The following is a 144179-nucleotide window of genomic DNA, read 5'->3' on the forward strand; positions in this document are numbered from 1 at the left end:
AAAATCATCCTTCTTTTTAACGTCTGAAATGTTGTTCAGTTCTGCTTAAGGACCTGAATCAAGAAAAAAGTAACATTTCAGTGGGTTGCTTCCCCCCACTGCCAAAAATATTTTTACATACACAGTGCTCATGGAAATGAAAAGGAGAAAAAATGCTAACATTTTGGAGGGGAAAACAATTAGCAGCTTGTGCAGGGACATGTAATCATTATCTTCTGCTTGGGCCTCCTGAAGAAGAGGGAGAAACCAAAATGTGAACACTAAAGGGTTAACCACAGCTTTGAGAGCAATTTGTCTATTGTTTCTCTATTAATATCATTCACCAACTTACCACTCATCACCTTTTCCAAGTAGTCTCCCTATAGCAACAAATGGCGCCATAGACAAACCAGATGCAATCTCGTCTCTATTTTCATAAGCATTTGCAAATTCGTTAAAAAGTAAGGGAAAGTGGGAGAAAAATGTTTCTTTTGTAGAAGCTGCACCAAGGAGCATTGAGAACAGGGGACTTTATTTTTGCTGTAACCCCCTCTGCTATCTGATGGCCCTCTACATTTCCGCGGTATGATTTGATTTCCCTAAAGGAGTTGTTCTGTGTCATTGAAATAAACCTAGATTCCCTTCACAGCAATCTTGATGATCCTGAGCTTGTATTCTGAATATTTAAAGCATGCCGTCAGAGCCCTAGGTCCAAAATTGGACTCTGTTCCTCCCCACCTTTAGTTTGCAGCTAATTTTCATCTCTCTGTTTAATTCCATAAGACAGTATTAGTTTTTCTCAGTGACATATCTGCACGTAATCGCTACATGCATGTTTTTCTGTCTGCAGCATGATAGCGTGAATGCATGGACTGTTTTCTTCCAGCAATGTTGCTCAAAGCCCTTGAATTTAAATCTTTCCTTAACTAGGTAAATCCATTATTTTTCCTTAAAAATAGATCTATTGCTTGTCTCCTTTTTTGGTGTCTAAACTCCTTTCAGTTGTATCTGACTTTAAAAGATGGGAAGCATTTATCTTTTTCACAAGGAGAACAACCATATGCTTTATTTGAATGTAGGTTATTTCAGTTTACAAAAACAAAGCAAACCAACAAAAAAAACCCCAAACTGAGCCCAAACCCCAAACTCGTGAAAACAAAAAGTCTCTGCAAGAGTAGATAGTTTGTATCTCTTTTCTTGCAGTTGAATCTGAGATGAACATAAAATGCCAAGTGTCCTCATTATAGTAGCAGATTTCTAGGTTTTTACAAGCATAAACAATTGTTATAAGAGTTACTTATTTTCCTTTGATGCATCTTTTTTGTAACTTATGAAATTTTCAATGAGCTGCACAGACTAGGCTCTTATATTGTGAGTGAGTGCTTGTCAGCAATCCAGGTAGAACTTCTGGAGGCTGGTCACATGAAGAATTCCTCCTTCTCCATTCAACCACCAAACTGCAGCAACAGCTAGCCAAAATGGATTTAAAACAGTTGTTCTGCAATAGCAATTACTGTAGTTGTTACAAGAAAGTTAAATGATCATAAATGGGAGGAAGATCAGTTCAGCAATTGTGAATCCTTGCTGCTACTCATTTCTCAGTATGGAGCCTTGAATGAATGGAATTAACTTGTATTTCTTTAGAAAATACAATTGAGGCAATATTTTACGTTTGCCACCAAGGTGCAGAAAAACTCATTAGTAAAAAGAAAATCAGCATTAGTTCCTTCCTATCAATTGCACAACAATTTATATTCAAGTTTTTCCTATCTCATTTGATGATTTGCATACAGGCTAGTTGGCCTATTGAAATAGTAATGGCAAGACCTGAAAGGTTCATTGTCTTATATGTAAGATTTTTTTAGAACTTCTGTCACCTCTTTGACAAGTGGGGAGCTCTGCCATATGATGTTAGTGGACCAAGGCTTTGCCCAGTGTTGCTAGCCCCTAACCCTGGAAATCTGGCAAAAAGCCAGTCCGATTTCCTGGCCAAAGTTGCGTTTGAGGTATGTGTGGCTCTTGGTGCTGAACAGCAGAAAAAAAAAAACTTATGCTCGGATAGATTTTCCTGACTTTTGAAGAGCATCTTGTCTCCTTATCTGTTGCAGACTATGCTGTAAACACTTCTTTAACTACTTCCAGAGCTCGTTTCCACAGGCACAACATTTGACTATGCCATCTGATTACCACCGAAACAGAGGAAAACAGTCTTACACGGTCACTTTGTTGCCTGCGTTATACTCTCTTATCGTCCAGCCGGTGTTTACAGGATGCCACAGTTAACGCTGCCCAGATGCTCTATCTGGGAAACCTAGAAACCAGGCAGCACTGACCGCCAGTGTTTTCTGAATTCAACAGCCTTATCCGAGGTCTAGCCCGTTTGTGCAAGCCGAGGTCACCCCATGGCCCGGGTGTGCTGTCAGTTAGCCCTGACAAGAGATAGCACTGCTGAAGATGTTGAAGTTGGTGTTGTTTAGGCCACTTATGGCTTTTCAGCAAACATTTTAGAACAAAGTGATGTGGTTTCCCTGGCGGCTTGTTGACCTAAGAGCATTTTTTAACATAAGACTATGGTAGGAATACTGCCTCTTCTCTAACTACAGGAATATTTTATGCAGTTGCTGGCAAAACACATGGATATTGCATGAGTTGCATGGTTTCTAGAAGATAGACTATAAATGGTAGTTAGCCTGTATTTTCCTTTGGTCATTATTTTTGTGTTTGGGTGTACATTTTTTCCATTTTACTATTTCACACGTGCTAATGATTACTAAAATCAGTCATATCAGCTTTTCAAGGATCAGCTTTCTTAAGATAGCTTGCTCTTAAGCTAAAATAACATTTTCTTGTGACAGATTTTAGAGTGCATATATCACATTCGCATAATGAAGAATTTTAAGCCATGCTGAGGGGATATTGGAAGTAAAAGATACAATCAAACTATGTTGTGTCATTATAAATTCATGCCAATGATATTTTACCGAAAAGAGTTTATACTTTTCGTAAAGTAAACACTTCAGAAATGATCACATTCCACCAAATGCATATCTGGAGTGTAAAAAAATGTCAGTAATTTGTAGCACCTCCATTCATTTCCTACAAATCTTGTAAAAGGCACAGAAATCTCTGGCCTACACAACTTTTAAAACTTATATATCTGTTACTTTGTTTTTTTTTAATATGCATTTAAATTTCATTATCCCTTTTGTGAAACTTTTTTTTTAAACCAGGTTCTCTGGAGTTGTGTATTTTTATTTAAGAAAGGTTTTGTCTGTTTGTTTGTTTCCTGAGGAATTAATATTTTGTTTCCTGTATATTTTGACCTTCTTATACAAGAAACTTTTGTGTACCACACACAAACGACCCCATTACCTGAGATCCTACTATGCTTTTAAGCGTGTGAATAGACGTTTCTTCCAGTAAGGGCTGGAGGTAGGGTTCTTTTAACTGCTTCATATCCACATTCCAAAACCTATTTAAAAACCTGAGTCTAAAGTCCAGCTGACAATGAACTCTATTTTCAGCTAAAACCCCCTTCTCCCCTGCTTCACCACACACTGTTTCTGCTGCTGGTCCACTTGTGATAAAGACCAAAACTGCTGTTTGGCTGACATGCAGAAGGAGTTGTTTATCAAAAGGAGGCTATTCTAGGAGGATAAGCTCTTTAAACAGAACAATGGGGATTTTGAAGATAACCAAATCAGTACTACATAGGTGTTAGATCTGTTTTAAATTGTTTCTGTGTTGGAAAGTAGGAGGGGGCCCGGGTATTTGGCTTTGAATCCCTGGCTTGCAAGTGTGAAATGGCTAAATCCAAATTAGCTGCCAACTGTGCTTTGTACTGCAGCTCGTGTATCTATAGGGCATGAGCACAGCACCTGGGGAGCACAGCGCTGGGGGCGCGGGGAAAGGGGCCTCAGAAAATCCAGTTTCATTTTATGATCGAGCCATACCTTGTGCTTCACCCAGGGCTTTTTAATCCATCCTTGGTGCTGCCTAGTTCAAACGGCAGTTCCTAAAAGCAGATCTACAGGCAGAGTCATCTTTTACTGGTTAGATCAGGTTATAGACCCATACCCATTCTACTGATATAAATTAACTGGGTTCTGGACATGCAGAGAAGTGTCAATAGCTGGTAAGTGGGAGGAAAAACCAAGGAGCCTCATGGGAAACTTAGTTCTGTACAGAAGATCAGCAGATGTATGTGATGCATTTTTGTTTGCTTGCCCCTTCTGCAGAGGAAAAATCTCACCAAGAATAAAGGTGACCTTCAAAGGCAAGGGAGAGGAACATTACACTTTCTGTCAAGCTCCTAGATGGCTGTTTCTCTTCTTTCTGAGCTATGACAATCCCTTATTTTCTCTAATGAAAGCTTTTCTTCATGTATTTTCTCAAAAGATACTCTTGTTATTTTGGAATAATACCCTAATACCTGTCACCAGGTCCCCTTTCTCACTTACTTGCAGTGGTCTTTTGTGGTACCATTTAAAAATGATCTCATTTAAAAATCTCTTTCCAAAACTAAAAAAGTGAATATTCCCTATAAATAAAGAAGTATCAACTTTTTTTCTTCTTCCTTCCCCCCCCCAGCTAATAGCCAATACTTCTGCCTGTTTTCATATAATGCCTCTATACATGAAAAGAAAAGGAGCAGAAAACTTTCTTCTTCTCTAGTGCTGATCATATGCAAGTGATTTATTTAAGGCCACAGAGTGAATTGCTTGCAAGAGCGGGATGATTCTGTCCGCCAGTCATCTGGTTAAAGCTCAGCCAAAATATGCTTCGATATTTGCAGGTGGTTCAGGATAACATCTGGAGGTGCCCACTGTTCCCGAAATGTCTGTTTTGATTGATTAGGGAAAGGGAGAGGTCGTTTGTATTCAGCTGGTAGACATCTCCTGGCCCCAAAATTCAGGAATAATCCCTATTTTCAGCTGTAATTTTCCTACCTCCTCCATTCTCCAATACAAATGCAAACTTAAATTCTTTTAAGTGCAGAAAGGGCACCTCGGTGACCCCTACCTAACATCACTGACACAGTTTGGCATCCTCACCTGAAACCTGGATTTATTTTCTTAAAGATTCCCGCTAAGTAAACCCCATGGAAAAACTAACCTTTGACAGCTCTTGCTGTTTTGACCATCACCTTTTACAGCCAAGTGTGATGATGTGGAGACTAGGAGGGGCAGTCCTCTTGTTTGTGCTGTTTGTTTTTTATTCTGTCCTGAAGTGATGCATTTTCAGAAGCTGTATCACACAACCAGGAAGAAAAAGTGACTCCGTGGTTATTCAGACAGACGTAGGGATGCACTTTACACAGCAAGGTAAGTGGTGTAGGGTGATTATTGCAGGAAGTTTTGCCAGAGGCAGCGCTGGCAAGAGTGACAAATGATGAACACTTTTCTGTGCTTGCTCGGAGTAATTGCGTCGCAAGGGGACACAAGCATATCTCAGTCAACAGCGACAGCCCCGTAGTTCCCTGTGGTGGGCAGTCCCGGTGGAACTCCGTGCTGTGCTCTGCTGTTAAAAGTTTGCAGACTGCTTCATAGGTATGTTGCCTGGGATTTAACCAAAATAGATCTTATTAAACCAAAACGATCCTATTTAACTGAAATAGATTCCTAAAGAGGGATGGGGCTTTAATTAGTGTGTCTCAGTACAGATTTAGGGGCCTATTGTTTGCCCTTATATTTGAAAATGCTGCCCTTGACTTTTTTTTATCTTATCCAAGTCAAGAAACCATACTTCCATTCGTCTGTGTGTTTTTTGGCTTTGTTCTAATAATGCTTGACCTACCCATGTAGATTTAACTGGCTGGGAATAAGGGTTGTGCCTAGTTATCGCAATAGCTCATATACATTGACAGAGGTGACGGAAGGCAGTTTTTATGATAATGTAACGGGTAGAAACCTAACTTAAGAGGAAATACATTCCCATACTTCAAATACCAAACAATTTAGTGGCGGAAGCATTTATACCTCGCAGTGCTGCTGGAGTCCGGTGAGCACTTCTCTGTTTTGCGGGTACCCACATGCCAAAGTTTGCCAGCGTATGAGCTCAGCACATTGATTGCTGCTGCTTGAACTCTGGACTTGCTTTGCTGATTGGTTGTTTGCTTTAACCACAGCGCTGGATGGAGCCTTTGGAGACTATCACAATGTAAATAAATACATGTGTGTTTGTTTCTAGCCTGTTTAAAAAAAAAAAAAAAGTGTATGTGTCAAAGAAGGGGGAAAAGCTGTTAAGGATTCATTTGCATGCCTTTGAGATGCGGGAGGTACAGGAAGCAATGGGTTTAGGGGAGGGCTAGCAAAATCATTCCGTAGGGGTATAACAATAGGGAAACACAGAGAGTGGTTAGATGCTGTTAGATTAGATTAGTGCAGATTGATTTGGCAAGCGGTGTTTATTTTGCTATTAATCATAGAGAAGTACTTAAAGCTTGCAGAAGAAGTCTTATTCCACAAATCAGCATGAAGAATGGTTAGTTTGGTGGGTGGTTTGGTTTGTTTTTTGTTTGGTGGGTTTTTTTTTTTTTGTATCATCCACAGGAAGATATTACAATTTTTTAAATATTTTTCTGAGGGTAGAAAGACTAGACTAGAACTACAAAATGAAAAGTGGCAGTAAAGTAGTTCAGGTGTACTAAATTGCTCTGCTGCCATGATTGTCCCTAGATTTTTGTTTGTCTTTTGCATTAGTGATATTTTTATTTGTGCTTTTGCCCTTGTTGTTATAATTTTAAATGTGGCAAAATATGCTGACTTGTACCAAGTTTTATGTTTCAGCAAAGGAGAGACTGCAAATAGAAAGAACAAATGAATTTACAGTTGGCTAGAGCTAATTTTGTGTAGTTACTAGCTTACCTCATGGATTTCTCTGCCAGTTAGCTGTTTGAAAGTAAAATAGGAGGCATGGCATGGCATGGCCTGAAACTGAGGGAAACGTTGGCGTTTCAGAGGGACAGCCTCTTCACACCATTGCCAAATCACCTCTCATTTACTTTGCATTTGTAGGCATAAAATAGGGCACAAGCCTGATGGCTGCAAACAATTCTCTTCAATGCTTGTGGTTTACCCTTCAAAGGTTTTATTTGCTATAAACTTTTTCTCACTTTTTGTGAGGGAGAAACCTAGCGTAAGACACGGCCATGGAGCCATGAATCACAGTGTTTGACAAAACAGCCTGTGATGAAGCCTCCCCACCTCTCTAGTGTACCTACTGCTGCTCGCAGTGTTCCCCAGAAGAGCCTGGCTCAAAACAGCCACCCTGCAAGTAGGTGGTGATGCTCGTAGCCAGTGGGAACCTTTTCCAGCAGTATGTTCCTAGATTAGACAATCCCTGTTCCACACCCTCGACTCTCTTCCCCTACTTCCTTCTGGTTCTGCTCTTTTATGCTGCTTTCCTCCTGGTTTTACTACTTCCTCTTGTGAGGACTACACAGATGCACAATTCCATCCCGTTTACCATTTCTCTTAATCCCTCTGTGAGGGAGGGCTTCTTCCGTTGCTTTGCTCCCTTGTAATGCAACTAAAGCCACCATGAGCCTCATCTAAAGGAGGGAGATGGTTTGTCATTGGAGCTTTTCCTGACCTCCAGCCCCACTCCTGTCAGGTACCTCTCTTTAACCTGCACCTTTAGTGGATAAACAGATAACAGGCTCCCTCATTTCTCAATGCAGGTCTTTCTTGCTGGAAAGGGACTTGTATGATCTTTGGGCAAATACGTGTGTTTGCCACTATATTATTTTATTAGCATAGCCTTTTTCCGAGTCCCAAATGCTGGCCTATGTATCTACATTCGGTGACTGTTCTACTTCCTCTCTCTTGATTTCTAAACCAAATTTGAGCTATCGAAGTGCTACAAAAAAACTGTGTGTGGACTAGTACTTTCTGGCTTAAGTTAAACTGTAGGATGGATTTGTATTTTTCAGCATTTCCTTTGACCCACTTTGCTAAATTGGTTTCCAGTTTCCTTGAAAAAGAACGTCTTGTCTCCTTTCTGGTTTTGCTATTTCCTTTTGTTGGCTGAAATAGTTAATAAAAAAAGTTGTAGCAGGCAAAAGCTATGGACAAAAGTGTAAGTGGAGGAAATTTCATTGGCTGAACAATACAGAAGGTCAGATTTGGTGACCTTCATTTTTAAATGTATTTTCAGACCTTCCTCAATTCTTAACTGAATACAATTGTCAAGATTTTCTATTTCTTTGCTTGATTGAACTACTTACATCAGGCAAGCTGAATATAAATCCTTTTCTTGTTCAGTTTTTACTTTCGTGATGCTTGTGATGATGTCATCGTATTTGCTCTTTGGTCATCCACAGAGAGTTTCATAGCAGACGCATTGCCTGGTAATAAACCAGTGGACTCTCTCTCTCTCTCTGTATTGATTTTTTGAGAGCAGAAAAAGGCAGCTTTCACATCTTCATTGTGCATTCTAAGTTATTTTAAGGAAGGAAGAAAGGAAAATGAGATGAATACTCTCCCTGCCCCTTCATAGTCATCTCTTAAACATGTGGTACCGCGCTTGGAAACAGTGAGTAATCCTTACCTTCGCAGCTCTGCTTGCCTGGGCGTTTCAGGTGAGAAATGAAGTGTTTTGCTGACACAGGGCCCTGCTTACTCCAGTGGGTTTCTCTTTGTGCCTTTTGAGATGCCAGAAAATCTAGTGCATAGGTCACGCAAAGGGAAATTAATTTGGTGCCATCTCGTTCCAGTTCCCGCTTATCCTTATCATGTGCCTGTGCCCTCCTCTGCGGGCTGGCAGAGGCTCTGCGGAGTGGCCCGTGACAGGAATAGCAGGGAGAGCTGCTTTGGGCTCGAGCGGGGCTGGCTCCCCTGCCTTTAGGGAGCTGGCTGGCTCCGCGCCTGCCCTTGCCACGTGTGCCTCAAGCCAGCGGTGTCACACCCCCTCTCCTCCTCTCTCGTACTCGCAGTGTTTCTGGATCATTTAAATAAGATAGTCCTGAAAACGTAGCATGGCAGTTTTAGAGGCTGACATTGGGCAGGGTTTACATGTTAGACACCAGATCCTGCTCGTCTCTGTGCAGATATACCTGCTCTGAATTTATCTGAGCTGCAGGGAAGCGCTCAGAGTTAGAGACGTGACCGAGAAGAAAAGGGCTTGCCTGTGTTGTTCGGCAGGGCGGCATGAGAGGGGTGCACGAGGTGGTTGTGCCAGGGTTTGATGTCTTGGGGCTAGCTGGAGCTGTATCAGTGCAAACTGTACACAGGAGGCTAGGACAAGTGCGGTGAAAGCCACAACAGAAGATCGTCTCATCTCAGCGCAGTGCACCTGTACTAGGACTTTGTGGTATTGCAGCTACGTAAGCGTGGTTTGAGCATTGTAAAACAAAACCCTTCCAGATATCGCAAATCATTCTCCTTTTGAAAGTTCTTCATTGTTTCAGTCTTCCCCCACCTCCCAGCCTCAAACTCCTTAGCATCCCATTCTAGACTAAGCATAATAAATCCTGCCCTCATTTTTTAATCTTCTCTTGTTGCACACAATCCCCATGCTATGGAGACCGTGGCGCTCCCTTTGTATTATTTTCCTGCTTTCAAGGTATACCTACTGTTTAGCACTCTCCTCATTTACACCATTACTAAAAAACTAACATCTTTCTCTGTTTCATGTGAATTTGACAGTATGAAATGTGTGCACCAGAAAGTTAACTGTAACCACCTGCTGTTTTCTCTATAGTTACCAGTAAGCAAATCCACTATAAGTATTTGTATCTCCACTTTGGATGCCAAAGAGACATTGATAGCTTTTGAGCCAATCATCTGTTGGTCTGACATGAAAAATAACCTCACTGGAGTAGGAACCTTGTCCTTCTCTCATCTTTCTACTGTTTGAGAATTCATGTTGTAGCTGTGATAGTTTGGATATTGCAACATTGTTGGAGCCATATGGAAATTTGTCCTAGTCCTAAGTTTGGAAGTAGCTTCATTTCACAGAGTTAGCAGCTATATCTATTTTTGAAAATGTTTAAAGTCTGCACATACCTGGATAAACTTTGGAGGACCTTTCTTAGCTCTTATTTTAGCAGTGTATTTCAATGGTTATGCTAGTGACCTTTTTCATTACGAGAATTCATGTTAATTCATGGCAAGCCAGAACATTATTATAAACATCTTGACTGTTCCGTTTTTTAGGGCTTTGAAATGTAATCAAAGGTGGATTTATCTGATACTGAGAGATGAAACAGTTACCAGCCTTAGGTTTCCTCCCTTTTATTTTTCTAGGAGGTTACTGCCAGAGTAAACTGAAATTGGAGGTGGTTTATGTTAATGCTGCAGCCTGTAGACAGCACTTGCTCAGGAGTTTATCCAGGAGGATCAGCTGATCCCGCTGCAGGATGGTGACCTCTGGCAGAGACACAGGACAGAGACAGCTGCTTCAGCTCTCCCAGCTAAACCTGCTTAAGGTGGTGAGTGGGAGTTGTTAATACCATTATTTGTTTAATTGTAGGGCTAATAGATTTTTTTTGTGTGTGCTTTATTACGATAGAATACATGAAATAGAAGCAGAGGAAAAATTGAATGTGCTACTTGAGAGTTGGTTCCCAATTATTATTCCTTTTTATTAACGAGAGCCTAAAATGAAAAGTAACCAGAAGCATACTTGGCTTTAGACTTTCCAGTTGTGTAAAAAGGCAGCCCATCCTGAAATGTCTGGTGCCATGGGGGTGTACAGGGCTTTTAGGAATACAGGGTAAGGGTGAATTTTTAATTAGCTTAGTCTTCTTACTTTCCTCCAAATATAGACAGGCACTTCTTAGCTTTCTCAACTTTAGTACTTGAGAATAGGCAGCCAAGTGTGCTCTGGGAACTATTTGCTAGGGAAGTCTGTTAGAAAAATGGGAATCCAAAAGTTATTTCTATTTTAATAAAGAGAGGATAAAGTTTTTAATGATGATAGCTTTATGGAAGTGCATCCCTTTCCCTTCCTCCCCACTCCATAATTCCCTTTATAAACAAACCAGAGATAAACCAAATACTCGCTTCACAAACTACTGCAGGGATCACATTGACATTGTGTGCTGGCTTGTGAAGCGCTGCGTCCTTGTTTCAATATGCCCAAGCCCTGAAACTCCAAGGGAAAGAAACGTGTGCTGTGGGAGCTGCCTCCTATGTTCAAGCCCACTGTGAATCTGCAAGTAATGGTCCTCTCGGGAAAGAAGCTGAGGGCACTTGGCAGTGGAAAGTATCTTGCCCATACTGGAGATGGTGACAGAATTGGCAATGAGGAGGTGACTAGTCATTCTGCAAGGCCTGGTCTGGGGCCAGTTTTCATTTTCGTCTTGTTCTCTTTCTGTTTTTCTTTCTCTCTTGCTTTTGTTATTTATACCAATGAGCAAATGTTGCTTATTTTTAGCAGCCTTTCCATTTTGCTCAGGCGCTGATCCTAAGTAATGGAATGCCTGTGGCCCTCCCTAGGGCACCATCCCACTTCTAATAAGAGCAGACAAATGCAGGCTTTGGTGTAGGGAGTTATTGATTTGCTTCCAGGCAAGTAGGTGTGTGCGATACATGTAAAAGGTGCCCATGCATACCATATATTAGCACTCCAACATCTTAGCAAATGACCTTGCATGATCTGCCTTGGGCTGTTGATGAGAAATTATTTCTTTATGTTGTGTAGCTCCATAAAGCAAGCAGCCTTACAACTTGCTTATTTTGGAGTATATAAACCCAACACTAAAAAAAACCAAACACACCCAAATACACACACCCATTTCCACAAACAGAGCAAAAGCAAAGTCCTCCCTCGAGTGCAGTCAGTTTCAGTTCTGGGAGGAGCAAAGTAAATGGATCAATTCATGGAAGCAGATGTAAGAGTTACATAGATAGGAGTATGTGATGCAAGTGCCATTGTTTTTCCTTTTCTCTTCTAGATCTTGTGTCACTGGGTTATTACAGAGATGCTAACACAAGGGACTCTGTTGGGGAAGCAGTTATAGGAGGACTTCCACTGAGGTGTGGATGTCCAGGGAGCACCCGTCTCACAGATTAGCAGCTGACCAGCAGCATCTTCCACCGAATGTCCTAGCAGCTTTGTGTCTACTTTCCTACTTTAGGAGACAAATGTATGACCTTACACACCGCCCCTCTTCTAAACCTCTTTAGGCTGGAAATAAAATGTAAGGGAGGGTGTATCTAACCTGAGACCACAAAGTTTATCCTTTCCTGTCCTTACCCAAAGTTTATCCAAAAGAACTTCAGAACCAAGCAGGAGTAGTTACATACTTAAACTGCAAGGTAGGAGATGCAGACTTTTCTGTGTTGCCCATCCAGCCAGTCCTGCATCTCCCTGAGGTATGAGGGATTTGCTGGGAGAACAAGTGCCCTTGGTCACTGCTGCCTACTTTGCATCAACAGAGCTTCGCTCCTAGACACTAACATTTGTATTGTTGTTGGTGAGGTGTTTTCTGGCTTATGCCTATTGCAATTTTGACTGGAAGCAAAGCAGGTGAGGTTGTCCCACACCCTCAGTGTCACTGGGATCCAGGTTGCAGGCATAGCTGCGCAACTGCTTGGTTCTTTCAGTAGGGTCTGGTTTAGTTTAAACACTTTCTGTAGGTTTTTGCCTTCCTCATTTTCAGGCCTGACTCATTTTGATAGGGTTAGGGACTTACTACATGCATGCTTATGCTGGCAGAGGAAACTAGTTTGCTGCTGATGGAGGAAGACAGGAGGCTAGGGGGACATTACTCAGGTGCAGCCAGAACAGCTGATGGCCCAGTGCTTAATTTGCTAATGTCATATCTACCCAAGTGTTCTCACTTTTGCCACTGCTAGGGAATTACCATGGATTGCAATTGAAACATACTGGAAACAAGAGGAGGAGAAGAAACCTTGTTTAGGAAACCAAGTTATGCTGCCTTTGAGAGGGAACCTCTTCTACCATAGATCTTTGTAATCCTTCCACCTTTTCCCCTGCTCCAGTTGCTGCTGGTTTTATCCTTACTCTGGTGGATCTCTGTGATGAAGCAAGTCTTCTCTATGCCAGGTCCCTGTCTTATTACTATTATTCAAGATCCAGCTTTTGTTAACTATCCTGAACCCGGTGGAGAGGGGGAAGGTAACTATCTGAAGCTGCTCTTTTAAATTCAGCCCTATTTGTGTACTATGATCTGCATGCCTCTCTGCCCCCAAATTACTAAAATTGCAGCACAGTTGTCCAAGGCTTATTTTTTAGTAAATGACTCTTATAACTGGTATTTAGATTAACTACCATCTTAGTCTGAAACACAGCAAGACATTTAACATGTGGGAGATATTACCCATCTCAAAAAAATACAACACTGCGTCAGTAGATGTTTTCATATTTTCAGGTAAGCAGGCTGGTGTTGGGGAAAAAGGTTAGTCTATTAACACCTCTGCTCAAAGCAAGCCAACTTCCTTTCTACATGGAATAATTATTTTTTCACATAAGCCCTGTAGTGCCTCTGCTATGTTTGCACTTGTAAGTCTCAAACATTGCAGTACAGATCACCCTTTATGAGTGGAATCTGAGGTCATGTGTCTGCATTTAAAATTCACTGTGCGCGGGCTATCGTGCGCTGGCTTGTCAATTCTGTAGGTGTAGGGGCTATGGGCCCATATTTCAGGTGTGAAGAAAGCAGGGCCTTTTTTAGCGCTTAAAGCACCCATGTGTGCAACTCACAGCTATGAGTACCTTTGGCAGAGCTTTATAAATTCTGTTGATTCATAGCTGGCATCTCACCATCTGTATGGGCAGGATTACATATAAATATATATGTCCTGTACATAACAGGACCATTTAGAGCATCCCTACAGCATAAAAGTAAAGCGAACTTGGGCACAAAAGTCACTTATACCTCTGTGGAAGACTTGCTGGGGAGAATATTGAAAGGCCTTTTGTCTGCCAAAGGCCAGGGTTCACAAGTGATTTTAGGTGGCTGGCAATCCATGCTTCTGTTATACAGTTCCAGCAAGGATTAAGGATCTTTAACCAAAGACAGTTCAGAAATAGGTGATGGTGGGAGAAATGATTATAACCAGCAAGCCAAGGAAATGTCAGGGATAGGAGGGCTTCTATCCTGGATCATGAATCCTGGGGCTTTCATGGGTAAAAAGTTGCAGCTGGAGTTAGAGGGGGTGTAATGACACACAAATCTTCGGTTTAATCATCTTTTAAAGTCATGCCCAGGGTTGGCTTACAGAAGATGAAAAAAGCTAATGAACCCTGAGGAGGACTGATCTGCAGCTGTCCTCAATAGCTTTCTTGAAGGAGGTCTTTTTTCATTGCATACATAACTGCTGCATGTTGCTGTTTCGAGCAGCTGTGTCTTGGCTACTCCAATACACTCATTGCTGGAACTATCTCTTAAAAGTCTGGTTAGCACCTGAAAAAATATTATTATTTAAGATGGCATTAACATCTAGGTTCCAGCCACAATTTTGTGCTGGGCACAAAATAGTTGAAATATGAGAGGCTGTCCGTGCCCTAGAAAGCTTATTTTCTATCTGCAGGCACTTAACTTTGAAAGAGGAAATGGGTAAAGGTGATCTAGTATTTTTCATCCAGTATGAGCTGGCTAGACCAGTCAGTGAGATTCTTAACAGGTGTGAGATTGCAGTAAGATTGGAGCAATATGGCAGAACTGCAGAAAATGTGATTAAAAAAAAAAAGAAGTTGTGTCAATCCACACTCAGTAGCAGGGCTAGGAGAAGGACCTCAGGAATGAAGGGTAAGACTGAATTTCAGCTTCTCTTACTATCTTTGCCACCAAATTCTTGTGTACCTATATACAAAACCTTTCACTGCTGTGCTAGATCCAGAATTTATACGTTGTGCTGCTGTATGCCAGAATCTGTTAATCTTGCACCAATAGCACAATTCAAAAGGAGCGTGTCCAAGTGCACTAGAGTGACTGTAACTATGCTGGTGCAAGAAGTCCCCCTATAAGGTGAATTCTTAGTCATGCAGAATATGAATTTGTAGAAGCAAATTGGCATGACAACCTGAGGGGGGAAAAAGAACAAAGGAGAATATATTGATGCAGTATGTCCAGTGGCACAGCACTGCAAAAAGCAAATGGCTGTGCTGCAAAGAGGAAGGCAATCCCCTAACTTCTGAAATGTAAAAAAAAAAAAAAAAGGTCTGAAAGGTGTCTGTCTTTGCTCAGCGGATTTTTTTTTCTTTTCTTCTATTTTCTTTTTTTTTTTTCCCCAGCATATTTCCAGCTTTTTAAAATCAGGAATGTTTACTGTGGGGAAACTATTAATGAAGCCCAGTGGAATGGTGACAGGAGGGGTAAGTGCATGTAAATTCAGGAGTTGAAGGGGTACATTCATGAGGAAAAAAGGTGCATTACCAACATCTGTTAACTAAAATATGATAACTAGCTGGAGGTAACAGTTTAAGGCTGTCCTCTGTGCTAACAGGCCCAGGTAGGGAAACTGGGAGAGCCCTGGGGTGAAAATTGCAAGCTGTCTGAATGCAAGGTTCAATACTATGGCTATGTTTTTAAATTACTGCAAGAAAGGTGCCTTTTTGTCCTAGCAAGGATGAAGCATTAAATTAGATGTTTTGCAAATGTTTAAATATATGCTTTTGTTAATATGTTATTGGCTAGTTAATATTTTGAATAAAATTAATAATTGTGAAAGCTTTAAAAATTAACTCTTTGCAAGTGATCATTTCATCATAACTAAAAGCAGTGAAGGAAACCTGAAACATTCAGTAGTTTCAGCAGTAAAACTGAGAATCTTCTGAAATTCTCTCATATTTCTGATGTAAGAACAGAGGCAGGGAATTTATTTTAAGGAATTGCTTTTGGAAAAATATCCCTGCTAGTAATTTCTTTTTTTATTCGTGGAATATCCAAAAGAGGGGAAAACTTTGGGAAGAAAAAAAAAAAAATAGAATTGCAACTCACTGCTAAAGGCGTTAATATGATGCTAACGAACCATAGCCTTTCCACCATGTAGCTGGCAACATTACCACCCATCTGTGCTGAGTGGGATGTGCAAGCAGAAGTCAGGGCTGAAAACCCTCCACCTGTTTTTGGAAAGTAAGTGCGCACACACTGAAGTTACTCAGCGTATTCGTTCTGTCTTTGGCGGTCTGGGTGATGTTGTTACTACTACTTTTCTGCTGTCTCATATCTCCCACCGCCATGTGCCAGCTGATAGGGGAGCTGTGACATACCACACCCCCGTGGCCGGGAAGGGGGTCACATGGACTGGTCTCATCCAGAGCACTTTAAAGAAACTGATAAGCTCTATCTCGTTTAACTTGGCCTTTGGAAGACGCTTGTGGAAATTTCTGCAAAGGAGGTGACATCAGTTGTTGTCACAGCTGCTGTGTAAGTCTGCAAGACTGCGTCTGTTCAGTATCTGGCCAGGGTGTGTATGTATGTGCAAGCAGATATTGTTAATAGATTGCATTTAAATCAAAAAACAGTTCATATGAAGTAGGTGAGGAGGTTCGATCACCTAGAATACGTGCATTATCGTCGAGACTTGAGGCAATGATGGAGTACATAAACTTAATAAAGCAGAAAGACGACCAGCTTTGGAGGGCCGATGTTACATTTGAAACAAACCGTCTCCCCGGGGGAATTCCAAGTGTTAGCATGTGGGACATACTCCAGCTGCTGGCTGCTCAGACTTAAAATAAACCAGGCAAAATCCCATATTCAGGCTCTGCCGACTGAGGCAATCTGCTAGTGCAAACCTTTCATCTCCCTTTTTCTTCCAGTTGGGTCAGAACGACAACAAATATTTTTGAGAGGGCATTTAAACCTTAGCATTTAGCACAGCTTTCCTTGTGCTTCCCTGAAGTGACGTGTTTCTCAACATAGTATAAATTTAGCAAAGAATCTGGTTTGTACAGGTTGAAACACTGTCCCAGGAAGGCTGGAATTAAAAAAGGGTTAGAAGGAGTATTTCTACCTTGTGTGACAGTGACATTGCTACCAATACTACTGCTTTCTAATCTAGGTATTTCTGAAATCGCATATGACTTCATTAACAGAGGACTATTCTCCTTATTAAGTTGAACTGGGGCGATCCTTTTTCTTAAAGAGAAACACATGTGACTTTAGGGTGGTTTGCTTTTTTTTGCTTTTTGTTTTTTTTTTTTTTTTCTTAACACGTTGAGGAAGTAACTTAATGTGTCTGTGGAAGACACCATAGCAGAGTTTTAGGAAAAAAATGGCTGGGAGATGCATGGTTTTTGACAACTAGAATATGAATAACTTTGCGGAGGTCTGAAAATAGACTACAGTACTGTTTGCTTCGTCTTGTGGTTTGAGATTGACTTCAGGTTTCTGGGTTTTGTGTGTTTTTTTTTCAATTTTATTTTAATAACCCTCTGACTGTAATTTATTCTAAGGTACTGAGATGCTTGGGAGGGGTGGGAAACAAGCAACTTAATGCAATCTATGCAAATAATGTCTAATTTTTTTTTTTTAGCATTATCCTATATGAAACTTCATTCATCAAGACTACTCAGTTTTTCTGTGATAAAACCTGTTGAGCAATGTAGTACACAACGTTCAGGAATTTAATGCTCTTATTACTGTCAAAGCACAGATATCAAGCTATACCAGCCAGCTTGAAAAGTGTACGAGTGACTGACACAACCTACCTTCCTGCTTCTTCTCTTCTTCCTTTAGACACAAAAATTCTTGTTCAAACCAACAAGATTATCCAGAATATATTTATATGGGAGAACTCTGCTAGGCGATGGTTAATCACATACAGTGCTAGGGATATCTTTTGAAAGTATCCTGAACACTCTGACAGAAGTATTTGTCACTCAAACTATTTATAATTCTAGGAGTTTGGAGGGCAGACAGATGTTTATTTTTTGTATGAAATGGCAGCCCTTCCTTTGTACAAAAGAAACGGACTATGTCTGTGTGGACACATCAGGCAGATCTGGAGTGTGCTGTTTTCGGAAAATGCCATGTTTGCACCCCGGACGCACTGCCGCTCACCCGATTAGCCTTTCTGTCTCACAGATGACTTTGTAGCTCTGTGGCAGTCAGCCCGTTGTCTGCTGGACCTTTCGTTTCTGTGGACTCTTGGAAGAGGTCAGTGCAGGGTAACTCAAGAAATGTGAAGCTGTTGTCCACGTAGCACCTTCATTAGAAAATTTTTAAGGGCTTCCAAATTGAATAAAACTGTAAGCCTCAGCTCTAGCATTAACCACAATTTTATCTTTTTTTTTCTTTTTTCGGATGGTGTGCAAAACTATACTAAGGCCAGTCAGCCTTTGAGAAATAAGACTGATAACCATCACAGTTTTTTCTTATTTTCCACCACCTCAAGCAATTAGTTTTGAGGACTTTTTGACAAAGTCTACATGCAGGTCATCCTTCCTTCCTATTCTTTGTTACGTATCTTGAATTATTCTTAACTCCGTGTTTCTGTGAATCGTGGGCAATGTATAGACACAACTCCTTCAGCAGGCACGCGAGGAATGTTATGAGGGTAGCAAGCTTCCCGTTCCCCTGATCACTCAGAAGATTTATGTGCCAGTATAATGGGAATGAATGATGAGCTGTTGTTCATTGACAGAGACCTTATGGGTCTGTCTATGCACAAGAGGTTTTGGAAGTTGATAACCTTTGTGAGTCAGGTTTTGTTTTGAATAGATAGAAGAGGAGAAAATAGTTATTGGTAGATGTAAAACTGGATGGACAAACTGAAGGGTATTAGCCAAGCACTGGCAGTAAAGCTGAAAATCTGAGCTATTTATACAGTTGGAAACAGAGTTGGGGTATTTTCAATATTTTGGCACACAGTATCGGCTTTTATAGAGTCAGGAGATGCTCCTGCCTAGAATTCAAGTCTCTTCTATTTTTTAGGTCTCTCTAAGTTGATGTGATGTATCGCAGCTTGGGTCTGTCCACTGGCCAAGTATAAATGGAGGGGCAGATTTTGAACTCTGAAACTGAGAAGTCTCTAGGTCACTCTAAACTTGCCTGGAGACAAGGCATGTTAAAGTATTTTTTTGCTGTTCAAGAGCAAGATAAAATGTCCATAGACAGAACCACTATTACTACTATATAAGTTATTCACTTCAACACCTTTCTCATATCATATCAAGTTAATGACTATTTTGTGCGTCTGGTATACATCCAGAACCCTTGTTGTAAAGTCAAGGTTGCGTGAGATATCCCAGTTTGCATTAGTAAATGCTATAGCACACTATATTATTTTGACAAGTATTATAAAGCTACGTAAACAGAAACCATACTTTTAAGATTTTTTTTTTCTTCCTAAAGGATACGAAGTAAAGATTAAATACTGAACTTTGATTTTCAGATCTATTACATCCCCCCATATCCTAAATAATAAATTCTTGGGATCCTAAAAGATAAGAGCATGAAATTTTTTGCTTTTATACGCCTAAAATGTAGCCGTCTTTAATAGAAGCCTAAGTATTATGTCTCCTGGAACCACGTTAGTTCTCTGGTATTTATCATTTCATAATATCCACTTTCTTAAAAATTTTGGTTGTCTCAAATGTTCCAGAAGCTCCACGTTATAAGCTCTTGAGGCTGATTTAAAATTTCACCGTGCATTTTTGCAGTGTGATAGAGAACTCAAGCCAGGACTTAAGGGCTTAGGTCCTATTCAGAAGTTATCCATGTGCAAAAACATTTTTCTGAAACATATGGGAAAGAACTGGGTGCTCTTATGCACGCACCTGGAAGATAATTGGAAATCACTGTGATCTGTTTTTCAAAAACAAGAACCATAAAAAACCTCCCCTGGAATGACAAGAAGCATGCACATTTTCTTTTTGAAAGGCATTAACTTAGTGGTTTTATGCGTACCTACGATATGGTGGTTGGAATGGCATTTGGAAGCACTCCTTAACAATAGTCTCATCACCATCCTTGTACCTGTGCTGGCTGTACTGGAGACAGACCGTTATTTACCCCAGTGTCGTTGTATAGCAACCCGTGGAAGTTGGAGGCATAACTGCGTACGTTGCTTAGCATTGGCAGCCAAGCCAGATAGCGGCAGCGCTGGGGAGAGTCTTATGTGTGCTGTGCAAAGCCGCGGGCAGTGACGCTTGTTGAGCCGGGGGTCTGATGGAGAGAGGAGGCAGAAGGACCAGCCAGAGGAGCCCCATTCTCCCACATGGTGCAACCAGGGGAGAAGGAAGGGGACAACTGCTCTCTCGGGAGCTCCATCTTTCCTAGGTGTGGGCCTGTGCCTAAATGATTTCATTCAGCCCTGAACTTGTAATGGAAAATCTTGCATGATTACAACTTAATATACCGCAGTCTGTATTTATGGCTGAGTTGGCTTGAGTTAACAGTACCTTTGGAGATACACTGCTTGCAAAACATGCACCACTAGCCAAAGCATGCCTTTTATCAAGATGGGTTAGGAATATCCAGTGCTTCCCTACAGGCATGTCACTACCTGTAGCTGAATTTAATAACACGTATATTACTAGATTATTTGGTGCGGTTTATACTGGCTTTTTTCTTCATTCTTTTGAATCTATTTATTTACTTCATTTTCCTACCATCAAGAAAAAAACCCCTATGAATACTTGCAAAAGCAGGGTCAGATGGTGAGACTGGGTTGAAAGAAGATATTTAGGTTCTTAGCATGATGCTCAAAAGAGCCCGTGGGCTCAGCTATGCTACACAGCCAAGTACACTGTAGAGATCCCTGAGTTAATGCCATGATCGGAAGCTCTGTTAGTGTTGTTGTGTTCTCCCTGGGCTAATTAACAGGGGTGCCTCTCAGCATACCTAATTAGCTCCATTCCTGCAGCATCCTCAGGGGCAGGACTAATTAGCGTGGGTGCTTTGCTATACAGACACAGCTATATTGCCTCTGGGATCTCAGCTAGCATCCGTGCATGGCATTGCAATCTACCATGTAGACAAGCCAGTTTCCTCAAAGCTACCTCAGAATCTCTAACAGCCTTTTGCTGTGTAGACTTGCCCGGTGCGTTAATGAGACCCCAAAAGCTTATGCAGGGAGAAGGATAGCAACTCGGGATGTGGGCCAGAGGGTAACATTTTGGGAGACAGATGTTTTAGGGTGAGTCCCAGATTCATTTGCATTTATTTTACCTCTGCATCTACTTGTTACCTTTGGATTAAAGACAGTATTAAAAGTAAGCACCAGCTATGGTGAGGCAAAAAAATAGGCCTCTATTGAGGTATATGAAGTCTGAACCTGCTACCTTGCAGCTTGCTGGTTTCTGCTTTTAGATTCCCAGCTAAACTTATAACTACTAAAAGATAGTCATGAACTAATGAACTGAAGCATTTTAAAAGCATATTTCCCCATTGCTGTGGTCAAATAATAATGGCAACGAAGTATCCTTTATGGTTTTACAGACCCTACTCTCTCTGATCTTGAAGTGCTTTGCAAGCATGAGTAAGCACAGCTTCACATGAGCCCTGTGATGAGGCAATACAACGATTCCCATAGTATGAGTAGTAAATCTGAGATGTAAAGACCAGCCAAAAGTAACTTGCATTTATTAGAAAAAACCTGTCCTCTCTGGTTTAACTTATTCTTTCACTGTGCTCCTCAGAATTTTCTTGTACTGATGTTTTTCTTATCGGCACTATTTTAACTCACTGATACCAGCTGATTGCAGATTCAGTTTAGCTGAGCTGACCTGAAAATGTTGCATTGCACTATACAAGAGCTGCAGAAAGGTGGCTTATTATCCACAAAGGGGCTGTACACTGCAGAGAGCTGATAAACAAAAGATCCACTGTTTCTGTCTTCTGCTTACAGTATCAGTAGCAACAAGCTGCACTGATACCTTCCCTGATAGCTCAGAGCCTTGCACAGAAAAACAGTGCCATTTGTGGTTGCAAATTCCAGCCTCTGCATGGAGTCCTCAGGGGCTCAGCACCTCCCAGGAGCTCAGTGGGAAACTCTTCCTGACAAGTGGAAAACATCTGTCAGAGACAGCCTAATACACCTCTTAATCTTGCTTCACTTTATTCTCATCATTCTAGCAACCCCAAAGACACATAACATACAGCTATCCAATTTTCTCTCCTTCCCACAAGGAAAGCCTGTGGCTACACCTGCATCATATCTGAACTGATCTTGGGAGTGGTCTGAAGCCTGCAGTGCTCATCACGCCTTTGCTGCACGGAGTTCAGGTTGCCTATGAGTTCTGCCTCCTCTGGCAAAGGATGGTGACGCCCATTTATGAAAGACCCTTTCTTTACTGGGAGGACAGACTGGATACACGGAAGTGACCTGGTCAGGCAAGGGGAGGTGGCTGCTAGAGTCCCTCTGCAGCCATGTATGCCCTTCAGTGCCTTGGTGTGCACAGATCAGCCCAGAATGCATACCAGCATGTAAAAAATCTAGACAGTCCCTAACTATGTCCTTAAGTTCTGCCTAAAGGATGAACATTACCTAAAATAGAGAGCAGAGGTAGCCTCTGCTTCTCTCACTTCCAACAGGGAGAAGTACTGTGAGCGATGTTGAGCCTTTGCAGCATTTCTCTAGCGATGCAGGCAGGAGAGGAGTCTCTTGCAGCCAAGTCACCCTGTGGCTGGTTCCACATCCACCTGCCAAAAGCAGCAACCTACCAAACCCTGCTGTGGTGCGAAAGGGGCCCATCTTCCCTGCCTTACTGCTTTGATCAGTTGTAGTTAGGCACAGCAGGTGAGCTTTCAAACGAGGTGACCAAGACCTTCTAGTTAGAGCTCTTTACAATACCCTCTTCATGGAAATGACTTCTGGTTTTAACAGATTATCATGTGCAGCTAGAAAACAACATTGTCTACATGTATGGATCCCCCTTCATTGAAATCCCGGAAACATTCTTGCTTGAACTATGTGCAAAAGAAATCTGGGATTAAAAAAAGGCCTCATGAGCAAAGAGGAACAAGAGACAATAAGAGACGTGTGTCTCAGCAAGACTTCCAAGAGAAGCCTCAACATGTGTGCACGGTGAAAAAGAATAACAGGATGACTTCAGCATTGGCTTGCGATGGGCAAGGGAGGGCCCTTTTCATCACAGTCTGGCAGAGAAACGTATAGCTTCAGAAAAGGGAGGAAGTACAGATCCTTACTTCAGAAATGTAAATCCTTTTTTAATAAGTGACTGGAACTGTAAGAGTTCCTAAAGAAAGTCAGCTTTCCTGATCCGCCTATCTTTAACTCTTTCCCTGCCTGATGGAATGCTGCTTTCACTTTCCTGCTTTGCTCAATCTCTTGTGCGTTTTGGAGAGAGAGCGAGTGAGCAGTGTTACCTTACCCAAAGAGGTCTCCAAAAGGTCAAAAATCAACACCAAGACCTGCACCAGAAATAGCTGGATGCCAGGGCAGTTGCAGAGTTCCCAGTGGCCGCATGATCCCAGTCTGAGACACCAGCAGGGTAGGACTACTGCTTTTAAAGGAAAAGACACCCACATTCTTACTGAAGGTGATTTTTTTTTTTTTTTTTCCTGAGGCTTAGGTTCCAGTAACAGATTCATCTTGCCTATCTTGAGCAATGCATCTAGTTACCTAAGCCCTGTTTATAGTCAGTGAGGCTAAATAAGCATGTCCAGAGGGCAATTCATCCCACCTGTGTTAATTTGGGGAGATAGGGGTGGTGATGGTGGAAGTAAGTGCCCCTGGGAAGGGCCTGCCCACTCCAACTGACCACACAGGGAGGCCAGGCAACTTTCTGGGGCTTTTTTTTGTCCATGGCAAAAGCCTGAGTAACGTAATACTGCCTATGTTTTTGATTTGGCTGAAGCGAGGAAGTACTGGAAAATATATGAAAGAAGCTGTTACCTTGCTGTGTTCAGGCTGAAGTCCTGAACATTAACCAGGCATCACAAAAGTGTAAGTAAGGGTCTACACCTTTGAATAACGGATGCAGATAAGAAAAACAACCGTAATTTAAATATACTTGTACTTGAACAATTACTAGCAGGATCTGAACACAAGACATGAAGTCAGTATTTGCATGCTGGTTTTGGTCTGTTACTGTTGAAGTTGTGATCAGGTTTAGAAGTTATAATAATTTACAGATAATACGATACCCTTGAAAATGATTTTGCAGCACAGATAAAACATAATGAATCACCTAGTGCCATAATGCAAAATTTTCCACTCCTCTCCTTATGTTTTATTCTGGTATCTGCAATCCACCAGTTTAAACAAAACAAATGGTTTTTGATTTACTTTGTGCAACAAAAGTCAAGGCTAATTTTCATAGAAATATTTAATTTTAGTATTGAGATAAGAGTGACCAACCCAGATTCTGATGGACAATTTTATCAGTGCAGTCTAATGTATAACTCTTGTTGCAACGACATTCACCCTGAATAAAAAGCAGGTACGCTAGCAGAGACGAGAGATTTCCCAGCCTAATGCATCCCAGATGATTCCAGTCTGGGCATATTGCATATCTGTGCAATCTGAGTGAGGCTGGCAACTGCGTCTTGCTCTCCGCTGCTAGGTCTCTGCTTATTTTGTTGGAGCCAGCGGCCAGCTGAGGTGCTCAGCACCCAGCAAGGCTGAGTCTGCTGGGCTCCAGGACGGTGCAGAATTCTGCTGAGAACAAAAAGACTCATGAGAACAACTTGATTCTGTGCTTTTTCATCAGTGGATTGCTCTGCTGATTTTAGCAAAACTGTCCTCGGCCTGTGTGTGGGAGGGCGGACAGTTCCTCTTTAAATGACCTTCCTTTGTGTAAAGCCAAATCTAGGGCAGTGATTTCTCTTTACCTTCCCTCTTTTCAAATTTCTGGAGCCTCACTGAGGAGAAAATAAATACTTGAAGAAATACTTAAAGAAATACTTAAAGAAAGTTTATGTGAAGGAGCAAATTTAAATAGGAAGCAATTAGCATAAAGTTTCTTGCTGAAACTTGAAACTATACTGAAACATTAGGTCTAATGTCCCAGAGCTGTTTCCCTGCTGTTCTCTTCATGGCCTGATTTATGAATTTACATATGCCTAACAGGTATAACCCTGGCCTGGGATGTATATTTTGGTTCAGGCTGCAAATCTTTCCTGTGCCCTGTCCCTGCTTCTCCCACTCCCCATGGCAGCAGAAAAATTAGGACGTGTTTGTAAAGGTTCTGTTTTCTTCCCTGGCCCATCATGCTGGCTGGGTGACTCATAATCCAAACACTGATAATATCAGCTGGCAGTTATTTAAACCTGAGGTTTCAGGTTAAGGAGTAACAATGAATGCAAATCTAGCTGGTGAGAGACTGTAACGCACGCGCGTGTGTTAGAGCTCGAAAATTTTTAAGGATTGTAACCACAAAGCCCTATAGCACAAAATTATAAGACGCTATATAGGGAGTCCATTCTAGGGTGTCTGTCTGTTTTGATTATGTGGAGGTGCAGCTGCTTCTCAGGTACCCCCCAAAAAACTGCAACTTGTCCCTGGGCTTGTCAGAGAGGACACCTATCGTTCTCCACGCAAACACCACTTGTTAATAACAGGATTGCTGGTCGCTTGTGACTGCCCGGTGAAAGAGGAAGGTATTGTACGGTAGTTTAAAAACACGAGTGTTGCATAAGTACCGGTAATTAGTTAAGCTTGCCTGGGAATGTTCCCATGTGCTGGGATGTGGTCGTCTCTTCCTGTGACCCATTAGAGCATTCCCTGGAGATAGGGCATCCTGGAGATCATCCCAATAGGCAGGTTGCATGCAGCCACCCACTTCCACAGGCTAAGAGAGGTTCCCAACGCAGACGTGGGCCATTTGCAAGAGACTTGACCACAGTTCTCAGAAATGTCCACAGGCAGATTTCATGGTCTCATTCTTTCAAAACAGCAGTATCAACTCTGATGCTGTCAGAAATGTTTCAATTTAGAAAATGTCCTGCTTATTCTGTTAGGGGGAAAAATGGCCACTTACCTCCCCCCCCCCCCCATTTTTTTGCTGTGGATGGACAGGTGGCTTGAGATTTTCTTGCACCTCACTCTTTTCCATAGCTTCTCTCCTGAACTGCTGAAAGAACTGCATTGTTGCTGCTGATTTATCTCTTTGTGGTGTTGCTGGTAATAACCGATACAGACTCCTGGGTGAGAAAGCTCTCACTGAGCCCTAGGCTGAAGCAGTGAAACACCAGCGAATATACAAAGTAAACCAGCAGCAGACAGGAACCATCTTAATTTTTGTCCTTTCCTATAGTGGCGACAGGAAATGGAAGAGCCTCTTGGATACATATATTCTCACTCTTTCTCTTCTTACCTTTGGGGCAAAGTCTGTGTTTCTGTTTCCAATAGTTGTCCACCCCCCATCCCTTCCTTGCCCCAGGAGTTTAAATATGCATTTTTTTTCTAGGGAAACCTGAGAGATTATAGCCTAGATTTTATTAATATAGGTGGTAAGACTGCTTAGTTTAAATATTGAAATACTTTTCTTTGACATTTACTTTCCAGTGTGTGTTTTTTTCCCCTAGAAAATCAATCTATATTACTTACATTAGTAATGTTACTGTGGGCAAGAAAAAAGAAGAGCCTTCATATGAAGTGAGATTCTGCTTAGACAGTCTGGTAGGTGTGTTAATGATAGATGGATGACTGCATTCATGACATCCTCTTATAATGATTTTTGACGAATTTTTGGAGGGGGGCAAAAGGGGGATTGGGGATTTTTTTTTTTTTTTTTTTTTTTAGTTTTGAAAATTCTAGTCGGAAGTGTGGGATGACATTGAGAGAAATGGCTCGGTCTTCTACCTGTAGACCTTCTCCTGGGTTTGTGATTTGTTGGCCTATATCACTTTATGGAACTTATTTCATTGTGTTAGTTATATTGCACTGAGTTTATATTCATTCAGGAAGAAAGAGACTTTGATCACATCAACATGTATTACCTTTAGGCTTAGTCTTTACTGGGGATATTAAATTAAACTACTTAAAATCCTGGAAACATTTGTGAACAAGGCATATAAACACATTAAAACATCCTAGAACAATTTACAAATAGTTTGATTAGTGTTTAGAGTAGCTTACCTTTAGCACATTTAATAGCCAATTCAACGTTTGAAACCAAGGTAGTTAAACTGGACACAGGAATTAATTTCAATCACCTAAACTCCCATTATGTCCTCACAGTTCATCAGAGGCCTCATGAAAGATTCATAGTTGCCAGGAATAGGAAATTCTTAGAAAAAGCTGCAGATGAATATTGGAAATTGTAGGACAAAACTTGAGCATGTCTTGTTTATACAAGTCCAGTTCAGCTGATTCAATAGCAATCCGTTCGTTTGTGTTGTATAAGCATGAACCAACTGAGATATGAAAGTGGAGTTATTTTTGTGAAACCTCATTACACTATACCTCACAGCTGTGTCTTTTTATCTTCCAGTGTGGTTTTGGACAACCATAAATAGAAACCATGCAGACCTCCATCTCTAGTTGCTAGTTGTAACCTAGCAAAGTCTGTAAAGTGGTGCAGAATCCTGAGTGCAGCTGGATCTCTTGAATTCCTCCACATTACCTACTTTATATTATGTATTCACAGCATTTTCAGGTGTTTGTCCAGAAACTGATCCTACTAGTGTCACCTTGCAGAAAAAAAAGCCACCACACTTGAAAGCAGACAAAACCTCTCATGAAAGTTCACTCACCTCCTTTGAAAACAAAATGCTTTGGCTGTTTTTAAAACTTGTGAGGAAAACCCCTTTCCAAGAACTTCATAAAACTTCGCAGTCCTCAGTCTGCATAATGGTAGATAGAAGGGGGAAATGCTTTAACGACCCGGAGGTCATCAAAGTTACTTATCCAAATAAAGATCAATTGGCTGAGTTGTTACATGGAATAAGTGATAAGAATAAGGTGTTCCACCGAGGTGCTGTGAACAAGTTAAATTATGCCTTCTTCCCCCTGCAGCATCAAATAGTTATGCTGTAACTGTTGCTTCCTCTTCCAAAGTGTTTTGTTCTGGTTTTATGCACTGTGCATTCTGTCTTAGCGGTGGGAAGGGAATTTTTTGTATAACCCATGTTTACTTCATAGGAGTTAAGGTTGTGTACAAGGTTAGTTTCAGTCTGTTCTGTGAGACAGTGGCAGTAGCATAAGGTATCAGTAGTGTATTCATACTGGATTTTAGTGATGTTGTGTAAATGTGTCCAGGTGAGAAAACGATTTCTCCAAACTGGGAGACACTTTTTCCCAAGGTTTGTAAAAATGTAGTAATAGTTTTCTATTCCTGTACAGCCTAGCATTCAAAAGAGGAGGAGGAGGAGGAATCAAGATACAGTGAGAGAGTTCAGTGGTTATGTTTGGCTTGACAGATACTACGTGTTCTTGTAAGCCTAATTTCTAAACCAAAGGAAACTGCAGACATTCGGATAAACAACTGATGATATCTAAAGTTTCATTAATCTTGTTCATTAATCTCTGTTTCTGTGCCTCTGTTGCAACTACCTTTGCATGCTCTTTTAAAACACATCTACTGTCTCCTTTTCAAAAGCTCCTTCTAACAGAAATGCCCTGAAGAAGTGAGTTAGTTAAATATCTACCAAAACACCCCTAAATACCCACTATCTCATGGTGTATAAATACTGTTGCTCAATGTCCATGCAATGTTACTGATGATAACTTGCTTTATTTCATTATTTCAAACCTTTTTCTTAGCCTTTTATTGCAATTCCTTGGGAATCAGATTACGAAACCTTCCTAGCAAGCTCCTCATGTGAGTTCCCAGTGCAATCAGTAATGAATGGTGATGATATCTTAAGCAAAGCTTTCAAATTCTTTAGTGTTTTCTGATCATATTTAGTATTAAATTTTTCAGTTGATTTTTACTGCAAGTAAGACACTCTCATTTCTTGCATTTATGACTACATGTCAGGAATCACACAGAGTTTGGATCTGTTCACTAGCAAATAATATTGCTGCAAGGACTGTTCTTTTTCATTATTCCAATTCTTGGACGGGAAGAGTATTTCTGTGTGGCTTTGAGCCTCTTAAGTTTTCTTCATTGAAGGCCACTCCTGGAAAGCTTTCTGTTTGTTCTCCTGCCCTGGCTAGTGGGGATGCTAAAACAGGGGTGCAGCTGTTCATATATTTAAATGGGCAAAAAAATTTCATTTTGAATACAGCTAAATCCCCTTAAAGACTGCTTCTTCTCTGCTGAGCCAATGTGTTATGTGAGCAGTAGGCTTTGCCCAGAAATGGTTAGGACTTCCAAGCTAATGGCAGGGCTATTGTGGTAGTGAGGAACCAGAGTCATAGCAGCCTCTGGGTAGGCTCTCGCTGGCCCCAGTGGGACCAGCTCCTTTTTCTGCTTGTGGGGGGTTGGGGGATGAGAAGGAGAAGGAAAGGGCATGGGATCGAGGAGAAAACAGGAGTCAAGTAGCACATGACAGATCTGAACTTGGCCCAGTAACACAAATGTGAACCAGAAGACTCTCCTAAACACTCTGCCAATGTTATTTACGGAGGTGGGAGCTCAGGTGCAGTGTCCATTCTCTACAAGGGGCTAGCATATATTTGTCTATAATATTTAAAATAGAAAGGGAAGTGTAGCTTGCCCAAATAAGTGCTAAAAGAACTCTGCAAGTGAGGAGTCAGGTGGGCAAGGACGACCTGGATGAAAAACAGGCTGGTTATTGACTGGGACATATGTATTGGGACAGCAGTAAAGCAGAATGTTACATAGAACAGTGAATGCCGCCAAAAACACAAGAAAGAGTGCCATTTTAATAACAGAATACAACTGCATTGTGTTTAGCAGATGTCTGCTATTGTATTTATCCTACCACCTGCACAATTTGCCACCAACATAAAATCTGAGAAGAGATGAAAGGATGGTGCTAGTAAGTGCTCTTTTTAGGAAAGTAAGACAAATACTGATTTATTTACCTCTATTTAATGTAGTGTCCAAAATGTATTGCATGTCTTGCAAGAAGATCTGAGACAAAAGAATAAATCTAGCCTTTGAGCCTGAGAGATTAAAATCCTGCTGCTTCTGACCTTCCCTTGCTCTTCAGCCTGCATGTTACACACTGAACACCAGGATTTGAGGAAATCCTATTCATGTCAGTGGATGACTTCTGTTGACTTGAGTAGGGTTTCTATAGGAATGCACCTCGTCATATTTTCTCATAACATTTAATGTTAGCTTTTAAGGTCAGCTTCAGTAGCATTGCTTGACAAATGACAGGAATCAAGGCCTTATCCACCAATTTTTAAATATTCAGGTATCAGCACTGAGTTTTGACTATTGTTTCTATCCTTTCATATCACCTATAGCAATGCCAAGTGATTACTCTATGCCCTATCTGCAAGTGCTGTAGTTTGCTCCTAATGGTTCTTCTAGACTGTGAAATGATTTATTAAGCTATAATCCGTATCAGAGAGATTACAGATCAGAAGTAGTCTGATTAAAATATTTGGCAGGCCATGTTTGCTTGAAGATATGTTAAGAGACTAAAAGAATGATCTAGAAAAAAAGAAGATACTGTAATGAGTAAAATATTTTTCTTCTTAAGTGTTTCTAAGAACTTTTTCTAAATTATCCATTTCACCTCTTCAAAGATTTAAAGAATTACATAAGCTCCTGCATATTTTCCCTTACAGCAAATCCTACAGTACTGCCAAATGAATTCCTGGTTTTCTATATCTCATTTTGTATCAAGGTGATAGCTAGCATGCGATGATCCAGATCATTGCTTCAACCAGACAGTTTGCTCTCTGGCTAGCTTACCTCTAAGAAACATGCTGACATGAAATTAAAACTGTAGCAAAAACTTACAACCTAGATGCAAAATACTGGTCTTTGAAAAATTATTGAAGTTGCTAATAACTTAGCCTGTATCACTTTTTCAGGTCTCACAAACCCACCCAAATTTATAAAGGGCTTTGAGTTATTTCAAGGTATTTACACAAGTGTAGCTAAACTTGCGTTGCCTAGATTCAATGCAACAAACCTTGGAGCGCGTGGTCACAATTTAAAAGACTTCTGCAGTTTATCAAGAAGCCAAGGCTTTGGCCATGTGTCCTCAGGTGACTGATTAGGTAATATTTGTACACCTCTACAGAAAAATAACAGGTTTGTATAGAGAAGTATGTAAATATTAGGTATTACGGTTATTAATTATGTTTTCACGCCTCACGTAATCTGTTAAATTCACTGTTGAACGTATTTAGCAGGCATTCCTGATCTATACTTGTGGGGTCCCCTCTTCCACAGTGTCTGAGGACCTCACATTTCTTTAAAAGATCCTGTGAAGCAGGATCACGGTACTGTCCTCATTTAATAGAAAGAACTGAGACTCGATGCTGCACTGAGACTTAAGTCTTCACCCCACGCGAGCGAGCGTGCGTGCTGACCCTGGCGCGGCACCATGCCGTGCTTGCTGTGCCATGCCGTGCCGTGCTATGGGCTGCAGGACGGGTGCCTGGAGCCGTCCTGGGGTCCCTGCACTATGCCCCACCATGCAGCATGGCTGGGTGGTAAATGAACTGCTCATGGTCGCATGGGAGGCACTGGGTTTTCTAATACTTATGGGGAAGTTTTGGCCCACCTGTCTTCTCTCCTAAGGCGCTGCCTGGTGGGCATCCACCACGCCTTGGGGAGAGTCTGCCATGTCATCTAAGGCTTACAAAATCGGGTTTCATTCAGGCTTGTAGCAAGGCTGGGACAGTGCAGGGCTTTGTGGGCTGCCTGCCCCATGGGCTGAGAGGGGCAGGGGTGTCTGCTGGCCGGTGTGCCTTCTCCCCCAGCTGCCGGTGCCACTCTGGTGCCCTTGCCTTGCCCTGGGCTGGCTTCCTCGGGAAGGCAGCACCAGGCTGTCCGCAGCCATCGAGCCTGCTTCCTGAAACAGGGCATTTCTCCTCCATCTCAACAGACCTTGGTTTAATTTGGGTGGTGAGTGTTTACAGATTATGCCCTCTACTTAATAGTGCTTCTGTGGCAGCTGTTTTGTCCGGCTATCATCATGATGTAAATGTTTTCACCCAAAGATCCTTGGATACCTACTAATATGGTACACTTTCTCATGTGTTTGCTAATTGCTATTTATTTGCCCGAGAAACTTGCTGAATTCATAATGTATATTTTTTCCACTCTACTTCTGTTTCGGGGTAATGTTTAATCCAATACTCGAAACAGCTTTTTCATTCTCTTCACTATAATAAATTTCTAAACTGAAAGAAATGGAACTAAGCTCCTTTAGCTTAAATTTGCCGAGCTTTTGTTTTGAGGTTTAACAGTGAATCTTAGAAAGCTTGTTTTTCATTTGTCCTGAAACCTTGCCCCTCCTGCCTCCCCCTTTTCATGCCAATAAAAGGTAACCAGAGACAGCTGGGGGCTCTCTTGCTACCTCCCTTGAATGGGAGCGTCTTCTGAATGCCTCTTTCATGTACCTGCAAAGACCCCGCTCTGCTAACCGCTACGGCCGAGGTTCTCAAAGAATAGGTTTTCATTGCCCACATTTCTGGTCTGAAGCAGACTGAGAGAAATTAGTGTTAAGTAAATGCGGTGGCAGCCCTGCCAGCATCAGCATTCCAGCCCGCAGCGTCGCTCCGGACCGGGACACTGCCAGCACAGGCTTCTGCACATCCAGCTGTCAGGGGGTTGTTTTACTTGTTAGCAGTTGAAAAGAAGAGGGATGCGAGGCAAAGCAAAGAGTGGCGAGTCTAGTTTTTATGAGGCTGTTTATTCTTTCTATAACAAGTGTGTGGTGCCTTATTGATGTTGAATGGGAATTTAATACAGTGATAAAGTAAAACTGTAAACTTACCAAGTCTGTTTTCAGCTGCCTTTGTTCTGTACCTCTAAGCATCTGCAGAAAACATGTTCAACAGCACTCAAACACTTCTGTGAAATAATATGTGATCTTTTTCAGCACCTTCTGCAGAGAACTGATCACCCTGCTGCAGCTGATTGAAGTCAATAGAAAATGAAGGTGTCTCTCTTTTTCCATACCAGGCCTTTTGCATGTGAAGTCAGTGTTTGCAGGCTTTCAAGTGAAAACAGAATTTTATTTTCGGTTTTCTATTATGAGCATTTTACAAATATTCAGTTGTGGTTTAAAGATCAAGATTTAGGAAACACAGATACTTGATAAGAGAGGTTTTTGGATTCAGTGTTTTTATTAGGGCAAACTCCAAACCCCTAATGCCCAGCTTACAGTGGAAGTTACACGTGGAAGGATTGTGCATTCATAACGTGCTAATCACAATGTCAGAGTATTGTCTGTTGCAGCAGGCGAAAGAACCTGAACTGCATGAATTAGGGCTTTGTTTCCGCAAACACCTAGGCATTGTGTAGACAGGAAAGTTTCCCCCTTCTACCAAAATAACCCTATTCCTTACCACACGTAGGCACTCTTATACCAGTTCAAGACCTTCCCAAGTGAAGACAGTTTTATTCAGGACTGAGAATGTGCGCTCAAGAAGTTATCTTGCTGTAAATGTAGCGTGGGTTATGCAGATCCTTCCACTTTACTTTCTTCCAGTTGCTGCTCCGTGAGCTAGAGAGGTTACTCCTGTCCCAGCTGCTTGTTCAAGATCTTTCGCTGGGTGATACCATTCCCTTAGCTCTGCCATGTAGCTGACCTGGACGATACTCCCCTTCCTGTTTCACTCCCACTGAGCTGGCGGCTGTAGCTGCATCAAGGGCATCTTGAGACATGTCAGCATTATTTAGTTAGGGTACCTAACATGGATGGCCAGAGTAGTGCTGTGATGGTGAAGCGTTGACTTCTCAGCCTAATACGTGTGATGTTAGAAAGCAGATGACAAGTAAAAAGGCTTGTGGCTCATCAGTGCAGGTGTAACCGTAGAAATGGGAGCTGGGAGGAGTTACAAACATAATGCATATATTGTTCTGCAGCAGTCGGGTGCCACCCGTGTCCTGTGGCAGACACGACGGCAGACGCTGCAGAAAGCTCCTGCAGTGGAGGCGGGCAGGAGGGCTGGCTGAGCAGAGAGCCAGCAGGCGCGCTGCAAACAGCCTCACCAAACCGGACCAGGGCATCTCCCTTGTGCCCTGCAGCACCACTGCTTCCAGAGTCCAGCTCCATGCCAGTGGGCTTCTGGATGCTCAGAAACACGAGCTAGGGTAACTGCCCTGGTAATTTTCAACTATGAGTTCCCACAGCATCTGAAGTCACATTTACAAAAACATGTGTGTAGAGCTGCTAGTCTTCAACAGTTGGTCCCAGAGGAAAATTCACGTGTTGATTTAAGAGTGACTACTGATTCTTGGAAACTGGATGTAAAACATCTTCAGAAAGGCGTTTTTTCTGTATGCTCAGAACCAGGCCCATTGTACCTTAGATTTAAGGTAACGAGAGTCACAAGTTCTTGAAAGTGAAGACCCTTTTCCCCTCTCTTTCCCCTTTTTTATTGTTGCAAGTACGTGTTACCATGTCATTAGGATTTTTTTTTTTACTCCTAATTGATGGTGCTGTGTTATTTGAATAGTAATTATTTTCAGTTTTGTACGTAGCTGTTTGTCAGTTTATTGAAACGAACTGCCATCGGTGCACCCTGATCAAAGCAAAGAGCATGAAATCCCACGTGTTGCACTTTTGAGAGCATCAACAATGAAGCTAACCTTTCACCCTTGACTTTCTTTTAACCCGAATTTTGAAAGACAGTATCAAACAATTCAGCTAACTTCTTAAGTGAAAGAATATTCAAACTAGCTCGATTGTAATGCAGTGTCCTTTTCAAGTGAATGGAAGATCTCAGAGTAATGCATACAAATGCAGAGGCTGGGTAAGTTCATTACTTTGGAGTGTCTGGTGTAGCAATAGTAGTGAAATGGTTAAAAGGTTGGCTTTAAAGTGGTCACAATTAGGCTTCAAAGTTAACACCCCACCCCACTGAGATGAATGGGAGCAGTTGACATTTCTTAGTGCTATTGTTTCAGTCTGGCTTGCTATAGCTTCTAAAATAAGACAACAGTACATCTGTTTACATTCTGCTTCCGCAAACCCAGATGGGCTAGAAACTTCATTGTTTTTTAAGTGGAAGCTTAGATTCTGGAGAATACAGCAATATCCACGGGGTATCTGTAGGAAGAAGAGCTGAAAGCCGCCTTAATCACAGACATCTCCCCCTTCCCTGTAAACTTCCATTGTCCCAGGACAAATCTGTAAACCACTGGGGGGAAAAATAAAGTCATGTATATTTGAAGTACTTTTTACTTGCTACATGACATGCACACAATAACTTCTCAACAAGTCCCTAGCGTGCAAATGTTCATAAATGGCTGTGGGGTTTTGAACTTTTTCTCTTTTGGTAAGTAGTGTGTGCTATAAAAGAAGGTAAAGGTCCTGCTTTTACTGAACGTGGTAGCTTCTCTTAACCTCTCCTAACAGAAAAACTTCTCCTGTCTCTAGAGAAGCCGGAGTTTCACCCAGGAGTGTTTGAGACCAGGTGTTACTTTCTGTGTTCACATGAATAGAATCCTTTAATTTACCTCTGAGAGTGATAGAAGAAGAAATAAGATTCTTGAGAGGGATGTCTTGCATTTTTCCGATACTTAATAGGGCAGCTACATTAACTGCAGTAAGATCTTAGGAGCTGGAATGGATGAATAAAGGTGCAAGTAGGGCCAGAATTTGTAGCAGATGGTCTCTATTACCCCATGCCTCAGTTCGTGTAGGGAGTACACAGTGTCCTCGCTGACTTTTGTTGAGGAGTCTGCACAGTGGCAAACTGCCCTCGGTAGCAGCCAGAACCCTGTGAGAGCTTCTCTGATAAAGGAGGCTATTAGATATGCTTAGGCTGTAGATTGAAACCAGCTGTGAATCTGTTGGAAAGATTTTCCTATTGTGCTTTCATCAGGGTGGAAAGTTTGTGGCTCGTTCTGCATATATATGTATTTTGGGCTTCACTGCTCTGACTTTGCAAGTCCTAGAGCCTGCCAGTGATAAGAGCTCTCATGCATACAGGCTCCTTTTGTACGCTGGCACCCAGAGACCCTGCCTGCCTTTTGCCCGTGGACAACACAGCTTGTGCTTCGGAAGTGACATCGTGGGCTCTTCCAAATGGCGTCTCCCAGATTTCAACCCCTGGTGAATCGTATGGTGAAGGCAAGCCTGCCATCTGTGGTTTGGGCTCGTGAAGCTTGTTGCCTGCCCAGCTTCAAGCAGCATTTTCACCCAAGTATAAAATAAAGCGTCCCTGAGCCTAGACAGGCCTCCAGGTCGTCTGAGACAACCGCGGGCGTTTCAAGAGCGTAAGCCATCTCCTCTCTTGTCCTTCTCTTCAGTTCCTGTGTTAAGTGGGGGAGTGCAGCAATCTGGTCCGTATGAAGAGAATACCTGAGAAAACCCGAGAGGAATATTTATTTTGAAAACTTCTCTCATGAGTTTGTTTTATCTATTTAAAAAAATGGCTTTAAAAATAAAATAATGTTAAGTCATGCTGGAGAAAAGCAATTCCAATGTGACAGAACTCCTACGGCGTGCAGCAAGAACCACTCAATACAGCTACAGGAGGAAGGGCTGGTTATTTAATCAAACAGAAGGTTAGAGAACAGCATCACATATGCATTTGTTATATTTGTTTCCACTTTCCATTTCCTTAGTCCGTTTCTGACTGTGGATCTCTACACTATTGCGTAGACATGAGTTATGTTTTACGCATCTTGTGGAAGAAAATAGGTAGCTATTAGATCTTTCAAATATAGTCAAAATGACTTCTGCAAGACTACAGTAGGTCAGTGGCAGAGCTTGGAAAAGAAGTTAGGAGGCGTGTTGGCCAGTTCCGTATATTTTAACTAGCAAACTGACCTGCTTCCCTGTATTACAATAGCATTGTGATACCTACATGTTCAGAAGCCTCGTATTCTCCCCTAACATGGAGAGTTTCCTGAATAGACCTGAAGAAAATATTACTATAGCTTCTCTACCACTTGTGCCCTAACCTGCTTTTTGCCTCATGTTCAAAGGTGATTTTGAAAACAGAATTATCTTTTGGGGAGTATGAAATACTGGGGATTCAAAGGGACAAATCCTGACAGGGCAGGAATCTGCCATCATGATGACATTATAAAGCAACTTCTGGAAAATTAACATGTTATGAGAAAAAAAACTTTTAATTTTTTAACTTTAAGCTGTTTTATTTTTCTTTCAGAAAAGAGAATGGAGCCTTCCATTTTGAGACTGTTTAGTTTTGAGTAAATTCTGCATTTCCCTTTTGTGGTGTGTTTCTTCAATCAATTTATAGTTTGCATGCCTACTGCTCCCAGTCTCTTTGCTGGTCTGAGCTTGCTTGCCAGCTGGTATTTGCCACTAAGCAGCAGAATCCTAGTTCGCTTTGAGCAGCTTGGTACATTATGGCAGTCATTATCCTGTAGAAGAGGATGGGGGATGCAGACGGTCAATCCTGTAGCTCTCATGAGAAATGCAATAGGAAAAAAGTCCAGCAAATTGAAAGAAAATTTTTCAATTTATGAACACTAAAACCTGGAAATTTTCCCAAAATAACCCCAAAGTTTTATTTCTCATTGGAAATTCTTTTTTTTTTTTTAATTGGAAAAAAAAAAAGATATTTACTTATTCATCCCGGTTTCGGAAAAAAATGTTGAATACCAAAGTATTTTATAGGATTAAATTCCCATCTTGTTTTCAGCTCTAATTATGATAATGATGTACAAGGATTTTTTTTTTTTCCTTTCTTTCTCTCCTTCCTTTTTCCACCCTAGACAATGAAAATAATTTAATCTAACAGCTTTTACATTGTGGTCTGTGGACCAGAGCTGGCTTGTAAAACTTTTTCTTTCAGTGGTTTTATTGTTCAAGAACTGACGCTTCCTGTTACTTCTGGCCATGCGTTTTGATTTTGTGAACGAGTATGCTTAGACAAAAGAAGAATAATACTAATCAAATATATACCTTTTGTACAGCTTTTCATTCTCATTAAATCAAAAATGACACCAGAACTGCAGAGGTAACAACTCCTCTGAAAGATGGAGTCAACTGAAAAAAGACAGAAATGGCAGCAGTCAATAAGAGAAATCTGGGACTTCTTCACATCAGGCATTCAATAAGGAAGAGGAAACAGCACAGGTAAAACATAACACAGAGTATTGGCTCTTACTGCACATATTTTAAACTTGATGGCATAGGAACTGTGTTTTGGGTTGCTTTTCAGGAACAGAAAGTCAATGGGATTCTGGTTCATGGCAGGGACTAACAAACCATGTAGTGATCAATTATGATTTAAATAGATAAGCGAGAGCTACATGATCTTAGCTGCTGCATCATATGGAGTTTTTTGTTTCCATATTGCTTGTTGTGGTTTTACTGTTCTAATGCTTAATTTTTGTGTAGTTTGAAGGTTGTTGTGTATGTGACTAGATTCACTCCCTACTGGGATATAGGCCAAGATTTTCAAAGTGATTGTTTATTTTGAGTGCCTCCATTTTTTAAGGGTCCAAAGCTGACAAATTTTAGAGAAGGGTGGCTTTAAAGGAGTGCAGACCATGCATCTTCTAAAACTTTGTTGTGTTTGGGATGTTTCAATATGGCACGGAAAAATGAAAGCAGAAAAAAAGGATGCAATCAAAATCCTTGTTCACTCTTCATCATTTCAATGTCTGATCTTTGGTTTGCTGAACTGAGGCAAGCAGATTTGGGTACTGCTCTGCTGGAACCTGGAACACGTACCCTGCTGTTGTCTAGGCTAAAGGAAGCAAAGCTGAGCAGTGCGACAGAACCCTGACTTTGCATTTCTCTCCCGTAACCTCCTAATTGCTCTAGGGCTTTAGCTAAGATTTAGGTGTGGTCTTCTGCTAAGATGGTGGTGAGATCAGTGCTGACTGTATCATATGGGGAATAATGTAATAGCTACAGAATATGTGTTATAATGCATATATAAAACCTATGTGTTCCATCTTTCTGTCCATTGTGTGGGTAATCTAGCCAATGTAGGGGCAGCAAGAGGACAGGCTTTTTCAAAGGACAGCATGAGCATGGCTGCTGTCAGGATAGTTGGCTTTGGGTTAATTTTTCCTTCAAATTATTTCTTGCTAATACAGAGCAGTACTGCTTGGGTTGCAGAAAAATGTTCATTTAAAAGAAATACTGGCGTTGAGTTAAAAAAAAAAAAGAAGTCCTGGAAGCATTTCTATAGGTTTTAGCTTTTTGAATGCCTATTTTTAGGACTAGATGTCAGCTGACATAGCTCCTTTAAAAATGCACTTTGGATTCAAGGAAAGAAAATAATGAAGTGTAAGCTGTGAAGTCTTAATTGTTAAAAGTGCAACAATAGCTTAAAAACAGGCTGCAAAGCCTGCTCTCACAGCTGGAGGAAGGGATACTTTATTAATAGTTGCAAGGAATGGGTGGATAGGGCCTGAAAGAGGCAGCAGGGGATATAAAAAGAAGCCGTGTAACAAGAAACCATTGCCAAAACCCCTTACTGAACAATTTATGAAAGAGCCTGCATCACATAGGCATCAAGATAATACATGATGAGCACGATATAACAGCCTCTGACTGATAATGCCTCACTGAAAGTTAAGGTGCACCAGTGCTGCGGTCTAGCTCTCCTGTGGTAGCTAGTTTGGCGGGCTGGAGATGAGCACACGTGGCTCACTAGTCAACAGCCTCTGTTTTCATGACTCAAAGTTTCTGGCTGGTAAGCCACAGATGATGATTGTGGTGACTGGAGAGGGCACTTGCTGAATGATCATCACACTTCAGTATTTTATAATCTGATAAATCCCCCAAACGTCCTTGCAACTGATAGCCAAGCTGCTCTGCCAGTATGACCTGGGACAAATTACTCTGAACACTCATTTCCTGGGGGAGGTGGCAGGGGAGGTCCCTCTCTACAGAGATTTCATGTAACTGCAATCCCCCCAGATTAAATCCCCCATTTAAGCACAACGGTATGTTTTCAGTGGCCAGGAGCTGACTGCATGGGAGATAAGGGGACTGCAAGGTCCCCCTTGTCACTCCAGCCCCGGCTGTCACTCCAGCCCCTTGTCACTCCAGCCCCCAGCCCGCCTGGGTGCCCAGCAGCGCAGTGTCCCACATTAGGCTGTGACCGGTTGTTTATGACAGATCCGGACTACTGCAATTTCCCAGTTATTCCTTAAAATAAGTCCTTAGGTAATTGCCAATAACCCCCAGAAGCTGGGAAAGCCTTGGGAGCAGAAGGGCTGCAGTGCTAGGGAAGTTTTGATTTCATTTGAAAGCATATATCCATAAAATTGCTTTAGCGCAGACTCCCTGTCTCATGCTGTGCTGACTCTGTGAGATCTGACATTGTTCTCCACTCTTTAATCACGAGAGCTCGGGGCGGGGGGGGGGCAAGGGAGAGGAAATATAAGCAAAAATCTGAGCCTGATTTTTACCATCGTACAGATTTAATCCAAGTTGCCTCTGCCAATCATAATCCCTCCTTTCAGGTTTGTCCTTTCCATGTGGGTCAATGGCAACTCAGTGCCTGATGCATCAAATCCAGAAACTTGCTGAGACTGTCAGTATCGCTGGCAGCATCACACGGTGCAGATGACACTTATTTTGATTGTGGTACATGGCAAATTGTATTCTCAGGGCCAGTCTTTGCTGTGGGCATGGTATCAGTGTGGCTTCCCTGCTTCTCTACTGCTCCCCTCTGCTTAGGTGTGTTGCACCGATAGGAAGCGTTATTTGTCTTCACCTTAGTTTTAACTATGTTATTGGGTTTTTTTGTTTGTTGTTTTGCTTTTCCTAAAAGGATGTTTTCCTTTTTCACTAGTGATCTTAGCCAGCTTCACTGGAATTGATGGGAATCTGTACTCCTGCTACTCTGCAGCAGATGTCCTTTCTAAAATACTTTGGTTTCTTTCTGTATGGTGCACAAAGCAGGTATTCCCTTTAATAGCTACCTTTTGTTTGCAAGGTAGGTATTTCCTTGCAGCTTTTCTTGTACAACGTTTTTCTTCCATCCTTATTGCCCTCTCTGGGTAGCAGCAGTAATGGGAGCAGCAGAGCTGCCAGACGAGCTGCCATGTTGTTCAGATTTGCTTTGGGTGATACAAGCAATTAGCTAGTTAGAAGAGCAGCCCTGCATTCATGTTGGTATTTCTGTGGTTATAAGTAAAGTAAAAATGCGTAGGTAAATGTTGCTTGTGGCACAGCTGAAGAGAATTGGTGTTGCTAAGATGGGAGAGGAATTGCATTTCCATGAGATGTTTGGGATTCTGTCTGCTGGATTCTTTACTTTTCCTACACCGTGCAAGAGAAATGTGTAAGAACTTGTCCAGTCTAGTCATAAAAAGAGGGTGATTGCAACTGCATTCATTAATAACTTCCAGGTTGAGAATCCGTTTTGGTAGACTTTGTAGAACGTGATCAGAAGGAAAGGCAAAGACAAATGCTCTTTGTTGCAACCACTGATAAGACGTATACCCACGGTTTTCTTATTAAAGCCATGCTGGCATGTGACAGAAGGAGGGAGAACACCACTCCTCATCCTGTCCAACGGGGTATATACTTATTATTTCTATTGGCACAGCCTGAAGTCTGGTTGGATTGGCTCCCTCAAGTATGCTTTTGGTGAGAAAGGGCTCTCTTTCTTTCATACACCCTACCCAGGAATGCTAAATCATGGTTTGATTCCATGTTTCTGCTGCTCCATACTGAAATATGTCCCTCAGAATTTCCAGTTTGGTCCCAGGGAGGCTTTCCTTACAGTTTTCTAAATAACAAAAAGTTGATGTTAGAAATGTTGTTAGCCATGCATCCGATCCACAGAAAATATTACTTACGTTAAAGGAAATAATTCAACCTCCTTTATTCTTCTTACTCAGTATGCGTTTAAAGTGTGTTGAGCATCCTAGCTATACCAGAACATGTTAATTGCTGCTGTACATTATTACTGTTATCTTCCAGGAGAAACACATCCTTTCAGGACCTACTCCTTATTTATTAGATTAGAAAAAAAAATTATAAAAGACATCACATGAGGCTGAAACTGTAGCCTGTCTGTTGGGTGACTTCTTGCTGCTATAGGAGAGGCATGGTGATGATGTGCTTCTTGAAACAGCAAGACTACTACTTTCAGTGACGGAGGCATGTTCCCAGTGAGCAGGGGCCCACACCCTGATTTTTTTGAGGTAGGAACTCTGAAAGTAAGGTTGTCTCCCTGCCTTTCCTTTACTGGCCTTTGTACTACTTTTAGGCATCAGTTGCCTTCATGGATCTTTTTTATCATTATAGTTACTAAAAAATGCAACTGGTTTGGGTTCCCCACCTAAATAGCTAAATAGCCGTTCTCCCTCTTCTTCAAAGTTAGACTATGATTAATGAAAACTTGAAAGCGGTTTGCTTAATACACTACTATTTTGTTGATATTTTTTTCTCTTCTCCCTCTCAGCATTGCAACCTGTGCAGCTTCCTTGTACTTTGTTTCTTTAAACAATATTCAAAATAATTTTGCTCATTACTTGGAATTTGAACCCTTTGAAATGAAATCAAGTGAGTTTGCCTGTACTCGGCTGGTTAGGATCTTAAAAGCTTCTACTGTTTTTCTGTGTAGGAAGTGCCATAGCTGATTAAAATGGATTTGATCTTTTGTCTAGTCCTCTAAATCAGCAGGTTAATTTGTGATTTTTGATCTACAGCAGTATCACAAAGTTGTAAGGTATCACTGCAATCTGACACTTCCATAGGAAAATATGTAACTATACTGGGTTTAGTCAGGGTTTGTAAATCATAGTGATTCATATAAAATATATCTGAGGTTAGAGTTTATGAGTGCAGCTAGGCTATTGACTCTCCTCAATTCTACAGAAACAGAGAAGATAGAAAAATACAAAGTACTGATGATTCCATCACAGTCTCCAAAACCAGGATTAAACATGATGACATAAACACAAATATATATATATGACTATATATATACATATATAATACATATATGTATATATGCAGTTCTGTACATGTTCTCCACCAGCTCTGGCCTCAATTCATTAAGTTACTAATATGCATGTCATATACTACATATCTCTACATGTGATAAACATATGATAAAAATTAGACACAGGCAAAAATGCCTTGCAGAATTTGTGGTCCAAATGACAAGATTTATCCCATATGAATGCCTACAGTGTGGTAATTTAAGTTCATTCCTCTGCTGTCCTAGTAAGTGGTAGCTGCTCTAGAAAGCCCTCTAAGCTTTCCATAACCAGACGTACCACTAGTAATCTTTCCAAAATGTGATGTCAATGGAGCTGCAGCTGGTTAAAGGGCTACGCAGGGCAAAAAGTGGTATTAGTGGCTAATAAAGGCTAATTCTTTTGCAAGCAAAATTAGCTCGCTTCCCTAGCTTGTTATGACTTGAAGTGTCTGGCCATTGAACTAGGCATCTGGCTCATTTGTTGCTCTCAAAGAGATCGCACCCTGACTGACAGCTGTACTGGACTGGAAAAAAGTAGCCCAAATGAGTAAGACCAAGAGGACTTCAGTTTGTGCGACTTTAGGACAGTAGCAATCCATGCAAACAGCCTTAATAAGCAAAAGAGATGAACCCAACAAAGAATGTGTGTGATATAGGTCCTGGCTCAGGGCACTAATTTTCCTTAAATAAATGGTTCCTAATGCAGAACTTTGTCACCTACAGGTGCTGCCTCCCACTCATGTTCTACACGACTACCTAAAAGACACAAATGTCCAGTAACTGGTTGCAGCAACCCTAAATAACTGCTAGAAGCCTAATTTCCAGCACGTCCCAGATCTTCTTGTGATGCTCTAAAGTGATTTGAGCTGCACCAGAATAGCCTGAGCTCTGTGGATGTGTATTTATTTTTACTCACTGATGTTTTGGGGTAAATGCCACATCAGAGTGTTTTTATTATCAAGTTCCTGTTCCTGCACAATGCAGCTGTACCTATTCTAAACTCCATCAAAGGGGACCATTTCCTTTTTTTCTTAATCTCAGATCAGTTTACTGAGAGCGGTTGTCCCTGACTTCCTTAAGCTTGCCCTACATAAAAGCTTTTTTAAAGTCCTCCCTGCATCCTTTCTTTCCTTAGCACATAGAAATGTGTGTGTATACATATAAACGCGCGCACACACACGTGCCCATGCATATTTTAATCAGTTTCTGCTTCAGTCCTGCAGCCTTGTGCGTGGTCAGACTACCAAAGGACTCATGGAAAAGGTTACTGCCAGAGAGCAGCGAAGCACACGCTTCCTCGTGTACTTCGGGTGCTTCCAAATGGTTTTAATGCCTTCTTTATTTATGAGATGGTTCAAATTTCTGAACTCTGTGATAATACCACGCAGACAAATGTGCACTAAGGTCACGACTGATTACATTTTCACTGTGGTGTTGTTTTTGCAGGTGATTTGAGACTCAGTGTTAATACAGGTCATCAGGAGTGAGAGGTTGGTGATGTTGCCTTTTGTGCAATTAAACCCTTGAATGTTGTTCCTGGATTGAGAGTTTATAGAAAGTGCATGGAAATATTGGTTTCTGCTGTTAAGTAAATTCTGGGTCCCAAACATTTTTTCATTACCAAACAGCATTTTACCTCATTAAAAGGAGACCTTGGACTAATGAACGAGTGAGTTTGGCTTCTGTAGCATGCCTGTGACGTTGCTTTCTTTGCACCATAGACCCCTGTGAAGTGCCGCCACCAACATTTTGGTAGACGGTGGAACAGGAAAGGGAAATCTCCCAAGAGAAGACCCATAGGTCCAACTCATCACCCCAAAAATGACAAAGGAGAGAACTACTAACATATAGAAATATGATGCTTGAAATTGGGCGTTTGCATCTGTATTGTTTTGTTCCTTGTGAAATTTTTTTGGATTAGCCATGGTTGGGTACAGCCTGGATGCCCAGCCGTGTGAGAGGCTGAGAGATGGTGAGAGACAGTAGTATAAGTGCTCTTTGCTTACGGAGGATCTCAGGAAATCATGCAAGATGAAACTCCCAGTATTTTCTTTTCACACCAAAAGGGATTTTTCTCACACAGAAAAAAAAGTGAAGGCTCTTTGATCCAGTGGTAGCCATAAAGATATACTTAAGAATTGTGTAGAGGGGAGTCTAGTTTATGGTGTTTAATAAATGACAACTTTGCACATTGAAAAGATAATGAGAAATTACAGAAGAGGGATCTTGTAAGAACCAGGATGGTAGAGAGGAGAATTGGAGTTAACATTGGACCCAGAACAAAACTAGCCCACGAGGAAAGCATTTGCAGAGGTAAGTTGCTTGCCAGGGTACACGAGAGGTTGGTGCTGAAGAGCCCCCCTCCGCCACAGTTAGAATGGCAGAAATACGTCAACGCTCCTGACCATGCTCAGGCTGCAGGTGACAGCCACTTCTCCTCTGAATCTCAAGCATAGAAGTATTAGTACCATGTAGACTGGTAGAAAATTTCTAAAGATATCTTGATCTGACTGAAAAGACAGAATAGTCTGTTTCTTGCTGGATCAGACAGTTTCTCTGCAAGGAAGCAAAGGAGTACTGAAATGACGTAGGATGTGAGATCTTCGGGCTCCCATTAGCTTTTACCATTGTCCTTCCTCTCAATTTGTGTCCCCTAGTAGAATAAATCTCAATTTTGAGTCCGATACAGAGAGTGGTAGGCTGGGATCCTTTTCATCTTTTTCTCATTATGGGCTACACTGTGGCCGGTGTTGTTACCTTTCCCCCTCCTTTGCCTGCTGAAAAAATTCAGCTCTATATGAATATTCTCGATTGTGTTCTGCTGTTATCACTGTGCCTCCACGGTTTCAGTTCTTCTTAGTACCCTCTTATCAAAGGCAAAAGTGCTTCTCAAACCTTTTTTCGCTCATACAGTCTCCCTGGTTTCTCCTGCTGTAACTCTACAGCTGCAGTTTTTCCCCTGCTTTTCTGTCTTTAGTCTGTGAAGTTGGTTTTGTGCAAAAAATGACACCATGCTACAGCAACAGCCAGTAATGGTGCAGTTGCCCCAGTGCTAAGCTGATAATGCAGACATTGCTGAAGCATGTCTACTTCTGTGCTTTGAACTCCTTCTCAGAGCTGGTTTCGTCATTTGTCTCGTTAGCACTGATTTGTTGTACTCTGAGTGGAATTGCTCTGTTGGTAAGAGTTACAGCAACTAGATCTCCATTTTTCCCTAGCATAGGCAAAGCAGCAGTGACGACTGCCTCTCCCTGGTTTTTCCTTGGCAAACTTCCCAGAAAGATGCGTACTTAATTGTAATTTGCTCTCTGTGGTCAGCAGCAATATCTCAGCTTTTAGTATCTCAACAGTGTCTCTATATTTAACTCTGTACGTGTCTGAGGCCTCACCTGCTCTCATACAGAGTAACTCTGTATTACAATTAAGTTAAATATATGCAGCAGAAATGATCACATTTACTGTGTATACAGTTAATTCCTCTTTCATTTGCTGTTTTATCTGTTTGTTGTGACTTCAAAACAAACCAAATAAACAACCCCCCCCCCCCACTTTCTTTTGGAAAAATAATATTTTCCGGGGAAGGCTTCCTCTGCGCATCTAGTATATCATACTAAAGCTGTTGAGTTTTAGGCAGAGACGCAACTGTCTGTCAAATTGCTTCAAAAGAAGCCAGGAAATGAGCAGGCCATAAATCCAGGAGCAGCACAAGAGTGGGAATGTGAGACCTGCAATATGTAATACGAGTCTTTTAGTCTAACCTTCCCTATTTCCACCCTGGTGCTAAATATACTGCTGACGTCCTTGCAAGAAAACAAATGCACTGAGCTTGGACATCAGTGTTTTTGGAAGGGCAATGGGCACTGTTAGATTAGGGTTAGTTTCATTTCTGTAAATTTCCTAGACAACACATGAAAAAGAGAGGCCAAATTCTTGTGATTGTATTTGTGACTGTGGTGGTCAAATATCAGATCATCTTAATCAAATATTTGGCAAATTTCAGATCATCTTAATCAAATGTTTAATTTTAAATCTAGCATTTAAAATTTAAAATATATTTTTAATGTAAATAAAACTGACACCTTTCAATCCAGGTGCATACCATGTTCTCCAGAAACTCCTATTCTGGATTAAGAAAAGTAAAATTTGCATATGAAGTGCATTAATAACTGTTGTAAGGTAAGCAGGTTATTTCAAAATGTTTAACTTGCCTGCAGCAGTCGCATCAGGTAAGTCAGCAGTACTTTGCTAGCCACCGTTGTATTGTATTTTATGCTGGAGACAGATAACCATCCCTGTGTGTCATGGAATGAGCCTTTCCCTACCGTTGGTCAGGTGGTAGTTTGTTTTTTCTTACCTCTCACCTCAGGGAATGTAAGGAAAAGTGATATTGTTGAAAAAAAACCAAACAAACATTCAGGTTAGCTTGAAATTAAATTAAAAACTCTTTTTGTGTGTGTGTGTGTGTGTGTAAAAATAGTATGTCAATTTTGAAACATAATTATCCAGCTTTTCCAGATTTCATGTCTTTCACCCATCACCATCTTTCCTGGTCAGTTTTATAATCATGCTTGGTCATCTCCAAACTGAATTTTTGGGGAAATGTATACTTTGTACTCTTAGCCATGTTAATGGAGAACAGAAAGCCCATCCAGTGTTGTAAATGGCACCTCTTCAGGATTTTGCAGCTTCTTCTGAAATATTCTGCATTAATGACAACAACTTGGTTTGAACTTTATACGTAACTCTGCTTTGTTTTATAATACCTAAGTAGGAATGGTTTCTCTTAAAAAAGTTGATATAGCTTTGCAGCAAGCTTTTCAAGATCTCTTTCAGAATCTCTTTCTGTAACCATTCAATGAATAGTTCAAGCCTCTTTTTATAGCTTTTATCTCAGAATTTTCTAGTTACTCCATTGTTAAATGAAGTGTTTAATGGGTTTTTAAAATATTAACCATCGGATACAAGTTGCTTATGAAATCAGGTAGGTTTTGTTGATGTGATTTATTTCAATGTGTTTTGTATAAGCGGTAAGTTTCACTAAATAATTATGAGTGTCTTACAGATGAGTAATGCTTTTTATAGTTTTTTTTATAAAAGACTTAACGTACCTCCCCGATGCATGTGGATTCCTAACATCTGAATCTGATGCAAATCACAGGGTAAGGACTGGCATGTGCCACATGTCAGACAGGGTGGGTCACGGCTTGTGTGCGGGAGCACCCACATCAGGTTGTGCCTCGCTGTGCCCCTTTCTCTCCAGGGGCACAGTCTCAAGTGGCAGCGGAAGGACCACGGCATCAGCTTTCCAGCGGAGCATCCCTCTCCCTGGCCTCTGTGTGGGACGGTCACCCCTGTTCAGGGATCCCCCCCCAGAAGCTGTCGCCTCTAAGGGGACTACAGAGCTGTGTACTAGCTGTGTCTGGTGGATTGGGATCCCAGCTGCAGAGTGAGGAAGCAATGCTGCCCTGGAGATGCAAGAGAGCAGCATTGCTGTGGTGCAAATTAGGGGGAGGCAGTTAGAAGCCTAAGTCTTTTGTGTGTGAGACCAGATAGGCTCTATAAAGTTTGTGAAGTGCTGCTTTTTGCTGATTTCTCCATTCTAGGCCCTACAGCAAGCTTACCGCTGGCTGACTCCAGAGAGTCATCTCGTGATCCCCAGTTGCAGTTTCTCCATCTATAAAATCAGGGCTAAGGATCAAAGTATCTTGAGATAGTGGGATGAAAAGAACCATGGTTATCATGATTATACTGCTTGCTGTTAATATCAGAAAGGGAGATACTATGTTCTTACATTTGGAAAGAATCAAATGCTGTGAAACTAGTGGAATTGTAACAATAGCATGAGGAATGCTGGTAAAATACCAGCATGACATGGCTTGAGTTAGAAATATTATATTTTTTGCCACATGTTAGGAACCACTAACCCCGGTGGCTACTGTAACTGATTAAGAATTGTATGGGAATCTGTTTTCAATATCTGTGATTTAAAAATATCTTGGAATGTAACGCTGGAAAAGAAAATATATTTCCTGAAATCTGTCTCAATGCCGTTTTGTCATTGTCTAATTTCTGTTTTTCTTCTGTAATGTTTTTTTTTTCTTAATTATTATTTTAAACACCGTTTCTTCATTCTCCCAAAGAACTGACATTTATCAGAGGTCACATGCTGAAAATCAGCTGTGTAGTTATACATGCTCTTTTTTTTTTCGGGGGGAATGTAAGCATTTCAGGGAGAAGAATCTATTCGTCTTCCTGATTTCTGTAATATAAAATAGGAAGGAAACTTGAAATATTTTCTATATGCTTCTGTCATGTCTACTGATTTTATTTTTTTTTTTTCTTAAAAGTTTACCTGAAAGCTGAAAGGATCTGATAAAACACATTATAGTTCCTATGGTCTCTACTGAAACTGCATTAAGCACTTAAACTCAGCCTGACTAAGCTGGAATGGATGCTTTAAGTAAGAATTATCTTCCATTTTGTAATAAGGGAATGAAAACTGTAAAGATACAAGTATCATCATGGCCACTTTTCTTCATAAATGACTCAAACAGCCTTAACTCACTGATAGTATCATTTCTGCCCTGTGGACTTGCTCAGTGAGAAGACTTTCCCATGCCACAGAGAAGAACAGGATATCAACAGTTCTGAGTCCAATTTCTGGCTCTGACACAGATTTCTTTTGTGGCTTAGAACAAATTATTTCTTCCTCATATGTTTTAGCTTACTCACCAGCTATATAAAACCTCTGAGGTGTATGTGCTTGCAAAATGCTTTAAAGCAGTGAGGTGAAAATTTAAAAATTCTTTAAAAAAATTTCCATGAGGTCTCAGCCTGCTTCTGCAGTTGTCAGTGGAAGTTTTACCACAGACTTAAATGATCAGAGTTAGGTTTAGAATAAGTTCTGTTAAAATCCAGCTATAAAGAGCTTTGTAAATTGAAAGTATTGTTATCAGCAATTGCTTTCATTTAAATGAGTGACTTTATGTAGGTATTGATATTAACAAGGTTTCTAGTGTCCCTGACACTTCATTCAGATTAGAACTTGATTCTCCTGAGCTGAACTAGGAAGTATTCAGGCAATTAATTTAGTCGGCCTGATTCTTCTCCTTTCATCCACCTAAAACCATACCTTTCATCATCCTCAAAACCATCATCATCAAAAAAAGCAGCTCATGCCTGAAATGTCACCATACTTAACTGGTTTGGTCTGGAGGTGGCAAGGTCTAGTGTCCCTGAACCTCAAAAAGTACTGACAGTATTCCCTTTGTTTAATAATGGATTCTGGCTTTAAAACCCTCACTGCCCTTAAATGTGATATGGAAGTAGGAGCAAGTGCTGTTCAGATACCAGACCATAGGCTATAAGTGACTCAGTAGGACCAGAGGATTGGCTACCCCAGCTCAAGAACACTGTAAGCCTCCCAGCAAGGTGTCTTGGTCAGTAAGTGAGGAACAGCATGGTGTACTAGCACCCATGTCTGCTGCTGAAATTGATACTGCCAGGTTGTCCCAGGACCTGACAGGTTCAACATCTACATGTCTGTCTACGGACCAGTGGTGAGATGATTATCTCATCCTGCTAATTGATCCTGGATCTCCCATACATCTGTTGGCTTCCTAAGGCGTGTAGTAGGTACCTTGTTGCTTTGGAAGGCTCAGGTGGGTAGCTTGTATGGCCGGAAGGTTGGCCACAGCTATGCAGATAGTCCCCAGTTGCTTCCTCAAGGTCACTGTGCTCAACTTTTGTTTTCATTGAACTCCAGTGAGCTTGCTCTGGCCCGTGCTTCAATGTTCTGGTACTGGCTGAAGCAGATAGGACCTGAACGGTAACTGGCATCAGCAGCAGCCCAAGAGCATGAGGTCTCCTGCTGCCTTGCTAGCTGTCCTAATGGCCATGCAAACATTTCATGCAGGAATGATTTCAAAGTGGCATTCCTGTAGACTGCACATGAATAGGAACGGTTCCACCAGAGAGCAGGCCTGTCTGTCTACTTCTGTCAAAGGCTGCAGTTGCAGGCCTCAGGTAGTGAGCTCGGTCTGTGGCATCCTACAGCAAGCCAGTGGAAGATGCAAATCTAAATGCAAAAATAGGTATTCCAGCAAGGCAGAACTTTTCTCAGTGTCAGACTGAATCTAGTGGCTCTTCAACCTGGAAGCAATGCTGCCAAATGGTTTGTACACAGTAGTAATGCTTAGCAGCACATTACTGAGCAGACAGATGGAGGCACAACAAATTCTTATAGTCTCAAGAAAACTTTCAAATGCAGTATTGTGATCTGGGGAATTTTGTCCTCAGTGTCAGGAAAACAATTCCCCTAGATGGACTTGGTTGCTTAAAAGCTCTGTGATTTTAATAAGGTTATTTTGAACATCAGAACATCAAAAGCTAAAATGATGTAAGGTGTTGGAATAAATGTGTATGCAGAGTTTGGTCTTCGTGGCTTTACAGAATTACTCAGACTTCCTTTATGTAAAAAAGGAACCACATTTCCCACGTCCTAAAAGCGACAGTCCTATAGTGAAAAGAAGAACTTGGTAATCCTCAGCTTGATGACAGGGGTCAGTGAGATGCAGAAATAAGTGTTCCTTGAACACACTGATCCAGATACACATGCAGGGGTTAAAGGGTTCACAGCTCAGAGGAAATGGTATAGTGGCTAAAAGCTACCTGGCAAACAAAGTCAGCTCTGAGGCTATTGTGAGTTTTCTACTCCGTGGTCATAACACTTCTACTCTAAACCAACTTATTTAATTGTCACTGCAAGCGATGAATGCCCAGATGAAGCAGCTCTTTTATAATTGGAATTGGCTGAGTTTTACTTTTCATGGTTGGAACAGAACTAGAAAAATGATCAAAAATATTTGAATGGTCTTGGCACATTTGGTACTGTGTAACTACTGACAAAATGTAAATGATTACATGGTAACTAGAAAGATGCATGCCAGGTTAGTAGTGTGAGAATGCCTTGGCAAATTAGATTAATGACTGCATGGGAGACACTCTGGTACAGCTCCCGTTAGTCATGTGAGCATGTTTGATGAGAATGAGATGTGTCCGGAAGCTTGAGCAAACACAGGCTGAACCAAGTGCTCATCCTGTTAAGAGAAAAGACTCCCAGAGTCATACCATCGTGATCCGTCTTTACATGCCTGCTCACACATCCTGTTGTCTGATCCATGAAGCTGCAATGACCAGTCGCGGCACTTGCAGTCAGTTGTTCAAAGACACTTAGGGCAAACAGGTGTTTAGTAGGAGTTGCCAGAAGCTATCAGATACTTACTACTTTTGATTTAATGGTGATTTTGTGAAAATCCAACTCAGGGCTAGGTCCACCAAAGGACTTCTGTGTTCTAACGCACCTAATGGAATTTATCCAGAAAAGATGTACTATACTGCGCCGAGGACCATGCCTGCGCACCTTGGGAGGGAATGCACAAAACTCTGCACATAGCGAGGAAGAAACTGCAAGCAGGTAGGAATTGTTTGGAAGAAAGATAGGACTTAGCTTACTTCACCTTTCACTGCATTCAGGATGCAGTTGAGCCTCCTTCCTCCCAGGGTCCTCAGCCATGAACTGTTGTTGAGTGACGCAGCTTGGTGCTGCATGGCTAACATAATCTTCTGTACTTTCCCAATGTACAAACAGCTCCCCAAAACTCTTTAGCCAGTTTTAGGCCCTTCTTCAGCTCCTAAAAGCATCTCCTTTTCAGCAGCTTTTCAAAGTGCTAATTCGCAGCCCACTGCTCCTTCTCTCGCATTGTCTTTACTCCCTCTAAAATAAATCTCTCCTTCCCTGACCCTATTTAATTGTCTTGTAGTGGTTAGAGACAGCAGCCTCCCAATTCAGTGGGATTAACACTGATACTGATCTACTATTTCATTTCTTTACTGATTAGAATTAGTCTCTCCAACTGTTGTCTCAAAGATCAGCATCATTCTTTTTGCAGCTCTGATATTTTTCAGCTCTACAAACTCTTACATTTTCTAGCCTGATGAAAGGTCCACATAATCAGCTAGTGTAACCGTTTATACAACACAATCCATGGAAATATACATAATGAGAAGGGAAAACTTTAGTCTTGTTGATGGTAATTTATGGTCGCGTGCTGAAGTACTCTAACTGGTTTTAGATATTTTGTTTAAAAACAGTTGGCTAAATCTTAAGCTATGTAAGAAAAGTGATGGTAAGCTTGCAAAATAAGACCCACGGTATGATGTTAAATTGAGAGAATTAATCGTGTTAATTCCAGGAAGTTTAAAGTGACCTCTTACTCTCCACAATAGAAAGGAAACAAAAAAAAAAGATGATATTTGATTATTCTCATTAGTTAACAAGAAAGAAAGAAAGAAAGAAAGAAAAAAAAAGTGGCCCTAAGCATTGCGAGGAGAAAATTAGGATTATGTGTCAGGGAAAAGTTTATAAACATAAGGACTCATAGCCAAGGAAACCAGCTGCCAAATGAAGCTTTGGAATCAGCACCACTGAAGATATTCAAGGCTCGGCTAGACATCCATCTATCAAAAAAGGATAAAGAAATCAGTCCAGCCACAATGTAGGGATAATCCAACAGAGTTCCCTGCCAAATTTCTACCCCAAATAGTGTATGATTTAGTTGGAATGGAAAAGGAAAGCACTTTGGCTTGCTAGATCTTTCACTGATATAATCTTAAAAGCACAAATTCTTCTATCTTTTAAAAAAATTATTACTAGGTAACTTTTAAAAAAAATTTATTTATTGTAACTGGAGTGCGTAGGCTTTGCTGTAGTTTCAGACACATGATCCTAGCTCAGAATGTTGTTACATTTTCTTGAAATTAAAAAAGAAAGTCTATTTAGAATAAAAAAATAGCTCTTAGAATGAAAAATTGTTTCACGACATCTTTTCATAGCAATTCTCTGGACGTTGTCAGATCACTCATACCAAGCCTAAGGAAAGACCGTCAGGAAGATATTTATTTTTTGCATACTTAAAGGTACGAAGGATGGTAAGACTGGAGGGTTAGGATGGTTATAATGGTATTGCTAGCTTTTTACCTCTATGTCACAACTTCAAATACAGGCCAAGAGGGATATTTCTCATTCATCACTTCTGAGTTACTGTTCAGATGGGTGGTAATGACCTAGTTCTAGTGGGTAGGTAGGTAACATTCATACAGTACAGTGTTCAAGACTGAATTGAGCTAGCAGGCTAAGACTACTGGTCATCAAGAACTGAAGTTCAGATTTTTTGAGGGTATCTAGGCCTTTAACATTCAAGTAGTTGCCTATTGCAATTTTGAGGAGTTTGAAAGCATTCACCTTGAGCTGAAGTAAGTGGAGTTAAGGTATCTAAGCTCTTCACAGAAAGCTAAGTATACATTTATCTGGAACATTGAACACCTTTAAAATTACAGCCTAGCACCCTCAACAAATTTTCAGTGAAACTGTGATTCACCACTTTTCAATGCAGCCTCAATAAGCCTCTGATTTCCCCATTGTTTATACCAGCACATACTGTAAAAGAGAAGATGGATGACAGTTTGTTAGCTTTCAAGTACACTGCGGCAAACGTAGTCTCCTTTCACGGCAATGTCTTCCAAAGCATCAGTCATATCAGAGATAGCAGGCTAGTACAGAGATGAAGCAGATAATACAGTTTTAAAGAGGCTGTTTCAGAAATAGAATTAGCCTTAAACAACAAATGAATCTTCAGACTAACTGAGTGAGTACTGATTTTCTGCAGAAATGTGACACGTAGAATTTAATATTTGCAAGCACAGTACCGTCCATACCTTGCATTCCCTAATTTATACTGTAAAAATTGGTGCTAGTTTCTAAGAAATGCTGTAGAGTAGATCAAGGCTAAGTCTTTGCAAAAGTAAGTCTGCCATGTTGTCACTCTGCATTATAAAAATGTGTCACATGGTGGAAGGGAAGTATGAATATCTGCTATCTGATGTACACAATTGAAAAGGGAAAACACAGAGTGAAATCATCAAGCCACATTAGCCAAAGTGAACAGATAAGAAAGGGTATAACACTGGAATTGTAAACAATCAAGCAGAGATTACACCTCTATGTGGAACTGTGCATGCTTTTTAGATGTGAAAACTAAAATATTGATAGTGGAAAATAAAAAAAATCTAGCTTATCACAGAAAATGTTCAAAATGCAGTATGGATGGGGCAATAATCATTATGGGTATAAAAAAATGCTGTCTTCTGTGTCACTTGAAACTGGTCTGCAAACGACACAACTTATAAGCAAGGAAATTAACTGCCACTGGACTCCGATTGGGCTCATGTACGTATGTGCATCCTGTGCCCTCACAACCAGCTTCTTGCCACTACTCCGACAGTGTCACCGACTGTGTGCCACAGCTCTCGCTGCTACCCCACCAGCCTAGCCTGGCATCCAGCACACCCTTCTCAACCACCACAGGAAACAGGTCATGCATGTGCTGCTCATCGCCTCCATCTTCCCTTCTGAACGTTTCTGTGAAACCACATGTGCTCAAGTTTGTAAATATGGACATCAGATAAAATGCAAGAAAGCCTCACCATCGGAAGATCTTGCCTTTGAATGTGGCAGAGTCTCTATTTTCTTTGTTCCTTCCCCCTCCACCATCGAGAGAGAAACCATGATGACAGGAAGAGCGCACCGTTTCCTCTCAAAAAGACTCATTACTGCTGTCAGCAGCTCACATTTAGCCTGATTTTGCTCTTTCAGTCTTGACACGCTTTCAGCTGCACAAAATATGAGACTTACCTGTACATTTTGAGTCGCTTAAGTGGGACATTTTGGAAGAGGAAACAGTCAAATCAGGTCACCACGTAACGGGAGCTTTTATAGTTGACCATTCAGGCAGTGCTGCTGGCTGCTGAGCTAGCTCTTAGTAAGAATGTGCAAGTTGTGCTATTTTTACTTGCTACTTGTCTAGTACTGGACTTGTTTGGAATAATTAATTTATTCTTGCATATACAGGTATATATCTGGCAACAAGAATTGAGAGGAATTTTCTGAAGCTTATAGAATTCTCACAAGACTTCCATTGAGGAGGGAGAGAGAAAACCTTGCTGAAAGAAGCTTTGAATGAACTTTAGAAAAAAAGTCCAAATACATTTGACATTCCCCTCAAAATACTCATGTTTTTGCCTGTGGCGAGCACACTTCATTACCCTTGTCACGCCACTTCATAGCTTCTTGTTAACTTTTTATATTTTACCCGCTCATCTAGTTCAGTGGGTTTTATTCCCTGTTTTTCAGCCACTACCCTCTCCCAGTTTTCACTCTTTCCAGCTTGCACACAGACACCATCTGGCTTTACCCCCGGGGTTTCCTAGACAAGGGCAATCTAGTTAGCCTTGTGAAATCCAAACCCCAGGCAAAACAAAAACTCTACAAAACCTCCACAAGACAGGCTTTCTCACTTCTGTGCGAGGGGCATCTACATTACCCATAGCAACTGTCAGAACAGAAATCACATCTTGAACAGTAAGTTATCTTCTCAACCAACTTGCTCTTTTCCCCAAACTTTTCCTTTCAATTTACTGGAGTTACTACAAGTCTGTTCCGGTCAAGAGAAAGTTTGACCAGTGTGTGTGTGTAATTACAGAGCTTCAGAGTAGAACATCATGTAAGAAACTGTCTATAAAAATGCTTGGAATAAAGTAGATTGAGAACAGATTTACTAAAGAAATTAGGAAGTCATTCCAGTGTTCTTTTCTGTTCTAAATAACATAGTGCAAATAAATCTCTGAGGCAAGATTCTGGACAAAGACATTCCTTTGAAAAGAGACCACAAGATTCCTGGTCTTCTTAATGGAGAAAACAGAAGGAATTGGTCTCGATCTGGGACTCTCAAAATGCTGATCCGTTCGAACAATGTGGACAAGTACAGCATATTGTCCAATGTATTCACCCTTGAGCAGAAAGAAACTAAATTTCTGTGTGCTCTGACTGTCTCATAGGAGCTGGGAAAAAAAAAAAAAAGAACCCCTCCCTTTCTTTGTTATGTTTGCTAGTTTCCAAAGTTTCTAAAGGAATTTATTTGGGCAAGGCATTTTCAGCTGTATATCTGATTTTCCCTGAGAAATTATGATCTAGTTGCACAGTTCAGTGGTTTGGAGCCAGATATTCTTTTATTTCAGGCTTTGGGAATCTAAAGTCTGTAGGGAACTGCATATCTGCATAGGTGCAATTCCCTAGTGCTGGCCACAGAGTGAGGACTGAGGTGAGTTCTTCACAACAACACATCCATCCCAATTTCTGAACTATAAAGACTTCATTTTTATTTTCATCATTTGTTGTATTTTGTTGTCTCTCTTGACTTAACAGTTACTTCTGTGTGTCTTCACAGGAAAAATGCGTACCATGGTCCTGCTCTGACAGCATAGGCTCAGTGAAATGAAGAAGACAAGCAAGTTTTCCACTGTTGTACATCGTGAAAAGGTAAAAATATGATCAGTCACTTTCTCTGCTTGGCAGTCACAAGATTGGAAAGGAGGGTGTATGTAGCGATAGTTGGGGATGAGTGATATAGATAATAACTTTCAACCTTGTTAAATGCCCTGTGAAAAGCAGTATATATTGCTGTCTGCTCTCAATATGACTGAGATTGTATGACATTTAGATGATAAAAGACGGTCATGTAAGAAGTAGGTGACATATCAGATGTGCTATCTTTGCTTTACAATGTTCCCCAGTGAAAACCACAATTTCACTTTGGTTTAATGAGCATGCCTTGACAACATTGGTAGGTTTACATTTTGACATGATCAGAAGAGTAGAAGTAGACTGGCTAATGTCTGGCTAAGCAGGGAGCAGTGTCTGATATTAATTAGATAGTTAGAATTTTGCAGTCTAGAACTGGGTTTTTGTTGCTCTTTGAGCTTTCTTGTAAAATGGTGGCCTTTTCAGTCAACAGTGTACAGAGAAAAATCTTGCTGGTTGAAACTCTTGTGTCAGTTAACAAGCTCAGTTATTTAGCAACAGTCTTAGAAGGGTGACTTTTAAAGGATGTGAGATGTAAATCAGCAATTTCTTTAATCACAGTGGATGCACAGGTTCCCTCTGAGTCCTAATGAAGGAGTTTGGAGCTGGAGACCACAACATGTTTGAATTAATTTTGATGTTCATTTTGCAGATTTCCAAGGTATCTAAGATGTGACTAATAATAATAGCAGGTGTTGTCTGTTTCTCTCAGCATGTGGCATGAAAATAGTGTGGTCACACAGCTATGCATTATTTACATGGTGTCAACATGTCAGCAAGTGGGATGGCAGAGAGCCAGACTAAATCACTTCTGATTTTAAATACAGGACACTGAATAATAACGCTGTGTCACACTTGAGGACACTGGAATCTGGCAAATCAGCAGTAGCTCAATGTGCCAAGCTCATTTGAATGGCTTCCCTCACACCCTGAATGATGAAGGAATCAAAATCAAGGGTCAAGGAAACTGTGTAAAGTTGTGGGTTTGGTGTTTTTTTTTTTTTTTTTTCTTCCTTGAGCAGAAGACTGTATCCAGTAAAGAGACACTCTTTGATCACTTAATATAATATATGCATGTGTCTCTGCCCTCCTGCAGGAGTGTCTACTCCTGAGAATGGGCAGCCACCCTATGCTACATCTGTTTGCCATTTATCTTTGTTGTCTTTGTACATCTCTCTAAATCTGTTTGGTACGATTACTTTCTTTCATTAGTTTTTTGCAGAAGCTAGTGCAACAGGTCCACAATCTCAAATAGTAAGTGTATTTGTAAGAGGCAATCACGTTATTTAGAATGGGTGCTTTAAGGGTTTGAAGTCTCCCACAAAAATCTAGGAGTGCTGTTCTCAGCCATTGCTTCTTCTGCACTAGCTCTGATTTCTGTATCACCCCTAGAGCTGGTTCACCTTGCCAGCTGGTAGAAAACTAACCCAGCAAAATAAAACCATGAATAGTTTTCTCTTGGTTTAGTAATCCAGTTGGGTTCACCAAGGAGCCACATGAAAATCAGAGAAAGTGGAAGGGAAGGAATGGGCCTGCATGCCAGGGAAGGAAGGATGCAGGGAGAAGTGGAGGGAGCAGGACTGTTAGATAGGCAGCTCCTGCGCACAGCAACTGTCCACAACAGTTGAAGGAAAAAAAAGTATAATAGAAGTACTGTAAATAGAAGCTTCTCTCATGGGATGTACCTTCAAATACTTTACCCAATAAAGTAAATGTCACTGTCCTCATTTTATAGGTGGGGTAACTGAGGGTGTGATGCAGCTTGTTTGTGGTGGCACAGTAGAGGTGGGACTAAAGCAGAAATGGCCTTAACTCCTAATCAAGGACACTGCTTTCTGGCCCTCTGGAATGAGTATCCCTAGGGCTGATGTCAGACAGCTGCTGAGGTTTCTGTTCATGGGGAAGATGAGACCCCAGCAGTGCACTCTCCTAGCTAGTACTCGATGGTCTCTTGGCAGTGTTGTGTTGTTTCCTGCAATCAGCTCTGCCAGGGAATCTTCTTTGCAAATCTATCCTCCACAGCTTTCTTTTACGTCCTTTACATAGAGCTGAACTCTGTCCTGGATAGGAGCTGAACATTTAGGATGAGAGGAAATGGCCTCAAGTTGCATCAGGGGAGGTTTAGATTGGATATTAGAAAAGATTTCTTCACTGAAAGGGTTATCAAGCATTGGAACAGGCTGCCCAGGGAAGTGGTCATCCACCATCCCTGAAGGTATTTAAAAGATGTGTAGATGTGGCACTTAGGGACATGGTTTCCTGGTGGACTTGGAAGTGTTAGGTTTACGGCTGCACTCGATTATCTTAAAAGTCTTTTCCAACCCAAATGATTCTATGATTCTATGAATTCAGCCATACTGCAAAACCTCACCCTAGAATGGTTAATGCATAGGGAGGGAGCTGTTGGAAGATTAAAAGAAGCATCCAAAATACTGAGATTCATTTTACCTTGTCACCATAATACCTTTTTTATGAAACTAGAGCTATGTATGCTCATAAAAACCTTTTGCTTTTTTTATTTTAAAGGATAATGCAACCATTGGAGTCTGTGCACAGTTCTTTCAAGTTAAATGCTTAGTTCAACATTCCACTTCCATTTCCTGGTAGAAAATGTTTTATATGAAAGCAACTTTAACCTTTCAGAAGGGTTCATTTACTGTTACGTTTAGTATCAGCTTTCCAAAAAATGCAGTCTGCATTTGGCGTATTATAGGTTCTGGTTTTAATAGTGGTTTAGAAAAAAAAAAAGAGTCATATACCATAAGTCAGAAATAAAATATTGCGCCAGGATTCTCTCTATACATGAATTCACCCTGTGAGGGAGTGGTTTAAAGTAAGTCTGATCACTTAAAGCCAAGACTTGGGCTCAATCTATCCATGAACCAGCTGGTAACAAATAACACATTCAACTCTCGGTCACAGGAAACTGTTAGGTTGCCTTTTTATAGACAACTACAGCTCTACAGCTCCTGAAGCACAAGTGAGTATCATACGGACTTGGAAAGTGTTGAACACCTACCATATGCACATAAAGAAGGGTAATAAAGATGAAAGGCCTGAACTGAGCTTTAATTCCTATTTTTCTGCTTTTGATTTATCAGCTGCTTCTGCATTGCTGCAGTTTTCCTTGGCCTAAAATTAGGTAGAAGATGCTTGAATTGCTTCGTTTGATCAAATCAGTCAAACTTAGGCTTCCCTCTCTCTCAGTGTAACAGATGATAAACTTAAAACTTTAAAGTACTTTCTTGCTTTCTTTTCAGCATTATTGTGCGTTCATTTCTGAAGTGCTGTCTGCTGTAACAATCCACTGCAGTGGGCAGTTCCCGGCCATGTGTCACTCTTACGGAGGTGCTGCGGTCATGGTGAGATGGGCACTGAACTGATAGGGCTGTATCAAGGTGACTCTGAAGTAGAGGTAGAGCTGACTTGGTTGGGTGCAGGGCCATAAAAACATGTCTGAGCTGCTTTTGGGACCTTAACAGCATCTCTGCATAGTGCTGCAGTATGCTGTGGGACTGTATGACAGTATGCAGCTGTCAGGTTTGCTCAGGAGTCTCTGCACTGTGGTCCGTTGCCGTGTATGGATGTATTCTGAGAATTATCTTCCACAGGACTTCTGCCATCAATAAGCACCTCTTACAGAAAAAAGGGACTTCAGACAGGCCTAGCAATGAATGAGACAAAAAGGCTAATCCTCTGTGCTGCTGAGCTTCAGCTTCTAATAAAGGACTCAGAACTTGTAAAGGTAAAGCCTCAAAGTAAGTACAGATTTTACAGAGGGAGGGAAGATAAGAGGGTTGTAGCCCACCCATTAAGATCACCTGGTCTTAATATATGGTAGCAGTCAGCCTTTGTGTGACACACTCTTTCCATATCCTAACCCTGTTCCAGGGAGTAAGATTTCCAAGAATTCTGCTGGCAATGTACTTGTCAAAGTGGGGTGCACTACAGAGACTAAGTCTGTCAGTCATACATAATAGTTTTATCACCCCTTGAACTGCAGCACCTAAGTCTGACAGTGATGGTGAAGCAGAACCTCAGTAAAATAACGTTTATGACATTTAATTTCACTAATCTTTGCTGATGATGAATGCATGCCCAATGCTTTGAAGATGGAAAGGTCTGCAAAAATGCAAACTATTATTTTATCTGGAAATGTGTTTTGTGGCATCCCCAAAAATATTCACATTTCTTATTCCTTTTTTGTGCATGTGCAGGAGTTCTCATTAATTTTCAGCAGTGAGTCCATATGGGAATAATTTCATTGTGAGAAGGCGGCTTCCATTCTATCATGAAAAAAGGCTGCATGGAAATCACGGAAAGCTACAGAAGAAAGTATCAGTCATTGTTTGAAAGCATTGTGGCCTATGGAGATGGAAACCAGAATGTGGATTTGCCTCCAAATTTTATAAGCTTCTAGAAACCCAAATGATGAGAAACAAATGAGAAAAATTCACAAAAGTAGTGGTTGCTTAAAAAAAAAATTCTCAAAGCCCTGTTGCTTTTATGATGAACAGACCTGGTGAGAAGGATATTAATTATCTCGAATACCATCGTTTAAACATGTAGCGCTATTCCCAGTATTTTTTGGTTGCCACCTAGATTAGTGTTATACTCCTCAGTTGCTAACAATGAAGTTATCAGCCACTGGAACAAATTATTAAGAGGAACAGTGAGCTTACCATTTCCTGAAGTCTTCAAACTGAGAGTGGATGGTATGCTTTAGCAAACAATGGAGACACAGCTGGGTGAAATTATGTGGTTGTACTGAAGAGAAGGGAACATGAGATATTCTATATGGTCCTTTCTAGCCTTAAGAGCTATAGGTGTATAATTTCACAAATACTGTTACAAAGAACTCCTTAGAAGTAGTGATGACCATAGCAGCAATGTGAATCCATCTCCTGATTTGGGGTAGATTATTCCAAAGTATTTTAAAAAATTACAGACTGTAGTACTGTTTCTACATGTTTCTGTCACTACAAGTCATATTACTACCATGATTTTACAATATTGGAAATCCCTTTTTGAGGACTAAAGAGACCCTTCCTCTCCCCCAAAGCTTAATGTACTTCAGTTCATGAAAGAATGTATAAAGAAGTAAGCATGGCACGCTGCTGCTTTCCTACCTGATGTATTTCAGTCATTAAAATCTGAAATAAGTAAGCTAGATTCACTCAGTGAAATAAAAGACAATCCATGAAGGAAATTCTAAGATACTTCTCATTTTTGTAGATCATTTGTAAGCTAAACTTTAATTTTCTCCTCCTTGTAGGGTGATCTGGCACACTGTTGAAAAGAGAACCTTAAAAGAAGATTTCCACCCCCCCCCCGCCTCCCCCCACAGTCCTCCAGTTGAGAACAGCTAAACCATTTTTTTCCCAGATTTCCAGTGTTTTGGGACATTGGGCGCTGCAGAAACTTAAATCTAATGGGACAGTTGGAAGCTTGGGAAACCTGTACTTGACTGAACAGCTGGACATGAAAAGAAATAGTTCTTCAATGTTGAGATTTTCTTTCTTCTATAAAGAAAGAATGAATTAAGTGACTACATGCTTGGAAGAAAGACCTTACCATTTCGTGATCCTCTCAAACATCATCTTTTTAACTCCATTGAACTGTTTCTTTGACAAAAAGCCTGTAGCCTACACTACAAAGGGCTTTGAGTATATGTATAGCATATACTGGTATCATCAATCACCACAATGGTCACAAAAGGTATTCCTTCAGTATGGTTAAACCGTCTCATTAATCATAAGACAAAATTACTCCTGTGCCAGTATGTCTTCCACCCACAGGGGTGGGTTTGGCAGCACAGCTAGGACAGCATAGTTCGGATGTCCTAACTAACACTAGGAGATCTGACAAAACATCATGGTATAGCTTTTCAACTATTTCAGGCAAAGCTGATGATTTTGTGTCCAGAATGGATACCCATAATTCCAGAGGCAGATTTTTAGTTTTTAGATTGTAGTCAATGGCTAGTTACACTTGTTTCTGTGAGTGTCCAAAACTCTCTTCGTGGCTCGCTTCTTCTACATATGTATGTTGTGCCTAAATAAATATCTCAACTGTCCCTCAGCTGGAGAGCTGTCTGTAAGACATGCTTTAGCCAAACACAGTGTGTCACTCAGATACGATGAAGGGAGCACAATATAAGAGAGCCCAAAGGAAATTTGATAGCTTGTCATATGCTGGCATTCAGATTGCTTTATCAAGCAGTCTTTTCTGGTCTTAAGTTTCATAAATTTATAACTTGTGCTGATTCAAGTAAGTTCAACTTTCTCTTGCTACTGCCTTTTGTGCTCTTGAGAAAAGATGATTGGAAAAGCTGGATGCTGAAAAATAGGAGTGGCCTCTGACTGCTTTTAAGCATTTAAAATATATTATCCTTTTAAAAAAAAACCACCCAGTTTGTCAACAGTTTCAGCATCAACAGTGGCTAATCTATTTGCCATGCAAAGGCCATAGTAAAATACAGGTGTGTATGTTTAATACTTTGATTTCATGAATCTACAAGAACAATTTTGGGTTGATTTGCTTAAAAGAACTCCTTGGTTTTAGTCCCCCCTAAAGTGTAGCCCTCTTCTAAAAAGTATAACAATAAAAATAAAAAAAAAGGGGAGGGGAATAAGAAGTCGCTAAACATTTGAAAGGTTGGAGGTCTACACTATGTTTCCGTTCATGGAGATGGTTCTCAAAAGTAATTTTTGAGCCACACTGCAAGGAGACTGGGAAGAGCTTGAACTGCTAATGTTCCCTTTGTTGTGTGGATATACAGAAAACAGTTTTCTTGTCCCACAATGATTCTGTTGATTTTGAAATTTTAGGCCTGGCATGGGGCTCAGTTGAATATATGAGTAACTTAAGAAACAAACAAACATATTTCATTTTAATGCTGACCTTTTTTTTTCTTTTTTAACCTTTTAATATAAACTAAATTAAGTTTCAACAGGAGAAGATGCTTTTAACTGCAAAACCAAGACTTTTTGTTTTAAAAATGTTGAAATGGCACATTTCTAGAATTTCAAAACCTGTTTTTCTGATTTTTTTGAGGACAGGAAGCTCTTCTGGGAATAATTTCAGTTTTGATGGATTGTCAGTTGTGACCATCTCTCTTCTTTATGAAAGCCCTGTTCTCACTTCCAACACTAAACCCAGGCTTCCAATACTTTCCAGAAGTCTAAGGTATGATTGCCTAAGGTATGAGTTACTTTACTGATGCATTAGAGTGAGACATAGATTTTGGGCAACTGTCTTTATCCACTGGTGCAATAAGACAACAGTGAGAGTGTTGTGGTGGTCTGAGTGGGGATTCTTCTTCCTCTACAAGTACTTGGGATTGTAATAGTTCTGTGTTTTGTGTTTCTATATTTCACATACATAGTGTTTCATGGCAGTTACTGGTTCACAATTTGTAAACAAGTAGACATGAGTTACATGTATGTTAGAAATTAATTTCCTTAACACACTGAATGCTTTTTTCCATTACATCTGTTAAGAAGGATTATTTTCCTATAACTAATGACCAGGGTTGTGTTGATGGGACAAAATTTGATGCCTTCAGTGAAGGATTATTAATGAACCCTGCTTTAAGAAGTCTGGATGGCTGTTATATCTGGAAATGAACACTGGATTTTTTTCACTCTTGATGGCAATATTTGTATATATTCGCAATACCCTAGAAATAAATTCCTTTCATGATTTGACTGAATGGACCATCTATTCTGCTAGGAAGAAACTAAGGCACAAAGTGCCCTGCAGCCAGAGGACCCACCTGCTCTGCAGGCTGGAGATGGAGGAGGCCCCAGTGGTGGAAGCACCAAGGGCTGGGTAAGGTCTGCACAAATACTGCCAAATTATTCCAGTGAAAATCCTTATGCTTCTCTCCCATGTGAGAAGAGAAATCCAAGTTAAGGTGTTCAGAGCTCTGAAAAGAGGGGTTGGTTCATAGGGATTGAATAAGGAAGTCATCAAAGAAGCGGGAAGGGGTTTCTTCCCTTCTGAAAGCAAAAAGGCCTTGCACTCAGCAGGCTCTTCCCTTCCCTCCTCCAACCGAGCACTACTGTATAATGTCTACCAGTTAGTAGATGTATGTTACCTTACATGTGAACAAAGTACTAGTGTTTTTAGTAGCTTTAATATCTCGTAATCCTACTGTTTGGTAATATTTTAAATGTGTTTTATTAATAAAATTGCATAATTTACTCAGCTATACTTCCATAGTCATCATTAATGAGTACAGCTTTAGAGTGTCAGGGCCCTGGGAGCACCAACAGGCCCCAGTGTCCCCGCCCACCCCCCCCGGGTCTCCCCTCACCCTGCCCTCGGCCCAGGACCCATGTCAGCCCCTGGGGCCGTCAGCCTCTGCCCCAGCGACGCCGCAGCAGGGTCGGTCTCCAGCTCCCCGTGGCCCTGCGCTGCCCGGCCGTGGGCCCTGCCGAGTCAGGCCCACCTGCAGGCCCACAGCCTGGCATGGCCTCGGCCTGTACCAGTCCCTAGGGAGGTGCCTGATGCCCGGGGCTGGAGCTGCCCCAGTGCCCCTGGCTGCTCACTCCTGGCTGGGGTGGTGGGACAGGCCCTGGCTGGTGAGGCCCTGCCCTGATGGACCCCTGGAGAGCCCTTCACCGCTACTGGTGCCCCTGCTCCCGGGAGCTGCCGTCCCATGTGGCACCCTGATGCAGACTTTGCGGTGAGCCCTTGCTACCCACAGTGCATAGAAATACTGCCATTGTGTCCAGGAGACACAGCCTTTTCTAACAATATATTCTTGTGAGGCAGCCTGGGCCTCCAGAAGGAAAGGGCTCCTCATGGCAGAGGTGCTGTCCTTTGTTCTCAGGAATGAACCACGCTTCCAATGAAAGCAGGTATTGGAAACTGCCTTTTACATTACCTTTGTTGTAGGGTATTACCTGGAAGTACATGACTCTGGTGTGCTGTATGACAATAACGCAGCTGGACCAGAAGTGAAATTTTAAATCGTCAGCTTTCTGGAATTAAATACAGGTTTATAGCTTTTCAGACTTGAAAATAGCTCTACCCTTCTGTTTCAGGCTTAGCTGAAAAGAGCTGAGATTTTCTAATGCAGATATTATCTTTACATAATAGCTTGTATCACAAGTTTTCCAACAAAAAAGGTGAAGGCCTTGTGTGGGGATGCCTGGCTTCAATGGGGCTTCCAGCACGTTATTCAGTCACAGTAATTCCAGCACAACACATTCCGAAGCTCAGATGACATTAAGGATACACTTTAAGATATATATGCATTCTCAGGTCTCTCTTCACTCTTTCTTTTCTTTTTTTTTAAAGCAAAGTTTTGAAATTGTAATAAATAGTCTGAGATCTGTCTGGAGACTGATTAACACTGTCTCTGGGATCAAGATGTCTTCATTGCTTGACAGTGGAAGGGAAATACATTTTCTCCATTTCAGTGTGCCTGTATATCCTGCATATTATCTTCTGAGCTGGAGGAATTAGCAGTGGCCTCTGCAAAGCATCAGCACTTCTCTGTAGTCCCAGAGAGGGATGGTGCTTCATGATGCATCTTTTTCCAAGTTATAGTTTTGAAAGATGCATCCCATTATCCTTCCAGTCTAGGAAATCAGAGTTCTTTTCTATCTTCTGTGCCAAGACCTCCTTCCACCCATATTGCAAACTGGCAACGCACAAACTAGCACAACGTATTTGGTAATACATTAGCCAAATGTATTACCAAAATTAAATGCCCTACTCATGTATTAGCCTTCATGTAACAGAGCACTCTGAGTTTCATCCCTTGCTGTCTATGCTAATCAGTAGCACTCTTTTGCTATCCAGTTCATTTTGTATTGTTTCAAATCCTAAATTTGAAGCATAACACCAGTGTTATTTTTGGAATGACAGAGCACCAGTGCATTGTAGAAGATCAATTAAGGGATTTTGGCAGTGGAGTAGGGTGTAACAGGGGCTTGTGGTGCTGTCCTTTGTGCTTGAAGTCAAGGCAGGAGTGAAGGTTTGTGATGGGGGGCAGGACTGCACGCTGCTTTCTGTCAGGCACAAGCAGTTTGCAGTTGAAGGCAGAGGACATTTGGTTTTCGTGCACCTCTTGAGTACCTTGAAAGTGACTAACTGCTCTTTCATTTTGAAACTGAAAAAGCAGCACATCAGCTTGTGGTTCTGCTGCTAAAATAATTTGTTTCAATGACAATTCTTATTTCTGAATCCTGATGACCATTTGATTTTGCTGACTGTGAGTTTGGAGCGTCTGCAGACTCAGGAAAATTTCAGCAGCTTCTATATCACATCAGTTTTAATATCTTTCTTCATGACCATGGGATAAGTACTTCTCTATAAAAAGAAGAATAATGCTTCTTGTGTACACTTATATGGCAATTAAAAAAAAGCAATTATTTGGAGGTTAATGGTAATGGCATTTAACTGCATTATCTACTTTTGTTGCTTACAGCTGACTCGTGGCAGCATCCTGAACCTACAGCTGCATAAAATGAGTGGTAGGCATCATAGAAACCTTGTTGAAAATAATATTGCCTCTGAAAATCAAATGATCTCTCAGGACCCCAGTCTTAGTACTTAATTTTTACTCTGATCATATTTATGTCTTGAATTCTCAGTGTCTGTTGGTTCAGAAGTAGGTTTGGTTGTTGCAACCTCATCCTGTCATTGCATTAAATAGTATATTAAATATATAAATACTTATGCATAGATGTTGTCAATAGATAATACGCATCACCAAAATTGAGAATACAATTAAATGACTTTATAAATCAGGAAAGCATATAACATTTTGCAATGTTGATTTAAGTACCAGCCGGAAGAAGGGGCAGTGCTGATAAATAGTGTGAATAGTTAGGTTTAATTCTTTGTTAGGGTAAAACAGAAGCACTAGATTCTGAATAACTTTATATTGGCTGCATTTACTAAGAAATGATGCTCCGGACTATTTCAGGCATTTGAGCAAGCTTATATATATAGTACAAGCTGAACACAAGCTCTTTCTGTTGTTAGGAAATCATATACTTAATACTTGAAGAAAGACCCCGTCTGTACGCTGGGACATGTTTTTCTTTCCTGCCTTTGGCAGCGTGTCTTCTATACTTCCACACTCAGCTCAGAATAATATTTGCAACTGTTGTTATCCAAACACAGATACCTACTATCATAGATTGGTCCTGACCTGACTTCATCATACCTCAGCTCCTGCCTTCAGCTTAAATTCTTGCAGGGGCAGCTTAGGAGTTTGACTGAAGGAACCTGTTGTTTGTAATACAGCTATGAAGGGCAGCATTTCATACTGACTCGCAAGAAGAGAAGATTTATTCTGGACTTAGGAGATGTTACTTTTATGCATATTTTGGAAAATTGAAGGGAAATAAGTAGCCTTCTACCCCCTGCCCCCTGAAGCAAAGAAATTTGACAGCTGTGAATGGAACAGGCTGAAGCCATTTTGGAGATGGATGTTTAAGTTGTACAACATGGATGGGATCCTTTAATAAGTATTCTCTCTTTTTCTTTCATTACATGAGGTTTTGCTTTGCTTGGATCACACAGATTCTTGTGAAAATGTAACAAGCTACTATTCTGAATATGCCAAATAAGAAACAGATGGATCTCTTTAAAGAATAGTCTATCAGTAATATTAATGGGTTCGCATGTTTAGGGACCAGGCACCTCCCTTTCCTCATGCCAGCCTTCTTGGCCTGAACAAAGAGGCTCTTCTAGCAATGACTTGCACATGGCAAAGGAGAAAAAGGAGGTTTTGGTAGCTACAAAATAAAGCATGGCATTTTTTCCCTTTTTGCAATGTATTTTTAATGTGCTATACCCATGGCTATTATGCACAAGGGTTTCTGTGGTGGACTGATTTAAACACAAGGCTTGACCCTGTTGTCAATGTCTCTTTCACACCACAGTTCAACTGGTGTAACTCCATTGCCTCAGAGTTCCTCTGGCTTAAGTGTGATCCTCCCCAATTAATACATGTAAAGCTATATTCGTGTGACTAAGCAAGAGCCTTCTGAATGAAGAAAATTCCAGCTGGTGTAGTGTACAATAGAATGTACATAATACTCCTTAGACACCAATTTATGCATTTTAGATTAGAGCTTTACTTCAGGTTTTGCATTATCTTTTCGCTTTAGCTGAAGTGGCCCTGTACTCTCCTGTTCTCTTGCCTTGTGACACCTTTCTCAATAAAGAAAGCTTAGTGGTATGAATGACTAAGTACCGTGTGGATGGCCATGCTCTACTTCTTCATGAACAACAGCTTCAAATCACACATAACATATATTGTTATGCTGTAGATTATCAAAACCTGAGTTACCCGCTGTGCTGAAAGTAAACCAGAACAGCAGCTTCAGAAATGGCTGGAGTATGCCCTTTTGAGCTTATCAGACTTCGTGAGTAAACTTGGTGTGTCAAGCCTTGGATTGCCTGTGAGACAGCCAAGTGGGTGAAGGCAAGCGTGAGACAGATTCTGTGATTCTTGTAGCCACCCTGACTGCTCCCAAGGGTGTTATGGGCAAAGCAAGTGAGTTGCACAAACGATGCACTTCAGAAAAATCAAATAATAAAGCTGAGATGTTCCTTTACTGCTATTATTTTCTTTTACTTGGGGTATTTCCACAGTTGGGCGGGTGGGACCTACAGTACTTGTTTGTTGATGAAATGATAACTTAACCTGGATAAAGCACATACATACTGTTATTTTAATAAAAGAAACAAGGCTCACGTTTAAAAGGGAAATATAATACAGTAAACATCCTTTTGTACTGGCCTAGTTATTTTTCTAAACTTGTGTGAGGCTAAAGTATTTGCCTTCCAAAACAGAATTTTTGCAAGAGTCTGCAAGTTTTGTAATACCTTTTCCAGTATCTGTTGAGTGAGCCAAAGGTCTGTGGTCAAGTGGGCATCTCAGTTACAACTCTCCATTGAGCATCTAATGCACTAGGCTTTAAGTCCCACAGACCTTTCTCTTCCTGAGCAAAGCTGTTGAGCATTTAATTTTCAACTTCATCCTAGTTCCAAGGAAAACACCAGAAAATGAATCCAGTCTTCAACTAGTTATGTCCATGAGTCCTGGATGTCCATGATGTTTTGGTTTAAACTATTCAAAGTGAAGAGGAAGTTTTTCTTTTTTTTTAAATTTTATTTTAAAACAACCTGAAAACATAGGGAAAAACTTACATTTTCAAATTTTAACCCTATTTCCCTTAGAGTGCTGATGTTTTTTTCAGTAGTTATTGAAGACTTGTTAGGATGTCCTATTCAGATTTTCTAACCTTTGTGTGCATCTCACCTTTAATGCATTTTAGAATGACTTCAAGTAAATATTTGATACGTCCAGTCTTGTTCTGTAGATGTTATTGCCTATTCTCTCAAATTGTAGTAAGATTACTTGTAAGCAAGGTAGAGATCAGAATGGAGGTAGATGTGAGTGCCGCTACCCACAGTACTGAGGGTAATTATGCCAAGTTACTGGCCTGGGATGCTCCCACTCAGTGATAGCTCTCATCAGTGCATCTGGTTTACTGTAGAATTTCAGTGTTAAAATGAATATGTTCCCTTGCTACCTTGTCAAAGGACTCCACATGGAAACACCCTTATTAGAGCAGAGAGATTAGATTAGGGAGTGAGAACTGGTGTGAAAATAAGTCATATTGCCTTCAAAAATAGGTCTGTGTTCAGGATCAGTCCGATGTGAGGCTACAGGAACCTGATGCCACCATCCTTTATAGGTGAAGCAAATAAAGGAAGCCCACCAACTGCTTTGATGCTCAGCTGTGATAATGGTGGGCTGAATATGCCCCAGATGAAGTTACGGTGTCAGTATGGTGGAGAGACTAGAAGCATTTGCCATATCTTGAAGGGAAGAAAAGGGTGGACGTGGAAAATTGCCTTAGTGTTTTGTATTTGGTATTCTCTTCCCGTAACACCAAGTGTTCTGCTAACACAAGCTAATTTGCACTTAGAAATCTTCCTAGAAACATTCAAAATAGTTTGTCTTTACAGTAGATTAAGATTGCTTAAAAAACTGAGCTCCTGAGGTTTCAGAATATATGTGGTTTATTTTTGTCTTGAATTAGAACAGAGAGTCAAAAATGTTTGCAGAAAAAAAATTGAAATGTTTCTCTTTCATATTATCAGATCAAATATAAGAAAACAAAAATCCTCTCCTTTCAGAGAAGAAATGCTGGATATTTGATGATGACAATATTAATGACCTTTGTAAATGCATTATAAATCCAGGGCAATGTCAACATTGGTATTAGTGGTGGATAAGTTTGTTTAAATAGCATTTAAAGCAGCTTATTCATGAAACACAATCCTTTGGATGTTTGGAAATGTCTTATATTATTATGCTTAGAGCTTATAGTTATTATACTTAGAGCTGACCTGTTGCTCATTTAGCTGGAACTGAAAAGTTTTTCTTGCAGTCTATCGTATTTGCTTGGAAGCAAGAGAGGCTAGCAAAAAACAGCATTGATGATAACTTTGTTTCCAGTGAGGAGGCACCAATAATGTTCAGGTAAACATCCAGAGCATTAGGCCTTCTCCATCAGAATGGTGTTATGTACCAACATGTTCCACTGTCAACTGTAGCCAAAAGAATCCTAGTTTAGTGTCTCTGAACAATGCTGGTACATTTTTTTTGCAAAGAACAATGCTGGCCTCCCTTATCCATGGGATAGTCATTAGTAGTTTGATTAGCATTGTTCTGAAATATGGTTTTCCAGCCAAAACCTAACAACCTTCCCCTCAATCCCCCTCTGTGAAAACTATGCTAAAAGTCTAAGGAACAATGAAGTTTTACAATCATTTAGTGAGCACACTTTTGTTCTTCTTTCGTGTCTGTACAATAAGGGAAATCTGCAAAGTGATGAACATCCTCATTCCCCACTAAGTTCAAAAAGAAGCACCGGAGTTTAATTAGGCTTTAATATCTAAGAACTTTAATTTCTAAGAACTTTCCATTCAGAATTATCAGGATGACCTTATCAAAACGCTCTCTTTCAGCAATGAGGGAGTATGTTATATTTTAAACAAAAGACACTATGCCTTGCTGATTTGCAAAAGCCCAGTTGATTCCATGGCTCTGAGAAATCTGCTGTATGTAAGGACCTATGTACAGTTTGATGGGCATTTTTGGTATTAAAGGCAAGACATAGCTCCAGGTCCCGAACTGAAGAGGGTTGGTGCTGCAGCAAGAGCTCGGTACTGAGATATGTATGAATCTGAGCTTCAGTAGTGCCTGGTAGAAGGTGTGTTCCTTTGCTTTATGAGTTTGGGGTTGATCAGTGTGAGTGATTGCTTCTGCAGCGCGATTTTCTGTTTCCAAGGTCAGCACAAGAGGAAAACCAGGAAGTGACAAGACTAATGCCTTCTGCAAATTATGCAGTACATTAAGATTGAGACTTCCCTGCTTTAAGTCTGTGTTGCAGAGGTACTAACCATCATCAACAGGAGTAGTCCTGAGAATTATAGGATACTTCTTAACATTTCTGTAACACTTATGTGTCTCTCCAGGTCTGCAGAAAATGTAGCTTTCTGCCAATGGTGGGTAAAAACATAGGTATGGATCTATTATACTCTGAATTTTTAATCATGTCAAGTGAAGATGAATGGGGAAGATCTAAAGAAAATATAGCTAGTAAAGTTTGCTTCTGTGTTTCAAGGCTGGAATAATTACCGAGAGTACTGAAAGATGTGCATGACAGCCTACTCTGTATCTGTTGTGGTGGTAAGCACTGTGTTCATGGCATTGACCATGCAGTTGTTACTCAGCAACAGAAGCTAGCAATTCCTGACTTCTGACTGTCTATAGACAAGATTTGATATCATGAGATCAAGGGTTGGAGCCTGTTGAGAAGTATGGAAAGCTGTAAAAGATAGTTCCCAAGCTATCTGCAAAACAGTGATGTGTGAAGGCCAGGGTGGCCTATCTGGCTTACCCAATCTGTTCCAGGGGAACTGGAGGTATACCCATCTCCACTCTCTCTGTTGTAGACCTGGTAGGTTTTCTGTTAACAGGAGAGTGTTTTTCTCCATCAATCTGTGAGCCATTGCAAAACAGTTCTGCTCTTTCTGTATCCTTCAGTGATGGCAGATACCATAGAATGCGTGATGTCTGAGCTTCAGTAACTTGTTTGTAGCTATGGAAAGTTGCATAGAGGAGATATCCCTTCTAGCTGGCCTTGTAGAGATCACAGAAATGAGTGGACTACATCTTTCTCCTTGATGACCTTGCCTACTCTTTTTCTCTATATCCCTGGTGCAGCTACAACCTGTAGGATCATGGTGGAGTGTTCATTTTGCTGGCAAAAATCAAGATGTCAACTGATAGTTGTGGCACTTGCTTACAGCGCTGTATTTCATCCCCAGGATTTTTGTCATGTGTTGCCACCAACCTGGTATTAGCCGAAGACTGAGAATGGTAGATGTCAAAGATCACCTCTGTGGTCTCACAAAGCTGCCATTTCTGTGTTCTGTGACACAGCCTTGGGACACCTTCTGCCAGCATCCCTGGTATCACTTCTTGCCTTTAAACCTGTCATCTGGCTACGGGCTGTGCCATAATGGATGCCTTAGAATGACATGTTTCAGATGAAGAATGCAGTTGTCCTAGCATACCTCAGAGATTCAAGTCCTGATCCTTTTCTGACATGCAGTCCTCACAAGTATCATTTTTAAGGGTTGGGAAGATCTACAGGTGAGAAAAATACTTTTTTTTTCTTTTAATTTGGAAAGCTTCAGCATAAGGATCAGGACTTGGACTGTTATCCTGGACTCACAGCAATGCCACACATTGAAGACCGAGGGCTGCAAGGAGGTGCTAGGATTTTGGTGTAGGTCAAATGATGGTGTTGGACATGACCTTCTTAGAAACAGTTTCAAAGGTAACCAAAAGGGAGCAGAAAGTCTAGCTATGATCAGCTAAAGTTGTCAGTGACTAGAGGATGGGAAATGGGGAAGTGAAAGAGAGAGGCAGTGGACACTTATCTCTACATTTTTCGATTGTGTTCAGGCAGCACTGCTATAATGATGTACATGACATCTTGTGTAAGGCTGAAAAGCTCTCTCTTCTTCATGAAGCTAAAGAGGCTTATTTCTGCTGAAATTCTGCAGAGATAGAAAATGATGGCTGCCTTCCCTGCTGCTGAGAAAAGCTTGCAAACCCTGATAACTGATATTGCAGTACTCACTTCAGTGCCAGTGTCTTACTCATGTGTCCTGTGTTGGCAGTCACAGACAATTATTTGAGCTGGAAAGCTAGGGCAACACGCATGAGGTGTCTGTTTTTGTGGTCAGAACCTGGGTTTTGGCTTGTTGCAATATTAAATTATGAGCATTAGTAATCTTTTGAATCTGCCAAACTGAAAACTTAACCAGCTAAAATCTGGGAGTGAAAGACCATGTGCTGTCGAGGTTTCACTGTGGTGCTGCATGGAGCAGGCGAAACAGGGAGTTTGCGAAGTGTTGTTAGACTGGTTGCAGGGTGGGGGGGAAGTCACAACTATTTATGGAACATCACTAGGTTTGAGGAGCTTCCATGACTAAAAGACAACATTAAATAAGAGTGATATACACACTCACAACCCTGTAAATATGTCTCCTTTCCTGTTTCTGCCTGACAGATTGCTCTGACTCATCTAGATTGTAATGAATGCTCTTGTCTGCCTTTGTATCCAAGTTGCACTTGATCTCTCTAGAGACACATAGGTCCTAGATATTGGACCTGTGGCCCTCCACACCCTGGGCATCTATCCTATTCCTGTCTGAAAACTATATCTGTCCCTGGATATCTGCCATGCCAGCCTGCTTCCCGCAGGTGCCCGTAAATTGTGAGATTTATATGACCACGTTCCTGGATTACGCATGACCAAGCTCCAAATCCTTTAAGGCATGGCATTGTTTTGGCTTGCTGTCTTGCATGTAACCTTCAGTGCCTGTGGTTTGGTCTGATAATGGCCTGGCATCCTGATAGTCCACATGGCATATACTGCACGTAAATAGCCCATATATCCATGCTACTCTGATCCATATCCTTGATGCAAAGGAAAAGAAGGTTCTGCTGGGATCACTCTCACGGTGAGACAGGTCAGAATTTGTACACTACAGCTGTGGCCTTATAGTGGTCACAAAGATTAAGGCATAAATGTGGCCATAAAGGCTAGAAGAGTACTGTAGAGGTGGTTGGTTGTTTTGCAGGAGAGTTGCACTCTATAAGTAGTTGAAGGTGGTAGCAGCAATATCCAGTGAAAATCAGCATTTCTTTCTGTGCATGGAATAGTAGGAAAGGCGCCTTGAACTTACTTACAAAGGAAGCGGGACATCCAGAAACATAATTTCCAAATCTTTCATGACTAGAGAAGGGGAAGGAAGGCCTCCAGCTGGGTGCAAAGGCAATTCAGGGCACAGTGAAGTACACAGATGATCACAAGTTTTTCCAGAAGAAACGGGTGTTCTGACTTCATCTGAGATTTAGTCTGAGTTAAGTCTGAGCTGCCAGAGCCAATCTTCGGTCTGTGTTAGGGATCAGTGACCACTTTTGGGCGATTTTACTCAGGTTTCTATCATTTTATGAATCAGACAGTATGATGTTATCCACCTATGAATATTCCCTCACACAAATCTTTTCAGCAGCCTATGAGCTTGTCAATCTGGGCAGAGATAACTGTTGTGATGTCAAAAAGGCATAGTATTATTAGTCTCTGTTAAAATGTGAAGGGATTTTTTTTCAGCCAATTAGTACTGAAGAAAAAAAGCAAACCCCGTGTTTTCCTCAAACACAGCACGCCATGTACTTCTTATTAAGGACAATACGTGTGCTGAGTGTCACATTTCAAACTTCAGCTGTTTTTGCTGTTGCCCTATTCAAAAACAAGTATGGTTAGAATTTTATTACAATGGGAAAAGTGTGTGTGTATATTTGTTTCCCACTGTTCCATAGCACAAAAGCTGTTGGGAATTTGCTCCCATTTTAGCAAGATGTACTGGTGTTGTGTTTTGTTTTGTTTTTACCCTAAAGCATAAAAAAAAAAATCATCTTCAAAAGTGGATAATTGTGTGAAACCAAGAGGCTAAGGAAGAAATTATTTTCCAACTTTAACTAATATCGATGTTATTACTGTGATAGTTGGCTGAATTCTTCAGCTAAGGATCTCAAAGTACATAAAATTAAAGATATAATTAGTGTATGTATTTCTGGAGGTTCAATTGAGATCAGGCTGTTACGTGATATAGTATTTACTTCTGTAAGTAGCTTTGTGGCTTCTGTGTTTCAGTGCAGGAATCTTTTTGTGGCTGGATATGAGGCTTTTAGGGCTCTCTTACATTATTCCATCCACATTATGTAGGGTGAAAGGGTTAGTGTACATGTCTAATTTGACAAGATAAATGAAGTGAAGGAACCAGTCTTTATTGTTGAGATAGGGAAATGAGGTGAAGGAGACATATGCCAAAGATCAGATAGATTAAGGCTAAGAGCTGAGACCATGTCTTACAATTCCCTTAATGATAAGGGAAAGTATTTCTGTTTGGTTACAGCAAACTAACACAGGTAGTGTGCTGTACTGAAGTGATGTCTGTTAAGGTCTTTTGGAATTCCCCTCTCTCCTCCCCTGCCTATTCACAGCAAAATGTATTTTCACTAACAATGATTCTGTAGTGCTTTTGTACTATATGTACAGGAAGCTGAATGAGTGTCTGGGGACCTTTTAACGGGATCTATAAAAAGTCTGTGTCAATAAAATCCTGTCAGATCTATCCTTCAGTACTGTGATTACAGAAGAGGAAAAAGAAAGGCATTGCTCAATGTGACTGCAATATTCCAGCGCGTAATCTTCTCCCATGTGGTCATGTTTCCTCAGATAAGAAAAATTGCTGCTCTGGTGTCAGTGGGGATGGGGTCACTGAATGGGAACAGGAGCGTTTTCATTTTTTTCACAATGGACAGTTGTTTTGTGTGTTTTCCTGACTGGATAAACTATGTCCATGGTTACTGAGCAAAGTTTATTTCTGTAGGAAATAGGTAACCATGTTTGTGCAGTGGGGGTATCAGAACACAGAGGATTTGAAAGGAAGGGTCCAGAGGTCATCAGCAGAGGGGATATGATGAGGAAATGCAGTGAGATATATCGTGTGGATTCTGGCATATACTTCATGGGATGCTTCCTTTCAACGCTGGTGAGCAAGGGAGGCGAATAGAAGCTCTTTGATAACACAGCAGCAGGGTAAATTCATTTCAGGGCCAGCTCTTCACCTTGTATAAAATAGTGCAACTGATTTATGCCCACTGAGGATTTGGCTTGAAGCTTTAATTGCTTTCTTGGCTAAGTTCTGTTTTCCTTATGTGTACTCAGACTATCAAAAGAGTGTTAAATGTTATATTTCACCAAAACCTGTTGCTCCTGCCACCCTATTTGTTCATTATGTTTTCCTGAAGTATTGCTGCAGAGTAACTTTATTTCATAGCTCCAATAAAAAATGTGTGCAGAACTACAAATGGCTTTGTGAATGCCAACAGCATCCCTAAATTGTCCTTTCTTGTTAAGTGACCAGTGGAATGCTGACAGGCTGTAACTGTAGAGTTAATCTTACCAGATAATTTATGCCATTGCTACACTCTTTGTATTCTGTGTTTCCACATTCATCTTCAGGTTTCCACATTGCTTCAGGTATAAGGTGTGCTGTGACCGTGTGTAACATTATTGCCTAGAGCACCAATTAAACTGTGACTGCAGCTCATGTAGGTATGAGCATAAAGCTGAGTGCTGTGGAGAGTGAGAAGTGTTGCTCAGGGCAGACTAAAGACCTTGCCCAAAAACCGGGATGGAAACTCAGGCAGTTGGTTTCTGCTGAGTGTTATGCAGTTATCCTGCCTAAGTTTAGGATCTAAGGCCCTTCCAAATTAACATCTACTTGAACTGGATTTACTCTTGAATACTGTGTAGCTCTTACAAGGAGAAAGTGATGGTACTTTCCCCAAAGGGTTGACAGTATAACATAACAATGGCAAACAAATAGTGGACAGCAAAAGGGATATTTTTAAATCACTTTTGCAGGTAAGAATCAAATGCACAGAGAGACTGAATGATTTACATAGGATCATGCTAAAAAATGTGAAATGTGGAGTTAAACTGAAATTTTAGACCAGCACCTTAACGGCAGGATACAAACTACTTTTGTTTCACTGTTGCTTTGTGCTTCTTATGTGCATGAGTGTATCCATATTGTGGTTATATTTGAATCATAATCAAATATTGACGGTAGAAAAAATGGCTGTGGCAAATTCAGATGTGACTGTATCTCTGGCTGCTTGTTACTGTATTTCTGAACCAGGTGGTGGAATGGGATGCGAGAAAGTGCCTCATCTGTCTCAGTGCAGAAGCCATCTGTGTCTGGTTTAGCAGGGAGCTGGTTACCTAAGGGTGGCTGGCTGATGTTGTGGTGGAGCAAGTCAAAAAGCATTTACCGAGACCATTTCCATTATAATATATACTATGATCTTGTACAATAGGCTAGAAAAAATTGTACTCGTTAGAAAACTCATCATTATATTCCTCATATCCTCCAAAAGATCGCAAAGTTTTTAGATCTTTGAAGTCTCTCTAGGGGTGGTTAGAAAGGTGTGAAATTGTGCATTATACTACACTCATAGTAAAAGATCATTTTTGCATGGGTAACGTACCTATCTGAACTGTAGCAGACTTTTCATGTTAGCCTTTCTCTCATCGGGTGCATATTCTTGGTATTGGGAATCTGTAATGCAATCTGATACTCGACAGTTTGTTTTGTACAATCAATTCCCTACTCTTGTAGCCATAATAATGCCTCGTAGTTGCAGCATACTTTTATGCAGCACAAGAAAGCCATTGGTCCTCATAGCATGCCTGAGGTGCTGCTGGAGGCTGCAATGAAAGAAAGTGAAATTAGGAATTAGAGTAATTTTTTGGTTCTTCTGAGGGAAGCAAACAGATTGGAGCTTCCATGTCAGTGGTAAGCCTTTTCCTTGATTGACACTCTTAGAGGCAATGTCAGTTGAAGCTCTGTGTGGGCTGAATGCAGGATTTATGATGATTTGTATTACAGATCATGGATTTGCTGCAAATAAATAATGGGTGTTCAGCCTGGGGTGGAGGCAGCTTCAAGGGTGGACCAATAGCAGCCCCCAAGTGTCTATGGGAAGGGTATCGAGAGGGTGATGCCAGGCTATGCACAGCAGCACCTGGTGGGAAGATGAGACCCAACAGACATTTACTGAATCAAGAGAGGAGCAAACTGTACACAGGGAGAAACTTTTCTCCATGAGGGCAGTCAGGCAGTGGAGCAAGTGCCCAGAGGGTTGTGCAGTCTCTGCCCTTGGAGGTTTTCAAGACCCAGTTGATCATAGCCCTGAGCGTTCTGGTCTGACCTCATGGCTGAGCCTGCTTTGAGCAGGAGGTTGGACTAGAGACATCCTGAGGTCCCTTCCAATCTAAAGTATCCTCTGATCCCATGACAACTTACACCACAGAACTTTACCATGTAATTTCTTGAGGAAGCCGATACATTTTGTTTTAGTGGAATCATACATCTCTTAGAAATTATTTCAGCTTTGATTAAAGAATTCTATCTTGTTATAACTATTTTGTTAATTATGATTGTGGTTTAAAAAATGGATGACAGCTTAGCTGAAAACTCTCCAATCCAAAACTCATAGTAAAACCAAAAACCTCCTACCCCTTCTCTGCTTTTCTTCTCTTCCTCCTTCCTCTCCAGAAAAAGTCCCCAAATAGAATTAAAAAATCCCCTGATCGTTAAGTGAAATTCAGTGTAGAGGACAATATTTATTGGTCCAATCTTTGGTTCCATTTCAGTGTTTTTAGTTTGTGTCCTTAAATTAAGGGCAATGTCTTTTGTTCTTATTCAAAGAAGGTTCTGCTAAGTCATTGGGGCACATCTTGTAGAATAAGGGTGACATATGGGCCACACGGGGCACATTATTTTTCAGACATACATTGGACTGGCAGCTGGAAGTTCCCATCATCTCATTTTATGGGTTGATACTCAAGAATAATCAATTTTTTGTGTCTGCAAAAGTCAAAGAGGAAAATATTTTTACATCTTAGAAATGCTATATTACATTGCAGAAATGAAGTTGCAGAAACTACAAGAGGAGAATAAATAGCATGACATTGTTCCAAGATACCTATTAGGAATACTCTGAGTTAAATCCATGCTAGAAATTCAAGCATGCTTTTTGTTTGGATCTTGAAATGATGTAATGCATATGGCTCAGTTTTTATTCACCATGTACAAGGCTGGGTATATATTCAAGTCATGAGTGAGAGAGTAAGATTTTGAAATCTTTGGCTTGTTTTTGTCATTTAACTGGAAGAAGAACATGATAGAAATCACATTCACATGGTATTTGAAAAAAAAGAATAAGGTTATATCACACTGTCAACTCTGCCAGCTTTATTTGCCTAACTCTTCAGCTAATACCACTGATATCTCAATAGGGCTATTGATTTGGTAAAGGAGGATTTAGGCAACTAATGGTGACAGAAGTAACTTAAATTTAACTTGTTTGTCACTATACCATGAAATAAATTCCTCTTTAACAAATGCCCATCTTCTGCCTCTTTTTCTCATTCTCAATGGTATTGTACTTACTGTAGTAAAGTACTTAGCAGTGAAACACAAACACCGGTAAGGAATGAATTAATCTCATATAGTTTAGCTGTCTAAAAGTTGCACCTATCTATCTGAAGCACTTGCTTTGGCTACATCTAAAATTGAGGCAAAGTAATAGGTGTTCTATCAAAGCTATTCGTCACATCATAGGAACATATAGTTGACTAACTTAAAGTTTGTTCATCTTTTAGTAAGTTAAGGCTAAATGAGATGAGCCTCACTATAAGCGTGGTAGAATTTAATCTTCGGTTTGGGGAAGTGGTCATATTTTTATATATTGACCTTTCTAGGTGGAGCTGAAGTAAATTAAAATGGTATTCTAGTATTCAAAAATAGCCTGTGAGTCATTACAGTGCATTATGTATTCTAAGAAACTTACATTCTCCCAGCTATTAAAAATAATATTTTTATTGTCTAAAGTGGCAATTATCTGTTGCAATTTGTATATTATGTAGCAGATTCATTCCTGCTCAACAGCTTTCTGAGCAGTCATTACTTTACCGTGCCACAAAGTGGGATGCAAGTCAGCAACATGAACGACATAAAATAATGATAGTGGGTACAAACCTATCAGTAGCACACCTTCAGCTCAAATATTTACTGTATGTAATGCTTTTGGTCCTGCAGTGCACAAAGAACCTTTTGTCCAGAAAGCCAATAGAAATCATAGAGAATCACTTTATATTTTGTGCAGAAGGCACTGAGATTAGCCAGAGCAGAAAATTACCAAAGTGTCAGTCCTGATTATGCAAACATTAATTCAGAACAAAGATTTTGCTTTTATAGCTGTATTTTTTTAACAAGTACACTGTTTCTCAGAAATAAGAGAAGATCCTAAACCCAGTTACAGTCCTAAACACACTTCTGCACCAATTTCCCCAGTCTCTTGGCCATATATTTAAGGTGAGCCTGTTAGCCAGGGATTACTGAGCCCAGCAAAGACAAAGTGATATTAAGGGTGGTAGAGCATTGCAGCTGCAGAATTAATACACCTGGTGTGTTCTCTGTTCTAAGATCTGAGAGGGTTGGTTATAAAATGGGTTAGTGGTTAGTTATAAAATGAGTTAGAAAGGGTTAGCTATAAAATCTTGCAGTGCTGACTATGATGAATACGCTGCTTCAGCGACACTAGCACCACAGGAAGTATTTTTTTAACCAGATCTCTATTCTGAGCAGGAAATATCCGGATCTTGCTCATGGTCAAGTGGCTGAGAGACACAAATAACTTGCCTTACATGAAGTAGACTAGTTTTATTAAGTTACTTTTTTAGCATCTCTCCAGTCAACTTTGTGCTTGGAACAAAATGAGGTCCCCTCTTCTATAGGCCCCCCATGTCTGACAGATGAGGCAACCCCAGAGTTCCTCAGCACTGCATTATTTGTGTTTGACTTATTTGCAGAACTTCAGTCCCCTGCTTTATATTGCCAGTAGGTCCAGCTTTCAGCAGACCGTGCTGGCTCTTCAGATGTTTTAAATGGAACAATGCATTATTCATATGCCATAACATGAATTCATGACCCTTCCGCAAAGGAAATTACTTCTACCTACTTCTAAGACTTCTCCCATTCAAGAAAATTAAGCGAAGCACTCAGAGATGTTTTTAATTGCTTACGACTCAGTTGAGAAACTTCTAAGAATGAGCTTCTTTTTGTAATGCAACTTGAGAGCTCATTCATTGAATGTAATTATGCTGTATGATGGATTGGGAAGTATAAGTGGAGAGCTAAATAAGATGGAGATGACAAAATAATGGTAATAAAAATAATGGTGCTTGGGTTATGTGACACTTCCTGACAGTGTATATCACCACACTGTCATTGTCTTCGAATACTAATGTAACCTTGTGGCTTCTTCCTGTAGCATATATTTAGCAAATGGCGTACATTGTCTCTCTTCTGGACTTCAGTGCAGATGGCTTGGCTGCATGCTTTGGAGCTCTTTGGAGAGCTGGGAGTGGGAAGGCATTTCGTCCTCTCTGTAGAGTGACTGCAGACCTGCATCCTTGGGGTCAATGGGTTACCCCTCTGTGAGACTGGGTGGTAATTTTCACAGTTGTGGAGACTAGCCATGCCTCTGCTCTTTCCCTGGACTCCTGCTCAGCTGGAGTCCAAGAAGTGTCCAAAGAGTTGTAAAGGCCGCTAGGTGCAGAGCCATGTGTGTAACGCCATAGTGACCCAGATAACGCGCTGAAGTTGTTTACCACTAATGAAACCTCCATGGCTTTTTCAAGTGTTAGAAAAGGCTTTTATAGATTCTTTAACACAAAGCAAACACATTTTATCAGTCACATGAATGAATGTGTTTGCCTGTCTAAATTGCTGTATGGTACCAGGGCTGTTCTTGTTAATCTGTAACTAGGAGGCTGGCTGGAGAAGAATCACTTTGCCACCCCAGTTAAGTGTTCACTGGGGCCTGCAGAGGAGGAGAATAGCCCACACATTCATAGAAAGTACCTAATGGAGGTGGCTGAGGTATAGCTTCAAAGAGAGAACAGGAGCACTTTTGAACACGAGATATGTGGGGAGGAAAGGCTTATTGCTGAACATTTTATTTTCCGAGTGCTAACTTTCGCTGTAACTTAAGAAACCAGACTACATGTGCTTTCCAGACTCCCTGGTTTTGTCTAGTAAGATGAATCCAGCCTTCCCCACTCTTCTGTTTCTCTTTTCCCACCCTATTCCAGATGTGCAGGCCTGCATAAACCAGCAGGATTCCAATTATAACGATACTTTCCCATTCACTATTCATCCAGTTTTTTCTTGATGTGAAAATGAAATGTGACCCAAAATAACCCAGCTGGGGGGGGACGGGACTCTATCATTACGTACATGCGATTTATTTTTCCAGAGTGTTTTTTTAATTTTATCTTTTTTTTTTTTCAAGTACTAAAACAAAATAAAAACCCACAAACAGGAAGAACAAAAAATTGGATGTATGCAGGAGACTCCTATTCAAACCAATGGCATCTGAGGACAGGAATTATCTCCTAGATGGAACAAAGGAGCAAGACCCTGATACATAATGTTTACTAATTAATAAAAACAATATCAAGACCCATAGTGATGAGACTCAGAGAAATGACTTCTGCAAACAATACCAGCATTCTTGCTAGGAGGATACAGATGAATAATAAGAAATATAAAGAGCAAAACCTCTGACACTAAGTCCTGGAGCAAAATTTTAATTTACTTCAATATCAGCTTTTCTAGAATCACAGAAATATGGAATAGTCTAGAATAACTGAATAGTAAATATTATAGTATTTACCCCACTTTTAATACTGATTAGGGGATTGTAATGCTGTTCTATTTTTCCTTTCCAGGTAAGTTATGAGAGCAAAAAGAATGCATTGCTTTTTGTTGTGCAGTTTGTACTTCAGAATTGGGATGTGTGGCATTTTACAGGCTAAACAAACAATAATCAGAGGCAAGCTGAAGCATAAGTCAGAAGTGTAAGTTTCTGTCAGCTCCTGTGCACTTTCCAGAAAAAAAGAGAAGTTTTTAAAGAGTGAGCCATGGTATTTTGAGTCTGGGAGGAGGCTGAATGAAGGTAGCAGGACTTTGAAAGAAAGGCCAAAAAAGGCCGGAGAGAAGAGAGTAAAGAGCCTGATATAGCCGGTGGTCATGTATCTCCAGAAAAATTGAATTGATCAATTTGAAGAAAGCATGGCTGGCTTTCTTTTGCTTTTATCTGAAAAGCCCTCAACAGTGCTTTCCTACAACAGCCTTTTGGGTTTTGCTGAAGACAAAATCTTTATAAAACTTGTTATAAAAGAGTCAATAGGGAATTTGATTTGATTTTTGTTGCTAAACAATCCAAGGTTAGAGGAGTTTTGTTACCTGAGTTACTGCTCTGACAATTAAACTCACCAGGATAAATAAGAATGTGCTGAACCATTCTGGAAAACTGTTTTCAAAATCAGCTCTTTCCAATGACTTTGACTCTCAGGTGTGGATAGCCAGAGCTAATTGCTAGTCTTAAGGTCAATGCAAAGGTTTCAGGAGATCCGGAGGAGAAAGTAGTGTCCTGATGTAAAGCCCAATGGATCCAACCAATGTCTCAAAACAAGGTGCTCCAGGCAAGGTTCTCAACCTGATTACTCCATCTCTGCACCTCAGGAGGTCCTGGCCCTTAAACAACAAGATTAAAACTCTGTTCAACAAAACTGTCACATACCCATTAAGTTCAAAAATTTGTTGACCTTAACCGTTTTTAGACACTTTGGTCTTATTCCTCTTTCCATCCCCATAGGCTGCTGAGGTTTTTAATGATTGCAGCTGGTCTCAGCAAGGGATATTTAGTACCTCTGAAAAATGGAGTCCCTAATGACTGTATCCTTCCAGGAATACACAGGGTGTAACTCTGCAACAGTGGTGGAAGGTGAGGATGTTTTTTCCTCTTTTTTTTCTCTCTTGATATTTACTTAGTCACATACTTATTACTTTCAAATCCTATTTCTCATGCATTTGGAATAAAAGACAGTATAATCTTATGATAGGGGACAACCGTGTAGTTGGCTGCACTTGTTGAAAAGTTACTAAATGCTTTAACAGGAGTGCCATGCTTTGTCATAATTCTGAGTACAGGACTGTAGGTTCCAAATAACTTCATCTTTTTAAAGTTTTGTTGTATAATTAATATTTTTTTCTAGACTATTTTTTTTGTACAACACTGGATTATATTTGGAATTTTTTTTGTGCTCTTCTGCTTGGCTAGTATCGTTGTCCGAATTAATGATAATCTGTGCCTTTAGCAGTTTAAATGATTGGATTTTTGCAGAACCCAATGCTCTGACCAGAGCAGAGACATACCTAATCATATACATTCTCATGGGCATACATCATCATTTTAATAGATTGGTTTGAAATCTAGCTCGTTACCATTAACACAAATACTGGACTCAGAAGGTGTTATTCATGTGAAAATTCTTGTTTACACCAAAGGGCTAACCTATAAACCTAGAAATAACTGAGATTTGCCTTGCAGCACTTATTCAAGGAACCACATAGCAAAATATGCCTTCTGAATTCACAGCAGCCAGAAGTGTTGCCTGTTGGTATTACTTCTCACTTCTTCTCAATGGAAACCGATATTCTAATATTTCTTATTTTTGTAGATTATGAAATTAACATAAAGGTGGCATAGGTGAGAACAGAAAGTCACAAAGGAAGTCTGTTGGATCTTTGTGACTGCAGCCTCCATCTCCTGATACATAGCCTTTTCCTGTGCTGGCTGACAGAACCAGCCCAGGAGTTCTTCCTTTCACAACGGTGTTGAGCTATCTTGTGGAATGAAAATAATATATATTCTCTCTTTCATTCATCCATCCCACTGAAAACTTTCTTCCAAAATTAAATGATGGAACTTCTTCCATGCTGGTTTCAAACTGGTGAAACTCTACTGAGTTCACGGGTTTTTGATGGCTGACAACTGGTGGGATAGGAGAAGAATCAGGCTCACAAATTCTGCTTTAGAAGCCTGGTTAAAAAAAAAAAGTCACATTTAAAAAGGCTGAGCACTTGCCTGTGCACTTGACAAGATTTTAAACAATTAGGCACCAGCAATGGCTTCTGATCCCATGGAAACGGCTGTCGAAAAAAAAAGGTCTTCCTCCATTGAAAAGTGATTAGTTTAAAGCATTCTGTCCCATTTTTGGCAGTTTGATGGCAGTTTCCATGGGGATGGGAGTAGAGGATTGCTGAAGTGTTATCATAACTCCTGCAAATGACACAGATGGAGGTTAAAAGATGTAAATTATATTTCAACAGCACCTGTAAATGTATTAATTTTGGGAGAGGGAGAAGGGAAAGACAACAAAATGTTTTTCCTTTTTCTCCGTCTGCAATACATCTCTGATGAATGACGCAACTAGTCAGAATAAAATAAAATGATCTTTTTGGCTTCTCATTCATAGTTCTGCAATGTAGTAATATTTACCACTTTGAGAACATGATGACCATGGGTGTCAAATTTCTTCAAAAGTAGATATTGTTATGCTTATTTTATAAATTGGACAGCTGAGTCAGAAAAAAGGTTAAGTGGTCAAAAGACCAGGGATCGGGGATATCGCTGGAAAAACACAGTCTGCTTGTTTCTAAAGCCCTGGCTAGGCGACTGTACAGCTCAAATAATGGCATTTTTTTCAGGATTCCTATCTCAGGGCCCTAGAAGCACTAACAGGCCCCAGTGTCCCTGCCCGGCCCCTGGGGCTCCCTCACCCTGCCCTCGGCCCAGGACCCCATGTCAGCCCCTGGGGATGTCAGCTCCTGCCCCAGCGATGCCTCAGCAGGGCTGGGCTCCAGCTCCTCATGGCCCTGCCCCACCTGGCCAAGGGCATCACTGAGCTGGGCCCACCTGCAGGCCCACAGCCTGGCCTGGCCGAGGCCTGTCCCCATCCCCAGGGAAGTCTCAGTCTTTAATAGTCAGAGCAGTTATCCTCGAGGTACTCAGCCCCCTGAGCTGGAAGACAGGGACGGCGAGCAGGATAAACCCCCCATAATCCAAGAGGAAGCAGTTAACGACCTGCTACGCCACCTGGACGTTCACAAGTCTATGGGGCCGGATGGGATCCACCCGAGGGTACTGAAGGAGTTGGCGGAAGAGCTTGCCAAGCCACTCTCCATCATTTACCAGCAGTCCTGGTTAACTGGGGAGGTCCCGGACGACTGGAGGCTTGCCAATGGGACGCCCATCTACAAGAAGGGCCGGAAGGAGGGGAACTACAGGCCTGTGAGCCTGACCTCGGTGCCGGGGAAGATCATGGAGCGGTTCGTTTTGAGGGCGCTCACGAGCCATGTCCAGGACAACCGGGGGATCAGGCCCAGCCAGCACGGGTTCATGGAAGGCAGGTCCTGCTTGACCAACCTGATCTCCTTCTATGACCAGGTGACCCGCCTCGTGGATGAGGGACAGGCTGTGGATGTGGTCTACCTGGACTTCAGTAAAGCCTTTGACACTGTCTCCCACAGCATTCTCCTAGAGAAGCTGGCGGCTCACGGCCTAGACAGGTGCACTCTTCGCTGGGTAAAAAACTGGCTGGACGGCCGAGGCCAGAGAATTGTGGTCAATGGAGTTAATCCAGCTGGCGGCCGGTCACGAGCGGTGTTCCCCAGGGCTCAGTACTGGGGCCGGTCCTGTTCAATATCTTTATCAACGATCTGGACGAGGGGATCGAGTGCTCCCTCAGTCAGTTTGCAGACGACACCAAGCTGGGCGGGAGTGTTGATCTGCTCGAGGGTAGGAAGGCTCTGCAGAGGGACCTGGACAGGCTGGATCGATGGGCCGAGGCCAGCTGTATGAGGTTCAACAAGGCCAAGTGCCGGGTCCTGCACTTGGGTCACAACAACCCCAGGCAACGCTACAGGCTTGGGGAAGAGTGGCTGGAAAGCTGCCCAGAGGAAAAGGACCTGGGGGTGCTGGTTGACAGCCGGCTGAACATGAGCCGGCAGTGTGCTCAGGTGGCCAAGAAGGCCAATGGCATCCTGGCCTGTATCAGAAATAGTGTGGCCAGCAGGAGCAGGGAGGTGATCGTGCCCCTGTACTCGGCACTGGTGAGGCCGCACCTCAAATACTGTGTTCAGTTTTGGGCCCCTCACTACAAGAAGGACATGGAGGTGCGGAGCATGTCCAGAGGAGGGCAACGAAGCTGGTGAAGGGCCTGGAGCACAAGTCTTATGAGGAGCGGCTGAGGGAACTGGGGTTGTTTAGTTTGGAGAAGAGGAGGCTGAGGGGAGACCTCATCGCGCTCTACAACTACCTGAAAGGAGGTTGTAGCGAGGTGGGTGTTGGTCTCTTCTCCCAAGTAACCAGCGATAGGACGAGAGGAAATGGCCTCAAGTTGTGCCAAGGGAGGTTTAGGCTGGACATTAGGAGAAATTTCTTTACTGAAAGAGTGGTCAGGCCTTGGAACAGGCTGCCCAGGGAAGTGGTTGAGTCACCATCCCTGGAAGTATTTAAAAGACGTGTAGATGAGGCGCTTAGGGACATGGTGTAGTGGGCTTGCTGGTGTTGGGTTGACGGTTGGACTCGGTGATCTTAGAGGTCTTTTCCAACCTGTATGATTCTATGATTCTATGATTCTATGAAGTGCCAGATGCCACAGGGCTGAAGCTGCCCCAGTGCCCCTGGCTGCTGACTCCTGGCTGGGGCGGTGGGACAGGCCCTGGCTGCCAGAGCCTGCCTGGGGGATCCTCCCAGGGAGCTGCTGGCCCAGGCAGCACCTGGCAGCGAGCCCAGGCAGGGGCTGATGGCCCTGGGCTGGGCTGAAATGGAGTCCTGGGCCATGGGCAGGGTGGGGGAGGCCCCGTGGGGGCCGGGCAGGGGCAGGTAGGGCTGTGGGTGCCCTCAGGGCCTGGCCCTCTGGTAACAGCCAGTGACAAATGCAAGAGTTTTCTTGGGAGTTGATTTTTGAAACTTTTCAGCCCTGGCAGTCCTGAAACGGAAAGGTAAATTTTGTAGCTTCTGAAAATGGTCTCAAATCGAGTGCTGTGCCATTGTGGCTTTCTAACATCTCACCCGTCTCCAATGTGGTGAAATGATGGCACTCGAACCTGGTGCTCTCTCTGTTTCAGCTGACGGTTGGGCCTGAAACCTGAAGGGTTTGAATTACTTGTGCTTTGATAATTTTTGCATTCACTCAAACAGATACCTAAAGGGATTTTTTGGAGAGGAGGAGGGGAGATTTGGGAGGGGAGGGAGTACACGATTCTCACAAACCCCAGCTGCGAAAAGGTCTTCTCATCACCCTTCTTTTTCTTTGTTTTTCTAGTTGGTAACATTGAGGACATAGCTTGTGATTGTGAATTGTGGAGTATCTTCATGGAGATTAAAATCTCTTCAATAGATTCATGACGTGAAAAAAAATTACTATGTGGATTGCTCATGGAAAATCTAATTTTAAACAGTGTTGCTTAGCTGTGATTTGTTGGAAAGCTGCACGGCATCGTTCTTCTGGTCTGATGTGATGAACATTGAGGTGCTACTACATATTCTGTACTAGCTTGTAATTTCCTATGAAGGGCATAGGATACACTGAAGAATACATATACTGGCCTTCGTTTAATTTTGTCTCAGTACTGCATTATGCAAATACAATGTTTTTTTGCCCGTGAGTGTTTGTGACAAATATGCAATTCAACTATTATTAGTTCCAGTTACTTTTAAAAAAATATATTTGTCAATTTCAATACATTTCAATTTATCTTTACTCTTTTAAGTTGTGCTGTGGAACTCTTTACAGTTACAGCTGAATTTCATTTTAATTTCAAGCTGACTCCTAACCTAATCAACATTCAGCGCATTTCTATGGTCTGCCTAAATCTATTTAAATGAGGAAAATAGTCTTTCCACTGTCCTATTTGGATAGGAAAAGACATCAATCATTTCACAAGTGGTAAGAAACTGAGAGAACAAAGGTTTAAAGGTGAACACTACATAATTACTTAGTGCATGACTCTTGATGCAAGTGATTCGTGTCTATTCATTTTCAAACCTCCATCTGTAGTTTTATGACTTCATTAAGAGTCAGCTTTGTTAGAGAGAATTGCTGAATCAGACCATGGAAGTATCATTTGCTAAAGTTCAAATCTGAATTTTAAATTTTCTGATTTGTTTTTTGGATAGGTATTTAAATAATAGCAGACCTTTTTTTATCAAATAATTTATGTAAATTGTTTAGCTTTGGTTGGCAATAAATGGCGCAAATGATGACTACAGAAATGCCTGATCTCTCAAAGAAATCCAGGAATTTCAGAAAATCGGTGAAGAGGATAATCACAGGTTGAAGTGCAGGGACTCTATTAGGGGGAAAAACATGGAGATTAGCTGTGTTTGGAAAAGCTACAGAAAGGAAATAAAGCCATTGGTATTTCAATGGTCAAGAATGTCTAAAATCAAATCAAGGAAGGGGGTCACCTACCTCTTCTTCAAGAATTAGCCTTCATTTCTTTAATTCTCTGTAAGTGTGAGGACAAGAAAACATCCAGGTTCAGACTGCATTATAAAAATCCTTTGCACATTTTAAAAACCACTGAAACTCTCTCCATCATCTCCAACTCCTGTCATGTAGAACTTAAAAACTGCAATTGTGTATCCTTTCTTAATAGTCAGAAGCCATTTCTATGAGCTGGAAAATATTCTAATATTCTTTCAGTAATTATGGGGATGTGCTTTAACTGTTCTACATGCTCAAGGTAAAATGCACATTATACTTAAATAATTTTGACAAATTTTTGTCACACGCTGTTCAGGGTTGAAGGATGACCTACTGATAATGCACCTTGGTGGCTATTTAACTGAAAGCAAATATTTATGCTCATTTTCAGTTCATTTGTAGGCAGAGTGGAATTGCTAACGGTAACACCACTGCCTATAAGTGGTGCTATATTGTCAAAATTGAAATAAGTGAAATTTTAGTTTATGCTATATTTTCAAATATTTTCAGTTACGTTCACTGTTGACTGAAAAAGATCAAATTGAAAATTAATTATGAACCTTTCATATCCGCATTAATAAACAACTTTCAAAACTACACTGAGATTGTTGTGACTGGACACCTCAGTCACAACAGAAAGTTAAGCTCTCTTAAACTAACTTTTTAGTTATTTACACTGCTGAAAGAAGAGCTAATACAATGCTCAGAATAGTAAACTTTCTTCTAATAGGATAAATAATTTTAAATCTGGTGAAACTTGGAGAATTATATTACTTAATTTACTGTCGTAATCAAGTGGTTTGTATGAATGATGTAAGACTAAACTGTGGTATGCTTTTATTGCTTTTGTAGCACTTAGCTTTCATATAATGTAACATTTTTGAAAAAAGAAGAATTTTGTTCTTAGGGCCTATACTGACTTTTTTTTTTTTTTTTTTTTTTTGCTTTGTTCTGATAGTTGTACTTGAGAGTCCAGTGTGAACAACTGAGAAACTTCTGCATAGACTGGAGCCCTACGGCAAATATTTGTCTTTATTGAGCTATGTGAAGTGATCTTCTAACTCACCCTGGAAAGAACAAGTTGTCTTTTTAGGGATTGGATGTTGGTGGGATGTAATCATTAGAGTTGCTAGCATGTCTGTGATCTGCGAAAGGAATGCAATAGGCTAAAAATTTCCACTTAGAGCCAACCTTTGGTCCTGATCACTTTGCTCTGTATTTTCAGTGCATTGGGCCAGTAGACTCTGGATAAATCTTCAAATACTAAATGATTAAGCATACAGGAAAATCCTGGCTAAACTAATTTTAAGGCAGACTAGAGCTATTCTAGAAATTTATTTCACACTTCTTTTCCTTTGCATTTCAGTGGCATTTCTAAAATGAGTTCATAAAGTAATTTAGAATATTTGGATTTTAAGGTACTGTAAAAGTGTAAAGTATTCTTTTGGAGAACAAGTACATTTGAATGAATTTCAGACAACAGTTTTTTGGAAGGTGGGGAAATGAAACATTTCCAGAAGTTTTCTTTCTCCTTATATGTTATTTCTGTACCTAAACGTACAAAAATACAAGTCTGGGGTAACATCAGGATATAAAGAGTAAAATTTGAGTGATGAAACTAGATAATTGGGCTTTTTTTCAGATGTGCAAGTTACTGTATTAATGCAGATAATTTATTTTAAATATTTTTCTATTTTTCTGTAATTAGTTTTTGTTAATAAGTTCCTGCAGTGAAATTCTACACTGAAAAAAGGTTACTTAATGTTTATATTTTGTTTTGTTTTTTAAAGACAAAGAAAGACAAGAAATTAATAAAATAAGGGATTATTCTTAAAATAAGGGATAGAGAGTCATTCTGTCTGATTTTGTCTCAGACACTTTTTGTCTTTTGAAAACCCAGTTGACTTTGTTTTCCCACTGTAATTCTGTTTCTTGTTCCCTGGTCTTCAGGGAACTATGATTATCTTCTTTCCAACTGAAAAAGAAATTTTTTTCTGGAATTCTTAGATTTACATATAAGACGGGCTCCACAGACAGGTCTCAAGAGTGGAAGCTGCTTGCAGATCTCCTGGGTTATCTTTTGAATGTAAAGATTTATTTGCAAACAGCAAGTTACTCTTCAGTATCATTATAATTAAAATACGCTGAAAGTTACAATGTTTAGAAACGTAGACAGTAAATAATCTATGTATGCATATGGGTGTATGTAGTCTCCATATGTATTAATTTCTTCTTCCCAAAATATCAGAAGTGTCTTGGGTTCTGAGACTTGCTTATTAAGGACAATGAGAAGCACAATGTAAAACTTCATTGGTCACTTTATATGATGAATCCTAGCACTTGGTACAACCCATCACTTCTGGAAACAACTCGGTATGAATAGCCGAGTGTGACTCTCGGTGCAGTAAACTGTGTTACAGAGATTTCTAAATATAGATGTAGTAACTCAGAATCAGTTACTGTCAGTCAAATCAATATAGATATTAAAAATGTCTGAATCTATTTTTGATGTTGAAAAATAAAAGCAGTTACTGAGATTTTAGCAACTATGTGATGTGCTTTTAAGAAACTGTGTGACTGTTTATCCACGCCTTAGTAGTCTGTGATAGAAGTTGATGTGACTGTCCTGATATCTGCATCTCTATATTTAATATATATGCCCATATACACAACACATTTTTCTGGTCTAAAAAAGAAAGGCCTGTAGTGGAAAGTGCTATCTATTGCCGTGTCCAAAGGTGGCAGCGCATTTTGAGCAGCTGACATTTGTCTTCACATGTAGGAAATTCCTTCTTCACTGTACAAAGCAATAAAGAGATCTCACGCACATTAACATATATTTTATCCCTTTTACTTTTAACTTGTTTGTTTTAGTGCCACAGCAAGCAGTCTGAGTTGGACCTGTGACTGCATTTTATGAACACTGTGATGGTTTTTTGGCTTAAAATCTAGTAATTATGATGAAGTTTAATCATAATATAACCCCAATTTTCTCATAAAAACTCTACAGACATTTTGTATTAAGAGGAGAATGGAGAAGAAAGACGCAGAAGGCAGAGCAATATATGACCGTTTTTCACTCCTGATGATTTTCTCCTTACATCTTAAGCATTGGTTGTGTGCTATGTACTCTTCTGTCAGATCAGACTGACATATGGGATGGTGTAAAAGTCAGGAGAAAGGTTATTCTACAAGCTGTGAAACAGTTCTGCTGTTGCTGGGAAAAAGGAAAAAAAAAAGATGTTAGCATATTTAGAGGAAGCTTTCATCCTAGGGAAACGCCTCAGTGTGATTTCGGTATAGTATAGATTAATTTCCCTGACATCTTTTCAATATTTTCTGTGACTGTCTATTAATTATAAAAGCTATTTGTTGCACTAGCAGTTTTCAACCTCTAATGTCCACCATAGCCCATCTGCTCCGCCCACAAAACCAGAGTCCAGAATAGTGAATTGACTGTGTTACAGTTGCTTCCCCAGCAGCCAGATGTCATCTGAAATCAAAATGTTTGGCTGAGAGTGGTCTTTTTAACCAGGGAGGTTACAGTCCTTCAGAGAGAATAAGCTGAACTGCCCAGTCTTCCCATGGAGAAGATACAGCTATTGACTTCAGACTGGAAGCATTCATTTGGTTAAACCACTACAGTTGGGAAAAACATACTCAAATAACTGGAATCACATTTAAAAAAAAAAACAAACACAAAAAAACAACCCAAACAAGCAAAAAAAGGGTTTTAAGTGGGACCAACCTCAAGCAGTTTACCATGAATGTTGTGTTCCATTCTGAGCCTTATATTAACAGGAGGTGTAGTCAACCTCAAGGGAACCCTTACAGGAATAACACAGGTATTACAAGTGTCATGATGAGGTAAAAGAGAAAGACCAGCTGAGACACAATGTAGCAGCTCAAAAAACATTTTTAAAGGCTAAAAATTCCAAGCAGAAGGAAACATTACTCTGTGTAGCATACGAAAGGTGTAAGAAGTATGGACTTTTCAGTTCCTTTCTCATCTAAGCCATTTCTCAGCGTAATCTGGTGTTCTCCTGTGATTCTTCAGATTTTTTTTCTTACTAGGCCTGGCATTATCAATTATTATGTGACCCTCTCTCCAGCAGGACAGGTCAAGCTTCTAAAATCAAGTATGTTCAGCTCCATCAGAATGGAAATAAGAAAGTCTCATGTAAGCCTAAGAGTAAAAGCAGAGGAGCTCTGTTTACAGAGCTGGGAGAGTGTGTGCACAACACAGCAGAAAAACATACTGAAAGGAGCCAAGCTTTAAGGCAGAGAAGGAGGTAGACTAGATGGTTTTAAGAGGTCGTTTCACCTCTAGCGTGTCACGTAATGCCTAAAATTATGCCTGTGTTCATATAATACTTTTTATCTGTGATGTCAAAGTGCTTTTACAAAGACAGGTAGTACTGTCTTCATTTAAAGACAGCGAAGTCATGCCAAGATGCATGACAAGGAGGGAGTCTAAAATAGATATGTATTTCCTCACCCAAAAAAAAAGTTGACGAGCTGCATAACAAAATTTTGTAATAAAAAATGGCACCGTAAGATCCCATCAGAACAAGACTGCAGGCTTGCAGTCATAGGGAGCATTTCCATGCAGCGTGGCCCCAGGTTCAAATTTCAGTTTTCATTCCACTGGTGTGAAATGAGGAACAAAAGCTGTCTTTTGCTAAGACAGCTCTAGGGGACAAATACATGATCTTTCTAGAGCTTTAGGACTGCTGCTCTTGCTCTGCCTGCATTCCCCAGAAGGAACTCACCTTTCTTTCCCACTGTGTCTGCAAACAATTCAGTCAAAAAATCATGATATATATTCCTCTTTTCTAGTGACTGTATACTGAGTGCGGTATAATTACAAGATGCCACTAATTTGATCTAGTATTGTTTTAGATTCACCTTACACAAGGTGTAACGCATTTGGAGAATGTGATCCAGTCTTTGTATTTCCTCTCGCCTTCTTCCTGCTCTTGCTATCTTCAGTTGGAAAAGCTGTGGAATTTTTGTGGGGTATAGAATATAAAATATTGTGGGTTAAGAGATTTCCTGGTAAGTGAGAATTTTGTTTTGTTTTCCAGGAGGGAAAGTGCAAATTTACTTGAACTGCCCTGACTCCAGGATGGAAATTACCTGTCTGTTTAGGAGGTGCTTTTATGAGCAGCAAGCAGATACTGTTTTTAGTAGAAAACAGGGATAGAAGGAAAAGTTTTTTAGTAAATAGAGAGTCTGAAGAAATTTCTATTTCTTCACAAATCACACAATAGGGATTCATTTCTTAAAAGGTATCCATGCTCATGCTGCAGATGCTCTTCTCTTGCCGTTTCTTCTCTTCACATATAGAGGTGTACAAGTGTGCAGCTGAAGTGGCTTTTATACGATTAATCATAAAACAGAGGCTCAGTTAATTTGTCTCATAAATACATTTTTTTTCTGCAAGGGGTCATCAGCAGTAGCATTAATTGTAATTCTCAGTATGTAAAAAGAAAATGTGGATTTATCTGTGTGCTAAGCAAATTCTCCAAATGGTGACTATTGTGAATTAAAAAGTTTAAGATGTAAAAGGTGTTTGGCAACTTGGGGTATATCTGAACCCTCACTTCCCCCTTCTCAACAGTGGTTCACATAGTGTATTTGTTTTGTACCTCTATGGTCTTGAAACAGAGGGGGAAATACAACTGGGTAGGAGATGATGTCAGCCTCTCTGTTATCAAAAGATACAGTGAGTATGTGTGTGTGTGTTTGGAAAAAAGGAAAAGATACTGGCTTTGAACCCAAGTAAGACAGCTGTGTCTGCCATGCCATTACTGTTGCTGGATCAGTACTGAGAGAGGAAAAAAAAATAATCCTTTGGACCCTCTGCTTCTGCAGCTGTCGGACAAAGGTCTGAGCTTCCTGCAAACACTGTGAAGACATCATCTCTCAAAGGGTCTAGGGAAAGCTTTATAAAAGCAGAGAGATGGAGGGGAAACCTCTCCCTTTCTCCCTCCCATCTACAGAGCACTTGTCCACTGGAGTGCCAGGAATGAAGTGATTTTCTGTCTGCGCTGCCTATACAGCCTCATTTCCTGTGCATGCTCGGGCCCAAATCCTCAGCTAGTTTGGCACAGCTCTTCCCAAGTCAATGGAGCTGCCCCACTCAGGACCTAGCAGCTGAGGATACAGCCTTCAGTGTTATTCTTAGGCTCTCTGGCATGCTGAAAGCAGAGAGGAGCGTCGTGCTTGTCTATGCACCCTTTGACTAGGTGAGCTGATCGTACAGCTCCAAAGCTGAGTAGATGTGAGTTTTGGAGTGGGGATGCACCGTTTTCTGGGAACTGAGTCCTAGCTCTTGTTCTGTGTTTACTTCAAGGGGGGAAATCTAGAATGCCGGGACAGAGTTAAATCCTTTGGGGAAGTGCAGTTTTCATCAGTCTGAATTTATGCACTCTGAATTTTTTAACCATTTCTTTTCTCTCCTGACAGAAACTAATCCCAAATCTGGATTTTTATTTTCATTTTTACATTTTGTGCCTGAATTTCTGCCAGATTACACCCAGGGGGGACTTGAACCTTTAGCCACGTAACGGGTGAGTGAGTTTAAGAAAGTACACATTTTCTGCACCTTAATCATTTTAAGGGCCACAAAACTACATCTAATGCATTTGTAAACCAGTCACATGGGAAGGAAGGTCTGGAAGTATTGAGCAAACTGAAATCACTTGCTGAGTGTTTTGAGAAATTCTTCCACTTTTTAGGTGGAATGTGGCAACTGTTAAACAGTACATGGCAACCACAGAGACAGTCTGGGACAGGATGGGAAACAGGAATACAATATTCTTGTGGGAACTGTGGGGGAAATAGAGAGAGACAGACTGCCGTGCAATAAACTCCAGGATCTGTTTGTGCAGAGGAATGCACAATTGCAGGGGTCGGGGGTGGAAGGGAAGAGAGGAATAGGAAAAATAGACTTCCCCTCCGTGAAATGGATATTATTTAAAACAATAGCTGAGAATTTATCAAATTATCAAAAAATATGGTGCTGAAGAATACAGAGACAAATACACAAGTGAAGAGGGGGAAAGAGAGAGCAAGAGAAATCTCAAAATCATCTGGATAGTGCTGGTAATTTCAAGACTACAGGAGGAATACTTATTCTAATCTGTGACCCTTCTTGATACTGTCTAATTAAAAAGTACATGGAAGAGAATTTTACCAAAATTGTTATCGCGGAACATAAAACCATGGGGATTTCCAAGTGGGGACTTCCTAAGTTGAACTTTAAATAGGACCTTTTTTTTTTATTTCTCTTTTTAAGGCTGTTGCTTTGTACTTGCAGTTATTTTCAAGGGAAATTGCTGACAAACACATAACTCAAAGTCAAGTTGCAAAAGAATTTTGCTCCCACTTTTAACCTAGGATATGTGACAAACTTTCAAAATCTTTTAGTGTACATTTTAAAAAAGACAGACCCTAAGTGTCTGGCTGTAAGCTTTTAGGTACTGAACACTTTAAAAAATCTGAGCCTTCTTTAGCTGCCTAATTAGGCACCACTTGTGAGTGTTGGAGCATGTGAAAAATTGCTCTTTGCCCCAAATGTCAAAAAAGATGCCACTCAACCTCTCTTGTACTCTCTAGGTTCCACTTTGTCTGAGACTATACATCACAGATGCGGTTCATTGCTGCTTAATCTTCAGGTTTGCTGTGTTCCTGAGGGCTTGACCTGTGAGTTTCTGAGTACTGCTGCTGAAATCCTCTTAGTTTAGCTGGAGAGTACTCCACAACTCACCAGTCCAAGTCTGATGGTGTTATCCTGTCATATGCTTGTCCTTCTTCTGGAAGCACTAGAAAAAAAAGTATTTTTTTTCTTTTACCTGGAGTGAATTTAAAATGTGATTTGACTCAAGATTTTTGCAACTGCTGCTGTTATTGATGCTAGAAAGTGGGGTATGTAGCATAAGTAAACCTGCTACGTTTGAAGAATCTTGATCTGTATGGCTGAACTTCTGAGCCTCTGTCAACTTCAATGAGCACAGAAATCTGCTTGTACAGCTCAGGCCCTAATTGCGCAACCACGACTCTCTTTCGTTTTTCTATAATACAGCATGTCAGCAGAAACATGAAGGGTAGAGCCAAGAGATCCTAGCTCCCAGGCTCCTACGCTTTCTCTGGACAATAGTTTTCCCTTAGAAACCAATAAGTTATGGACTAAAGACTGCTCCATTTAAAACTATCTTGGGCTTTATGGCTAAAAGGATTTAATAAAAAAGGAGTGATTACTAAAATATGTTACTGCTGAGGGGGGTAAGGATAGTTAAAACTTACGAAAAGGCTTTGCTTGCAGCAGAAAAGCACAGTAACCACTTAAAAATATCTTTGCTAATGTTTTTATTTTAAAAATGGAAAAAGTGAGTCAGCACTGAAGGCTCTGTATTCACTGCTATGTCCAAACTCAGCTGCTCTGGAGAGTCTCCCCATTCCCTCCCCCCATCTATGCTATTGGCACAAGTGAATATAGCTACTCCTAATTTAGCAACATGCAGTCGCTACCTGTGCATAGACTCTAACAATGATCCTGAGAGTTTTTCTGCTGTAGGAATTTCTTTTCCAAGGCTGGAAGCAATGGTGGCCTCTGTGCAAAAATAGAAGGAAAATAATATGCAGGAATCATTTCCAGGTGACAAGTGTGTTCTGTCTCCAGACTGCTGGAACAAGAAAGTGATGCTGGTGGAGTGTAGCTCCAGTAGCAAGAAACCAAATAGATTTTCATATACACTTATCCTCATTTGTACTTGGTCTAGAGGCGATAGGGGCGATTCACTATGGCGATAGCTCTGGGCATACCTACAGAAATAAATCTTTCCAAATTATAGGAGATTTTGTAACTGTGCTCTGGGCTTGATCAGCTCTGATTCTATACTGTATTTTGCATTGTGATAAAAGGCAGAATAGCTGTATTAGAGGGTCTCTAGCAGTTATCAGGTCCCTAGGAAATAAATAAGGGTGGACTGTTTTCTATTATACGAAGTAGGTAGTGTGGTTTTGTTGCAGTGGTATGTATGAAAATGTGGAACACACCATCTTCCGTCTCCTCATGCAGAAACTCTTCCTGCCTTTTTCCTTTTTTTCCTAAGGAAAAGCTATATTCCATATATTTTTGCTTCTGTGCAAAAGAACCCTGTGGGTCCCAGTCTGACCGGGTTTTCAATGCCCACTGCAAGCCTAAGAGGAATGCACCCCACGCTGCGAAAGGGATACGTTACCTAAGAGGCCTCCGAGGCTTACACAGTGCTGGACTGCAGTACAAACTGTCTCTGGGGTGGATAAAAACCATCTCGCCACCTAGGATTAACGCTGATTCTTGTCAGGGGCTCTTGATTTGAGAGAAGAGAAGGAAATTTGTACGTGCTGTTTTAGTGAGTTTTAGCAGCTATGTAAACCACAGTTTGAAAGTCTGATGTGTATCTAACCATCAGCATGCCTGAACTGTGTTTGATAAAAGGGGCAATGAGCTCCAGTTATGCAGCCCTTACTCCCATTGCCTCTCCTCTGCAACCAGAGAACAACCAGGGCTATTTGCATATAAATCCTGAGCATTTGGCAACTTTTGCTGCAGCATGAGAGAAAGGGAAAGAAATGCAAATTCCCCATAAATTAGTTTGTGTTTCAGCCACAGTACAGAAGATTTAGCTTATCCGCTACTTGGCAAGTGATCCCAGCAAGGCAGCTGGGGGTCTGTCTGCCTGTCTGCAGCTTCTTTACAATGGCCAGAGCCCAGTATCTGGAAGATTGACTGAAGTTCTGGAGTGACAACGGTGGTTGCAGCTTGACCCCTCAGATACTGAGAGTTTCACTTTGTGGAGGGGAGACGGAGCTTTCCTGGAGGTCACTCCAAAGCTCCTGACCAGAAATCCACAGGGACTGCTTGCTGTGACAGAGATCCCTTACTTGCAGTCTCAGTGGAAGACAGGCTGCTTCTGCTTTGACTTCTCTTATAACCCAACAAGCTGCTATCTAGCAGCCCACACAGGCTTGGAGATGTCCTCCCAGAATTCCAGGCAGGTCATTCTAACACATGCACCTTTTTACTTCAGGGAAGAGAACAAAAGTTGTATGTTACTCAAATCTCCTGATGAACTACTGGCAGGCATTCAGATTGCATGGTAGAAGACGAATACTTTAAATACCTGTGTTAAAAAAGATCAAAAAAGTAGCTATATACCAGAAACAAATCCCTGTACTTAGTGACCCATTATCCTAAATATGGATCTGCATAGGAGAGAGGGGGGAGAAGTTGGATCATGATGATTACTGAACACCTCGACTCATGCCCGCCCGCCACAATACCAAACATTTCACTGGAGGTATTCAGCACCTCACAGAGTTATATGAATGCTACAGGTTCAGTTTCAAAGCACAAAGGTGAATTAAGGAATGGCTTTATAAGTAGGATGGTGTAATATCAAAATATTAAATTTATTATATTAGTCCTGCACACCATCACCATACCATATTTTTCCTTCAAGTTTCTTACCAAAAAGCTGCAGAAAGCTATTACATGAAGGCTGTTATGTGAAGCTGTTAGATAGGGATATATAAATGTATCCTCCTGACACACAGTGCTTTCAGAATGCCTAGAAGCAAACTACGAAGTGCTGCAAGGTGTTGCTTACTGCAGATCATAGCCTTATCTGTCAAATCTATTGGGTACTTTTAGACTGCTGATTTTTATACATACTTATGTCTTAGGTAAAAAGATTTTTTAAATGGCATCTGCTTTTTGTTCCTCACTTACCAAGGATAATTCTTGGTATCTTCCAAAGGATTGTTACCTTGCTGTTCTGCAGGTTTAGCAAACAGCGGTTTGCTTAGAGTTGCAGATAAAATTGCCAAACTTGTCAGCCAAACCATCTTTGAAATACATTTTCTTTTCAGGAGAAAGGCCTACACACAAGCCTTTTATGGCATTGTGTATTTATAGCTTTAGCCTGTACTGTGAATGAACAGATCACTCCACGAAACACAGTGCGGAGACAGTTGATGAGCGTGCTCAGCAGTATGTGAGGCCACTGGGTGGGGAGGCAAAGGGGCAAGTAACCTGCTTGGTTTTCCATTCTTGCACAAGGGAAAGAAGGGAAAGGCTTATCTGAGTTTGGGAATGATTGAGTGTGTCACTGCAGGGCTGGCTTTCTCTGAACTGCTGAGGAGCCAAAGCTCTGCCCCCCACCCCTGAGTCTTGCACAGCTGTCCACAGAGAAGTGGGGGACAATGGCAGGACAAAGGCTGAGCCATGGCTGTGGCAGCTGGTCCAGAAGGTGGTAGGGTCTGTGATCAGCTGGTGCTCTGAGGCAAAACACGCACAACCCTCACTGGTGCTCCACCAACCAGAAAGCTCGCAATTCCCACTAGTATTGGAAATAGCTTACATCCAGAATGGCTTGGGTGTCAGTGTGTGTATCCTGTCTCTGTCATGCAGTGAGATGCTAACATATTTTGCACCTTTGAATGCCTATCTTGCACACTGTTCACAATAGTGTCCAATGGGGCTCTTTCTAACATTGCCAACTTAGTACGGCTTCAGTCAGCAGCCATTTTTTTCTGAATCCATCTGTTTTATTGAATTCCAGTGCCTGGAGGAACATCTGGACCAGTAGTAGAAATAAGGCTGTTATCTTACAAATCTGAAGGATTAGGAAAGATAGCATATTTTACCAGTGAAAAGGGAGATTGAAGTAATTGCTAATGGGAACTCCAACACAAAATATTTCAGTAAATCAAGCATACTCAAAATAATGTGCTGTATGTAAAGCTGTTATAAGAGAAATATTTAATGTTTTGAAACATATTATATTGCTTTCCATTGGAAATACAGTTTCTCTGTAGTTGAATCTCTGATAGTAATTCATTCTGTGCAGCTTTGATATTTTATTTTTTAGAACTCAAAACATTTCTAACACTGCATTATCCTTATTTATTTGATGTGTGCAGAATACCTGGAAAGATGGTGTACGAAAGCTGGTCAGCAACTGAATGACATGCCTGAGCTATTTGGAGCAAACTGATTCAGCTCAGATCTCTTCCCCACTGTCAGGTACCTGCTTTTATCTCCCATGAAAGTGTGGGCATCAAGAAGAATTTATAAGTGCATTTTAGGTAATCAGCTCCCATTATTATAGGCAGATTTTCAGAGTCTGGATCTTAGTAGTTCTGATAGTAAATGTAGAATTTTCAGTAGTAGCTTCCCATGTAACTGTGAAAATCTGGGTTGTCTGTGTAGAGACAATATCAGCACATAGCTCCACTTCTCGTAAGGATCCTCCTCAATGAATGCTATGTAAAAGTGACCCTAAATGACCCTAAGTGAAACTATATTTGGAGGTGATTTGTGCATGCTGCCTCTGCCACTTTATTCATCTGGGAACTTCGTCTTAATTAATATTGCTTAACAGTAGGGAGAAGAAAGATCTAGGTCCCAGTCCCTGCCACAGTGAACATAAATCCTATCAGTGTAGAAACTAGAGCACAGGTTCCCTCTCTAGAAGGTGAGTGTTGCAGGCATCAAATTGTGGAGGACTTACCTAATTTATGTTGTTTCTATAAAGCCAGGCTTTAAAAATTACATTTGTAAAGTGTAATTTGTCCCAGAAGAGAAGGATTCCAGCTCCCCTCAGGTGGAGGGAAGTTTTGAACTGGTGTCTCTTGGGAATGCAAATGAGAGCAAAAAGGCAAAACCTTTGGAAGAAAATGTGTAGAAGAACCTGTGCAACGTAGGGCCTAAAGATGTCTAGACTTGGAATGAAATGAAAGATTTCCATTTTATTTTTCCAGTACTTTAGCAAATATTGCCAAAGCAAACTGTCCAAGTTATCTCAACCCAGTAAACTGCCATCTATGCTGAGGATAAAATACTGTCCTACTGTTGCCACTTCTTTTAGCAATAAGATTTTTTAAAGCAGGATTTTATGAACAAAATATCTCTCAAAAGAATATTATCATCGCTGTGAAATCAAGCACCTTTTAAAAAAAAAGATGCCAGAATAAAGGTTGTCTTAAAAGTTCCTCAAGAAAGCATGCACTTCTAGATAAGGCAGTTGGGTTACTTTGCAAATGTAGGCAGATTTGCAGGCTCTTGTTGTTAGGGGGCATAAATGACGCAAACTGCAAGTCATAAATGTCTGTTGCCGTGAAAGAGTGGGTGCAGTTTTGGGTGAGCTGTGGTGTGATATTTCCATCTGATACCCAGAGTCAGCCAATAGCAGCAGGTGATGAGAGGCTGAAGAGCACAATATGTTCCAGTAGCACCTGAGGTTTGATCTCTGTGGCACACTTGCTGCACGCTGCACAGTGAGCCTCTGTCATTGCTTCATTGCTGCCTCTGAATTTGGTTCATATGAACTGAAAGTACGTTTATTTTGTTCAGATCTTCAATAAGTAGTGACCATTTCCTTAGAGGTATGATCCACTGCACCAAGAAATAGTTCTCGGACATCCTGGTGCAGGCATTGATGATTCTCTATCAGTTATGTATTTACTTCTTTTTTTTCTGGTTTGCATTCAGGAGTTATGCCTTCTGCAGGATTTCACTCCCCACCGTCTGCAGTAATTAGAAGTGATGGGGGTTTAAATACTGTGCCAAGTTATTGTTTTTCTCTGCACAATTTAGAAAATCACAACCTCCATCATCAGGCAATAGGTAATATGTATCATACCACATGGAATCTGCAGAGGGATGGATGTTTCTGTTCCCTTTGTGGAAAAAGAGGTATGAGGGGTGTTATCTTGGGGATTGTAGATGTGCCTACCCATGCTATTTTACTACTTATAGCAAGATGTTCTCTGGAGTGAATGCATCACCCTGGGAATGTGTTTTGGTTTAGGAGTGGGACTCAGCTGCCACAAATGAAAGGACTGTACCTAAAGGTCCAGTTTTGCTTTGGGTTCCTCATCTGTGAAATGTAAATCTTTGACAAATTGGAACAAACAGTTTTAACAAGGGTGATGTTATAGTTTGACCTCAGGGTATGTGGAGCTGTGGTGTAGTGCTTGCTTCACAGGGTCTCCAAAGGCAGAAGGTCACAGAGCTCATTTTGCACATGTAGCTGTAAATCCAGAGGGAACCTTTTGTGACAGCTTTCTGCAGACTGAGCAGTCTGGAAAACGGTCACCTGCCACTAAATCCAAGCAGAGGTAGTTTAGGGTGTTTAGGTGGTGAAAACTATGTTGTAAAGAAGAGATTTGACCAGGACTGTCCTGCTTACCTACTCCAGCACTTGTTAGGTTTTGCACACTTTTTTTAAATATAAGTATACGGGTAGTTTTTGTCTCGCTTTTCTTGGCTGGTTTGGTTTTTTTCTCTTCCTCTCAAAAAATGCACATGTGCTTTTACGTTCCCGAGGAATCTAAGAGCCTCTAAGTGGGAAGAACCACAAAAGTGGTCTACAGGGTTGGATCTCAATTTTTCTTCAACCAAGAAGAGGAATAAGAGTCTGGTTGGGGTCTGTACTTTCATTTATTTTGGGATGGTACCCAGGACTTGTTGCTGCCATATGGTTATTGCAGCCCATTGAACCTACTGATGAACTGTGCAGTCAGAAGACCTCCTCAGCTGCATGAGGTTGTATTAGCCTAGGCAGTAGGCTCTCATAAGTTGCAGAGAGGGGGACCTGTTTCTTCAGTACTTTCTTCTGATGTCTTCTAATGCTGGCTGTAACATCCTCTGGATGTTGTGGGTTTCAATCTCCTTTCAGTTTTAGTGGTTACATTGGTTTGTTACAAAGCTCTTTTCCTAGTGAGGTTGAATTAATTTGCAAACTGTACGTGATAGGAGAATCTAATATCTGTACCCCCTAACTCTGTGTGGCCATATGTGCCTTTTAAATCTCAAATGTATATAGAACAACTGAGTGAAAAAACCTAACTGCAACTTTCTGATCTTCAGACACGTTGGAAAAACAGTTTTGCCTGTTATACAAAAGGAATCTAGCCACATTTCTGCAGAATCTCCGGTTTTGGACTGCAAGTTAGATCTAGTTTATACCCCAAATACCCAGATGTAGGTGTTGTTACTAAAATTAAGATATCATTTGAGAAGTGGAAGTTCTTTTATTTCCTTTGCATTTCATCATGTACTAGCAGAATTTGGATCTGCACATGCACAATGCAAACAAATGACAAGTAACTAAAGACACTCTTGTAAAATTAATATAGAGAAGCAAGGTATTTATAAATAGATTTTTAAAGTGCTTTCTCCAGATGGAATTTTGTCACTGTCAAAGAGAAAAATGAAAATTGATTATAGGTGAAAAAGCAATCTGATATACTTCTAATGTATGAAATCCTTCAGCTTGTGCCAAGAGAAGGGAGTGTAACTGGATTATACTTAGCAGGAAGGTGCAAAGCTGAAGTGTCTTAATTTACTTCTATGCCATTGTCAGTTGTTTTCCCTACCACATTTGTCTCTTCTGTTTTTTTGGCGTATTAGTCTATTCTGTACAGAGAACCCTAACTAAAGAAAACATGTAAGATTTTAAGTCAGGCTGAGGCTAGACTGTGCCTGATTAAGGACAGAATGGAGTTGTTATGTGTTGTGGTTGCTATATCCCTTTCTTGAAATGTTCTATGTGTATCGAAGAGCTACATATATGCGAAATCTTTTCCATAGGACGTCCAGACTGCTCTGTGAGAGGTCTGCACACCCTTTAGGAGAAGACCTGTTCCTTTAGGCCCAGAAGGAGAAAGGCACTGGGCAGTGGAAAGCTGTGTAATTCCTGCTAATCTGGTAGTGCTGTGAAACCACATAAAGGCCAATCATTGCCTTGTCTTGGACTGCTGTAACAGTGTGTTATGACCAGTTGTGAAAAGGATCAGCTTACACCAAACTCTAATGTCATGAGGCGTCCAACTTTCACATTGCTCTAGGAACCAACCTTCTCACCTTACCCCTTAACCCTTAGAACAGAGGTAGCTGTGAAAGCACATTTGCTTAGGAATTTAAGACCAGAGAGGCACCTTGCCAAAGGCAGTTTTCTGCAGTCTTACAGTACATATGTTTTGTGTTTATGATAATGCTGCAGGAGTAACTTGATTATGAGTTATGCATCTTCTCAGGTCGTACCCTTATTGGTTGCAGAAAAGACATTTTTTCTGCTTTCTTCTTCTGGTGGAATTCTGGTGGAAATCAGAGTTGTATGATATAATTGTTAATAGATAGCGCTTACCTCACCTGGACAACACCGCTCTTGAATGATCTTAACAGATACTACTTTGTGAGTTCATTATGACCGTGCACTAAAGTTGTTAAGCACTCTGGTTTTGAAGAGTTCTGTGCTGTGATTGACTGTACAGTAGAGGTCTTCTCCTCAACCTCCTATGCAGTGGTGGAGCCATGCTAACAGCCCTCTGCTAAACACGGAGGTCACAAAGCTGCTGGCATCTGGGTTATGTCTAAGGCAAATTTGCCCCAACTGTCAAAAAAACCCTATTGCCTCCTGAGTTACAACTTTTCATATCGCTTTGTAAACTATTCTGTTGGCTGGCCTAGATGAAATTACCTCCTACAGCAATATAACACAGTGTATTTAAGTGAGTATGCGTATCCTTCATTTCCTACAAGGTGATGAAGACTTCCTTTACACAATAGTTTCATTGGAAATTCAGGGCCCTTGTCACCTTACAACACTGTGTCAATAAATTAAGAGCTTTTGGGGCTACTCTGCTTTATAGTTTTTGAAGTGCCTTATAGCATTGTGTAAATAATAAATCTTAGTATAGCAATGCTGCCTTGTAATAAAAATAAATATGTAATGGGAAACCAGCCTCAGTTGTGAAGCATATCTTTTAAAAGAGTTTTCCCACACCATTGGGAAGATCCAAGTTCGTTCTCAATCAAAAGAAAGAGACTGCCTGTGAACGTCTAAGTAGTTTTCTCAAGTTTAGAATTTAATTAAAGTTTGTAATGGCATTTTGGGCTAACAGAATATTTCTGTAGTTCAGATAGAAAGTCCTGCATTAATAATTGTAGTAAATGCAAATGACATTATCCAGCCATGTCAAAACCCAGTGCTGTACCTCATCTCTCAGCATTAAGACTGTGGCGTGAAAGGGGCAGTAGTGAAGCACTGTGGCTGCAGCTCAGCTGGTCCAGTTCCCCGTGTCCAGCCCAGGGCCTGTTTGACAACACCACGGCTCTCATCGTACACCTCCCTTCTGAGGACAGCCAGGTAGGAGCATACGATGGGTAAGGAAAGCGGTGCTCATGCTGGTCCAACCTGAGGACGTGGTCAGGATGTGGTGAAAGGGCATGCCCTCCCCTGGAAACTGCAGTGCCCTCCTGCATCCTACTGTCTAGCTACAGCTTTTGAATTTCCTATTCTGAAGACTGAGGAATATGAACTCTAAAGGACTGGAATATCAACAGGTAAATTACATTCTAAATAATTTTTGTATAATTACTGCCAAAAGCAAAGGAAAGTGTGCATTTACAATGGGCAACGTATTTACTAGTGCCTCGGGAACTGGGGTGATAAATTCTTCTTCCTTTGAGAGATAATACAGTGTATATTCTACTTTTAAACTCCTTTGAGCTGAATGGTTCATTACATGGCTTTAATTCTACATGGTAGAGTATATCACAGGGCAGATATATTAGCTCAAATCCCACAAAGAGAACACAATTTAGTGTGGTTCTGCAGCAGAAGTGAAAAAACTGAGCTTTGGCAAACTTTACTGTGGCTGTTTAGGAAGCTACAACATAGTGATCCCAAACTTTGCATTGAAATTGCAGTACGTATCCCTGTCTGGCAATAATTTTGTATTGGGCTGGTAACACTGATGCTGAGGAGAGCTGGCTGACTTTGGTGCAGAACTGTGCAGATACTGCATCTTGTCCCTCAGCTATTGTTTGGAGCCACGCGGGGTATGTCGCTGGCATACCTCGTGGCATGGTGGTCATACACAGACTTTGTGCCTCATAGTCATAGCTAGTCCTTCCCTGAGGTGGAAGGTTTTTGTCCCCTTTCACCACTAGCTTGTTGAGGCTCCAAGTAAATCATACAACTTGCTGCAGAGTTTGTGGCTGAGCCTGGAATTAAACCAGCATCTTTTTGTCCCAGTCTATTGTCCTAGTCACTCTCTGTTCTTTGGGGTCTGACTCAGTTCTCCTCAAACATCCCGATTTCCATTTTTCCATTTTTTTCTGATTTTGTGTTCTCCCCCTCCAGCAAACTCTTGCCTCTGCTTCTATTTTCCCTTCTTGTCACTCTTCATTATTCCATCTTCAAATATTCAGAAAACTCAATGAATGGCAATATAACATTGTGGAAAAAACTGTTACAGCTGGATGATGCTACATAATCTCATTGCTTATTGTGTTAAAGACAATTTATTCTGTTTTATCAGCTTGTGAATAGGTTACCCTTTTCCAAATACTAGGATGTCTTTTTTTTCACTCACAATTGTAAGTTCAATACTATTTATTTTCATTTATTAAAATTAGGCTACTTTTCAGGGGGAAAGAAGAGGTTACTGAGTTCTCTCTGGGTAAATTTATAGATTTTGCCAGTGTGCAGACTCTCCAAGTTTGGACTGGAAAAAATGTGGAAATGATAAAATGTCATCCAACATAGAAAAGAAATTGAGGGATTCCTTTTAAGCATGGTCATAAGAAACAAAAATCATCTTTAAAGATGTACTATCCCCTACATTTTTGGGGGAGGTCATTATAACCAAATAAACTCCAGTTGTAAACAATTGATGAGACCAACGTTGAAAGGAAAGTTTGTTTTGAAGGATGATTTCAGGCTCAAAGGCATTGCTCTCAAAGCACACAATGTTACTAGCAAGAGGAAATGTTACACCTCACTTGACATCATTGCATTGTTTAATGAACTGTGCTTTTTTTTATCTCCTTGCTGGTCTGGGAACATCTCTTCTTTGCAGGTTAAAATTATGACATGTTGGCATTTGGCTGGCATCCTTTTGTTTTCTTCGTTTAAAAAACATGGTCAGAGCAACTTGCTTTGGAGGAATAGTTTGATTTAATGATACTGGCACTAATATTCTGCATAAATGTATTAGCAACTTTTATGCTGTGTAGGTACATTTCAGTTTGGTGAGAATTGGCCCAGCTCATTTTTCCATTCGTTTCCATTCAAATATCTCTACAGAGTCATATATGGTGCTGTGCATACATTATGGTTGGCAGAGGGAAGGATAATCTTAACCTCTGTTTTCTGTAGTCTGGTTTATGGACAACATACTGGGTTTATTACAGTGATATCAGTGTTCTATTTTTTCCCTTTCACCCCCTTTTTCTCTTCATGTAAGTCAGACATAGGAAACAGACTTTTTTGTTTGTCATTATTATAGTAATTTTTCCTGTCTATCTTTGATGTGAAGCTGCAATGTTATTGCTTGCCAGCAATAGTAAAATCTTAATGAGGTATTTGAGAAGTCCCAATGGAGAACCTGCCACATGTAGAGAAAATATAGAATAAATGCAGGAAATACGCAGGCCAATGCTTTGCTTTATGGATTGTCCTGTCACACATAACACAGAACTGTTCATTTAGTCATTTGTATGACTGTTCTTGATGAATGTTTTTCATATAATTATACCTTTCCTAGCAATTCCTCACAGGAAACTAGGTAGTTGGTTTCATCCAGGCACTTGACCAGAGCAGCCCTGCCTTCTGAGAAAATTCCGGTCTGTTTTGGAGATTCACGCCCACTTCTAACCTTAACCGATCATGGATTAACTTTTGTTTCGATAGTTTTGCAGAAACTTTTTCTTTCTAAAGACACCACTTTGGGACTCTGTTGCTGAGGGTGAGGACAGTGAAGGATCAGAAGCTGAAGCTCCCCTCTCTCCTCATCTTTTTCTCGAGGTGCTTTTCCTGCTGTTAATTTCTGGACTTTGACGACGACTGAGCTTTCAGCAAATCAGTGCACATTAGCACCCTCAAAACAAGAAAACCAAAGCTAACTTGTGCAGCTGTAGTGCTTTAGACAGTCTGAAGAGTGACTTACTTTCTATATCAGGGTTATGCTCACACTGCTGTCTGGCAAACTGTAAAGGTAAACGCCCAAAGAGGGGAAGGCAGTGGCTGTGGGGTGAGCTGTAAATACGGCAGTCTGTGAATCAAACCACTCTCTCTCTCCCACCCTTTCTAGAAATCTATCAAGCTGGCAGGCTGCCCTGCTTGAAATAAATGTGGAAAATATTATGTAACTTTGCCCTGTGCGCTGTGCTGACAGCGTAGGCACTAGGCAGGTTTTAGTTACACTATCTGCTGTGGCTATTTTTTGACCAAAGGCTTCTCTCTTTAAATTTATGGCTCTATTTCCTTTCCTCCCACCCTCTCATTTATTTTTTTTTCCACTGACAACAGAATGCAACTCAACATCTGCAAACAGGAAAACAACATCAGCAAAGCTGTTTAAGGGCAGGCTATTCCCTTTTTTTAAAAAAAAATACTGCTGGAGGAGGGATATATTGCCTCTAACTGGAGCCAAGCACTGAAACAGTCAGTCTCAGATCCCCTCCCCTGGAGTTATATGCTGTGTCAATACCTCCCTCTGCTGAAAGCTCTACATTCTTCCTCTCTTGCTTGACTATTTTTTTCCCTGTGACAGGACTTGCATAGATCAGGAGCAATCTGTGATATATAATAGAGCAGCCTGCTTACTGCAACGCAGCTGCCCTACCAAGATTATACGATCTGGGGAGTGCATAAACTTAAACTATTTGTCCTTCCCCAGCGTGACTGTTTGCAGGCTAGAATCTGAGATTAGGAAAAGATGATAATTCAGAGTCAGATGACTTTTAAAAATACTCTTTAAGGAACTCCTGTGCTGGAATTCAGCTATTGCCAAGGGACATTCTGTTTAAAGACAATTCTACGTGCGTGTGCCTTGTAACTTCAATTTATTTCCTTCAGTTTTAGTCACTTAATTAGTTTTTGTTCTCGAAATAGTAAAATTACAGCATGGTTTGTTATCCATTGTGCTGCATGAACTACCATGTAAGACTTTAAGTGTTGTGTTACTCAAACAGATTGAATTATCTTAATGGTTGGAAAATCTATGAATCATCTCAACTACAGCTGGTGCGGTTATTAGGGAGCTCAAAGTCAAGACCTCAGTTTTTCAGAGGCTGCAGGATTAGGGACCCAAGCAAGTCACTTCTCATCTCAGGTCATTATAGGATAAAGATTTTAAGGTGACTAGCAGATTTTATTTTTCTCCGTTTCAGGTACCCCAAAAAGACACACCAAAAAGGGTAGTGATTTTGTTAGAGGTGAATGATTGAACTTAGTGGAGAACTGGGCAACTTCAAGGAGTCTCAGGTCCCTAATTTTAGTAGGGGGCTAGAAGCAAAAGGCTTTCCTTTATGTCTGCCCACCCCTTCAGAAATTTTGAAATTTCTGCCAGTGTTGCAGGAAAGGCTAATGCACTGCAAAGCAATAGCTAAGCTGCAGCAGTTCACAGCTTTTTTTTTCATTAATAATCCTTAATATTAATATTTCCTCATTATGTTCAGCTGCTTCGGAGGCAGTTGAGTTTTCCCTCTATTTGATGGCAGATGGCAACAACCACTTTACATCAACCTTGTTTTGGAAGAAGTACAAATCAGGTCATTCCTATTAACTTTTTCAACACCACTTTTTAATGTCTTCAGGGACTTTGGTAATGTTAGAGGTGAGAGGAGGAATAAAGCAAATAAATATCTAAGGAAAAAGAATAAATTCTGTGGACAGGCAAATTGTCCTGATTGGGTGGGGGTTAAAAAAAAACAACACACAAGGCAAGGAAGGCTAGAAGGCAGACAATAGGGTGCAGGAAGGAGCACAGCTGTAGGGAATAAAAACACTCAGGGGAAGGTCATATAAGGAGGAGAAGGAATCATCATCACATGGGTGAAGTTTTCAGGAAGGTGCTATTGTATGGAGACTTGTGTGGACACCTGACCTTATAAAGGAAGAAATAAAGGACTACTTGCCACAAAAATGATGGTAGGAATTAGACTTTGGAGGAAGAGATAGGTGTTTGATTGGAAGTGTGCTGTGAGGTTGAGGTTTTGGTTTTATGGCTTTCTGGAAGATGGTTTCTCCTAGCAGGAGAAGGCTTAGCCAAGGAAGCATGGCTTGAGGAATAGCACCCTGTAGAGAAAAAGAAGTGTCAAAGATACTTATGTGATTCATTAAACATCAGGTTTTGTATGGAGGTTTGTTCATTCTTAATTACTGTGCATTGTATCTTTTTTGCCTCATATCTTGGATATTTATAAGTGGTAGAAAAATACTAGCAAAATTACTGGGTATATGGAAGGAAAATCTTGGCATGTGTTTGTACTTGACATTTCTTCAAAACGATGTGATAAAATGTTTAGAGTTTATTTAGATATTAAGTCCCTCATACACAGGTTCTATAAGATACTGGATGCGGATGTGACCTGCTGAGCTGAACGTGAGAAGAGGAGGTGCAAAAGTACTTAAATGGATATGGAAAAAGGGATCCTTACTGATTTTTCTGGACTTCAAAGGTTTTTGGATAATGCCAAGATTTCTAGCATTAGGTAGGATGTTATTATGGTTAAAGAAAAATGCGTATTTTTGCCTCTGATTTTTTTTTTTTCCAGACTATGGTGCACAAGGGTGATTTAGACAGAGACGTGTAGGTTTGACTGAACTGTTCAGTAGTTAACATATAAGCATTGCTGAACTTTGTGTTAGCTTGTGCTCTGTGAGAGTTTTAGATGGATGCAGTTAAGAGACAAGGTCCCATTCTGTGCTGTGGAGTTTACTTAGATACTATGAGCACTCAGCTGAATGTCTCTTCTAAACAGAGCTAGATTTAGATGGGGGGAGGCAGGCTGCAAAATGTGCATCCTAGCTGTAATAGGACAGTCAGAAACACATCTGTAATGCTGTGGGTATGCAGTTGTTTGCAGTCAGCTGAGTGACAAAGTCTAAAGCGGTGACTCAATGGGAATCTGCTGCTGGCTTTGGGTCTCCAGAGCTAGGTTCAATTTTGTGAGCTCTGGAAAGTTTCCCCACACTCCTCAAGACTCTTCAGGGATGAAAGTCCTTTATGGAGGACAGAGGAAATAAGGATGTGAAAGGCTCTGCACTCATAGCATAACTGCACTCAATTCACTTTTATCACTGTTTCAGGCAACGAGGTATACATTTCTGTAGGCTTTTTTGCTCAAGGCAGTGGCCGTATTCTAAGATGCCTCCTAATGAAGCTATATTTTAAGTATCAAAAATGTCTGAACTAGCTGGGCTTACAATGCATGAAACACATGAATGTCTAAGATACCTAGAGCAACTTGCTAGGGGCACACTTCTCTTGCAAAAGCAGTGTCACATGTTTACGTTGCCCAGCCATTAGAAAGTAAACCAAAAGACTAAAGGAAATGGAACGTATATCAGAAGGCATCATTATCAGTTATGCTAAATGCTCAGTGAAATGTGAGACCAGGCAAATCTCAACTGGTTTCAAGTTTTCTTACAGTCAAAACTCAGATCAGGTTCCTCGAGAGTTCAAGAATTTCTGAGCAAACCTAGACCTGCTGAATACTTAGAACTTGAATAGCAGCTTTACAATACGTGTTCAAAGCACTTGCTATAAGCATTAATAAATTCCTACAGCACCCATGTGATTTAGAGAAGTTTGATTAGCCTCCTCTTACAATTCAGCCCATAGGCAAACAAAGAAGCAGATTTGTTAGGGGTTTTAGTATGTAAAGATGTAGTTATCTCATTGGTGATTAACCTCCATAGGTAGGCCCTCTAGATTTCTATCTGATTTTTAAGGACCTACAAACCTTTAAATGTATTGTACTGAATAGGTTATCCTGGTGAAGTCTGGTTGTGATGGGAGTTAGATGAGCTATCTGCAATAAATGCTTTGTGACAACAATATAGATCCTATTTTTGGTTTGTAAATTGATTTTTATTTTAGTATACCTGACCATTATGCAAACCTTTCTGTGAGATATTAAATAGAGCATTTGTGGATGGATCAAGATTTTCTCTGTAAATACTATGATTCATCTTGGTGCTATTCTCACTATCCCTCTATCCAATGGCTGCAAAGCCCAGTGAGATGTGCAGTGTTTAGATGTGAATATTTGGGTGAACACATACTAAGGTACATCTTCTGTCAATTGTTTATTTTTGGCAGGTGTCCTATGGAAAAATAGTGTGCGTTATCACATAGAGTAGTTCATTTTGATGCATATGGGTTTGTGTATGTAGGCACATCTCCTCTCCTCTTAGTCCCCAAAGGTACATTATACAATGTACACGTGCAAAAGAGACAGGATGGCCTCTTCATTAAGTCACTGAACAGGAAACCAGGACAGTTGACTCCTGTTCCTGATTCTGTGAAACTTTCTGCCTGCAGATCTGGGAAATCCACTTAGGAAAACTGAGGCACATGAAATCTATCAGTAAAACAGGATACTGGCGTATTTTCGCTGTTGTATCTGAATACTTCAAACTGGCATGGAAATACCCATGAGTGTATTAAAAATACTATTAAAATTGACTTTGAAGCCTTGAAACACATGTGCTCAAGTACAGAAAATACTTTGAAGATATACTTCAGGATTATAGGTAGATATTGGCCCAAAGAAATGTTTCCGTGACCACTTTTCAGTAACAAAAGCAAATTTGGCAATATCAAAAGACAGATCTGTATTTATTCTGTTAATTACTCTTGATATATTTGTAGAACTCTCTATCAGAACTTAACATTTTTTGCTTGAAATGTCCTTTTTTGCTGTAGGGCAAATGAAAAATGTTGCTTCTACTCTGGCTTTTTTAATGACATCTCAATTTGTGTACAGTCTTAGCATTCTGCCAATGCAAAGTAAGTTTTCCTTTCCAAAACCACCAGAGAACGGAAACTCCTCTTATCCTTTGTTCTGATTAGTTATATGGACATGCTTTTACCACCTGTAAATGCTTTGGATACTCTGTTTTGGTTTTAGTGTTGGTATTCTACCGTGTCTCTGCTTGTTTCATTGAGGGGGATTATATTCAAATATGCAATCCTAGGAGTGCTAGGACTAGTGAAGCCTGATGCCCTATGGCTTTGTCTTCATAATATGGCTTGTAAAGTTTTTGTGCACTGTGTGTTCATAAACTTTGTCTCCTTTCTGTGCAGATTCCTGGGTGTCTTAGAATGTGTGAGCTCATTGTTGCTTTTCCATTAAAATGTCTACCAGGACGTGTCCCTGTTTCCTTAAGGGAATGTCCCACGTATGCAAGAAAAAACTACTGCTAAGTCACTTTTCCAGGCCTTTAAAAAAAGATGGGATGTTTAGCAGACTTCTTTGCTTTATGTATTTGCCCGCTTTAAACATAAAATTTGCAATCACCTAGGCCAGTTTAGGCCATGGGAAAAGTGCCTTAAAACAGATGAGGTCAATACAGAGCTGTAAGATCTTCGAATGTTTTTCCTCTTCCTGAGCCATAGAGACAACCTACTTCGAAGTTTCTGTAGAAATTCTTGAGCAATACTTCAGGAATCTAATTTCTTCTTCTAAAGGAGAAATTAAGGCAGATGCTTAATGGATGACATCTCTTACTAACTACACCATTTAAATTCTAATTGCAACATGATCCACTTCTCTTCTCTAGGTCTTCCTCCAGCTGTACAATCTGTAATCTTGCTGGTCCTTTAGCAACTACGACTTCAGGCACATATTTTTGTGCATCTGTTCCTCTCTTAACCCAGAGTTCCAGCTCTGGACTGGCCAGCAGTGGGTGCTAGGGGGTGAAACAATCAGCACCTGCCTATCCAACACCAGGGCGTCCATTCTGTCTGTCCAGGACGAAGACGCTGGGCTGGCTTTGGGTTTATAAACCTTGATTGATAACTGCACCTGTGCGGCAGCCAAGGTCAGGCTGTCTTTGGGAGAATGTTTTATCACCACGGGCACCTGGCTTGGTGTAAGATTTAGGGACGTGGTTTATCTTTGATGACATGGTTCTGGCAGTCTGAAAAGACTTTGTTGCAAGACATTGGCTTGCAAAGACAAACCAAGTGACAGCTTTGCTTTTGGACAGCTATCAGGAACTTTGAACAAGGAAGAAAGTCTAAACCCCACCTAGTGCATCAATAACTGATGTTAATACCTAATAAAAGATAATGACTTTTTTCCCCACTGTTGAATATGCTGCTTCTGAGGGCTTGGGGTTAAAGAGGTTAGAGATTCCTTGCACTGTTTTTGTTTTGGAAACAGGTACTACTTTCACAGATCGGTATATTTTGACTTGGGCGAGGAGGGATTGCTCCATCCCCTCAGCAACCTCCCCGCAGGCACTGGGGAACTGCTGTTGGTCTCCCCCAAAACCAGCTCTTCTCCAGACTGAGCAAGTTCCGGTTCCTCAGCCTCTTCTTACTGGGCAAGTGCCCCAGCCATGGTGTCCCTCACACTTTTATCTGCAGAGAAGAACTGAAAAACGGACATCTTGAGGGGAAAAAAGTAAAGGGATGTTGCAAGGAAGACAAGGGTAGATGAAGAGAAAAGATAGCCTTTAAGAGTAAGAGGTTATTCTGCTAGTATCACCCCACTCCCACTCTTGAAAGAAGTGGAGAGATTTATGAAGTTTGTGAAGAGGGACTGAGACAGCCAGAGGTAGGAGCTTAATGTGTTGATTGCAGGTGACACAGCAAAGAGCTGGAGCTGCAGAAGATAGTGCAGCTGGGAAAATACTCATGGCACTTCTGCTTGGCAGGATGAAAGGAAAGGTGGGGAAAGCTATGGGCTGGGCACTATTGTCATTCTTCAGGACTTTGAGCTGAGACTGAGATGACACAATGAATTGGTCATAGTGACAATCTTCGAGAACTGGTACAATTTTTAAGCAGATATTTAAGTATGCTATAGTTCTTCGAGCTGTGTTTGCTATCCTCAGCTGTCATTGAGACTAAAGCTGTGTAAATCTACATGCTTTCTCTTGTGTCACTAGGCACAGAACTCCTGAATATGTGCTAACCTTTCTCCAAATCCTGCAAGTTGGAGTTTCAAAGCACTGACTTAAATTTAAAGTAAGAGACTCCTAAGTACTTCCTGAGATTGCCTCTCAACTCTTCCAGGGCCTTGACACATGTCTGCAATGACAGTATTATGTTGAATACAGTATGCCTTTTCTTATCCTACTGTGGTAATCTTTTAGTTAGAATGCTCTGCTCTGGAATGATTGGAAGTAAAGTAAGTCAATAAGATACTTAAATGCTATGTTGCATTAATCCGTCTTATGGTATTTTGAGTTGTACTTACACTAAGGCAACCATTTTGAAACAGAACATTTTGCTGCAAGATCTGGCTAATGTAGGGGTTACGTATGTTAGGTTACGTGGTATGTTTGAATTTTTTGTGGTGGTTTATGGTCCCTTGACACCCGTAAAATCACTGCTTGTACTTGTGACAGGGCTGCTAACATACATAAATAATGTGTGCTCTTACTTTTTCACTTCCTGATGGGTAATTGGTGTATTGCCCAAAAGTTCAGCTCCAGCAGAAGCAGTACACTGGAAAATATAAGTCTTCCTAGTGAATTGGGTAATAAAAATGTCAATCAGGCTTAGGCAATGATGCTAAACCTTTTCTATAGAAGCTTGTGTCACAGGATAAATATGAGTGTGGATTTTAACCCACACTGTTTCAAAGAGTTCCTTCAGCTGGATCAGAGGAATAGCAAGCTATGTTTGGTCTCCATGTATGGATTTGGGCAGGAAAATGATGCTGAGACACTTTTATTCCATAGATTTATAGATTGTGTGTTTGAAGAGGAAATGCACAAAAACTTCTATAGCTGTTCTAAACAACAGAGGAAAGGTCTAGGTTTCAGGCACTGTTAGATGAGGGTGGAGAGCTTTAGTAATCTCTTATTATAATGACTGGCTTAACATGTGTGGACAAACAAATGTCCTTTTGGCATACCTGACTGCAAGTACAAAATGTACTGCTGTGTCTAGAGTTTTCATCTATATTATTCAGAACCAGACACAATTGGGACTGAATTTCATTTTACCCCACCTGTTTTTCTTCAAACTGTGCAATCTGTTTTGTCCCCTGCTGCTTAGTCTCCCATTTGGCTATTATTTCTCTCTGAAAAGACATGTTGGCTCTGTAAACTTGCTTACTCCCTTGACTGTATGCTTTTTTGTGTGTGCTCTTGCATCATGATTATTTGTGTATTAGAGCACTCTTGTATTTTCCCTGCTTATGGAGGTAGTAGAGAAAACTGCCAAGGGATTAATCTGAGGAAAATAGTTCTCAAGCTTTGACAGGAAACTTCATGACATGCTGGAGGCCAAACTCTATCCAAATTGCTGATCCCAAGCACTAACTGTAAAGATTTGAAGAAACTTACTGAGCTTTGGACAAGGTTTTTGAATCTTGAGTTTTAAATGTATTGTCTTTTAATTCAGTGGAGTTACTCCACTCCATCATGTGAATAGGTGTATTGGCATGACTGGTGAATTTTATTCCTTTGTTGTAAGAGTACTGGTCGTTTGCTATGTGGTTATGTACTGTGCTGACTATCTATTAATTTATATAAAAATGTCAGGTATTTTATCCCCTTTCCAAACAGTAATACTGGGACACTGCAGAACGGTATGCAAAAGAATTATCATCTTGATGAATCTTTTACAAGGGTCTCGGAGTCCCCATTGAAGCAGCTCTTCGGGTATGGCAGTCTGTTGTTGTCATCCATTTTTAGATGGACAATAGCTAAGCTTGCTGGCAGCTGCTTTGCAATCTATAAGCACCCAGCTGCAAATTCACGATCTCTTTTAGACAAAGTGAGGATGTCTCAAAAGCTCAGCTGAAGAGAAATTGGAACAGGAAGTAAAAAACGAGACCATGTGCCCTGGTGTCGTCTTCAATCTGTTTACATCTAATAGACCTGACCCTGTTTCCACTGATGGAAAGCTGATGGAAAAATTGTTTTGCTTAATGGAGTATATTTGTCTTAATTATATCCTTGTTTTAATGGTATGTTCTGAAGCTATTGTCACCTACTTCTAGAAATCCCCAAGAGGTGAGATTTTGTTGTGCTGTTTGCTGTAAAAATGAATAAATGAAAGCAAGATCAGAATTTCAGCAGCGTCATTTGACAAGTGGATGAGTTGGGGGAAGCAGTCACTCCCAATCTCCCCTCCGCTTGCCCGATTTTCTGGTTTTTTTGGGGAAAGATTTAAAAGCTTGGAGCAACTGGTAGCTTTGAGTCATATGGAGTGTGGTTCTTTTTAATAAAGTGGTTTGCAGCAGCATTGGATGAACTACAGTTCGTTTGACTGTTAAGGCAGAGCGTAAAACATGCATCTTCTAGCTTCTCATTGAGTTTATATATCTTTATATATTTTTTTTTAATTTCCACCACTTTCCATTTCTTCTCCTGTTGTCTGTGGGTGAACATTGATATGAAACCTTTACCTTTGCTATATTTTATCATTCACATAACACTGTTGCCACCAACTGGTACAGTTCTAATTTTTATCGCTGTTTTGGTAGAGACTGTGTAGAACCACCGTGCACTTATACAGTGTGCTCCACAGCTCCTCAAGTGTGACTGTGCCATGAGCAGTAAGGTGTAAGCACACGCAGTTTTAACATCGGTCCATTACCTCAGAAGTGTGAAACCGCATACGGAAACCAAAAGGGTACCAGGTTCAGAATGTGCCTTCCTGTTTTTCTACTGTTTTCTAACTTGAGCTTAGAGTGTAAACAGACCTTTGTTTTTGTTCCTTTTGCTTAGCACATGTCTCTGTGTGGTAGCTTTCTCCATTCAACTATCAGCAGAGAAGCGAGACTATTTCCCTTGAGAAACTCTGTAAAATATGGTAGGCTTCCGCCCTTGAAACCTGCAGGCCAGCCTCAAGCTCTTTGCTGAGCAAGATTGACTGACCTCAAGTGGGAGTTTTGTTTGAATAAAAGGATGTAATTTTTTTTTTATTCTAAGCATATATAATTGTTTATTGTCCTGCTCTGACACTGTAAAATGAAAGCGCTGTTTTAAATTTTCTTAAACACTCAACCTCAATATCCAAGCAATAAAGAAATAAAGGAGAAAGTCTCTTAAAAAAAAAAAATTCTTACTGTGTAACTTGCATTTTTCAAGTAGTTAAAAGTAGAATCAGGCTTATGGTGCTCACCAAAGGTCTGTTGGGTCATAGGTAAACCGCTCCTTTGGAACTATTTGCTATTGTTAATAGAAAATAAAATATTTAAAATAATGCATGGTACATACTTCGCCTATACTAGTTTTCACCATCTCTGGCTTTGTATTCATTGGTATTGGTGGACTTTGGTATGAAAAAACAAGTTGGATGAGTTCATGCTAAAATACCAAGTGTAAAATTGTAATGAAGAAGTGCAGTTTAAAAACAACTTATATAATGATGTAACGGATTTGCCATCAGTTGAAATCTTGACCTTCACACTGGATGCCTTTCTGAAAAATATGCTTAGTTTAGTCAGATGTTTTGGACTTGCAGCAGGACTTGCTGGGTAAAATTCTTCTCAGTTTATGCAGGACATCAGCCCAAGTGGTCACAGGTTTCTTTGTTTCTGCTTCTTGTGTAGCTGTCATTGACTTTCAGGCAGTGGAAAACTGGAGGTTGTATGTATTCAGATGCCATATATATAAACTTGCTGCTGAATAATTGAGTAAAAATAGGGGCTCTAGGTCAAGATTGCAAAGGGAAGCATTCAGTGCCTGGTAAATGAGAGAATGCACGTAGGATGAATTTCATCCATGCAAAGCCATTATGAGGTAGTTCTTAAACCTAAAGTCATCATTATTTTGCATGCAATATTCAGTTCTTGTTCTAAAGGCAGGTTGATGCAGGGTTTTCCTACAGGAATCTTCTGTGTTGTTTGCTGTATTGCTGTGCAGCCAGCGCTGTGTGTTATCAGCATAAACTGAAAGGGGAGTGCCATCTCTGTTCCATACACCAGACCTGTAGTGGGTAGAGACTTTCCGGCATTTCTTAACTGTTATTTTTGTAATGTTAACATCCTTTTAGTGCAGACAATTTGGATGACTCACCAGCAGGACTTTGGAGCTACCTTGGACTAACTGGTAGTCATAGCAGGTTGTTATTCTGTCTGGACAAGTACAAGCATGGAATGAAATCTAAACCTTGCTAGTCAGCTCCACCAATATTGATGGATATGGAAGCAAGGGGGAATGTGGGTAGCCCGGGTCCCACTTCAGGCTTTGGAAGAGAGTAGGCTTCATTCAGCAAGCCCAAACTCTTCTGTACCATTTAGGCAGAAGATTTTTCTTGTCTTTAAACTAGATTTTTCTTAACTTGCTCCTAATTTCATGTGTCAGTCCCCGCAGCCACCCATTGGTCAACCTGTCTCTGAGTTCCTTGGACAGCTCACCTTCTTGTTTCTCATTCTGCCTGATTTCAGATCACAGATCCCTTCCTGGGTTTCTTGTTCAGTCGGGCAGTTTGTGTCTTCCCACTCTAAATGCGCTGCCCACCCAGATCCAGTGCTGCCTGTTCCTTCCCTTGCTCCACTGCTTGTGTGTCCTGGACCTGTCAGTCGTACCCCTTGTGCTGTCTAATGCTTATTTTCATGTCCACCTTCACTTTCCTGTTTTCTTCTGCAGGTCTTTAGATTGTGCTCAGCCCCTTTCAGTCTTTACCACTGGACTCCTCTGCTACGCTAAAACCCAAAAGGCATCTTTTCTCCAGACCAGAACCTCCTACTTCTTTGGTCATGCCCCCTTGTCTTCCCCCAAGCACCCCCCTGTTTTCAGTTCAAAGGAATATTTTTTAGAGTTATTAAAACCCTCCAGGGATTCACTGATTTACCAAGAACAGGCAAGGTCCCTGACATCAGTTTCCCAAGCAAAGGAAACGGAAAGAGGTATTACATTAAGAAATGAAAAAATAAATCCAGATTCATCTGCTTCTTCTCAAGCTGGAATGAATTCAGATATTCTGTGGCAGTTGCAAGCAGAAGTTGTAAATATATGGAGCACATTAAAATTTCCTGGTTTGAATAGTATACACAGTTTGAACTGATGAGAGATGGCAGCTTGCTAAATGAAGAGGGACTAGGAAATGTTAACTGCTAAAATATCTCTAGGTACAAGTGGAGACATTATTTTATTTTTCATTTGCAAGAGCTTGGCGTGGCAGAATTGAGGTAAAGGTACTCGGGAACCACAAAGGCCCATCCTTGATGCAAAAGTTTCTCTTGTAAAATGTAATATTCCTACTCCAAGGTCTAGAAATGTTAGGGATGCTCAAAGAATAGGTCGATAGAATTTGAGCTTTGCAAAACCAATTTACTTTTGATGCCCCTCATTCTTAGAAATAGCTGAGCTGTTGACTGAATTTATTCCTCTTCTTCCCTTTCTTCCCCCTCCAAATTTGGTTTAGTCAAACACATGGCATGGAAAAAATTCAGCCTTATTAGTCTTACAAAATTAGAAATTTATTTTCAATTCATTATGAAGTCTCTGGATATAATTAAAGGTAGGACTATGTTCTCCACTGTTGTAAATATCTCTTCTGATCTTCCAAGCTAAGTAAAACTAGAAGGAGAAAGAAAATTAAAGAATAAAAACTTCTTGCATCCCAGTTTCCTGCTTTTGGTTACTGATTGGATGGATGGAGGGACGTTTGTGTATGTACATATACTTAGATTGACAATTTGGCTCGATGAGCTCTTAAAAGTAGTCATCTTCTAAGCCTAGCTTTTTTTTTTTTCTCCAAAAAACAATTTGCAAATTCTAGTTTTATACTATTCAGACTCTGCCTTGTATTCTGAAAGTCATATTCAAGTTCCTTGATTTATTTTTTTTTCCTCATGAAATGCTGAGCTCTGTGACTCCTTGACCTCAGGTTGGGCACCCAACAAACTACTAATGACTTTGAAGGTTATTCCTTTGGACAACTTAAAGGTGAAAAAAAGTGGAGACTTTCTGGCAGGTCACTAAAAATTTTGTGTGATATCCATGCAGTAGAATGTTGGGTTTTTTCACTGCTGTGAAAGATTTAAGCAGATAGCATCAGTAAACAGCAACTGAAGTGTCAAAACCAGTTGGTTTTCTCTTCCCCAGGCAGCCTGTGTTGTATGTGAGACGTCCTGAAAACTGTGAAGGGCTCTACTGTTGAGAGATTTAATGGCACACAGTTTGAGTTCAGCATTAAGTTTTATTGTGAATGGTGCTCTCAGAAATGAAACAAAATAGATTATATTTCATAATCTCTGCTGTTTCAGGTTTTCTCTTTCTCATGCTGCTTCCTTTGTCGGTGTTGATAACATTAGCCAAATTTCTAGAAAGCTGAGAATGTGTGTCCAGGAAACACTGGAGAAAATGTGGTAACAACAATAACTTTACGTAAGCATAAAGAGTAGTTAATTTAAATATTCCTCACTGTTAAATTGCCATTCTTACACCTGGTACTTTGGAGAAAGATGAAAAAAATGGGTTGGCTGTCAGTCATTCATGACCGCTTCCCCTTATTTTGGGGCAACTAATAGGACAAGAAAAGACGTTATAGCTGAAGCCTTTGGGTACAAGAGGACAAGAGAAGATACTATAGCTGAAGCCTTCGGGGAGTACAAGGTTTCTGTTGCAGTCTCTGCTGTAATTGATCGCAGTTGAGAAATGCCATGTGTTAACATCAGAATCCATAGGTTTACATTGGTGGCTGTATTTTTTTTCCCTCCTTATCCTAGATCTAAATTTTTCAGACACCCTAAGGTCTGGGCTGATACTTTGCTAATTAGAGTGCAGTCCATGAAACTGAGAAATGGTCTTGCTTCAGTTACAAATCCTAAGGGAAAAGAGCAACTTGATCTCATGGAGCAGAGGGTAGAATGCTGGTGGCCCCTTGGGCAGAAACGTGTGTGTTGGTGGGGGGCAGTCCTTACTGCCAGCGTTTGTACTGGTAAACACTGCCGCTTTTTTTTAATCAGCTTGCTTTTTGACTTTCCCACTTATTGAGATGTCTTTCTGAAAACCACTACATTCAAACGGAATAAGTTACAAGAATATTTGTAATGATTCCCTCTGAGCCTTTGCGCAGCATGGGCAATAACAGCTATTTCTATTTATACGGGGGAGTTTCCCCAAGGCAGCTATTCATACCTCTGCACAAATGTTTTTAGAAAGTCCTGCAGAGTCTCTTTTTATATTGCAGTAAAAGTTTGTGGTTTAAACCTCTTAGAGGATGCTTATATATAACTAGACTGAAAATCCCCTTATGTGAATGCTGTTAGTGGCCAGACAGGTTCTTCATATTTTTATTGTAAGGTTGAAGAACTACAATGAGGTGCTATTTGGCAAAGATGCTAGTTAAGAAAAAGGTTTATAAAGTGTTACGTAATCCATTCAGAAGCAATGTTTCCCTAAATGTCTTTTCTAGATCTAGGAGTAAGTCTGTTTAAACTAAGCTACACAAGCACAATTGCTTAAGTTAAACTCATGAGCTGTTGAACCTAGGTATTACTGTATTTCAGTAGACAATCTAGGAAAAAACCAAACCTGTTTGTTCCAGATTAGTCCTGAGACACTCAGACAAAACTGAGTTTTGTCTTTAATAGACCAAAAGTAATCCTCAGGAGTAAACTGTAGAAGATGGTCTATTATCTTGTGGAATGACTCCTCAAGAGAAAAAAATAATACTGAACCTTGTTCTCCTAGCACCTGTTACAAATTGATACCTGTTACATCATCTGATTTCAGCAAATGTGATCCTGATTTTTCTTTGTGACGCAGGAGAATCAGATTCCCTTGTAGATGGAAAAGGCTATTCTGGTAGTAATGCAGAGAAAGTCAAAAAGGCTTATTTGGGACACGATATGTCCCAGAAATGTAACTGCAAAACCAGGACTGTGCAAACCTGAGTTCTAGTTGCAGCCTTAATACTGATCATCTCTTATCTTGAGTGAAAAGCTTTAACTCTTGCCGCTTTCCTGTCTTCTAGCTGGCTTGTATATGTTGGCCTTGTCTCCGAGATTAAAATGTACCAAAGGGAGTGAAACAGTTTTAAGCAAACCTTGCAAACTAAGTGAAAAAACACTAAATCTGTTTTAGTTTATATCTATCTGACCTCCATTTGCTTAATTTTTTCTTTCTTCTCTCACCCCCTCTCACTTTTTTCACCAAATATATCAGCAAAAGAAGTGGGAAATTGAGATGAAGCCTAGGGATTGCCCCTTGCATTGCTACAACTTTCCTCTGAAGAAGGAAAGTTGTCCTGAGATTTCTGCAGTTAATCTCCTGGGTATATATCAGTCTGCCCTCTGAAGTAAATCCTGGATGAACTTACAAAGATCTCAAAAAATCAGGAGCAGGATCACTAGGTCTGTTAGGGCCAGCAATAATAATCTGAGCCAAAAAAGCAGTCCAGTTCTGTTGCATTACACCCTTGATCTCCTCTAAGCTTGCATCTTTGGGCTGTATCTAGTTACCTTGTGTCCTGCCTCCTTATTAGAGATGAATGGCAGACGCAGTTTGGATAGCACTACCAGATCCTACTGTAATTCTGGATTATCTGAGCAACTTTGTTGTAGAAACTCTGGCCTGAGAAACTAAAGAAACAGTACAGTTACATGTGCCAGTGGTAATTCTGTAAGCGTTCAGAGTGGATGTGTCTGTACTCTGGTCTCTGTGCATACCTAAGGAATAAGACTGCCTGAGCTCTGACAGTAGAGCTGCCTATTGACAAGTGCCAGCTGGTTGAAAATACCATTTTCACAGTATATTCTCAAGAAAATTTGGTTTTTTTAGTTCTGTGAACATATCTACAGCATATTTATCCAAAGGTAATTGTTACTGGGTTTTGAAACAAGGCACACCATTACAACCAACTTGTTTTACTGAAAATGGCTTTGTCTCAAGTTCCTGTCTTAAGTTAAAATTAACTTTTAAAGTTGGCTTAATTGGCCTTCCGTCACACTAGATTTTACTCTATGATTGCTCATTTGGCATTTGGGGGTTCTTTTGGATTTGTCACTTGTAAAAATGAGAGACAAGTGAGGCCTTTGAGTCTATTCCAATTTTAATTTTTATATAAGCTCCTCAAAAAGCCATAGCAGCCAACTCCCATCTCAGGTTTTCTACTCAACTCCCATCTCAGGTTTTCTACTCAACTCCCATCTCAGGTTTTCTACTCAACAAAATATTTCTAACGTTATATGTACCCCATTATCAGCTGTATGTTGTGAAATCAGGCATAGCTTTACTCTTTACTAGGTAAGTAATTACCATATCAGAATGCTAACATTGTAAAACATTGTATAGATAGAAAGGGTAGTAAAAAAATGTATATAGATTTTCATTTAAAATGCCTCACTAGAGGTCTTGGCAGCTTCTGTTTGCCTCTCATAGCAGCGGCAGTGAGAGCGAGCATTTGGCTCTAACAGCAATATGATCTCATTACATAGGACAGGAATATAGAGTGAAGAGACAAAACACTGTAATAATTTTAGGTTCCATTTGAATCTGTGACATGTCTTTAAACTAGTCCTAGTTTGGGTTGAATCTCTTCAAAAACATCTGATTTGAGCAGATCCGCAGCGAACAGCATAGCTTCTTGGGGCTGCTTTGCTTCCTGTTTGGTAGTGGAAGGCTTTTACATTTATTTTGGTACTTTCCTCTTGCTGACTTTTTGCATTAGTATTGGTCAGAGCAGAGCATCATCTAAAACCTGCGTGTGGGGAGCCATGTGTTCAAGCTGCCAGAGTCCAGATGACATTTTGACTGGACCCATCTCTAGTGTTTTAATCCTACGTATTTAAAAAAAAAAAGGTAGGAATCCACAAGCAGTACACTCTTCAAATGCTATTGATATAAGTTAGTAATTTCATTTTATCCTTTTTTATCATCTTAAGTCACTTCTAGACAATCCATGCAAAGTCAGTGCCGCTATTCTAATTCTGTAGCATATTTTGAGTTAGTAATGGGTGGAAATTCTGGGACACCTCAACTCCAGAGCCGTACCCAAAGCTGATCTAGCACCTCTGTGCTGCTCTGATAGCTCAAAGAACTCGAAGTCGACTGATGTCCCTAGCTGGGGATTCCCCAGGCGCAGGGGAATCTGCAGCTGGTGCTCTCTCTGCATAGCTGTCTTTCTCCACCAACACCAAGCTGCAGCTGCTCACGGGGGAGCTTGTTGGGACCAGCCACTAGGCGTGAAAACCAGGGTAGCTTTGTGGCTGCTCTGACGCTCACCCAAGCGTTGAGCTTTTTGCAGTCTGTCTGAAGCCTAAATGTATTAGAAACCCTGCTTTGAAAAAAGAAGAGAAATAAAAAAGCCCACAAATTTTTGACTGCAGTGAGCCACAGGTGGTTTGGATTACTGGCGTATAATCTGAACTGTTTGAGTTGTATAAGAAATATCTCCCTCTCGTGCTCTACGGCATAGGCTCAACATAAAAGCTCAAGATTTTCAGAAGGTCTTAGGATGTTAGGCACATAAATCCCATCGAATTTTAATGGAATTTAGGGTATTATTTTGTCTCTCTTGAAAAATTAATTCTAAATCTGTGCAGGATTAGAGGAAACTCCCACTGTGAACAAAACATTTTTCCAATAATGCACACCTTTTCCTGAAGCTTCTAGCCACTGTTACAATGTTCAATATATCGCTTCATGCCGGAGGAGTCTGGCAGAAATCTTTTAAAGTTCCCCTCACTTCAGAAGGCTGCACACTGGTCTAATTTACAGCAGCAATTCCTATTGCCCATGAAACTTTGGACTTGCCTTTCATTTAAGTTAATAGAATGAGAATTTATGTAACTATATTAACAGTTGCTTGAGGCGAAGAATATATTAGATAGAGGTTACAACAGTGGGTTTTCCTCTTTTTTTTTTTTTTTTTGACATGGTAAATTAGGTGGTTTCTGGTATTGTTTTAATTGACTTTCTTAAAAAGTGAACATCCTCCCTGTTTGTGACAACATTTCAGGCTTTCAAAATCCTAGGAGTTACAATAACTGTCTTAAGCAATATTGCCAATATTTCTTCATCTTAAGGCTCCGTTACCCCACTCAAACAACTGTCAGATGTTCTGCCCTACAGAGTCTGCCTTTGGGCCCCTGCAACTGCATATGGTCTCTCCTATCGTTTCCTTTCGAGATAGGGCAGTTCACAGGTAGTGTTAAGTATTGTAAAAGTCAGTTGCCAGATATCTTTCAGCTGCGGAAAAGAGCTCTGTTCCAGATACTTCTTCAGTTTTATATTGCTATTAGCTGTCGGCTATCAGCTTGCAGCTCTTCCCCTGTTCCTCTCCTCGCTGAGCTAGCTGCATTCCCGTCTCCGAGAGGAGGAATCTCCTGGTGCTATTTGGCTTCCAAACTATTTACACTGAAACATCCTTGTAGAAATGGAAAGAAGCAAAGGTCATGTTAACAGCCCCATGTTAAAGGTCAGCAATACCATGGTAACAGTAGAAATCCATCCAGCTGCCTGCAGAAAAGTTGAACCCCTTACGAATAGGAAATAAACCAAATAAACAGGGAGGTAGATAAAAAGCAATATCTCAGCACTGAGCCACACGTCAAGTGGAAACGTAACATTTGAGAGCTTGTTGGGTATTTCCTATGCCTAACTTTGAACTACATTGCTCAAAATACAAAACCGTAGCAAATAATCAGAAAAATAACTGCCTTGTAAATGTTCTGACTCTCAACCTGAGGCTTTTTTTTTTTTTACTGCAAGCGTGTAGTGCAGCCAAGTGTTGTTTAGTATCCTTCCTGTGCCTTAAAGTGTGACTTTTATGGGTGACGTTATGTTTATGGGTCTTTGTTCATCCTCGGCCTCATGTACCCCACTGCTGCTTCCTCTGAGGCTTTGCCGCCACACCGCAGGGTGTTAATTTCCTGTTTTGAGTCTGTCACAGACAAATTCAGAGCCTCGATTAAAACACAACACACAGATACATGCTGCTGACAAAGGCACTAATAAAACTCTAAAGTTTAAAGGTGGCCCTGGTGTTTCCTCACCGAGCAGCACGGGGACCTTTCACCTCTTGGAGACATGCTGTTTGCAAAGGTTTCTTTTCTTTTTAATTAGGACTCGCCTGAATGAGTTTTAGCAAGCTGCTCTAGCGTTTTGTGTGGTTGGTTTATGGATGTATTGACTATAAAACATGCACAGCTCACTGGAGTTTTTTTTTTTTTTTAAAAGGCAGCCTTACGAAACTTACAGGAACTGCAAAGAAAAAAAAGGTGCTTAAATAGAAAATGTGTTGGTTATGGTGACGGGTCTGGTATGTATGGTCTCTGCAAGACATATGCATGGGCATCTGAATTTCCTGACCTCTTATCTTGGTCAGGAACGGGGGGGGAAGCCAGCTTTTTCTTGCTTTTCTGAAAATCCTTCCTTTTGCATTCATGTCCAGCAGTGCAAGGCTTGCAAAAGTCATCCCTTAGGCATGAATTTCTACAGGTTTTTCCCCACTTGTTCATCTAGCACAGTTTAAAGTGTCTCAGCACACTTATTTTAGACCATCCTGTAGAGTCACAGATCTAACACACAAAAAACCTTTTCCTATTACTCAGTACATGTTTTTTCTCCTCTTCAATTTGTTGTGTTGTTCCTAGCACTGCTGTAAAAGCCTTTGCCCCCTATATAAATACTGCACACATGTTTACAAGAGTGCATTTTAAACTTGGATTTGTTCTAATGGAAGCCTTGCTATTTTCATGCAGTGTTGGAACCTTTCTTTTTTTCTGTTTCCAGTGAAATACTCCTTATTTCTGTATCCTAATAAATTTTAACATTAAGAAATATATTTGAAAACTTAAGTTTCTTAGCTAGTCATTCTGATGCATGACTACTACTTTGCATGTCTGCTACAGCTACACAGAAAGCCAAATGCCTCATTATGGAGTCCCCTCATAATCAAGAAGGAAGTTCTTCAGTTTCTCCACTGATCTATGTTAGAGATCTCTCTTGCAATATACCTGCAGTTTAACTAAACTTAGGCTAATTATATCTGGAGAACAAATTTTGTAGCCTGATTTCTTGCAGATGCAGCTGTGCCCCTCTCCCTCATATCAAAGGAAATACCAGCCATGTGATCTTCATAACCTTCAGATAGAAAGGGTCTTTAAAGTCTTGTAGCATCTGCCTCTGACCACTCCTTGCTGGCTATCTTTAAGCCTGCCAAGTCTTCTTTCCCCCTTGTCCTCCAGTGTCCAATGTTTGAGCCTATCTGAACGAGTTCCTTCTTACCTCTCCTGTATATCCCCCTCAGTGGTGCCCTGTGAGCCCTGCCCTCAAAGCACAGTCCCAGTGTGGCTGTGAGGATCACTTCAGGCCTGATGCAGGAGCATCATGCTGGGCAGTGTGAGAGCTCACGTGCTGCCGGTGCTGCACATCACCTTGTGGACCTTCCTCTCTGGTACAGGCTGGAGGAGGTCAGCTTCAAACTGCGCATTTCCTCTGCCTTTTTGCTGCAATGTTTCCTCCAGGTTAGGTCTATAGCCTTACATTGTGCCTGATGGGTTCCTGAACCCTCTGTATATGCTGCCTTACAGCTGAAGGAAGAAACTATAGCTGTGACTGACTATTTCCCTATTATGTGCCCAATCAGGTTGTATTACTTAGCTGGGGGGAACAGGAAAGGTGGTCTGGGTTACACCTCAGTGGCTGGTCAAGTGACATCTGGTACCTCTACGACAGCCACCTGACTGGGCCCTGTGGAGCAAGGCCAAATACATTTTATTTTTTTTTTTTTTAAGCAGTGCCCTGCGCCAAGTAAACTGCTGCAGGTTTTTCTCTGGATCTGACTGACTCTTAATCTAATCCCTTTGAGCTGCTTTATTTGATGTTCTCCTTCCTTTACTTTTCTATCAGTTGTGCTTTGTCCCCACGACTTTCTCTTCATCTCTGTCCAGTTCGTTTTTCGCTTTGATGGCTGTTTCCAGCCCTCCCCATTAGCCTATCCTATCCCACCTAAATCCTCACACAGGAGGGAGGAAAAAACCGAAACACTACTAAGTCTTCTGCAGTTGTGGTGTTTGTTGCTTCTGTAGAGTGTTGCTGCCCCAGGCTGCCTCTCTGTCTTGTCTATTTAGATTGCAGTGTGACAATCCACAGATAGGAAACCACTCTTCTTTCAAGAGTTTAGTATGCCAGACTTCCTCAGTATCTGTGGATCTTTTGGGGCAACAAATGTGATTATTAATTTCATGTAAGAAAGAAGCTGGTATGTTCCTTAGTACAGACTATGCTCTGCATGTTCAACAAAAAGGGAGTTGAGAACACAATACTACTTCTACAGGGCTCCGGACTTAATTGTTGAAACAAACTCTGAATTCAAGCTCTGCCAACTAAGAAAATTTTGGCTTACAAGTAAGCCTAATGCTTTGCTTAAGTGCAGACAGACCTTTGGTGCTGCTAGCCCTCTATAAAACACTGCAAAAGGTGGCATAATCAGATACGTAGGCATTCCCTCTCTGTAGAGAGTATATCAAAGATGAAATGGGATGCAATGGCTCTGTGCTCCTCAAGCTGTAACTGGAAGGGGTAGGGAGTGAAATGCTACTAGAAAACTTGGGGCTAAGTTAGAGCATTCATAAGGCATCCCTAACTCTCCTCGAGGGTGAGTTCAGTGCATTTTAAAACTCTCTCATGTCTTTACTTTACAGGAGCCCATTTCTGCTTTCAGAATGTGTCATTGTTACTTGCTATGGCTGAGTCGACCTAAGGATTGGTAGGAGAATTAAGCTGTAAGTCTTCTGAGGCAGCAATTCTTTGTTTGACTCTGCACTATATAAACATCAATATGGGTGGCAGCCCATAAATGAGATCTAGGCACGCCTGCTATATGTATGATACAAGAGCTAGATGAGTGTTCTGCATTGTTCAGTCTTTTCTATTCTGAAATGGTACATTCTTCATTGGTCATGCCTTCAAGGTTTCATTTATGGGGAACAGTACTTCGTAGTGATAAGCTTTTTTTTTTTTTTAAAGCTGGATGTTAGCATTGTGATAGCAGCCATTATATCGCTGGGATGAGCTGTGCAAAAATGAGAAACGTGAGTCATGTTTTAAATGAGTTAAATGTGATGCATTCCATATGCAGGATGTATATGTTTCTCCCTGCATTATGAGTAAGACGCAGATCTCATGCAAGTCATGGGTTCTATGTTTTTTGCAAAACATCTGTGACTTCTGACCTTTCCAGGCTTGTGTGCATATGAGTGAGAGCACTGGTGTGCTCGCAAACTGTGGAGCAAACTTCACTGAGAATAACAGAGTAAATCTTGGAATGCATGAGAAAGCTAATGGAGAGCTGGGGGCCAATGGCAACACTGGGTGACACAAAAGACCAGACCAGTTTCCCAAGGCATTGAGTTGTTTTAGCTAGACCAGCTGAAACGGAGGTATTATCAGGGTTTCTCAATTTTTCCAAGTTATGCAGCTGACGTTCCTAAAGTTATTCAAGTGCAAGAATAATATGAAAGTGGTGCACTGAGGCTGTTCCAAACTATTTTATGTTAAAATCATACCTAGCCCAAGCTGTGTCTGCAGTGCACGCACTATTGACTAATCTGTAAAACAGACCTGTGAATGCTTGCTGTCAGGGTGAGGGACACAGAATGAAGCAGCATCATTCAAATGCTCTAATTTCACTCCCGATAGTGGGGCTTTAACAAATTCCATACGTGTCAAAGGTGTTTCTCTGTTCTGAACTAATTTTAACTGCTCTTTGCTCTTGGATCCTTGCCTTGCTTGTCTCCTGGCTACTCAGAGCTGCACTTTTCGTCCTGCTGTCCAAGAGTGCACATTCTTTTTCTTTGAGTCTCTTCCCTGTCTTACTGTTTTTTCTTTGTTAAAGCTCTCTCTAATTTTGTTCACTTCTGTTTCTGCTCTCCCCTCACTTATTTGTAACCAAGCCCAACCACCTCTTTTACAGCTAGCCTTCATGCTTGTATTTGTAGCGCTTTACCTGTTCCTGTGTGTAGTGGTCATGCTTTCCTACTAAATTCTTTCCTGATGTCCTTTTTTTTTTTTTGCCCAGAAGCCTCCAGTATGGGCCTGTTGAAGGGAAACCGCTATCACTCTTCCAGTTTGAAAAAACTGAATAGAGAAAAACCACACTAAACAAACCAAATGTCTTGAGATGGAATCTCCCTCAGGTCACCTCTGCAGAGAGCTCTGCACCAAGCTCCCCGGAGAAAGGAAGCATCTTCTGTGCTGTATAGACAAAAGCGCTGATTGCTAAATGCTTCAGACTTGATCACAGCTCTGCCACAGTCACATTAGGAAAGGCACAGTCTTGACTGGCTGTATCTGCAACAGGTTAGATGACAGACTGAGATTTTTGTGTCATTCTGAGGAGAATGACTTGCAGCATGTCTTCATCAAAGCTTGGCTAATGTGCTGGAGATATATTTCTGCTTGCATGCTACAAGAATGCTGTTGGATATCTCATGTTCTTTCAACCCATTGCACCTTGCAAGCTGAATTTAACAAAAATTTAATCATCATTGGTTTTTAGCAGTCGAAGTAGGTGGTGCAAGGTAACAGCCTAGCGCCAGGAAAATCACTGAACTTACAGAATAAATCTATTGAGCTGTAGGTTTCCAAGGGTCATCAGCTTGATCAGGAGCAGCTGAAGAAGGGTTGTAACTGCTTTTCTAGAAGCTAGAGACAAAGACAGACCCTAAAATGATTTGATTTTTTAATGAATAGTCCTTATTATAATAGGCTATGATATGGAAGAGGTTGCAACCCTCAAACTTACACATTATGACCCCGAGATTGAAGAAAGCCTTATAGCTGCTGAGGATACTTGATATTGCCCAATCAAAATCCTGCCAATATTGCTATGGCAGGAGTCACTAGATGGCAACATTACCTGTACTCTTACAAATCCATGTGTATGGGCATTGTCCAGCCTTTTGAAGAAGCATGCCTTGTTCTGTGGGGATCTTTCGTCTTTTGTGGGAGCTCAGGCCAGCAATAGGGGTGAAGCCGTCTCTTTCCAACTCGTTTCTGAATGGGGTGATTACTTGAATGCTGATAACTGCACACAGTGTTTCAAATAAGTCACTCTAATGGTATACCCACCAATTTCTGTTTACATTACCGTGCCAGAAGTAAACAGTGATTTAGGAGTGTGTACGTATCCTACTCAGCTGTGCCTACGGTCAGTGGGGACATTGTAATGGGGGGTGAATGGGAGGCAGCAGTCAACTGGGAGGTGTTTCTGTAGCCCACTCACCTAAATCTGCCAGCAAATGTGAATTAAGACCCCTTTTAATGCTTTGACTGGAGGCTGTACTGCCAGGGCTCCACATCTGCTACCACTCAGAGAAGCTGAGAGTGTCCCTCTTCATTCTGGGCTCCGCAGGTTTTGCACATGGCTCTGATTTTGTGTGAAGTTGATTTTAGGTATGCACCATAGAGTTTATGCTAATCTACCAAAAAAAAAAATATTCATAGGATTTTAATTTAGGATTTCAATACCTCTGTGAGAAGTGTGGATAAGAATAATGCTTGAGATTTAGCTGTTTACGGTTGATTGAGAAATTGGCTAGATAAGGTGTGTGATGTTAATAAATGTGAGTGTTGGACTTAGCTCATTTCGCCTAAGTTTTCCATGTTAGAACTCTGCAGCAATATTTTAACAAAATGGTTTTTTAAAATTCAGATTTTAATTGACAAAGTCATGACTGGTTCACGCAGGTTATCTGGAAATCACAGAGCTGCTGAAGTATGCAAAAAGTGCCGCCTTCTCTCTGCCCTTTTTGCTGCAGATGTTGTTTCTATTCTTAAGTGTTTTGACTGAAAAATCTCGTTGAAAAAATCTTAGGGGGACCCCAATTCAGAAAAGTCCTGATGCAGTTAATTATTTCCTCTTAATTCACACTTGAATGCAAAATAACAAATAATAGAGCTCTGAGAGTAAATGCAAAATCAACCAAAACTTCCCCTAACGAACTTCTATTAAAATATCACAATTTGGGGATATTTATTTTAAATAGTGAAACTTTTAATAACTATAGAGAGTATTATTTGGAATAGATTAGTAGATTTCCTCCTCTCCATATTGTTCAAAGTTTCCCACTGCAATGAGCACATTGTACTTTTTGTTCTTGCAGCTACATATCCTATCAGGAAAGCCCATCCCAGGCTCACATGTGGGACAGTCTCTTCTCAACTCTGTAGTCAGCAAAGTAAGTCTGAGAAACATTAGTTTTACCTCACCTGCATCATGTTTTTTATTTGTGAACTGATTCTTCTTGAAGAAAATTCAAAGGTCTATTTTAAGTAACATACTCTTGAAGTGGGAAATACTGTTAGGCACAGCTTCATCTTGTAAATAAGCAATAGAAATACAGATTTTCCCCCCCCAAGGAGAAAAAGCCCCACACAACCCTTTTGGAGGTTGTTGCATTTTATCCTGAAACAAATGAAACTGTTGTGCAATGTGAGCTATAGAGTAATATAGATTGATAGCCACACAGCTGTGCTCCTCTCCCCCTCCAGTCCCATAACCTGTGCTGGTGTGTTCATCTCCACAGGTTCCATGCATAGGAATAGCAACTTACAGGATGCAAAATAATTTTCTACTAGGAAAGATGCATCAAAACAGGGCAACAACTGATGGAGATGCTATGTCTATCAGTTGGCATGCTTTCTCTAGCAAGTGGTAACAAAAAAAGAGGGGAAAACTGATTTTTTCCCCCCCCCCCCTAAAGTGCTGAGCACTTACTTTGTTGGGGAGTAATCATAGCAGCTGATATTAAAATATTAAAACTATATTCATTAGCAACAGCACCTCTACTGGCTACTCGGCCTGTACTTAGCGAGCTGCTGGGTGCCGGGTCCCAGTGGCGTTACGGAAAGCCCACGCGGAGGGCTGCGGGGCCAGCTTGCTTTGCAGAGCCCCAGGATTTTTCCTGACTCTTGTTTGCACTTGGCGAGGGCCCCTGGTGAGCACTAGTGCTGCTGCTCCTCATATTGAGTGAGGAAATTGACATGTACTCGAATTAGAAACAGATGACTGGAATTTGGAGATGAGTTAAAACTGCTCTAAGCAAAGGGCAAGAGTGATATAATTAGTCTGGCTTGCGACTTGTTTGCTTATGGTACATATTAGAGCCCTTTTTTATAGCTTTAAAAAGTAACAAAAGAAAAAAGAAATGCGTGTAGATACAAACACAACTCTTGGATTTGAGCTTTACAGTTCACTCTTAGATCTAAAATGTCCCACAGCAAAATGCCAGAGCCTGATTCTCTGCTGGTCCAGGTCTTGCACAGGTATGATTTCACTGGAACCAGTAAGATGGTTTTGAACTGAGATGGGCATTAAAGGACCACAGTGAAATTACTTCCTCTCTGCCTGCTGAAAATTTGGCTAGCCTCCTTGCTTTAGTAATGAGAAAATTAAAATACATAATAGAATCTGTCTCCTTAATTTTGTAGAAGCTTGAGTCACTATTTAAGCTATAGGGCTTGGATCCATCTGTTTTAAAAGCTTGAATTTGACGATGGACTTCTTTGTTTCTGCAGTGACCTCTTAGCTTTATTACCAGCACCCTTAAAGAATATTAAAAGAAAACCTTCTGAGGAGGAAAGTGGTCCCCTGTGCTTTTTGGATGCTTTGCCTGGCGCTGGCTGTGCTCCAGGAGCATGGTGATGCTGACACCCACTGCATTGATGTGTTGGTAGATGTAACACTGCTGAATGACTCGGAGAGCCTTGGTTTTCAGAAAGCATATAGCAACTGAAAACAAAAAAGTGAAACAAATCCAGTAACAGATTAGTTCAGATGCTAAAGACAAACAAGACTTTTTGCACATAATGCTTGGTTCTCACCTTGTCCTTCAGATTCCTAAGCTGTTAGCTGAGACTCGCTGTGTTTTAAATAGCATCAGTATGAATGGGTGCGCTAAGGCCTCTGATCAAATAAACACAAACCTGCAGATAATTAATTCCTGTTACAGCTGCAGGAGTTGAAGAATAATTTGTGCCAAAGTATAGCAGAAGGACAGAGCAGTTCTATTGCTGCAAAGAGCAAAATGTTCAGCACCTTCAGGCTCCTTGTTTCAGAAAAGCATAGGTGAAAGGGCCGATGGAAGCACAACCATCCACTTTAGTGCCACAGACTCATCTTGTTTCGCCAAGATCAGTTTAAGTTAAGAGAGAGAACTCTGACCTCAGAAGTGACTATGATGGAGGAGATGCAGGTTACCATTTATTGTATATTGCTTATTTTAAGGCATGGATACTGTACCCAGGAAAATGGTCCTGAAGTGGTCAAGTAGTTTTGTGTGTAAAATGTGAGATTATCAGAGGATTTTGGCAAAACTCGGGTAGAAACTTGAGAGTGTGTTTTCAGGACGAGCACTTTTTTTGTTGTACAGTGATCTTTGCAGAGGACCTTCATCCGGAGTTCCTAGATGTTACTGTGTAATGGGTTGTTGGAGCTAGTAATGAAAAATTATTTGAAACATTTCTTTTTTCAAAAATGCAGTTTTGTTGAATTTGTGATATTTCATAGGAACATAAAGGTCGTAAGCATTTGTTTTTTTCACTGGGGAAAACGTGTTCCTTTCCATCCTTTGAAATGTCTTCATTTAGACTTTACCTTTAAAGTGCTAGAGAATGTTTTTAATGCCTTACTCTTTTAATGTACAATACACACATTTATACTGTGATATATTTTTATGGCTATAAATTAACTTTATTCAGACCTTTCTAGAAAGCTTAAAAGCTTTAACTTATCACTTGGAATCTCTTTTGTTTTTCCCCTTGCAAAAAAAAAATCTGATTTCTGACCGTCTTTCCATGCAGTAAAGGATTGTGGGGCATCCAGTCTGCTGCTTCACATGTTTCTCTGCTCTAAGAAGGGTGTGTGTCTACATGGGGAAAAAAAGAATAGTTGCCTTTCCCGTCAAAGGTCTAGGGTATTTTTGGTAATTTATGGCAAAACAGCTTTATGGGCTACTGCACAATGTGACTGACTGCAGCTACTCAGGAACATCTGGACTACTTGCACATCTCTGAAGAGTAATGAGGAGTCAGTACTTCAGCTTCTCTGAGAGGGGGAGGAAAAAGTCTGACAGAGGAAGGGTGGTGGGGAAATGAAGACCCAGAAGTTTGGCCTTGGTGTATGGTTTGGCTTTCTGGCTACCCCTGAGCTCATTGACAGAAAATCTTCATTTGAATACCTGGAAGTCAAACAGCCACATTATTTAAAAAAGGTCTTACTGCATTGCTGAGGATTTCAACAATATCAGAGCTCTTTGGTTTGCTTTAAGAAGTGGCTTTCATCGGAATCCAGGTGGGATTTCCATAGTATCCCCACCTGCACAAATCAACAAATGCAGTGAGCCTTTAAAAACATTCCTCCTTGTGCAGGGGGGGGACAGAGGTGACAAGTTAAAGCTTGTTGCTGCTAATGCAGAGCGTGCAGTCTCGATGTTAACCTGCCCAGAGAAAGGCATTTGGCTGCGTGTATTGCAGCAGTGCTCAGTGGGATTGCTTGTTTTTCCCTCTGCCTTTCTGCTTGTTTTCTACCCCGTTCAGTCGCAGAAGCTGCCAGGTTATCCTGACCCTAGTACAGCTTAGACTCCCTATGGGTGAAGGAGGGTCACTGTATTTCTCCTTTATTTTGCTCCATGCCCAGACTGGCGTGCCAGGCAGCTGGTGTGGCCTGACACAGCTGAACTTGCACTGCCCTCTGTTAAGGAAATGCTTGAGGCATTGTCGGCTTTAGGACAGATTTAAGTGTCTGTTGCGCTAATTAAGTTGTGCAAAGGAGCCTTAAAAATGCTGAAGATCTGCGTGTCTGGCTGTTATGACTTTTCCAAGTAATTACTAATGTTTGACATGCAGGAACTGCCAGTTTTTGAACGGCTGTTTTGTTATTGTAAAATTATAGTAAGAAATTACTTTGTCTCCATAACATTCTGTAAAAATTGAAAGTACAATTAACAAAAAATCAAATTTTCCAGTTTGATGCAATGAAGCATCTGCAAAAATACTCTAGAGGACATGATGATAACCACAATCTGCAGCTGTTGTGTTATTGAGAGCTGATCTCAGATCTGTGGTCAATGCTGATTTCAATTTTGTACTTCATGTAGGGATTCAACTTTTATTTATAAAGTCTTATTCCAAAATGTTATGTCCGCTCTTTGAATATGGGATGAATTTGAGAGTCTAGAAATAAGCTTGTTATAAATTAGGTCATTTACTAAACAATTCTTAATTGGAAAGTTCATCACTGTGCATTACTCTTTTGCACACAGGATCTCCAAAAGAGAATAGCAGTTAAAATCGTATTTTACCATGGTTAAAATTAATTTAAAACTCGGGAGCAGGCTATGTTTGAAGAGACATTTTTAGAAGCAAGGATGACTTGTTACGATTACTTATCAGACTGGAACGTGGCGACGGGGTGCTTTCCACCTGAGAAATTACCCTCTTCAGAGTTTCATGAGGTTTTTTGTAATGATGGAGTTCAAAAACTTAAGGATCCTGAAACAAAGACAGCTTTAACTCAAGTTTGTACAATTAGGAGTCTGGGTTTGTAGCATTACTAATGATGATTACAGTGTTACAATTTATCACGGAAGGGCACCCAACGATCAGTTGGCTCCTTTTGAGAATCTCAATCCTCATGCATAGCTTTCCACTAGGAAACATCTGTTCCTGAGTGGTCTGACTTTGAACCTCAACTTCCTATCACATCCAATGCAAAGATGTCTCCTGCTGGTGTTTATTAAAGAAGAAAAAAAGAGAAAAGTATGCTTGGTTAATAATGCCATGCTTTGGGGATTTCACTTGTCATCTACGGGGTCATGAAAGAAAAACTTCCCTATGATAAGTTATAATTTGATATGTGTTTTTTGGGTTCTCTGGTCTTTTTCTGAAGCACAGGAGACTAACCACACTAAAAGAAGGGATTTAGGCAGGGTACATTCTTTGAGCAGCATTACGTTTTCAGGGATCTGGTTCGTGTTTTCTTGTGGACATGTTTGGGTCTAAGACTGCCAGCTTTTGGGTCAGATCCCTTTTGATTGTCAGGGTCTATTGGATTCTTTTCTTTTCTACGCAGATGCACTGAACTATTAATTCCTTGGATAGGCAGAAGGCTGCTCCAATTCAAACTGAGACGAATTAGGTGTCTCTGCAATTCAAATCTGAAAGCTTAATTCATAGCTTCTAACCTGATGTTGCAAACTAATAAAACACTTCGCTACAATATATGTATATTGGAACCTCCTAAGTCTGACGGTTTCTTATTCTTTCCGCAAAAATATCATGAAAACCTCCCTGCCACGTCTAATCTGAGTGGCAACTAAATGCCGTGTCGCTTCAAGCCTCCAAGCCTCTCCCTTAACATGTACTGAAAAGTCCAAGAGTTGCACGTAAAACTGTGATTAAAATCTTTCATTACACTTTCCAAAAGAAATGACATCATGATTTTATGAAACTATCAGCTACAACATAATAGATTTTCTGATATTTGATCCTATAGATAAGGAAACACATAAAATTCCACTGCAAAGGTGATATCGTAGCACAGTTTAGAGGAATTGACAGACAGCAAAAAACTAGACTTAATGCTTTTATGAGTCTTTGTACACTTCTGTTCCTCTACAAGAAAGCTTTCCTGTTGGAAGTCCAATGAACTTTGTTACATTCCCTTAGGCTATAGCTATGTTTCAGACAGACCAACAAGATCTATTTGAATTTAGACCTTGGAGTTGGAAGGTGTCTTCAGTATAAAATCTAAAAGTCATCTAGATTTAGGTAAGCTTTGGTTAAATGGGAACTAAAATGAAGCTTTTACCTAAAGTCTGTTCACAGTCACTGTAGTGCATCAGTGGTTAAGTGCCCTTTTAGAGAGATCTCATTTTATTACTGCTTTATTTGTATGGGGATATTTGAAAGGGATTTTGAAAGATGCAAGAGACATAACTGCATAGAAGTACAGTTAAATTTGTAGCACGGACCCTGACACATATAATTTGAAGATTAAAAGCAAAAATGGATTCTTTGAACCCTGTGCTTGGAAGTGGAGTCCTTGGTGTTTTCTGTTTAATACAAGCAGTAAAGAACAGCTGCTGGTCCAATAAATCAGAACTCCATCAAGAATTGGGAAGGTGAATATATTGTGCTAGAGGAATGCAGGACAAGAAAACAAGAATAGGAATTGTTTGCCTTTTACTCAGAACCACAATGGTGGTGGGAATGGAGTGGAATAAAGGAGGGGTGGAGCAAAAGAGACCTGGAGAAGAAAGACCCTGAAATTGGAGTGCAAAACCTTTATAATATCCAGTGTAAATGGACTGCAGAAAAACAAAACCTGCAGCAGCAGTCTTTCTTTTACCTCTTTCCTGAGTGCTGGATGTCAGTGTCTTTTTTTTTTTTTTTTTCTCCCCCAGTTTCTGTGCTGTCTACACCTCAGGGTATTTGTGATCCTGCTACCTGCAAATGGAAGTAGCTGATAAGGGCTGTACGAGAATGTGCACGTAGCAAGCAGCTGGGCCAGATCCCCTTAGTCCATTGTATTCATTCAAAGCTCAGAGTGTCAAAATTTCCCTCTGTGTGTAATTGTTACTGGATTTCCCAATTTCTGGGTTTGTTTTTGTTTTTTTTTTTTCTTTTTTCGGGGGGGAGGGGAACACGGAGAGGAGGGCATAAAATGGATTAAGTTACTCATACCGCCACCCTGTTCTTTGGGCATGTTTAACCTGGGCGTCCCTTCAGGTATCTGAAATGAGCAGTGATCAGGTTTGCTGGGCTGAATGCAGTTGCTAATATCCAGTTTCTTAACACTTTGCTGGAGATCTTCAGAGATTAATGGCTAAACACAAATCTACTCATGCTTGTATGACAATAAATGCTCTCTAAATTCTATGTAGTATCATCCTAGGAAAACAGAAGGAATGAAAATCGCCATCTAATTCTCGAGTCAGTAACAGTATTTTTGAATTATTTCTTTATAAAGCTCTATGATCAGTCTTTGAATACTACTTTGTTACAGCTCATTCTAGATTTTCAGTGGCTGCTCATGTCTTTGCCACCCTATACCCCAGGCAGGTCTATGATCTGCAGGGGATTGTATAAAGTGTATATTGAAACAGGGATTCGCTCTGTAGTTTTAGCGTCTAGGAGCTTCTCTGTAACTGCTTACATGAGAAATGGCACTGTACCTTGTTTTCTAAGCATAATAAATAGAAGAATGAGTGATAATGAATTGCTTTTTTTTTTGGAGATGTGAAGAATCTGCAAGATTGATTCAAAATTTGTCTTTGATGTAGTTAGGAGGTTGGAGGTTGGTAGTTGTAGCAGACTCACTTATGTTCTTTCTGAAGTCTCTGAAACATTTGCTGTGATTTGAAAACCATCATTCACGTTTCATGTCCCTTCAGTAAGAATTTGGTTGCGTTATCAGTATGATGTCTTTACTACTGTAATATCTCATGGACTGCTATTGATGCTTGAAGAGTCAGTCAGTTAGGAGTATGATAAAACTGTTGGAAAATGGTAGATTTTGAATTTGCCTGTAAAGTTTTCATCTACCTCTAGATAAATGTTTATTTTGAAAGTCAGTGCTCTCACCCCTCTGACATCCAGATTGGTGAGTAATCTGTACAACTGTTATAGAGGAAGAATGATTATAATAGAAGAGGTATGAGACATAACAGACTGAGCAATGGTGAACACCAGAGTTACTGGTTAACATATGTTTGACTTGTTTAAGTTGTTTGTCAGTTATGTGGCATAGTAGGGTTAAAAGTTTTTTCCTCAAGATACAATCTTAGACTTACGTATGTTTTGTCTCCTAGTGTAGTTCTCTGCTTTGCGCTCAAAGCTGGGACATACCAGTTTGCTTGAGATCTTATGGTGAAATGGGGAAAGACAAAGATTGTGTTTAACTTTCATTCTTATTGACTATGTTAGTCCCAAATGGCTAAACCTCTTTGTCTTAGTGGTAGAGGATCAAATCCTGGAGCAGCCCTCACTTAAGGAAGAAAATTAATCTTAAGTCATTGAGCTGAACCCCGAATTCTGTGAGACAAGACTCTTGCTTTGGTCTGTAGGACTGAGCTGGAATTGAAAAGACTCTTGGCACAATATAGGGCTGAATAACAGCTTTGAGATTTGGCCCCTAGGAATTTCCTGTTTAAAGAATGCTGGGCTTGGCCATGAACTTCGTATATGCAGTGCGCACAACGCCAGATGCATGTACTCCCTTTTACAAAGCTGAGGGAACTGAAGGCACTCCTGGATTTTAGCAGGATCTGCAGAAGCTCTGACAGCTGATAGATACTAATGTTGTATCCATAGC

The 144179-nt window shown here is 40.7% G+C and overlaps 3 long non-coding RNA genes across 9 annotated transcripts; 2 read left to right on the forward strand and 1 right to left on the reverse strand.

Moving 5' to 3' along the window:
- Positions 1 to 4653: 4653 nt before the first annotated feature.
- Positions 4654 to 8869, reverse strand: LOC142080842 (uncharacterized). 2 transcript variants are annotated; one of them, XR_012673136.1, is made up of 4 exons: positions 8530 to 8869; positions 8207 to 8415; positions 5958 to 6914; positions 4654 to 5537 (listed from the first exon to the last, which is right to left on the reverse strand). It is a non-coding gene; the product is annotated as an uncharacterized LOC142080842 (long non-coding RNA). The 2 variants fall into 2 exon arrangements; XR_012673135.1 differs by having other exon boundaries at positions 5958 to 6169; positions 8530 to 8867.
- A 5989-nt stretch (positions 8870 to 14858) lies between these two features.
- Positions 14859 to 51107, forward strand: LOC142080845 (uncharacterized). Of its 2 annotated transcripts, XR_012673143.1 has the most exons (4): positions 14859 to 16318; positions 35846 to 36132; positions 37804 to 37966; positions 48392 to 51107. It is a non-coding gene; the product is annotated as an uncharacterized LOC142080845 (long non-coding RNA). The 2 variants fall into 2 exon arrangements; XR_012673142.1 differs by lacking the exon at positions 35846 to 36132.
- Positions 51108 to 51186: 79 nt separating this feature from the next.
- Positions 51187 to 65481, forward strand: LOC142080843 (uncharacterized). Of its 5 annotated transcripts, none has more exons than XR_012673141.1 (5): positions 51187 to 56265; positions 57131 to 57222; positions 60525 to 60626; positions 60876 to 61022; positions 61482 to 65481. It is a non-coding gene; the product is annotated as an uncharacterized LOC142080843 (long non-coding RNA). The 5 variants fall into 5 exon arrangements; XR_012673139.1 differs by having other exon boundaries at positions 51187 to 53765; positions 55756 to 56265; positions 60525 to 61022; XR_012673138.1 differs by having other exon boundaries at positions 51187 to 52263; positions 53682 to 56265; positions 60525 to 61022.
- The last annotated feature ends 78698 nt before the right edge of the window (positions 65482 to 144179 follow it).

Source organism: Calonectris borealis, chromosome 3 (assembly GCF_964195595.1).
Source record: "Calonectris borealis chromosome 3, bCalBor7.hap1.2, whole genome shotgun sequence".
Classification (NCBI taxonomy): Eukaryota; Metazoa; Chordata; class Aves; order Procellariiformes; family Procellariidae; genus Calonectris; species Calonectris borealis.